The sequence below is a fragment of the Lissotriton helveticus genome, chromosome 12 (genome assembly GCF_964261635.1).
Source record: "Lissotriton helveticus chromosome 12, aLisHel1.1, whole genome shotgun sequence".
In the NCBI taxonomy this organism is placed as follows: Eukaryota; Metazoa; Chordata; class Amphibia; order Caudata; family Salamandridae; genus Lissotriton; species Lissotriton helveticus.
In genome coordinates, this window is record NC_136073.1 from 719571691 (window position 1) to 719715869 (window position 144179).

Sequence of the window (144179 nt, forward strand, 5' to 3'; positions counted from 1 at the left end):
AACCATGTTTCCTCCCTTATGTGGTGCTCTCTGTGGTGTGCTTCTGCCTTCAAACTCCTTGAACCCACATGCTCCATGTTGCTCTCTCTCTTGTTCTCTTCTTTCCCATTTTGCTCTCTCCTTTGAATGCTGCTCTATCTCTCTTGTAAGGTTCTGCCCATGGCCCACACTCAGATTTATGCACATTTTGTGTCGGGTTGTGTCACTTTTGTAATGCAGCCTAGACGCAAAATGTATACTGGGATTTACTAAGCCACAAAAGCAGCTTTGAATGGCTTAGTAAAAGAAAAAACACAACACAATGCTTATCGCTGCCTTGTATTACTTTGCATCAGCAGGGGTGGGCGTTCCACGATTGTAGCATGGGCGTTCCCATGCATCCACCCATGGATTTTGATACAACCCCAGATTCACTAAAGAAAATAAACCTGGGTTTGTTGTAAAATGGTGGGCCTATATGCAGCTGGTGTAACAAGGAGAAATTTCTTCATTTTGCCTTGCTGTTTCCTCTTTATATGTGTCCGTAACGCAGTCACCCTCTTCCTCGTGTGCTGCTTTTCCACTGCTGCCTCCACCCAATCCTCTGTTAGCCTCCCCCTACCCAGCAGTCCTTTTTTATATTTATTTTGCAATTTCGCACCAACAATTTTTTTTTATATATATCAATAACCAACTGGAGTCTGCTATCTTGTACTAGTGAATAAAAAAAACTGAAATTGTCCCAGCATTGTTTATGGGTGCACACACATGCATGGTGACACATGCATGAGCCGGTAGAATGGCACCATTTTTTGTTTTGTTTTTGTTTTTGCTAAGTTGTGTTGGCAAAGCAAATAGGGCAAAGCCAATAGGGCAAAAATAAGAGGCCTATTGGCTTTGCCAGTGCTTGGTACACATGAAACCATTACACTTTTCTTTTTTTGTTGCAACTCCCCCACTATTAAATTTCTTGCTTTTTTACCCTTGTCTGTCTGTTCACCCTGTTCCTCCTCTTCCTATGTCATTGTATAGTGTGAGTCTTTTTAATAAGGCAGGAGGTAGGGTGGGTTGGATTAGATGTAATGCAGCCTTCCTTCCTGTACGCATTGATAGTTCATCCTCGCCTCACTCTCTCCAGGACCCCCTGCATGAATGCCAGTCTGAAGGTATTTGTTGGGCCCTGAGTATGAATGAGCTTATTTACACCCTGCATCCCATTCTAGATGCATGAATGACAGCACAGAGGGAGGCTGCTTGGCTTGACTGGCAAAAGAGAACAGGGAGAGGGCCGGGTAATGTCCATCATTTTCTGGGCAACCTAAACAAAGTCAGGCCACAGTGTCTGCCTCTGAGTCCAATTATGTGGCTACCAGGCCTTAGACGCGGGCGAGGCCTGATTTTAAATAAGGCGAGAGGCCAGGGGCAAAATAATCTTGCCTGGTTCTCGTTTTGTCCTGGTAATTATGTCACAAACCATCAGTCTTGACCTATTTTAAACATTAATATTAATGAGGTATTGTATTTCATTTGGGAGATACTTAGGAGCTTGTTCTGAGTTCCCAGGTAAATGATGTGGTAAACACCACACACAGTATTACTAATAATGCAGGGAGCTCTAGTTACAGCGTGCAGTGTTCCCCATCATTTTGAGTTTTTCCCTTCGGAATGAGGAATAACTTGTGGAATCCTGTATTACACACTGATTATCAGGAAGTCTCTGCTTTTATCAAGCATTTTTCCCTTACCAACAAAAGTCCAGCATAATGGGTAGGTTTTTTTGCACTGGCGTAACAAAACTTAAGGCCCCCCCTGCAAGGTATCTGGAGGGGCCCCCTCCGGACTCAATTAGGAGCTCTCCACCCCTGGACCTTGGCCCCCCTCAGCGTAGGGGCTGCGGGGGGCCTGTTGTCGTGTATTTCTATAGGTTCTGAATCGATCCCCCTATTCCTGACCCTATTCTGGTTAAACTACCTAGCTAGTCAACTAACAGTCAGCCCATGAGGCAAGAAATCCCCCATGATGCAGATACCGTTATCTGACGCAGTCACACTACGGCACAGGAACGTGTTATCTGATTAGGTCATAACGCTTGAGATCTAATTAGACAAGCGACATTCCTCCAGCCCCTGATAAGGCATACGACGTTCTCATAACAAATCAAACCTATGACAACCTGGATAATCCGTGCGGCCATTGTTTTGATTTCACAGAGAACTTTAGTAAAGAATGTGCAAACGAGCAAGTCGTATGACATCTTTATTGACGTACCTATGTCCATCCTTACGTCAATCCCGGCACCTTTAAGGTATAAATATTGCCGACCTTGCCCTATGCAGACACACGCGTGGTGACAAGACGGAGCAGCCATACTTGCCGAAGCCGAGAGCAGAAGCAGACCCCGCAGGCAGCAGCCCCGCCTTCCTGACGCGCTGAGAGACGCGCTGCTATCTCAAGCCGAGAGACCCAGCACCGGCGCTTCCGGGTAGCCCTCGCAGGCAGCCTGGAATATCGAGAGCAGAGAAAGAGATACCATTCCTCACTCATCCTAAATTCCAGGTACAGAACTGAATAACCCCTCCTAGAGAATTCTTTAGTTATTCACTTGGCAAAAACAAACTTAACTTAAACTGTAACTTTCTATTCCCGCCCACGTATTAGACTTAGGTCAGGTACACGGGGTAGGCGTATTTAGAAACACCAGTTGAGTACGTTTAGTCAAATGTATATGTGTATGTAAATATATTTTAATCATTTTAAAACATCATATGGCTCAGAAACCATATCAATGTTTTTACAGTATTATTTTATACTATTGCTTCTAATGTATGCACTTTACTTAACTATAAGTATTGCAATAATATCGATCCATTTCTCTTGTACGAGAAAAGAGACTGATCAATAAATAACATCTTTTATTGAACACGCCCGTCTCTTCCTTTTCTCTACATTCTGATGAGACTAAGAATGCACGTACTGACTGAGTAAAATAATTGCCTTGTGCTCACACGACTCTTGAGATTGACTCTTGATTAGGGGAGAGCAAAGTTGTCATGTTCTATGGTTGTCAGAAACTAAATCCCTTCTTGTCTAATCAGGGAAGTTAATCCTTCCTTGAACATTCGAGAAAGTTTCTAGCGAACTCTGAGCTTAGCTGGCAAACCCAAAAATTAAGTCTAGCATCGACAGTAGTAGACCTAGTTAACGTCTGGCCTAGGCCTTTACTGCTGTAGGTACTATTCCAATGCGCAGAGCCTATTGGGAAAATAGGAGCTACACTACATGGCGCCCAACGCGTTTGGAAAGGGCGATAAAACTAACGTAAGACATTTAGAGTAACTCAGTCGTGCTTTCTCACTCAGACCCCTTTTCCCAAATACTCCAAAGACGTCTGGAGTGGGTGAAAGGTTATAATATCCTCCAAAACCTCGCAGGAGGGAACTCCTATGTATGGTTCTTGGTCTAGTCAACGTTGAAGGATAAAACAGTTCCAAAATATTGTGCATCTAATCTCTGTTTCCATAAAGAAACCTGATCTACAAATAAACATAATACCATCCTGTCAGCAAAATGAACAGCGATGAAGAACGAGAGGTTACTAGATTAGCTACTGAAATAGCAGATGCTGATGCTACCATGCAAGCAGCAGACGCGGATATAATACTCATTCCGGTCGCCAAAAGGAGATCTATAACCTTAAAACTTATAGAAAATGGACTGACACCTAGAGGTGGCACAGTCATATTCGTAATCGAGGCACACGAATATCGGCAGACAGAGGTATACTATACATGGATACATTTTCCAGCAGCTAATACTATAACAAAGTACTTCCACTATTACAAAGTAGAGGAACCTCCTAATGAGTACACTCCTTTCGAGGAGGTGGAAGTACCACTCAAATTCCAAGAGCATTTGCTCTTATTTGATGGCGCCCTAAAACATAATAATCACATTACAAGGCTCGGTCCTTTAGGAAGACCAGGAGCAACGTGGCCGGTCCTAGCCGGATACACACCATATCCAGACATCGAAAGAATGCCTGCAGCAGAGCTGCTAATACAGCTCAAACAACTACTAAAAATTCACAGACAATTAGTTCAGTATGTAATGCGGACTTCAACAATTCAGCCAGCGATTAAACTTCCACAGCTGACCCCTCACCAGGGGAACACAAATAAAATTACACCACAGAACATCCAATCCTGCCTAGGTAAAGTTCCAGCTAAACGGGAACAAATACCATTCTGGTTGGCACAGAAAGTTACCCAAATAGAGGCGGTGTTTCCTGACACCACCCCATTGGAAAAACACAGAATTCTGACTATATGTCTCCCAATGGGAATCGCACCACACATTGAGGACTGTGACACTTGGGGTACAGTCTTTGCTTCCATCTACACAAAAACGCACGGTGTTCCATCCATTTCGGTAATACCAGATGTGCTAAAACAAATTCAAGATGAATACGGTCCAGAACCTGCTTTAACTCTTGGTATGAAATTACTAAAAGACTTCAAGCAGGTCTCGGCTATATTACTAGCCAATATAAAGGGTGAAGCAGCAAACGTGGCGATCCGCCAGAGGTTAAAAGAGACAGATATAGCAGACCAACCAGCTGAAATTGCCAGAATCATAGAAAAATCCTATGAAGAACTAGGCAGAGATAGTCTAGGTGGAATACCAGTAAAACCGCAACTGACTACAAGTCCAGAAAAAATATTTTTTAATAATAATAATTCACCAAAAAAGAACTGGGATGGAAACAAACAATCCAATCCTAAAGAGAAGAAATTCCAGTCCAGAGGAAGGTCTCCTAGGCAAAGAGAGAAATCTCCAAACCCGAGACAAAGGTCACCCCAGAGTGAACCCTCTGGGAATAGATATAACCTTAGAAATAGGGATAATATTAAAAAACCTGATAGATATCAAGACATTGATACACGTCCCTCTCAATCTTTTCAGAATTCCTCGCAGAAATCGGAAAGAAGAGGACGATCAGAAGAGCACGCCAAGTCCAAAGACAAGGAACCTGCTCAACTGAAAAAGAAATTACAATTTCCCAAAAAGAAGGTAGCCAGTATCAAGGTAGTTAACAATGCCGAGAATACTGAGGACACAACTGAAAAACGGAGAGTGGGCTCAGACAATGCTAGACAGCGCAGCAGAGGTGAGCATAGCTCGCAAAGTCCTTATGAATCATCTGGAGACAGTGGACACGAATGAATATCTTCAAGTGGAAACTGCAGACACCAGAGTTAGCAAGCCCCACAAGATATACGAGATAACATTACGTATAGAGGGAGATAAGACTAGGAAAATTAGGGGACTATTTTGGGATAACCTCTCCAAGGGCTATGACATCCTTCTTGCTGAAAAAGACTGGCCACCAGAGTTTGTCAGGGAGTGCCCTCATGGCGAAGAAGTAATTATGCCTGCCTTCTCGAATCAAATACCGATTCATAAAAAATACACACTTGCTAGAAAGTGGGCAGTGGCCTTAGCACCTGCTTTATATAAAAATCATGTAGGATGGGATGAGGATTCTCCTCCTCACAAAATCCAGTTAAAATCACAACCTACTGCACAAAGGCAGTACCCAATTAAGCAAGAAGCTAAAAAACAAGTAAATGAAATACTAGATCAGCTAGAATACCAGGGGGTGATTGAAACTTGCACCTCACAAATGAACAATCCTTTGTTTCCGGTCTCCAAACCAGACAATTCGTACCGTCTAGTTTTGGATTACCGACACCTTAACACATGTTGCAAAACTTTTGCAGTGCAAAACTCACACAGTGCTGCACTAATGAATAACATAGTGCGCAAAAAATACAAAACAACCTTGGACATCTCCAACGGATTCTTTTGTCAAAACATAGCACCAGAGAGCAGATATTTAACTGCATTCTCAGTAAATGGCACTCAAAAACAATTCTGTCGGTTAGCCCAGGGGTACAAGAATAGCCCGGGGGTATTCTCAGCGAGAGTAACAGAATTACTACAACAATATGATGATGAAGCATTATCTTATGTCGATGACATTTACTTAACAGATGATGACTTGGATACTCACTTGAAAAGAGTGAACACCATAATACTTGGTTTCGCTGCAGAGGGTTACAAATTCAACTTCAAAAAATCCAGAATTGCCCATCTGAAAATCCAGTACGGAGGATATGAATTATCAAGTATTGCCTGGTTGACAGTCTTTTAAGAACTAGAAGAATTGAAAAATCTAAAATATGAAAAGACGTATCCTCTGCCAATCGACATTCTGCCTCTACGACATTACGCCTGTGTAATCTATACAGACGGACATGCTCAACCCTCCGTTTGGGGAGAACATGCATACAATCCCACATGTGAGATTACAAAAGAAGTGTGGCACGGAGGTAAACTAAGACCTCTATTAACAAAATCACACTCAGTAGAAACTAATTCAGAACTACAAACTGAAATATTAGCTTTGAAAATGGCGCTAGATAATGCGGATCGCGAATTCCCGACACTTATAGTGTCAGATTCATATTTCTGCGTCAAAGCATATAACAAGGATTTGCAGACCTGGATTCAGAACGGTTACAAAGATGACACGGATGCACCAATAAAGCAGAGACTGCTCTGGGAACAGGTAGCTCTTTTGAAAAAAGAACTACCAAAGACTCACGTGACACACTCACTGAGTCACCAGCGTGATGGCGTTCACGTTGTAGGGAATTCATTGGCTGAAACAGCCGCAGCGGCAGCCAGTAAACCGGCTCCCGTAGATCGGAAAAAGCGTACATTAAAATGCATTGACGGCGAAACATTGCTGGCGGTGAAAACGTCATCAAAAGGCGACTGCTCAGCGTTACCGATCAACTATCCACTCAATTACACATACATCATAGATGCAAACTCCATTCCTTTTGCTCGAATCCCTGGAGTGGGGGATAGAGTGATTCCAAACATGGACAGGAGAAACTTGTTAATCGCAGACGCACACATGGGCGAGGGTCTCAGACACCATAAATTAAAAGATTCTCTGGAAGAATTACAATCACGGTACTGGTGGCCAGGCATGAGCCTGCACTACACCATGTTTGTAAAAAACTGCCCATACTGCAACAGAGATCGCAGTGGGGAGAGAAGCAGTTTAATACCTCGTCGTATCAAGGCAGATAATATTACCAGCAAAAAGAATGGCTTGCGATTAACATATACAGGCTAGTTCCCACTTATAATGTAGATCCACAGCACTCGGCTGACGTCCGGACTGTTATACAAGATTTGCGAGTCTAAATGGCATATACGCTAAGAGCATGCTACGTTCGACCATTTTTTTCTTTTTCTCAGGCAATCCAGCCTGGGGGGGGAAAGAATGGCCAAATGAGCACAGCCCAGCGGGAATCTTCTCACTTCCTTCCTGAGGGTATGGGATGGTGTAAAGAAAAAACCAAGACAGAAAGCAATCTATAATAGAAAGGATATTAGGTTCGGGAGCTGGGTGGGTCAAACATCTAATAAGTGTCCAACGTAGTCTAAATAACTTGCCAAGAAATTCTCTGAAGGGATTCAGTCCGTACGAATTATTATTCGGAACTAGGATGTTGATCTCTGACCTTGATAGTCAGACTTCAGTGGTAACAGAAAAAAGCTTTGATGTCAAAGACCGTTTGGCTATTTTGCAGGACTTAAACAAAACAAGAAAAGACCTGAGCAACATACAGTTGAAACAACAGCCAACGACCACTGAAGATTCACCACCTGTCCCAGCAAGACCTGTCTGGATTCCAAAAGTCGGGGATCTAGTCAGGGAGAAGATCGCGGTAAAGAAGGAATTTGGGCCTTCTTACAGAAAAGCAGTTCCTGTCTTGTCTGTCAACGGGACAAGATCAGTTGTACTACCGCCACTTGCTGGAAAAAAGGAGAACCGAGTTGTATCCATCGACCTGGTAAAACCACAACATGTGGCCGATAACAAACAGTAGGCCAAGTGGACTCCCAATAAGTAGCAGAACACCAAGGTTTGCTACCAGTACAGAGGTCCTAACAAAGAGGCTCATCACATTCGAAACGCCTAAAGAAGAACAACAAGGACTATGCAACAATGCAATAGAACTCAGACCTCTGAAAACCCAAATAAAAACATTTAGCAGAGACACACCAATCTACAATGAAGTTCCAAGTGAAAATACAAGAAACAAAAATCCTGAACCAATTGGAACAATTGATAGAACTGCATCTGGTTACTTCATCAACTTCGATGATTCCTCTGACGGCTTCAGTGAACAAAAGACACAGCCATCACCAAAATCCTTTAAAGACAAAGCAAAGGAACTTTTGAAACAACTAAAAGAAACATATCTGATTTCTCCATGGATTGAATTTTGGGTGGGTTTTGGTGCATTTATCCTCATACTTTGGCTCATCATGGTATTTACCTTGGGACGCTTCATTGAGGGAAAATATGCTAAAATGGACACAGCAAGTCAGAACATCAACTTGGTCCTCAAACCACACACATCTTCACACGTCGAGAAACGAGAACTTTCTTCAGAACTTTCTTCAGCCAACTTCACAGCAATTCCAATACCTGGTGGGGTAGCCTGGGACAACACTGACTATGAAATTTATGGTCCGGTCGAGATCCTGAAATATCCACACCAAATCAAGATCTCCTTGAGTGACTTTGCAAAACCAAACTCATTTGCTGATGATTGGGACTTTGAAAGTATTAACAATATGATGTCTGACTTAGTAATGTCTGCTAAATTTACAAAACATGATTATTTGCAGGGTTCTACAAATTATGACAGCATGTACTGCTATAACCATTATGGTAACCATTTCTTGCATAAATCTGCACAACCTAGAAATGTTTTAAATTTTAATCAATGGGAACATTGTGCTACACCTCCAAAAGGGAGCTCAAGAACCGTGTATGGCAAATATTCATATTTTTCAGGTTTTAACACAAGTAATGCTGAAACATTTTATTACAAATTGTCAAACAAGACAGGGACCAAAACCATGATAACCAACACAAAATTGATTTATTCTGACTCATTCTTTGAAAAAATGAATACTTTTGGATTTGATTATTGGGACAAAAATGTTGATTTGAAAAGTGTTTGGGGGACGAAAGAATGGCAAGTACAGGGTTTAGAAGCTTTGTTTAGAGCCTGCATGATCCCAGAACAAATGATATTTTTAAATGACACTGTCCAACAAACCACCTGTCTTGGCTTAGCCAAAATCAAAGATTTAAATAACCTGTCTATTCCAAAGCCAACAATGTTTAGCAATAACTCTGATACAGATGAAGAAATAGACATAAACCATATACTTAACCAAAACAGAACACATCCTGATTGGAAACAATGGTTGATCTGGCCCACAGATACAAATAACTGTCAAGATAGATTCCTGAATAAAACACAGGGTTTCAAAATGACCAGGCCAGACCCAAGATATCCCCAAAGACATCACCCAGGGATAATAACAACCTACAGTGTGGGCAAATTATGCCTTCAATGGCTACAAACTTCCACACTGCCTGAAATTAAGCAACACCTAACTTTACTTACTGATGGTGCTGACTTGCGTGATTTCATACTGGGACCACGCAAACAGCGTCAAAAGCGTTTCATAGCAGCCTCTGTATACGCAGCATACAATGAGGCCTGGAAGGTTACTCAAATTGAGACAGCAGAAAGAATACGGGAAATTGACCGTATTAATTTGGAAAAATCACTTTCTGTAGTGGACAATGGGTTAATGACTCTGTCCTCCAGAATTTTTTCATTGGACAGCATTGTGTCTTCAGCAATCGATATATTATCGCAAGACTTACTGTTATTACAACATGGTCAGTCACAATTGCGTTCTATTGTACAGCTTGGCTGGACGTTACAAAATCTGCGTTCAGGCTACGTGCCTTGGCGTTTAATCAACACAACGTCACTATTCCAAATCTTTAACCTTACTGATAGACAAATCGGTATGGCGCAGAAGGGTGCTGATTATACAATCTTGAGCATTGAAAAACTAGAAAGATTACCAATGACAATGTCAGAACGACCAGTCAGTGAATGGATAATCCACGGAATCATAAATATTCCAATCTCAACCTTCAGGTTTCAATACTGCCAAAAATATATACAGGCTGGCATGTACGAGAAATTGGGAAAGGGGTACCTTAAAACAACATGGAACCTGCCCTATTCACATGCATGTATCAGTAATAAAGGACAGAAAGGGTTTCTTAGTGGCAACAATTGTGCTATGTCACTAAGCGGCACGCTTCTATGTAACGGTATTAGTTTGCACGGAGCCTGTGAAGGGAATTCATACAACCTTTCATGTCACCAGCAAGGCGCACCTGCAACTGAAATAGAACCATTCTTTCAAAGACTCTATAATGGGAGTTACATTCTTATTGTAGACCGCAGATGCTGCAGTCTTATGCCCGGGACTCCTTATCTCGTCACTACGACAGCGAAGGTCAAGTGCTGTGGACGTTCTTTGTTCCCCAGCTCCTTTCCAGACAGGGAGGCAAGGGCATGGCCCGGTTTGAAAATTACTTCTATTCGAATAGACACTTTAAGCAGAATGAAAACAGTGCTTCTTCAGACGCCTACAAGGCTCACGTCATCAAAAGAAACGTATGATCTACAAGTCGCAAGGACGACTGCAGAGATACATACATTACTATCAACTAATTCCCCCGTACATTTCGCGGAAATCCTAAGCGAAATCTTGAATATTTCTGATACCACTGGGGTCTCAAAGGTATTTAAGACAGTATTTTCGATGGCATTAACACCATTCAAAGCCATACTGGGTATTTTTCCAGATTTCGTCCATTCGATTTTTGGCGGACTTCCCCTGATCCTGGGACTAATTGCAGGAATCCTATTCCTAGTCCTTATTTTTCGTTATGGCAACCCATGTCACAGATCAAACTCTGACGACAATGGAAGAAACGATCCTAGCCATTGGATACCGGGACCGGATATCAAAAATCCTGGGACTCTCCCGGCTTAGAGACCTAAACATGACTTGGTTTCTATCATTTCGACCAATGTGGCAAAGGTGTGTTTTACCTGTACTAAGGTGTCTGCTATGCGGAGAAGAATGCGTGTTAGACACCTGTCTGACGCTACAATCGGATGCGCCGGTGGATGCAGATACACTGCTGGTTCCTACCAAGGTTCACGCACTGTGCTGCCCTCAAAGGCTGCCAATTCTGATGACGGCATTCCTGGAATCTTCACCACTGCGATTGAAGAGTAGTGAAGTTCAAGATGAAAGCAGCATCGAACAGGTACGACCTTCTGTCAGCAATGCAAATCAGAATGTCAATGGAGACAATCATGCGCACGAATGCATGGTTACCCCTATTTCCGACTTAGAGGAACTTTCCCATGAAGCTGTTGACAGTTTTTTCGAAAGCCTGAATGATATGATGTTCTCTCCGGAACAGAAATAGAGACTTTTGAGTAAACTCGCACACGGCGTTCCCTGGATTCGGCCTTCAACTTTAAAAATAAAGTCACATGAACAATTACAATCCAGTTCACGGACAGCAACTTTTTTCAGCAAGCCCCTAAAATATTTTTCTATATATTTTTTCCCGGGACACTGATCTTCTGCTTAAAGTAAGAAACTATTCCTAGAGAACTAAGATTTCTATTTTTTTAGATACTTTATAGACTTTATATAGACTTTAGCTGCCCGCTGGTATGTTCACAATATATTTTATGTGATGAAATGGTTTCGACTTTTTTTCTGTATAGCCATATTAAGAGCCATTTCATGTGTATTTCTCATATACCAAAAAGCAATAATGCATAACAATGCATGTTTACTTTTGCATTTAATTCATAGCTTAAGTGCATACAATATATATGACTGCAATTTTTCAGTATATTTGAAAATTTCAAAATGCATTTATGTATTTTGGGGTGGTAAGGTATACACTATACTCTATAGTATGTTGTACTATGTTATACTATGCATAGATTAGTAGATATGACCATAGTTAGCGTGGAGTGGGTGTCGTGTATTTCTATAGGTTCTGAATCGATCCCCCTATTCCTGACCCTATTCTGGTTAAACTACCTAGCTAGTCAACTAACAGTCAGCCCATGAGGCAAGAAATCCCCCATGATGCAGATACCGTTATCTGACGCAGTCACACTACGGCACAGGAACGTGTTATCTGATTAGGTCATAACGCTTGAGATCTAATTAGACAAGCGACATTCCTCCAGCCCCTGATAAGGCATACGACGTTCTCATAACAAATCAAACCTATGACAACCTGGATAATCCGTGCGGCCATTGTTTTGATTTCACAGAGAACTTTAGTAAAGAATGTGCTAACGAGCAAGTCGTATGACATCTTTATTGACGTACCTATGTCCATCCTTACGTCAATCCCGGCACCTTTAAGGTATAAATATTGCCGACCTTGCCCTATGCAGACACACGCGTGGTGACAAGACGGAGCAGCCATACTTGCCGAAGCCGAGAGCAGAAGCAGACCCCGCAGGCAGCAGCCCCGCCTTCCTGACGCGCTGAGAGACGCGCTGCTATCTCAAGCCGAGAGACCCAGCACCGGCGCTTCCGGGTAGCCCTCGCAGGCAGCCTGGAATATCGAGAGCAGAGAAAGAGATACCATTCCTCACTCATCCTAAATTCCAGGTACAGAACTGAATAACCCCTCCTAGAGAATTCTTTAGTTATTCACTTGGCAAAAACAAACTTAACTTAAACTGTAACTTTCTATTCCCGCCCACGTATTAGACTTAGGTCAGGTACACGGGGTAGGCGTATTTAGAAACACCAGTTGAGTACGTTTAGTCAAATGTATATGTGTATGTAAATATATTTTAATCATTTTAAAACATCATATGGCTCAGAAACCATATCAATGTTTTTACAGTATTATTTTATACTATTGCTTCTAATGTATGCACTTTACTTAACTATAAGTATTGCAATAATATCGATCCATTTCTCTTGTACGAGAAAAGAGACTGATCAATAAATAACATCTTTTATTGAACACGCCCGTCTCTTCCTTTTCTCTACATTCTGATGAGACTAAGAATGCACGTACTGACTGAGTAAAATAATTGCCTTGTGCTCACACGACTCTTGAGATTGACTCTTGATTAGGGGAGAGCAAAGTTGTCATGTTCTATGGTTGTCAGAAACTAAATCCCTTCTTGTCTAATCAGGGAAGTTAATCCTTCCTTGAACATTCGAGAAAGTTTCTAGCGAACTCTGAGCTTAGCTGGCAAACCCAAAAATTAAGTCTAGCATCGACAGTAGTAGACCTAGTTAACGTCTGGCCTAGGCCTTTACTGCTGTAGGTACTATTCCAATGCGCAGAGCCTATTGGGAAAATAGGAGCTACACTACACTGTGTTACACCACTGTTTTTGGTGAATCAGGATGACAAGTTGTGCAGGCAAATGTACACGTTGGGATGTTTTTTCCATTCCCATTGCGCCAAAAACAGTGGTGTAACACAGGCCCCCCGCAGCCCCTACGCTGAGGGGGGCCTGTGTTACACCACTGTTTTTGGCGCAATGGGAATGGAAAAAACATCCCAACGTGTACATTTGCCTGCACAACTTGTCATCCTGATTCACCAGTTTCCAGTCCTCGAATCAGCCCATAAATGTATAAGCTTCTGTAAGTAAGTCCTTTCTGGACAAATTGTACCTGTGTTTTACCTGTGATGCTATACAAAGGTGTCCAGATGGGTACAATTGGATGCTGTGTCGGGTTCTCTCGGTTGCTGTAATTACAAGTAGAGTGCTACCCGATTGGTCGGAATGTCTCAGGAGAATGGATGCGGAGTAAGGGCCTGATTACAACCCTGGTGGATGGGATACTCCAACCTATTTCATGCACCCCAACCTATTCCAGTGTAAATCTAGTCTACCGCTGTTAATGCTGGGGACTTCTACCCATATCTATACCCTACCGCCTCTAGCCCTACCTATACCTTACTACCTGTACCTCTAGCCATACTCGATTTTACCTTTATCCCTACTGGTGATTTATCACTACTTTGCCCTGGCCCAGCCGACACCCTATCTTTGCACTAGTACTACTACACTAGATCCTGTACCTGCATTTATGCCCTAGTAGCTCTGCCTACCTGTATCCCTGCCTGGTCTACCGTTTCTGTAGTCCCACCAGTAGTTTATTACCTCTACCCTTGCCTACATCCGTTTATCTCTACCCTGCCTGTACTTCATACCTCTACTATCACTGATACCTTTATAATTGGGGGGTAAATTCAGAATACTGCAGTAAACATTGCTCCTCCACAATTTTCTGCTGATTAGTTTTATGGTCAAACTTGCAGAAATTTGCCAGGACTAAAATAGAAACCGGGGATATGAGGAAATAAGAGACATAGAGAGGGAGGAAGTGTCAATTCCCACTGTCAGAAAAAAACTCTGATGCACAGATTTCAGTGAAGTAAACACAAGTATGCATGTCATTCCTTATTTTCTGAGTGAAACGTGGAAGGTTAGAATGGAAAAGGAAAAGAAAAACAGGTGGAAGTGAAGAAAGAGACTCTGAAAAAAGCAGCCATTGATTTTAGACAGTTTTAGGGATATTTTTCTGGAAAATTGTCCACTTTGTCATCAATATATTCTTGGGGTGGGTGTTGCCCCGGCATCACAGGGAAGGGCGCGGCTTGGTTGGCATGCACCATGAAAGCATCGCTAGATTTCAGCAGGTGCCATTTGGAACCTATGGTTTCTGATCATACAACTGACTCTTTCAGTCTCCTAATCTGTCCCCAGTACCATTCCTCAATGTGTCTTTGTGTTATACTTGTGTGTCTTTATAACCACTTAATGCTGTATTGCTCAACTGGGACTCTTATGAATCCCCTCATGTACCTGTTACCACATAACTTGTAGCGCGCTCTGTGATACCTTCAGGTCTAGCTAGCACTATAACAAAACTCAAAACTCAACTCAAATGTTTGACACTTGTGCTGTAAAATACAGCATTTGGCGACATTTTTATTTATAAAATAGAGTAAAGCAAACCGCACACCTTTAGACACATTCCACAAAACGTACAGGTCGATTGCTTTGCTTGCTCTGAACAAATTAGGACGTCTGAACACCACCAGCCACCTCTGTCTTCTATGCCAAACTAACCTCATAGACTCTCTGCTAGCTCCCTGTGAGACAGACAATATTGTCCAACCTCTTCTGTTGGATCCAAAACAGATACAGTTATGGGCCCCGACTACCTAGACAAGCTGCTTTGACAGCACATCCCGAATCAGGAACTAAGGGTGCCTTCACTTAAAACTGAATTGTTCTCCAACCTTCTTGAAAGCAGCCTTGAGGCAGAAGACACCTGCAAGCAGTCACCTATGACGCGTCTGCTGAAGACACCACTCAAGAACCCCTTGATCACAGGTATTGCTACCTAGATTCCACAACCAAGGGCAGTGCAAAAAGACAAGGCTTGTTAATGTCAGAAAATATCTTGAGGTGTCTTAAATAAAAACATTTTCTTTCTTTCCTTTGTATCTTTCTCCTATTAATGATTTGGCCCTTCCTGCTAACTGCTTCCTCTTTTATTTCGTTTCACTGCTTTCCTCCTCTGCTTGGCAGAGTCCATCCCATCGGCCCTGCTGCTCAGATTCCCAGCCGCCATCTTTTTTCTGATTAAATGGGCAATCCGACTGATCTCCCGGCCCCTCCCACCCCGCTATTTCCCATTTCTGGGGAACCGGGCAGCTCCAATGTCATATAATCGGCTTACTTTGATAGCATTAAAGAGTTTTAAACAAACAAGCCCTTGACCGCCAATCCCCGGTGACAGAGGGAGGGAGAAGGCAAATCTCCTCAGACCCTAAACAAGGGGATGATCAGATTTGTGTGGGATCTGGAGGGGATGAAGAAGAAGGGACACGGGAATTTATCCGGACGAGAGTGTTTGTCTTACAACAACAACTGTGCCATTCTCATTGCGTTTTATGTATCTGTTCTGCTTACCGCCATATTAGGCTAATCTCTAATTCCATCCATATATTGAATGCAAACATTTACACAGGCAATGAGAGCACGTGGCAAGACTGGAGCCATAATTCTCCGACCCCTTCCTTCAGAAGCCTTTACTCAATACCAACCCAGAGATGTTAGCTAGAGCCAGTGTACAAGTTCGGTTATTTATGAAGTGATAACAATGTGTTTCATACATCCCCCTTAAAACCTTAGGTGCTCATCTGCTGATACCCCAGCTGTTACTATTGCCCAAATCAATTTTTGCATTTTCTACATCAGTAAAAAAAAAAAAAAAAAGATCAACCGTAAAAAAAAAATAAAAAAAAAAATGAAAAGAAAGACCAAGTTGCCTTTGGGATTCGAACCTGTGGGTTACACTTTTCTAGGTGGGTGCACAAACCTTTTGGCCTCTCCTAATACCGATTTATAGCCTTTTGTGTTCATGGTACAAATATTTGAAAAAAGGAAAAGTCTATGGCTTCTATAGCGCTACTGACTACCTCTGTTTGTCATTTTCACGATGGTCATTCTTGTTTGTTTGCACTGTGGACTTTAACTGCACTTGGACGCGGCGGGGGATTGGTTTTACGTTCAGTATTAAAATCTTTATTTATGTTACAAAAAGCAGAAATTCAATGAAAGTGGAACAGGTTAAAGTGACGTTCTAGTTATGTAAAAATGCTAGACAACGTAATGGTTTCAACTGCCCAACGGCCAACCCCTCGCAAGCAAACAATTCCATGCCATGAGCGGGCTTTGGCCGTCTATGGCGTGGGGTTGGCCACAGGGCGTGGTCTGTGACCAGGGTCTGCATCCAACCCTTTGCAAGCAGCCAACCCCACACCACACATGACCTTCTGGCATGAGCAGCGAGCAGTTCGTCTCTCAGGTCCTAGCCACGCTCAGGCAGACCGCATCCTCCTGGGCCAATTTGTGTAAAAAAAGGGGGGTGAGGAGCGGCCATCGCTCCCCAAGCCTGTGCAGGCATGGGGACTACCAACCCCATAGTCCATATTTTTTTAATAAGGGGAGGGGGCATGTGGCCCCCTTCCTCAAACCTTTGCAAGCCCGGTGACCCCATTTCTGGGGCTTTTTTTTAATTAAGGGGAGGGGGCAATATGCCCATCTCCATGAGTTACTAAATGCCCCATCCCCAATCTGTATGCATGGAGTCCCCCTCCCCAGCCTTCACTGCCCAGCAGACACCATACCCCATGGCCTTTCTTTTTTTGTAATAGGAGGGGAAAACTTTTATGTTCTTGGGGACCCCATCCCCCAGGGTCTTTTTTTATGACGAGAGTGAGGCATGGATCTTGGTGGCTCAAGGACCCATCCCTCGGAGCCAAAACATATATTTAGAGGGGAGGGGGCTGCATAGACCCACTCCCTGAGCAACTGCGGGCCCCAGAAACCCATACCCGGGTCCTTCTTCTTTTATGAAGGGGAGAGGCCACCCAGCTCCCCCCCCTGAACATTTATGGGCCCCTGGGACCTGATCACCCGTGGCCTTCCTTTATTTAAAGAGGAGGTGGCATGCAGACCCCTTTACCGAACCACTATGTGCCCTGGAGATTCCATCCCCTGAAGTCTTCATTTCTAAAAAGGGGGGGGGGGCACTATGGGCCTCCAGGGACCCAATTTCCAGGCCCTTTATTTTTTTAAGGGGGGGCATGCAACCCCCTCCCTGACCCTCTTGGGGCCCCACAAACCTCATCCTCAGGGGCTTTTTTTTAGGGTAGGGGGGGAGGTGGCCCCCCTTCCCAGACTTTTACTGCCCGGGGGACCCCATCACCAGAGCCAAAACATATTTTGAAAGTGAGGGGATGCAGAAGCACGGCACCCCCTCCCAAAGCCACTGCAGAACCCATGAACCCCATTCCTGTGGCCTTCATTTTTAGTAAGGGGAGGGGGCAGGCAGTTGCCTTCCCCAAGCCACTATTGGCCCCATCCCCTGGGACCATCCTCTTTTTTAAGGGGAAGTGGTGCGCCCCCCCCCCAGACATTATGGGCCCATGGGACTCCGTTCCCCTGAGCCTTCATTTTATATTAAGTGGAGGGGGCGCTCTGCCCCACTCCCAGAGCCACTATAGGCCCGGGGGCCCTCTATCTCTGGGGCCTTCCTTTTTAGGTCTCGACCTACAGCATGGATTTGGCAATGCTTGTTTGTCGAGATTCTAGTAAGGCGTTTGAAAAGCCTCCCCAAGCTGCGGATTAGACACAGTTCATGTGAGCCAGGTGCATGCACATCACCAGCCACATTGCACATTGCACCCCATACACCATTTGTCTGTGACTTCAGAGCAAGCTGCTCCCCCGCCCCCCATCAGACTTCAAAGCAAGCCGCTCCCCCGCCCCACCCATCAGACTTCAAAGGAAGCCGCTCCCCCGCCACTTTTGGCGCTGAGCGATTTTTTCTTTTATAGACTGTTGCTAGAAACAGTCGTGTCCCCTGGCCGGATGTGTCCGCACAAACCAGCTGCTACTCCCCTCTGTCTGGTGTCTCTCAGCTGAGTAACAGTCTCTTATCACAAAGGACGTAGCTCACACAGAGAGTCTGCTTTAAACATCCCATTCTGTAATACACACTGCTACAAACACCGGATCTCTTTCTGTTTTGCCATGACATGCTGCCAAGGGACAGTTATTGCGATGGTTGTCTCCTGCTATGAAATGGGGGCCGGTCTTGAAAGAAAACAGATTTCTGTGGCGAGTAGAAAGGACCAGCAGAATGCGGCAGCAGTATGGAAGTCTGTGCACTTTCAAGCACGCAGCACAGATATTCGGTCCTTTAGTCCTGCGTATTGCACCACCCGAAACCTTGCTGTCACATTTCGACCTTCACATGATTTTTAGGAATTAACTCGCAGGTTTTTAAAAAAAATATTTTTTTTTCGGCCCGGCCGCGCGGCCAATGCTTGTTTTTAAAGGGCACCCATGCCTCACTTTCAGTTTAATGGCGCGGGTGCCGTGAATTATTTGAGGTGTCATGCGCAGCCCTTCTCTGGCACGGTTCGCCGTATTTACATTAACAATGTTTTCTTTTTTTAAGCGCACCAATGCCGAATTTTCAGTTTAATGGATCAGGTGTTTTGATTGCATAGCGGTGTCATGTGTAGCCCTTCACTTGCCTGCCCAATGCCACTGTTTGCTGTATTCACATGAACAATTTTTGTGCCTCCAACCTAACCTGAGGAATTGCACTTTATTTCACAAGTGTTTATTCTGCTTACCTTCCCGCTGTCAGTTCTTCGAGTTGAGGCTCCCCTGACATTGTATTCTTTTACTATTTAACTATAATTGATCTCTCGCATGCAGCGGCGGGCACAAGCGCCCGTGCGCGCACCAGTCCCGGGCTTGTTTTTAAAGGGCACCCCCCATGCCGCACTTTCAGTTTAATGGCCCGGGTGCCGTGATTGCTTTGAGGTGTCATGCGCAGCCCTTCTCTGGCACACGCAATGCTGCAGTTCGCCTTATTTAAATTGACAATGTATTTTTTAAAGCGCACCCATGCCGCCGTTTGTTAGGGCCCCTGCATCTCCACTCTGCCTTTTTTTTTAGCCCCCCCCCCCGAAATTTGGCTCTAGTTGCACCTCTGTGCCCCACTGCACAGCATCCATGCCCCCCTCCTTCGGTGAGTGCCAGTTGTGGGATTCATGAAAGCTGCAGGGGACGCCTGCACTCCTCGTGGTACTCTGTTTGTGTCAGTCTAGAAGAGGATGCTCTTTGTGAGTGGTGTGCGTGGCTTGCTACTTGTTGCCTGGCTACAGGATGACGCCTGTTAACGGTGCTGAGTCTTGTTTTCCGGCATTTGTGGGTGCATTTGTTTTACTTATGCACCTGTTTTGCAGCGCTACAAACCCCATTTAGGATTGCTTTCTGATGTAAACCCTTGTTCCCCACGCCTAGAAGCCTCTGTACTGCGGGCCCCATCATGCACTCAATGCAACATACACTCCAAATCCCACTCAGTGCCACATAATTACCCGCCACATAATTACACAGCACTCAATGGAACATACACCAAATACCACTCAGTGTCACATAATTACACGCCACATAATTACACAGCACTCAATGCAACATACACTCCAAATACCACTCAGTGCCATGTAACTACACACCACACAATTAAACTCTACTGAATACAACATACACTCCAAATCCCACTCAGTGCCACATAATTACACAGCACTCAATGCAACATACACTCCAAATACCACTCAGTGCCACATAATTACACGCCACATAATTATACTGCACTCAATGCAACATACACTCCAAATCCCACTCAGTGACACATAATTACACGCCACATAATTACACTGCACTCAATGCAACATACACTCCAAATACCACTCAGTGCCACATAATTACACTCCACATAATTACACAGCACTCAATGCAACATACACTCCAAATCCCACTCATTGACACATAATTACACACCACATAATTACACAGCACTCAATGCAACATACACTCCAAATACCACTCAGTGCCACATAAGTACACGCCACATAATTACACTGCACTCAATGCAACATACACTCCAAATCCCACTCAGTGCCACATAATTACACGCCACATAATTACACAGCACTCAATGCAACATACACTCCAAATACCACTCAGTGCCACATATTTACACACCACATAATTACACAGCACTCAATGGAACATACACTCCAAATACCACTCAGTGCCACATAATTACACTCCACATAATGATCCTGCACTCAATGCAACATACACTCCAAATACCACACAGTGCCACATAATTACACGCCACATAATTACACTGCACTCAATGCAACATACACTCCAAATACCACACAGTGCCACATAATTACACGCCACATAATTACTCTGCACTCAATGCAACATACACTCCAAATCCCACTCAGTGCCACTTAATTACATGCCAGATAATTACACAGCACTCAATGCAACATACACTCCAAATATCACTCAGTGCCACATAGTTATATGCAACATAATTACACTGTACTCAATGCAACATACACTCCAAATACCACTCAGTGCCACATAATTACACACCACATAATTACACTCTACTGAATGCAACACACACTCCACACAATACCACTCTATCTGTCTATCGCCATCTATCTATCTATCTATCTATCTATCTATCTATCTATCTATCTATCTATCTATCGCCCTCACTCTATCTATCGGCCTCACTCTATCTATCGGCCTCACTCTATCTATCGGCCTCACTCTATCTATCTATCGGCCTCACTCTATCTATCTATCTATCTATCTATCTATCTATCTATCTATCTATCTATCTATCTATCTATCTATCAGCTTCACTCTATCTATCTATCTATCGGCCTCACTCACTCTATGTATCGGCTTCACTCTATCTATCTATCGGCCTCACTCTACCTATCTATCGCCCTCACTCTATCTGTCTATCGCCCTCACTCTATCTATCTATCTATCGCCCTCACTCGATCTATCTGTCGCCCTCACTCTATCTATCTATGTATCGCCCTCACTCACTCTATCTATCTATCTATCGCCCTCACTCTATCTATCTATGTATCGCCCTCACTCTATCTATCTATCTATCTATCGCCCTCACTCTATCTATCTATTGCCCTCACTCGATCTATCTATCGCCCTCACTCTATCTATCTATGTATCGCCCTCACTCTATCTATCTATCGCACTCACTCTATCTATCTATCTATCGCATCACCACAGCATCACTCAGTACCTCCACAGCATCACTCATTTCTGTTCTTGGATTTTCTTCATAATAAAATACAATGAACATAATCTTCACAAAAGTTATTTATAAAAGTTTAAGCTATTGCCATTATACATTACAATAACTTTTTTAAAGTGTTAATTATTAAAAAAAATTACAAGCCATTGTTATTTGTAATATCAATACATCTAAGTCATGTAAATACAACACATATTGTGTTACAAATGCTATAGGTGTCAAATTTGCGAAAGTTAAAACTATTGGCATTGTAAATGACAAAGCTATTATTTTCGCTATTTTCAAAACCAACACATAAATAAAAAATGTGTCAATTACAATACCAATAGCTCAAACTTTCCTAATGCGAGACCTATTGCATTGGAAATGCTTGTTTAATAAGGGAAGTGGGCGAGCAACCCACCACCCAAGCCAATAGAAGTCCCAGGGACCCTAACCCCGGGGCCTTAGGTGCTCCTGGGTTGGTGCCCCAGGGCCCACCCGGGGCACCCACTAAATAGTATGTTGAGGGTCCTGGGGGGTAACTCAGTTTCAGATAGCCCCACTGGTTCCCCACATTAACCCATCCTGAGTGCTGCGTAGCTGGCATTGCTCCCGCCTGGTGGAAGCAGCAGTTTGTGCTTACTCCCACCTGGTGGGAGCAATCTCAGTTTCTCTGCCCACAGAAACGCGGGTAGAGAAACAAAAGTCTGCTCCCACCCAGCAGGAGCATTTTCAAAACTTCAGCTGGGTGGGAGCAGACTTAACTTCCCTGCATGCTCTTCTGCAGTCAGGGAAACTACTGGGTCCCAGGGGTGAACTTCCTGGGACACAGCATGTGAGTTGGCCCGGGGGGATGGGGACTCTAGGGCCTTTCAGGCTCGGGGCGGGCATGCGCCCCTCCCCTTCAAGAGTCCCTCTCCTCTAAACTTACCTGTCAGCCCATTAGATGGGGGCTCCAAGCGGGAAGGGGGTCACACTCCCCCTCACAAATGTATTTTAGCCCATGGGATGTTGTATTGTACAGGCTCAGGGAGGGGGTGTGCATGCCCCTCCCCTATTGTTTAAAGTAGTGGCCCCTGTGTGAAAGTTTTTGTGGTCACATGGGGTTGGGCCCTCCATCCTTTACTTGGCTTGGTCATTCAGGAGTGTACTGTATTTGGTTGCCTACTGGGCTGGACAACTAGATGCAGACAAGAAACAAAAGAGCTGAGATATCTATTTACTAACTTTCTAATTTTCTCTATATTTCTTCTTTCCTGTTGTTTGATCTGTCAAATTTTTTCCCAAAGGGGAGATGTATGTGCTGGATGTTGGGGCAATGCAATTCTTGTGGAATGTCCAAGATTAACAAGTTTAGGATGTTCATAATAGAGATATACTCGCTATGCACATGTACCCTGCTAGAAATGGGGGTCTCTAGTTGGCAGTACTATACACCCTGTCCAAGGAGGGTCCCTGCCTTCTACTCAGGATGAGTAAAGTCACACCTGTTTGCCTGTGCTCATCCTCTGGTAGCTTGGCACAGAGTAGTCAGGCTAAACTACAGAGGCAATGTAAAACATTTGTATACAACCCACCGTAACAAAGTGAAGACACCACAAATGAACACCACACAAGTTTAGAAAATTAAAGTATCTTTATCTAAACCAAACAAGACCAAAACAACAAAAATCCAACATACAGATATCAAAATGTGACTTATAAAAGGTAAAAACAGTTTTATCCATAGGAATCTCTGGATGCATCACTTTTTAGCGCAAAGTACCTGGGATGCGTCAGAATCAAAGATGAAAACAGGCGCACGGGAGATGATGCGCCGGAAAACTAAAGCGATGCGTTGGTTCCTTACTCTCAGGGAAGGTGATGCGTTAGTTCCCTACTCGCAGGGAAGGTGATGCGTCGGTTCCTTGCTCCCAGGGGAGGTGATGCGTTGGCTCCTTACTGCTAGGGAGGAGGTGATAAGTCGGTTTCTTACTGCAAGGGGAAGTGATGCATTGGTTTCTTACTGCGAAGGGAGGTGATGCGTAATTTCTCCAGACACGCAGCTTCGGTTCCTTACTGAAGCCCAATGTAGATGAGTAAGATGGTGCACAGTTGCAATGAGTCCACACCGGAGATTATGCGTCGCTTTGCATCGTCCAGCGTCGTGCTGGCGGTTGCGCAGCAAGGCTTTGCATCGTCCGGCTTTGGTTCCGGGGAGCAGGCAGCTATGCGGAGGGACTCAGCGATGCTTTACATCCTCCAATGTCGGTTCCGAGAGGCTATCAGCTGGTCGGCAGGACTTGGCGGGGCTGCACGTCATTCGGCATCAGTTCCGAGAGGCTTTGCGAGGCTTCGCAGTGCGTCAAGCTGGTTCTTACAGAGATCAGCTGCAGAATCCACTTCTGAGGCCCCTTGTCTACTTTAGCCCTTCCAAATAGTGATTCTTTATGGCATGTATCAATTTTTGCAGCTGTAATCGGGCGCAAAATATTGACATTTTACGAACTCCCAACAAAAGGTAGTAAGCCATTCGCAAAAGTGGCCTCTTGCCTTTTGTGAGTGTAAACAACATAATGTTGGGCAATAGGCAGTGGTCAAAGGTACCAATGTCTACCCTCAAGCAAACTTTGAAAAAGTTGTAAACTATTTTTTAACACAGTTTTCAATCTTGGTTCCTGAATTAAGGTGGAAACAGGGAAAGCGCTAGGTAAAAGTACAAGATAAGGCAGTTCAGTGCTCCAGAGATAAACAAGTTTATGCCGCTGACAAGGTGAAAATGGGTCATTGTAAGAGGCCACTTTGCTAAGGAAAATTAAGACAATGTTGTGCAATAGTGGGCTGGTGAGTAGAGGCCTATCTGGAAGCACTGGGCACATCCACAGCCAAGTGCCATCAAACAGGAGAGGATGAAGGGGAAACAACCTTAACAACAAAGTCATTACATTGCGTTATATTTCCAACGCAGGCGTTACAACGACCGCGTTGTTACATCGCAGTACATTGCAATGCAAGTCCTTGCAACGACTTGCACTAGATGGCGCTCTAAACTAAGGAACAGTGTATTTTACCATTCCAACACCTTCCCTACTGTTGCACTCACTGGAGTTGGAATAGTAAATAATACTATTCCTAAGTCCAGCACGCCATCTAGAGCAAGTCGTTGCAACGACTTGCATTGTAATGTACTGCGATGTAACAACGCGGTCGTTGTAACGACTGCGTTGTAATCGCATGCATTGTAAAAGCATGCGATGTTATGGTAAATATTCGGATGAAATGCAGAAGAGAAACAAAGAAGGCAACAGGCCCTTCTCCACTTATGCACCTGGGATCTGGAAAAACAGCACTTTATCCATCAGGAGTGCTTCAATCCTGCTCCATTTTAGGAAGGACCTGAAGATGCAAAGCTCTAAAGAACACTACATCGTGATGCATTAACAGTCCGCAAACCAGCTATTGTCCCTATCACATATTGATTGTGTCAACACGCATGTGTAAAGATGGCTATCTTCTTGCTCTGTTCTCCTACCTTTCAGTTACCAAGAGCGTGTGCTCGTGCATTCGAATGAATTGCGCTTTTAAATGAAGGGGATTGACTTACAAGGTTGAAATAGACGTCACTTCCGGGTATAAGTATACCAATGGATCTTTGTAGAGGACCTTGTTGTTACTGTCGCAATCCACTCTACACTGTGGAGTAACTTCCTTTCAATTCAGTCCCTGAACTTTCAGTCAGAGGTTTTAAGGTCCTGGGATGTTTTTAGGGATTTGTGTCTTGCCGGAAATGAACTTCTAATTAACAATCACAGCAAAGTTTCCACAAATGTGTTTGCGTTCTGCACTGGTGAAAGGTGTTTTGAAAATAACCTACTCACTGTATGGTTCGGGGTAAGAAAGAAATGGCAAGCAGGCAGGAAGCGAACAGTTACTAATACTGCTTCCAGGATATTATCTCACACAAACCAGACCTCTAAAGAGGCTCTGGCTTATGCTGCACACTTTGAGCGGTTTTCAAGATTTATGGACCAGCTAGCAAGAAAGGAAAACCCTGTTTCCACCGTCTTTCAAATATCTCCAAACCAACGAAGGAATTCTGGCTATAGAAGGGTATTTTGACTCTGCTGTTTCCTAAAAATATATACAATTATTTACAATATTGAAAAAAAACGAATACTTAATAGTCTCCAAAGTTTTAAAACAAAAGAAATCGTATTTAATTCTATCAAGGAGAGCAAAAATAAAAGGGAAAGGTACTAAAAGTGGCAAAGCCACGATAGATACCCTGACAGTTGGACCACCATCTTAGATTTACAAACCCTGTCAAAACTAAATTTAAAAATCAAAGAAACCTGAATGGATAAGTGTCTAACTCGGATTTGCTGATCCTTCGAAGACACTCAAATCTGCCTCACCTGATTGGCTGGGTGAAGCGAAACGTTTTGGGAGCCATGCTGTATTGGAGTATGTACTTGAAGCCCCGCCCCCTCTCTGCCTATATTTGTCATTGGCTTGTGTCATTGTCCTTCTTAAATACTGCCATCTGATTTGTTATTAGGCTTGTTAGTCCCTCCTTAGTACCTCATTGTCTTCATTTGTAACCTCCCATGAGGACTGGCACTTTTACTTCGGTTGTTACCTGGTACATCTTCTTTAGTCTGTAAGCACTATTTTCTTTGATGAGTTTCTCTTACTGCTGGAGGGCGGGAGAGTCTCTCATGTGCAGTTGTGACCACCGCCTTCTTTATTTAACTCGTAGAAAACGGGAGCTCTTCGGGGGCCAAGGGAGACAGAAGGAGGCAACTCAGCGATGCAGTCAAGCATTTGGAATGCAATAGAGCTCGCATTTGGGAGAGTTTAAGCTATTTGCATTTTAAATGACAATGCCTTTTATTTCTGTTTTAAAAACCAATACATAAATAAAAGGCATTGTCATTTACAATGCCAATAGCTCAAACTCACGTAAATGTAAGACCTGTTGCATTGCAGATGCTTGTTTGTGGATGTGACCATTGCAGGGTGAGACATAGCGAAGCCTTTATCCTGGAGGAAAAAATGAGGACATATATAAGAGAGTAGGAGTTGCACCCCTGACCCCCAAGACAGGAGGATGTGATGGCCACAGAAGGGCAGATACGTCATCACCCACATTTTTAAATCAGGGTCTCTCCTAGGGCCAGGGGGTCTGCCCAGAGCCTGTCCCTCTGAACTGGATGTGCATGGACTTTGGCCACATGCAGTGCCCACTGGACATGGAGCCTACCCCTATCCATTCCAACCTAACTGTGCACAACCTCTGTCATACACCCAGGCCATGTCGCAATACACTTGTGGATGTCAGTATTTTAAAATAATAGATATGATTTTTTGTATTATACATTATGTAATGTAATTAATTTCATGAATGTGTGAAAACATGTTTGATGTTGAAAAGAACATACAGCGGGCATGCTGGTTTATATGAGTATGGTGGGAACGTGAGCTAAGGTTAACATAGTACTAGTGAACTTCACATCTTTTCAGGTTTTGTTTTTAGTCTCTGTTACACAATGGCAACCATAAATTATTTTAAGTTTAATTTTGTTAGGGAATGTCATTTGGGTTTTATAGATGTATAATGTCAAACAAATGTGGCCCCTCTGTCTTGGACATGGACGAGGATATTTACTTGTTTCCTCCTCAGGTAGTTACTCCAAAGAGGTAGTCTTTCTTTGTCCAACCACGGCTTGTCCAAAGGAGGGGGTATACTTAGAACCCTACCCCAGCCTTTCTGAAGAAAGAAGGGTGTTTACAGTCCTTCCACCATTGCTTTTTCAAGGGTGGGGGATCTTTAAAAGCTCTTTGCTTGCCCCATAGGCAGGTTTGTTGAGTATTTGTAGCACTTTGACCTCACGCTCGTACAATGTCAAGGATACAGTTTTTATACACAACTGCTTTGCTGAAGGGCAGAGGTGTTGTGTTCCTCTCATGACTTGACCAATTCTATGTGGAATATATTTCTCATACTCTAGATGGGTGTGTTATCCCATCACCCTCCTTTCCCAAAGTCAGAGATGTTTGGATTTTGCTGTATTGTCCCCTCCCTATCTGTCCTACATTTTTCCCCAAGGGTTGCGGTGGTATGTACCCTCACGCATTACCCAATGGTGGGAAGTTTATTTCTCCCCACTTGGGCCTTGCCCAAGTGCTGGAAGCAGGGTATATTTCTCACATATCTCCTTGGCCTAAGGTGCATTCGATTGGCATTTGCTGCATTTCGCCCTCCTATCTTGTCCAAGTGTGGGGTATAGTTTTTAACACCACAGCTTTGCTTGCAGGTGTTGTGTGATCTCCTAGTCTTTCCTAAGTACATAGGCTTGTTTCATCCACCTGCCTCAGTCAAGGGGGGTGGAACATATTTCCTAATCCTGCCTAGGGTAAGAAAAGGACTGTGAGCATTTCCTATATTTTGCCCCCAAACTATGTTGCAGGGCAGGGAAGTAGATATTTGTAGAGTTCTTCTCCATGCCCATGGGACACATGTTTTACCGAAGAAAAGGGGTATATTTGTTCCCCCTCACTTTGGCCAAAAGTTGGTAGTTTTCCACACTCACCTTATATAAGGGCATTTCTTTTTTTGGGTTGGCCCAGTGTTTGCAAACATCAGTCGACTGTTAAAAAAAATGAAAACAAGTAGCCATTGTCATCAAAAGTGCGATTCCATTAAGTAAACATACCTTGTTCAACGAAATTCCACTTTTATGGAAAATGGCCACCACAGAGGACTCCGCCAAAACCATGCAGACCATCCACTCAGGGTCCTCTACAGACCCCTGCCCACACTACATGTACAACCTAGGAAGCACACTGATCTGACCCAGCCTAACCTTCATCATCAATTCCTCCGTCCACAGCAGAAACTTTCTGGTTGCTGGAAACAGACAGAGGTCACACTTCTGAAGAAACACTCGGCCAACCCGAAGGATCTCAGCAACTTCAGGCCCATCTCTCTTCTGCCTTTCCCGGCCAAAGTCCAGGCAAAAGGGTTCAACAAACAACTCCACCCCCCGTCATGAACAGCACCACATCCTGGACTCCACCAAGTCCTTGTTCTGCAGCAACCACGGGTGGAATCTTCCATCCTGGAAGCAACCGATGACGCCTAGACCAACATGGACAGAGGAGAAAATGCTCCCCTCATCCTGCTCAACCTCTCGGCGGCATTAAGCACCATCTACCATGGCACTTTCATCGCCAGACTCCAGAACTCGGGTATCCAAGGGTCCGTACTGAGCTGGATCACCCCCTTCCTCTCCAGCAGGACATAACAAGCCCCTCTCTACATTCACCTCTGAACACTAGAAGCTAGTCTGTAGGGTCCCCCAGGGCTCCTCCCTCAGCCCAACCCTGTTAAACGCATTCATGGCGCTCCTCGCCCACATCATAAGAACAGACGGCACCAACATTGTCTATTACTCTGATGAATCTCAGCTTATTCTCTCGCTCACCAAAATAAACACAACATTATTAGGACCAAATTCACTGCATGCATCATCCAACGTTGCCAACTTGAAGCAAGGGAACTTCCTCAAACTCAACAATGTCAAAACGGAGATCCTGATCTTTGGAAAAAAGACCTCCCCTGGGAATCCTTCTGCTGGCCACCTGACCTGGGTCCCACCCCCACAGATGACACCAGGAGCTACATCATTGTCCTTGAACACAAACTTGTGATGAACAAACAGGTCAACATGTGATCTCATCCTTCTGCTACATGCTTAGAATACTCAATAAGATCTTCAAATGGTTACCCATGCACACAAACACGCATCATCACCCAAGCCCTCATCACCAGCAGACTCATCTACGGCAAAACACTCTTCGTTGGCATCTCCAACCAACTCATCGAAGACTCCAGACCATCCAAAACACTCCTGCAAGACATATCCTAGACATCCCCAGAAACACCATCACTCAGTCCCTCATCGAACCTCTCTGGCTCCAATCCAGGAAAATTGCAAGTTCAAGCTGCTCGTCCATGCCTACAAGGCCCTCCACAAAACAGGACCAGCTTACCTCAATGACTGACTTCAACTCTACCATCCCTTCAGAATACTACGCTTCACTTCTCTCTCCCTCGCACAAATCCTGTGCTTCCACAGAAGCATAACAGGATGGTGTGCCCTCTATTTCATCACCTCCAAAAACACAAGAAGCTGAAGACCTGGCTGTTCATATATGAGCACCGCCAGGCCCACTCTCCTGCTCCAGCGCCTGGATACCCTCATGAGTGATAAGCTGCGCCATACCAATCCACCTTACATAACATAACACACAACATAACATGCTGCCCCTTATATTCTCAATGTCAGTTGCATGCATGCTGCAACTTATCAGCTTTTATTCGTTCGCCTAAGGTACTTTTAGGACTTTGGAGCAAGCGGCATTCTTTTTGGTATTAGTTCTCTGTTGATTTTCATAAACATCATGTTTTAAAAATAAAAATGGTAGTGTAGATATTTTACTGTGGCTGTGAGTTGTTACACTACTCCGTGGCCTACAGAATGCAGTAGATCAAGATTGGAGAAAGACATCTGTCAGCTTTACCTGCATGCTGTCTGCAATTGCGAACAAAAGGGAAGGGGTTAATGTCAGCTGCCCCGCTCCTCATGTCCCAGAACATGATGCCTGCTAAGCAGGAGCAGAGGGCCTGCCAGCTGCTCCTCTGGCATCTCGACAACTGTTAAGATGGCACCACAGCAGCTATTAATTTCACTGTGGTTTTTAGACCCGGATGAAATTTGAATTATACTGGCGTAATTCGCGTAATTTCAATCTCAAAATTATGCTATGATGTCAAATTGCGTAATTAACCCCTGTGTGCCTTAAAAATGTACCATGAATGCACTGTTCATGGAAAAAATATGCTAAAAATGCACAGGAGCAACGTGAACGACAGAACATGAGTGGTTATTATTTGAGGCGCTTTTGGGTTTTTCCTATTTTTTTGCGAAAAATGTATCACATTTTGAGAAAAATTACAGTCCTAAATGCCAGTTTTGCATTTCTTGTAATTACGCATACTTTCACATAATTTCTCAAAAATAGATGTGGGTAAGCCACTGAAAGCTCGAGCCAGGCTCGAGCCTGAAGTCTGGCTTAGCTAGAGGTACCGTTGGAATCTCGAGCCCATAACGAGCCGGGCTTTCTTGTGGCTTACTCCTGTCACACTCGCTCTACAATCATGCAGAAAGAGGTACAAACTAAGTATTGCATTTGAGGTAAACTGATAGATGCCCATTTAGTGGGTAATTTGTACAAAGTGAAACCAGAAAACCTGGATTAATCGAGACTTTCCCGCTTAACCAAACTGTGTGATCTTACTCAAATATTTTATTTTAGAGCTACCCTTTTTCTTAACCATTGCATATAAAAGCATCTTCAAATATGTGAGATCAGCATACAGTTGCACACAAATGTATTGTGTGTGATTTAATAGACTATAATGTTGCTCTATCGAGAAGAATCTGGACCACATGCCACGTCACATGACATCTATCTTGACTATTAGTTTACTAATGGCACTGTTGCCAGTGTGGGGGTGGAGGGGACTGGAATGGTTCTAAATTCTTATATAAAAACTATGATTAGTAAGTACTTCTCAGTGCAGTGCTACAATCTGAGGTATTAATTTCAAACTTTTCACATATTAAAGAAATGCACTCTCTTTAATTTTGAAGATGCTTTATCATATTGTACGTGGAGTTTGTTGTAAGATTTACATGGCATAACTTTTCCGGGATTGGCGTGTGCACATGCTCTAAGAGCCAAGCCAGATCCTTGCCTTGGCTCTGGCTCGGCTCGCCCAGGTAATTTGTTGGCTCACCCACCTCTACGCAAAAGCAAATTACGAGAATTTCGCAAATCCCTATTTCTTTTAACACCTCGCACTTAGGCAAGCGGAAGTTGCAAGATGTGAATCATGTGAGTGCCCCACACATCAAAAATGTGGTGGCGGAAGGGGGCAAACATTCATTCTCTCCCTTGGAAAAAGATGCAGTTGATAGTCAAATCCACCCTACAATGAGACAATGTTTGCAGGTGTTGGTGGACGTATTCCTCTCCCTTTGGCAGGGAGTGTAGCAAATTGTCCTGTCACACTTGGGTACAGAGTGTGATTGTCTTAACCCGTTGCGTGCACGCGTTGGCCAATGGCTGTCGCAAGCACTACCTCGGACTACCTCGGTAGTGCTGCGCACGTCCGTTGGCTGATGCGGCCCAGCCCACTCAATAGAACTCCCGCAGCGGAATTTGCGCAGCGGTTAAGTAGTTAAAGCATTGGGGCAGCCTATATGAAAGTTTCTAATTCTCTGTGAAACGCTCTGATACCCTAACGGGTCACGTTCGCGCTCTATAAAACACTAAATAAATAAATAAAACCTCTTTTTTACCCGCCTTGCTCTTGGGCATTTCTTAACATTTGGCCTATGGCAGACAGGGTCTGTTTGTTTCCACCCGGCCCTGGCCACAGAAGAGGTGGGGCGTAGGTTCTTTGTTCTGTCTCTAACAGACCAGGGAGAGATAGAAAACTCTTGGCCTGGGAGAGTTTACAGTCAGGGTGTATTTATTACTTTTTGACATCCCCCGCCCAGATGACCAATGTGTATATATTTCCCGCCATTCCTGGCAAGAGGAGGCCACACAGGGAATGAGAGTGAGGGGCTTCCTGGGTTTCTGTGTCTTCCCCAGCCTGTGTGACAGGTCTGCATAAGTGCTCAGGCATAGCTGCTTCCTGAAGCATCGGGGAGGATCAGGTCTCCAGCCCTTGCTGCTTTTTCTTATTTTCCTTACAATGTTTGGGAACATTGAGAGAGTGAGCGAATATGAATGGCCCTCACACAAGTGTCCAAAAAATTCATACACCCTTTTGTATATGTTCGGGTGTTTCATTCTACTATTCTTATTCGCCAGTGATTTTTATTATACATTAATATATACATAGTTCAAGCAATGGCACTGGATAGTCACATTTGTGCTCACAAATACAATATAGACCGTACTGTATGTTGGAAGGCGGCCATGCAACTCAAATGTTGTGGGCTTCCTTTCAGCGTTTTCAGAGATATGGGCACACGAGATAAACTCTTTTATTTGGAAAACTCCAAAGCTTCAGTACTCCTTATACTACTTGATCCAGTTCTGCAAACTGTACCAGATTTCAAACAAACAAATGATGCCTTCTGTAGCCTGTATATCCTAGTGGAGTGAAACTGGTCAGAGGTATTGTGAAGAGTGCAAAATTAGGATTTCCTATTAAATGTAGTATCTACCTCAACTATGACTGTACTTCTGTAATGCCATTGTGCATTATTTAATGTTTCCAGCATTTGTTGCACACGTGGCACTGAGTTCAAAATCTGTATTTCGCAATGATATCATATTGTTTCACAGATATGACCTCATCCTTATGAAATATGGACTTTTGAGGCCTAGTCTCGGCCTCGTTCCCTGACCTCAATATAGATAGTCTCAAAGGATGGCAGAGCTTTAAGATAATGACACCAAGACCAATCTATATTATTTTATCATTGCCGTTTCTTTCATCGGAATTCTGTCAATTAAATCCAGTGCCAAACATTCTATATGCAAACAGGACCCATTGATAGATGTACCTTGCAGACAACAGCTTCCAAAATCTGTCACTTCTGAAGGCAGAATGTATGCTTTTAACAAGAATAAGGTGTTTACCTAAAACTCCAACTCGATAGTGAAATATTAGGTCTTGTGTTTTAACTAAAGGCACTAAAATCCAGAAAAAACATTTACTATTTTCAATTAACTTGAATATTCCAGTTTGAAATACATCTTTTTGCATGCATCTAAAGTAACATGTGAAATACAAAATATGCAACTAAAAACATGAGTAAATGGTCCTAAATTACATCCTCGACTGCAGGTGTCATTTATAAACTACATACCTTTTCGGGCTTGTGGTTCTTGACATCTCTAAAACCCCTCGATAGTAATAATATACGCCCATATCATATGGCTTCCCGTTAATTATCAGTTTATATTTCATTTGCCATTATAGTTTAGGGGTGCTGGAATTTTGCCATGACATTAAAATAAGGAATTTAGGGTACCGATTGTAGCAGCACGAAAATTTGCAAAATGATCAGTTAATTAACGTGCGTTCCGACGTGTACTTCTCTAGCGCTTTACCCGATTTAAAGGTCGCTTCAAGGAACTTAAGGGGAGCAAAATATATGTAAAAGAGGGGCTCGGAATGAGGAAAGGACAAAAGAAAAAATGGGAAAGAACAATGGGAGTTGTGGCCTTCCCCCAAGCTGGGGAAAGAGGGGAAATGCAGTTTGGCTTGGTCGAAAATTACAATTTCAGTGATGCAGCTAAATCCACTTTCTAACTTTTTTGTAGTTCCTTCTTCCAACTTTACGCCCCTATAACGCCCTTCCCCTTTCTGTATTAGGAGCCCAAAACGGGTGTATCGGTGTTCATGTTTGTGAACTTTCCATCCAACTAAACCCGCTTAGCATCAATGACATCTTTGCTGCGAATGAACAAAATCCCCTGTGACAATCCCAAATCCGTTTAAAGGTAGCCCTCAGTGGGGGGTGCGTCACAGGAGTTTTTTTCTTCATTTTTTTTTTTTTTTTAGCACTAGTGAGAGGATAAGCAGATAAGAACTGGAAGAGATCCGTTCCCTTTATAAACTAAGAGGGGTATTCTTTGTACACGCAAACAAATGTCCACTTGCTTTTTTTTTAGCTGCTGATATCATCAGAAAAAAACAGTGACCCCATGTACTAAGGTAAGTGAAAATGAACTAATGAAAAGCTGCATACAGCATCCATATCTCGCCACTTTTGTTCTTTTTTTTACTTCTTTCCCTCCCTCGCTTCAATTTGATTTTTATTTCACCCTTCTGGTTTATTGATTTGTTTCAGTCCTTCTTTCTCACTTGTTATTTTTCAGCCTGATCTTTTCTTTTGTTTCTCTCAACTTCCCTTTACTTTTCTGGCGTTCATGATTGTTCTTAATTTGTTTCTTCCTTGGACACATTAATTCAGTTTTTCCTTCATCACTCCCCCTTTTGACACTAGATTGCTCTTATTCTTTCATTTACCAATATCTGCATTTTATTCGATTATAGTTTGTCATGCTCTTTATTTGGCTTCCCATTCTATTCATTACACGACCTCTTACTTCCTTCTACTTGTTGTTTCCATTATTCTTTCTATTTTATTGTAATATTTCTATTTACCTCGATTTCCCACCCTTTTTATGTTGCCTCCCTTCAAGTCTTTTATTTTCTCCTTCATCATTCTTCTTTTATCATAATGATGTTATCTATTTTTATCTTCTTTTCATTTAGTTAACATCGGTCGTCCATCTGTTTTACCTGTCATTCTACAAATGTAATACATTTTTCCATTTGCCTCATTTTCTTTTTTCTTTCTTTACTACCTTTCTCCTCCTTTGCTTATATTTATTTATTTAAATCTTTTTGATCTTTATCTATTTCTTCAGTGATTTCCCCGCTCCTTCTTTTCTTGTATATTTTTCTCGAATTTTTCTTTTCCTCCTTTACAACATATTTATTGTAATTGTCCCTTCTTACGAGCATCAATTTATTTCCTAGCTTCGTCTGCTCCCTCCAATTCCCATTAATCATTTCTCCATCCTTCCCCTGTCCATTCATTGTCTTTGATTTCGAAGGTTTGCCCGGTTAAAGTTTTGTTTTTGATGTACAATTACATGACACGTTATGAATGCAAAGTGCGTTTTTTAAGTGGTACGCAGATGTATATATGTTCATGAAATGTTACTGTGCTAGAATGTGCTAGTTTAGAAAACATGTTAATACTTATATTTTTTAACTCCAATGGGATGTATGACGGTACGACGCGTACCGTTTCAACGCGTGCCTTTAGAACGCATCTTTAACAACGCAAGTCGTTACAACGACTTGTGTTGTTGGGCGCGAATAGTGAATAGTATAATTTACTATTCTAACACCAGTCCCCGTGGATAGTAGGGAAGGTGTTGGAATAGTAAATATACTATTCTTTATCCTTTAGCGCCCTCCAGCGCAAGTCGTGGTTACGACTTGCGTTGTAAAGGACGCGTCGTAAAAGCACTGCGGGGTAACATCCGCGTTGAAAAGGATGTTCCCCACTCCAATGCAGTGAATTCGAACGTTGGTATTCCAATATCAATTACGTTTTTAATGATTTTTACCAAAGCAATTATGACTATTCAAAGCATACCCCACTGTCTCTTTTCTCCTTTCTGGTGAAGAATTGGCTTGGTAGTTTGGTCTGCCCTGTTCCCATGATGCACTGGGCCAGGGACAGACTAATTTGCATATAGCCAGGTTCTGAGCTGGGATGGGGCAGTGAGATAAATAACGGTGATGGATCAAGCCCTGATCTTTGGACTGGGTAAGAGTGGTCTGCTTAATTCAGACACTCTGTTCATCACCACCCCCCCCCCCCCTTTTCTGAATCGTACCCCACTGTATGGCCACCTTTATATAGTTGTACTATATATCGACCAGGTCACTATATTGGATGCCGCCATATTGTCTTTCATTATGTCCCAGGTAGCTATTTCTTTAAATACAGAGGCAGCTGTTCACAGTTCAACTTGTACAGACATTTAAGGAGGGTCAAATAAGCATGTTCCTTCACCCTAGCTGTCATAACATATATATTAACAAGAGCATTCCAGAAAAGGACACTAAAAGACTATTTTGTGAGTAGCAAACATTTGGAACACCTTAGCGATGCAGTTTTGTAGAGAATCACAGTTGCTGAAGTTTAGGAAACTTTCAAAACTTGTTTTTGCAGAAAGTTGTTACTTCCCTTTCTGTGTCTCTGCACAGGGTACCCAATAAGCCCAAATGTACAGCGCCAAGAAATTGTGGTGGTATACAATCTTTTTCCTAACACGACTGTCACGTTCTATTCCGATTTGATACCAAATATTGGGTGTTTCCAATGGTACCTAGTAGCTCGTAGTGCGGGGAGGTGGTGTTTTTGTGCATGTGTGCGTGTGTGTGTGTGTGTGTGTGTGTGTTTGGTTCTCAGCAAGGAATGCAACCCTTCTCCTGAGTGTATGTACCTTTGTGTGATTGCATTCGTGCATGGAGAGATAGAGGAGAGAGATGGTGAGAAGGACAGAAAGAGAGAGAGTAGAAAGAGTGAGAGAAGTGACAGAGCAAGAGCGATGTGAGACAGTAGGAAGAGAGGGAGATAGTAGAAAGGGAGAAGTGACAGAGAGAGAGAGAGAGAGAGAGAGAGAGAGAGAGATAAAGAGAGAGAGAGAGAAAGAGAAGTAAGATAGAAAGTAAGAAAGACAGTGAGAAGGAGAGAGAGAATTGAGAGCAAAACAAAGATTAGAGAGATAGCTAAAGGGGGAAGATAGAGAGAACGAGGGAGGGAGAGAGAAGAGGGAGAGAGTAAAAAGATAGTAAGAGGGAGAAAAAGAGAGAGAATAGGAATATAGGGGTCAATTATAATGGCGGGCGGATCGCAACCGCCCGAATGGCAGTGGCGACCCGACCACCATTATTCACCACCTGCCTCCCATTTCCACCCGCCATATTAGGATGGCGGGGGACCCCTGGCGGGCGGAAAGACCGTCCGCCGGTTTTCTGCTGGTCAAACAGGAGACTGGGCGGAAAAAGGGATTGATATGGTGGTGGTGTCTGCAAGACTCCGCCATCCATATCAAGATGTAGGCGGTGATGTGCCTTTCTATGGCGGCGTTGCCGCCATGGAAAGGCATGCGGAGTCTGCATGGGGTGTTGGGGGTGGGGGGTAAACATGGGGGTACTCCTGCATTTGCATGCACAACGTGGCAGGCACCGAGCGGTGCCTGCCAGGTTGTGCATGCAAATGCACAAATGCCTTTTTAACATTGCGGCGGGTGCTGCTGAAAGCACTGCCACAATGTTAAAAATTCAGGATGCGCCCGCCACACTGGCGGGCGCATCCTAATTGGATTTACGGGACCTCTGCACACATAGCGGGCGGTCCCATTTGCCAAAACGATGGCGGGTGGACTTCATCATAATAGACCCCATAGTGTGTGTTGTGAGTATGCCCGTGAAGTGTGTTTCACAGGCTTCCCAATTCTGAGCAGTGTTCCCATGGAACCTTTTAGTGTGATTTAAAGCAAATCGTGTTGGCTTTTGGATGCCATATACCTAAGTTGTTGCCTTTATTCCTTTCCTGTTCCGTCTTGCTGCAGTAAAAAGTGTAGATTGGGAGGTCCTTCACATTCGCTTGTGGGAATCATCAATAAATCCTAATATCCATTCTTGCGTTGAGATGTAACATTCAAATTCTGCTTTTTCCCAGTTTTTCACATTTATGCATGTTAAAGGTCTCAAAATACTGAAAAGCTAGCACATGTGTCGTCCTCTGACGCTGCTGGTCATGCTACAAGTCTGCAATAAAGCTTTTGATACCTACCTGGGAGTGCGTCTCCCTTTGAAAGGGTGATCTTTTTTGGAAATGTTTAAACGGCCTGCCGAGACTGTTGGAGACGCAGCGCAGCGGCTATGACGGATCTGAGGTTCCACTGTTGTGGAGCTAGCAACAGAACAAGAGGTCCCGAGTGTGTGACAAAGTAATATGTGGCAGTTTCAGCAAGTGGACACTGGTGCCAGCCCACTGGGGAGTGAATCATTGATTTCATCTGGGCTCGGCAGCAAACCCACTTGGGGAATATATGTGGAGGACTACTGTGACCAGAATGCTTATAACTCACCTGGAGGCCCACTAGGGGCGGAACTGTGAACGAGTACATAAACAGGTGACTGCAAATGCTGCTGAATGCTTAATTTTGGCCCATGAGCAAGGGAGTGGTCCCGAAACGCGTAGGGCTGTTTGTTACAAGACTCCAGAGCGCTGCTGTTCATGCTACAAGTCTGCATTGAAGATTTTGATACCTACCTGGGAGTCCATCTCCGCTTAAAAGGGTGATTTTTTTGCAAATATATATATTTATATTTTCCATACAATTGGATCCCAGCCAGAGCGCTCAGTAGGGGCTGCGTGCCCTAAGCTGAATCCATGGCCTGGGTTGATTTTTTAAACAAACTTGCGCCGCACTCAGGTACCAAGTTTAGTGTCTTTATTTAATCCACCATTAAGTCACCGTCTGTGAATCACGCCAAAGTGTTTCAGCTCAAAAGGCCTTGCTCACGGTTGGAGGACTATTACCCATAGGGCACTTTACATGCTTACACCCAATATAGCCCATAATTAGGCATCTTGGGAGATGTAGTGTCAACAATTTCATTTAAAATCCAAATCCTCATTTACACAGACAATTATAGCTTTTGCTTACTATTGAGCATTATACGGCAAAAAGTGCGGCACTGGCATTGCATAAATATATAATGTTACTTTATTACCTTTGAAAATGATAATATCACACTATGTGCTAGCACACATTGTAACATAGTGCTGATAATCAATAATTTTTGTAACTGAATGAATCCCTGATGTTTTAACAACATCTAGACATATCTATTGACAAGTCTGGTATACTTAACTACCAATGGGTGTCATCTATGACTTTAACTCACAAGAAATGGAACCAACTTAGGTCCCGTCAAGCTGCACAGCCAAACCTCGTTTTGAATCCAATTAATCAAATTCATCTGTATTCTTTCTTATTCTCCTCTTTTTTCATCATTCTTTTTCATCCACTTTTAACTCATATTATTCAATCCATTATATTCAATCTTTATGTATCATCGCTGTTCAAAAAAGCGCAGGAGTCCTCAATAGGTTCCACATGCCACGGACCATCCCATAGGCATCTAGAAAGTTGGAGGTTACCCTGTAGGCATAATTAGCAGCGCTCTAAGCATTGTTTATTTGTAATATACATTTTGTGTACAATTGATCAGTAATGGTTCTATATTGAGATAAACAACATAAAATGTTTTACGATGTAACTTAAGACAGTTTAAATTGACATGTTTACTTGTAAATATAGATACCCCTGACGATGGGATCTCATTCCCAAAATGCATTGGGTTGTTGGAATAAAGGTATGGCATGTGGATGGGTATGTGCAGGGTATGCTCAGACGTGAGTCCCTTGCTCACTTTGCCAGTGGATTCAAGCAAGCCGGGCTGAAGACGGCTGAAATGCCAGAAACCGGTCCTCGGAAGCTTGTTTCCGTTCCAGGGAAGACATGGCTTGGCAGTTCGGGCTGGATTGTTTCCATGAGGCACAGGGTCAGACTGATTTGCATATAGCCATGTCTGAACTGGGGTGGCAGAGTGGGCTAAAGAACGGTGATGGATTAAACACAGATCTTTTGACTGGGTGTGAGTGTTTGATTGATTAAGATGCTCCGTCCATCACCACCCCCTTTTGTACCGCTTTTGGCCGCCATAAGTGTGGCAGGGTATGCTCAGACGTGAGTCCCTTGCTCACTTTGCCACTGGATTCAAGCAAGCCGGGCTGAAGGCGGCTGAAATGCCAGAAACCGGTCCTCGGAAGCTTGTTTCCGGTCCAGGGAAGACATGGCTTGGCAGTTCGGGCTGGACTGTTCCTATGAGGCACAGGGTCAGACTGATTTGCATATAGCCATGTCTGAACTGGGGTGGCAGAGTGGGCTAAAGAACGGTGATGGATTAAACCCAGATCTTTTGACTGGGTGTGAGTGTTTGATTGATTCAGATGCTCCGTCCATCACCACCCCCTTTTGTACCACTTTTGGCCGCCATAAGTGTGGCAGGGTATGCTCAGACGTGAATCCCTTGCTCACTTTGTCACTGGATTCAAGCAAGCCGGGCTGAAGACGGCTGGAATGCCAGAAATCGGTCCTCGGAAGCTTGTTTCCAGTCCAGGGAAGACATGGCTTGGCAGTTCGGGCTGGACTGTTCCCATGAGGCACAGGGTCAGACTGATTTGCATATAGCCATGTCTGAACTGGGGTGGCAGAGTGGGCTAAATAACGGTGATGGATTAAATCCAGATATTTTGACTGGGTGTGAGTCTTTGATTGATTCAGATGCTCCGTCCATCACCACCCCCTTTTGTACCGCTTTTGGCCGCCATAAGTGTGGCAGGGTATGCTCAGACGTGAGTCCCTTGCTCACTTTGCCACTGGATTCAAGCAAGCCGGGCTGAAGACGGCTGGAATGCCAGAAACCGGTCCTCGGAAGCTTGTTTCCAGTCCAGGGAAGACATGGCTTGGCAGTTCGGGCTGGACTGTTCCCATGAGGCACAGGGTCAGACTGATTTGCATATAGCCATGTCTGAACTGGGGTGGCAGAGTGGGCTAAAGAACGGTGATGGATTAAACCCAGATCTTTTGACTGGGTGTGAGTGTTTGATTGATTCAGATCCTCCGTTCATCACCACTCCCTTTTGTACCGCTTTTGGCCGCCATTAGTGTGGCAGGGTATGCTCAGACGTGAGTCCCTTGCTCACTTTGCCACTGGATTCAAGCAAGCCGGGCTGAAGACGGCTGGAATGCCAGAAACCGGTCCTCGGAATCTTGTTTCCGGTCCAGGGAAGACATGGCTTGGCAGTTCAGGCTGGACTGTTCCCATGAGGCACAGGGTCAGAATGATTTGCATATAGCCATGTCTGAACTGGGGTGGCAGAGTGGGCTAAAGAACGGTGATGGATTAAACCCAGATCTTTTGACTGGGTGTGAGTGTTTGATTGATTCAGATGCTCCGTCCATCACCACCCCCTTTTGTACCGCTTTTGGCCGCCATAAGTGTGGCAGGGTATGCTCAGACGTGAGTCCCTTGCTCACTTTGCCACTGGATTCAAGCAAGCCGGGCTGAAGACGGCTGGAATGCCAGAAACCGGTCCTCGGAAGCTTGTTTCCGGTCCAGGGAAGACATGGCTTGGCAGTTCAGGCTGGACTGTTCCCATGAGGCACAGGGTCAGAATGGTTTGCATATAGCCATGTCTGAACTGGGGTGGCAGAGTGGGCTAAAGAATGGTGATGGATTAAACCCAGATCTTTTGACTGGGTGTGAGTGTTTGATTGATTCAGATGCTCCGTCCATCACCACCCCCTTTTGTACCGCTTTTGGCTGCCATAAGTGTGGCAGGGTATGCTCAGACGTGAGTCCCTTGCTCACTTTGCCACTGGATTCAAGCAAGCCGGGCTGAAGACGGCTGAAATGCCAGAAACCGGTCCTCGAAAGCTTGTTTCCGGTCCAGGGAAGACATGGCTTGGCAGTTCGGGCTGGACTGTTCCTATGAGGCCCAGGGTCAGACTGATTTGCATATAGCCATGTCTGAACTGGGGTGGCAGAGTGGGCTAAAGAACGGTGATGGATTAAACCCAGATCTTTTGACTGGGTGTGAGTGTTTGATTGATTCAGATGCTCCGTCCATCACCACCCCCTTTTGTACCGCTTTTGGCCGCCATAAGTGTGGCAGGGTATGCTCAGACGTGAGTCCCTTGCTCACTTTGCCACTGGATTCAAACAAGCCGGGCTGAAGACGGCTGGAATGCCAGAAATTGGTCCTCGGAAACTTGTTTCCGGTCCAGGGAAGACATGGCTTGGCAGTTCGGGGTGGACTGTTCCCATGAGGCACAGGGTCAGACTGATTTGCATATAGCCATGTCTGAACTGGGGTGGCAGAGTGGGCTAAATAACGGTGATGGATTAAACCCAGATATTTTGACTGGGTGTGAGTGTTTGATTGATTCAGATGCTCCGTCCATCACCACCCCCTTTTGTACCGCTTTTGGACGCCATAAGTGTGGCAGGGTATGCTCAGACGTAAGTCCCTTGCTCACTTTGCCACTGGATTCAAGCAAGCCGGGCTGAAGACAGCTGGAATGCCAGAAACCGGTCCTCGGAAGCTTGTTTCCGGTCCAGGGAAGACATGGCTTGGCAGTTCGGGCTGGACTGTTCCCATGAGGCACAGGGTCAGACTGATTTGCATATAGCCATGTCTGAACTGGGGTGGCAGAGTGGGCTAAAGAACGGTGATGGATTAAACCCATATCCTTTGACTGGGTGTGAGTGTTTGATTGATTCAGATGCTCCCTTCATCACCACCCCCTTTTGTACCGCTTTTGGCCGCCATAGGTGTGGCAGGGTATGCTCAGACGTGAGTCCCTTGCTCACTTTGCCACTGGATTCAAGGAAGCCGGGCTGAAGACGGCTGGAATGCCAGAAACCGGTCCTCGGAAGCTTGTTTCCGGTCCAGGGAAGACATGGCTTGGCAGTTCGGGCTGGACTGTTCCCATGAGGCACAGGGTCAGACTGATTTGCATATAGCCATGTCTGAACTGGGGTGGCAGAGTGGGCTAAAGAACGGTGATGGATTAAACCCAGATCTTTTGACTGTGTGTGAGTGTTTGATTGATTCAGATGCTCCGTCCATCACCACCCCCTTTTGTACCGCTTTTGGCCGCCATAAGTGTGGCAGGGTATGCTCAGACGTGAGTCCCTTGCTCACTTTGCCACTGGATTCAAGCAAGCCGGGCTGAAGACGGCTGGAATGCCAGAAACCGGTCCTCGGAAGCTTGTTTCCGGTCCAGGGAAGACATGGCTTGGCAGTTAGGGCTGGACTGTTCCAATGAGGCACAGGGTCAGACTGATTTGCATATAGCCTATCTGAACTGGGGTGGCAGAGTAGGCTAAAGAACGGTGATGGATTAAACCCAGATCTTTTGACTGGGTGTGAGTGTTTGATTGATTCAGATGCTCCGTCCATCACCACCCCCTTTTGTACCACTCCTAACATATGACTAAAATATATGATTATTACCTAATATACATACTTATGAATCAATTAAATATCTAATTATACATTAATAATTTTAGTTTTGTAATTATTACCTAATTAACTTCCCAACCTATACTCCTATAAACCTAGCAACCCACAACTAAAATATAACTAAAATAATTTGGTGTTATATAATGTACATAATTAATAATCAATTAAATAAACGAATAGTTAAATGCTAAATAGTTATTACTCAACTAACTTTCCACCCTATACCCCTGAAAACCTAGCAGCCTGGACCTAAAAAATTACTAAAAATATGATTATTGCACACATTAAATAATTTGTAATCAATTAAATATTTTATAATACATTATTTTATTTATTTATTTATTCAAAGTTTTATATAGCGCGAACAAGATCCTTACAGATATCAGAGCGCTTCACAGAGACAGGGGTATGGGCAGCAGGAGTGCACAGAGATAATGGGAGCAGTGTAATAGTCACTAACATAGTAGGAGAATAATAACGTACAGAAAACATATCAATATACAATCAGGTAAACAAGTAATATAAGACGGCACAAGTCATTGATCCCACTACAGAGGTGTTCAGGTAAACCTTGGATGTGTGGATGGCTTATACCAATTTCTTAGGATAGAGAGAACACTGGGTGGTGGCATCGGGAGGGTGATTCAGTAAACCAAAGTGTATGATATATTGGTCGGTAGTCAGAGAGTAGCGTAGTAGTGTCACCATCAAGTAGAAGTATAGTGCCAGCGGACAAGGTGAACAGTGATACATAACGATGCAGAGTCTCTGATCCAGCACCTATAAAGTTCAGGAGATCTTGGCCAGAAGGATGGTTTTCACCTCTTTCTTGAAGAGTGCAGTGGAGGAGATAAGCCTGGTTTCAGGAGGAAGCGCATTCCAGATCCTGGGTGCCATTCCTGAGAAGGAGCGCTTGTATGTTTTCTCTTTCCGGAATCTACGAGGTTTCAGGAGTAGATTTTTTGTACTTCTATTGGATCTCGAACCTCCTGATATAGACAACTTTTGAGCGAGGTAGTTGGGTGCATTGTGGTGCACGGCCGCGTGTGTTATAACTGCAATTTTTAGCTGTATTCTGGCTTCAAAAGGCAGCCATTTTAGAGACTTTAAGTCTGGGGATATATGCGAATGTTTTCTTGAGCCAGTAATGAGTCTCGCGGCAGCGTTCAGGGAGGCTCTTAGGGGTGCTGTTGTGGATAGCGGGAGTCCGCTGAGGGCCACAATTCCGTAGTCTATTCGAGGGATGACTAAAGCTTGTACAGCAGATTGGAAGTCTTCGGCAGGGAGGAAGGGTTTAATTTTCCTCAGTGTGTTGATTTGGAAATTAGCTCCTTTTGTGGCTTTGCTAACGTGCTGCTGCATGTTGAGCTTGGCGTCGAGTGTGATGCCTAGGGATTTCGCCGAATCCACGATGGTAGGTTGGACATTGAGTGCTGTTAGGTTATTGAGCCAGGTTTGGGTGGTGGAAATTTTCGCAGGGGGTGAGATGAGTAGGAACTCAGTTTTCAGAGCATTTAGTTTGAGGTGATTATCGGCCAGCCAAGATTGAGTGTTAATAAGTGTGGAATTCAGGTGTTTGATATCTTCCGGGGATTGTAGCTTTAGGTAAAGTTGTGTGTCGTCGGCGTACATATGGAATTGGACATTGGAAGCTTGGAGCAAGGTGGCGAGCGGTTCCATGACGAGGTTGAACAGTGTGGGGGAGAGGGAGGAGCCTTGTGGAACACCTAGATCTGCAGGCACAGGTGTAGATAGCACATTGTCGATCTTGAACTAACTTGTATTGCTGGGTAACAGCAATAGCTTTTGCTCAAATAAAGAGCTCTCAGAATCCAAACGGCAATTGCTCGGTTTACTTTACAAATACATGTCTTATTTGATGGTATAGGAGCAGGACAAGCACTCCATATGCCTCAAACTCGTCACAGACCTCTGGCCATTCTCATATTCTGACTCTTACGTAGTGAATAGGGACACGTTACATGTCCACTGCTAAATAATGCAACACGTCATGAAAATAACTTCTTGCAGTGCCCGGCCCTGTCATCGCGAGCCTGGCGCTGCTTATTGACAATCTGTCCGGCAGACTCAGAAGAGAGGGGAGTGCACCGCTGTCCTCTCACCTGCGATACTGGATTTTCTAGCCAATAGCAAAGAGTGTGCTTGGTTTGATAGGGCATAGACCAGAGTTCTAAAGACTTCTTATGGCCGACCTGTGTAACTCATCCGAATCTAGAATGCATAATGGGTGAAGCAAAAATAAGGGGCCCATTACGATGTCGGGCGGATCGGTGGCGATCCGTCCGACAAAAAATGCCCGCCCACCACCCATTTTCCCCCTGCCATATTACTAAGGCGGGGGGACCGCAGCGGACGTAAACACCGTCCGCTGCTTTTCCGCCCCGGTCGCCTTGCGGCCGGGGCGGAACATGTTTAATATGGTGGCGGTGTCTATGAGACATCGCCAGTCATATTATGATGGGCTTCCTATGCTTTTCCGCGGCGGCACGGAAAGGCATGCGGAGACTCCCTGCAGGGGCCCGTTGCGGGCTCCGTGGGAGTCCGGGGTGCACATGGGGGGTACCTATGGTACCCCCCGCATTTCAAAGTGCAACATGTCAGGCACCGCGCGGTGCCTGTCATGTTGTGCTTTGAAATGCACAAAGTGCATTTTTACCATTGCTGCAGGCGGCGCTTCCTGCACCGCCCGCCGCAATGGTAAAAATTACCATTTGCTAAATTAAATAAATATTAAATGTTAATTTATTATTACCTAATTACCTTCCCACCCTATACCCCTACAAACGTAGCAACCCACACCTAAAATATAAGTAAAATAAATCAGTACTACATATTATACATAATTATTATCAATCACATACTTACTTGCAAATTATCAGTTACTTAATAATGAATTATTACTTAATTGAATTCCAACCCTATCCCTCTACAACCCCAACAGTCTACAACACTATAAATTAGCAATTAAATCGAATATTCTTAATCACTTAAAATAACAAACCATATTAAAAATAATTAATAACAGTTATAGAAAAATAGTAACACTTATAATCACAATTAAAGATGAACTAAAACACATTAAAATATTTTTAACCTATATTCTTTACAAATATATGATTCAAAACGATCTGAATAACAACGATATTCTTAACAACAATATTACTTACCTGAAAAATGATATTCTTGAAAATGATATTTCTGCATCACAATATTTTTGTATCACAATATTTTTTTCCTATATTTCTGTCCCCCAATATTTACAACTCAATATTTTGTGCAAATACCTCATATGTTACACTTTTCCTCATCCACATTTCAATCCTCTGTATTAAGGGATTAGCAAACCTGGAAATTTAATTCTACAAAATGTTATTTCCAAACCTAAGGTGTAAACATTTATGGGTGCAGCAGGCTGAATTTTATGGCGGATACAAACCAAGACCTTTTACATTTATTGAAAATATATATAATATACTTACTCATGATGGCTTTCATCCATTGGTCTGGTGTTACACCATTCAAATATGTCTTCCACCCACTACACCATACAGCATAGGTTAATGGGTCAACCTATATCAGCCACTGGTTAACTTCACTGTGAGTGGCAACATCCTACTGTTTTACAAGGAGCAAATCTTCACACAAATAAGTTCCCTTCATTGTAGGGGCCTGCAATGGCAATGTGTTCTTTTTTAGAACAAACTGATTTGGCACCAGTTGACACCCCTTTTCTGCTCCTTCTCCCTTTTCTAGCATTGCAGAGGTCAATTAGAACATGGGATGGCACAAGGGACAAGTGGGTAGATGCATCAACGTTTTTTTTTTGCGATTCCTTAATTGCGAAAAATAAAGAATCGCAAATAAGGAATCGCAAATGTCAATGCATCATCTTTTTCGCAATTTTTTTGCGATTCGGTAAAAATCGCATAATTTACCGAATTGTAAGAAAATTGCGAATTCGCATTTTGCGAATTCGCTAAATGCGAAATCACACACATGATGAATCTCATTGAATCAACTGCCTGAAAGCCAGTTCAGCAATTAGCCACGGCTGCTCCCTTTTTTGAATGTGAGGTTTGGCAGTTTGCTTTGTGAACTTTCCCTGGAGGTTGCTGCTGCAGTCTGTGCCTGACAAATCTTTGGAGAAATGGAAAATGAAAATCCTGTTGAAGAGGGGACAGCCAGGAAAAGGAAAATTAAATTTTCTGATCAAGAGTTGGAAATCCTTATTGAGGAGGTGACTGCGAGACAGGAACAGCTTTTTGGGAAGCATTCTCTGAAGGTTCCTGAAGCTATTAAAATAAATCTATGGATTGCCATACAAGCAAAGGTAAACGCAGTAGGAGTAGCACATCGGGACATAAATAATTTACAAAAAAGACGGTATGACCTGCGCAGTCGTGCAAAAGAGAAGTTAGCAAACAGGATGAAAGCAGCAAAAAAAATGGAGGTGGAACACCCAGGGATAGACCCAAAACCCCCCTGGAAGACATGGTGGAAGGCACACTGTTGACTGAGGCTGTAGTTGGAGTGATAGACATTGATACTTCTGAGATTCCAACCCCTTCTGAAGGTAAGTGAATTGTTAATGATTTTGTTTTTCTGAATGGAGCCTAGAAATTGCAAGAGTCCTGTGAAAGTAGTTCTTCTTGCAGAATTGTACTTCAGTTGTGTAGGATATTTTTTCTTCATTTTTCCAAAAAGAAAGTTATTTACTGTTTGGTAATTGAAAGTAGTGCATCATGGGAGTTGTAGTTTTTATCAGTCCTTCATTTACACAGACAAGATTTTTATTTAAAAATGTTTAAATAGAAGAATCATAAAGAAGTACACTGGGGTCATGTCATTGTATAGAATCACAAATTTTATTAATTAATTTTTTGAAAGTGCAAACTTTAAATAACATCATGTTTGCATTTATTTAACCATAGATGCACTTCAGGAATTAATTGAGCGGGATTTGAGGGATTTGAACACCCAAGAAGGTCAAGAAACAGATGAGGGAAATGCCCCTTCCACATCAGCAATCCATTCTCAAACAGGTGAAAGACAGAGAGTGCGTCAACTGCTGCAAACTGATTCTGAAGCAGAGCACAATGATAATGTTGCTGAAAGGCAACCTCAAAGTACACCAACAGTCACAAACAGAAGGCTCAGTAGGCGAAGGAGACTTCAGCAGTTTTCTTTACGCCGTGGTCATGCAACAGATAGTGGTCAATTTGGAGAGGGTCCCATCACTGGCAGTCTTGTTGAAGACAAAATCCTCAAGGTACAGCGCCTGCAAGGCAAAGACATGAGAATAATCAAAGGAAAACTTGGACATATCAGCAAACAAATGGGTTCTTTATCCAGCAGTATGAATAAAATGATAAATGTAATAAAGACAGGCCATGAAACATCTTCAGTGAAGCTTGACCGCATTGCCACTTCTTTAGAAACCATGTGCACATTGATGCAAATTATAAGTGAAAAAAGGCAACTGCGACTAATGAACAACATGCAGGCTTATAACAGGCAAATGTCTCGCCTTTCAACTTGTACAATTAGGCTCTGCAAACAGACCCTTTCCACCCAGGTACTTTTGAGTAAATCTCTTGAACACATTCATAAGGGTTTGGGGACTATCCATGACCCTTTGGAAAAATCACATAGCAATGGATCACCAGAAAAACAACTACCAATGGGGGAGAGTGGATCTGGCAGTGCTGTGAGTGGCACACTTGAGCATTGCTTAACTGGCACACGCCGTAGCAATAGAAAGCAGAATGATGCAAGTAACATGGCCATGCACAGTGGAAAAAATGCAGGGAAGGCATTAGGAGTGCGTGGACGTAGGAAATGACATTATGTCTGTGATGCATCTTGCTTGATATTGATAATGTCCAAATGCTTTATTGTTTCATGATTTTCATTTTAAAATTTGTGAGTTAAACAAAAGAAAAATATTGGTGATACATTTAAAGTCCATTAAGTGAATGCATTAATTTTGATCCTTGAAATAAAAAATTCATTTTTTTGAAAACCAAATAAATCAGTGTGTCCATCCTACCTCATTCAGAAGTAATGCTGTGTTATCTCTGCCCTTCTCCTTCTCCCCTCTGCTGCCTCTGGTCCATGTGCTCTTGCTTGTGGTTGTTGAGGATGATTGTCATTTTGAGGTAAAACATCTTCTTCATCAAGTTCTATGCCTCTCTCAGTTGCTAGGTTGTGCAGCATTGCACATGCTGCTACTATTTTACAACAAATGTCTGGCTGATATTGCAGTGCTCCACCTGTCTTATGTAGTATGCGAAAGCGGGATTTCATCACACCAAAGGTCCTCTCTATCACATTCCTGGTTGTTATGTGAGCCTGGTTGTAATGCTGCTCTTTCCTGGAAGTTGGATTTAGGTATGGAGTTAAAATGTAAGACCTCACTGCATAGGCACTATCACCTATAAATAGAAGAATCAGAAATTTACATTTGCAAGGATGAAATGTGTCCAGATGAAGGAAAAGTTTGTTACAATTTTCAAAAGCATATTTACCCAGCAAGTATCCATCTCCAAATTGACCTGCAAGCAGTCTAGCATGAATAGCACTGTGTCTAAAAATGTAGGAGTCATGGGAAGATCCAGGGTAACTAGCAACTAAATCTGTCATAATTGTTTTAGAATTACAAATGGCTTGAATGTTAAGAGAATGGAAGCATTTCCTGCTGCGAAAAATATACTCATTTTCAGAGGGTGGACAAATGGGAACATGTGTGCCATCTACACAGCCAATGACATGTGGAAATTGAACCATGTTATAGAAATCTAATTTGGTTTTCATCAAATCCTGTTGTGTGTTTGGAAATTTGATATGATACCTTATTCTTTGTAACATGGCATTTAGAAAGGCATTAAAAAATCTGGAAAGTGAACTCTGGGAGACACCACCAGCAATAGCTATTACACCCTGAAATGACCCAGAAGCAAGGAGGTGCAGTGAGCACAATACCTGCACATGGGTTGGTATCGCTTGTGTCCTGCGTGTTTGCCTCAGCAAAATTGGGTCCAATTCTTGAATTAAATCTAAAATTAAATTAGCATTGAGCCTCTACTTAGCAAAACTCTCTGATTCAGTCTGTCCTAGTAAGGTTATGCGCACTCTGAAGATTCTCTCTTGTATGAGCCTTCTCCTCCATCCTGCAGCTACTCTCAACCTCTGCCAGCGAGCCAAAAAGAAAAGTGCTGCCATTCTGAGAAGCAAATTCATGGTCTATGAGGTCTATATATGCACTACTGATGATTAACACCTGTATTTAAAAAAGTTAGTAAAATTAGCACCAGGTTTGACTTCTTCTAATTTTGAGAATTCCAAATTGCGATTTCTTTAAAAATCGCAAATTGCGAATTTTCATGCATACCATTTTCTCGCAAAAAAATGCGATTCGCAAATTTAGCGAATTTTTTCAAGAAATCGCAAAGACTTTAGCGATTCCTAAAAATGCGAAAAATACTTCAAAGTTGATGCATCCCAAAACCATGAATTGCATTCGCAAACGGCCGATTTATGCGATTCGCACCGTTTGCGAATGCAATTCTGAATGATGCATCGAGGCAAAGATGTCTGGGTCAAAGCTTTGACTCAGAAACAAAATCTCCTTAATTACTTGTTTCTGGTTTAGGTTCTAGTCAATTGTGACATGATTAAACTATACCAAGTGTGCTCTTCCGCAGCCTGCACAAAAACTATTGCCCTTTTTTCAAATTCACCTGAAAAGGCAAATGTTGAATAGGTAAGAATTTAGTATGTAGTATGTTCTTACACTAAAGAAGAGTGAAAGAACATGAGTGCAGCCTTTTCGGTATCATGCACTGGTGTAAGTTCTACTTTTTGCGATACCTGAAGGGGTCAGTATTCCCCAGCCGCCACTTTCCTAGAACAACAAAACTGCCTAGAGGTGATTCACAATGCAATGTTTGTGTGCTTTGAATATGTTCAATAACTGCGACCCTCACTGACCTGTTGTTTTACTCCAATATGACCCTGGCTGTTTGTGTTTCAGTGTTCCTGGCGCTATACTTTGGCTGTTGGTGAGATGCACTGCGGCTGCGTTACAGAGGGAGTGGCAGCAGTGCCCAGCTCTTACTGGGTACCAGGTGAGTGGTCTTGGTTGCTTACATTGTGTAGTCATGCAGTATTACATGGCACTATAGTTACATCACATTGCATCGAATCAATATGCAATTACATCTTTGTGACCAGTCACACTGTGACGTTTTTCTAGTTTCGCATAACAATTGGGTCGAAAAGTTGATACGTCTTTGTTCTGTTCATGTCCCTAGTCGCTCCAACCCTGAATTAAGAAGAAGGCAATCCAAAAAGTGTTGTTAGAACTTTGTATATATTTAGCAGGGAAGGCTACACTTCCCAGTCTTTGTATAAATCCTGTTTGTATGTGTATATGTACCTAATGTGTGTATGTCTTTGACCTTTATTACACACATATGCACTTTATGTCACTCATTTCACCATAAGTCACTTTATAGTGTTTGTTGTCTGCTTTATCATTTTTCTATATCACAGCCATATATGTATTTAATTATTTGTGATTAATACATACACATTTTGCAAATTAAAATTCTCGTTGTTTGTAGTTCTGGTTTTTGTGTTGATCAGTAAATATTTTTTGCCACAATTGTTTTGCACCCAACATAACCAATTGTAGCTTCTATTATCCTTCCCCAGGTTCTGAGGGGCATTGGGTTGACCCCATTATCTTTAATAATCACACAATGGCACGTTACAATGTACTTTTCAAAGAAAAAGGAAGCTGTTCCTCTGTGTTGCAGAATCGCCTACCAACTAATTAGTGGTGGTGAGTCAGGGAAGAGAGAAGGGAGGTAGGGGGATCGGGGATCCCGCTTTTGCGGAACTAGGGTCCTCACACACCCAGCAAGCTAGGTGTCATGCTTCATCATATGGACCTGTTCCTCGTTGAGCCGGCGCTGCAATGCTCAATGGGCACCCGCCAAGGGGCTCTTTATCGGAGATCTTTTGTTCCTTTGCCGTATGATGAAGTGGGGGTGTGTGGCCCGTGTGGGTGTAGATAGTGTGTTGTGCTATGGGAGTGAGTTAAAAAAGGTTGGATATTCCAAAGCTATGCGTTTTATTCTGGTTGGTAATCCACCTTACTAAAAAGAAATATATACAGAAGAGAGGCACCAGCCCTGTCGGGGAAAGTTCATTCACTAAAGTGCTCTTCTCTTTGGGTCGACATGTTTCTTGCCCTATTGGTCAGATGGTACCGTGGCAATTCTTCAGGACCTATATATGTATAATCTGTGAAAAAGGGGGGGGTAGGTGTCGGATATCTACACTAAACGGTGCTGTTAAATAAAGAGCTACCATTCAGAGGGGACTACCTATATAAGTTAGTGTAGTCAGGAAGAAGAGGAGCTGGGGATATAAAAACAAAACAAAGGAGAACAGTGTGTTAAACACGGGGTGTCCTGGTTATCTCCAATCAGCTCTACACTCTCATACCTTGTTTGTCAAACCTCCTAGCTAGGCAAAGTAATTACAGTGCAATGTAATTTTAAAAAAACAGCTAAAACACATACGGTTCAGTGGTAATTTCTCTCATACAATTTGGACCCATATTGGAGGCCAAACATTGTCCATGCATTCGATTGATGTCATCATACATATTCGTGATGTGATAAATTGGTCACTGGTAAATAGCACGTTAAGTGACAGGCTGAAAAAAACAGGTTTAAAAGCCACAAATACTCTCATTATGTTTCATTCATTATGGTGTTTGTATACATGACAAGCTGTGGTAGCATCCGCTTGTAAAGGCACCAAGGTTGCGCTGGGGTGTTAAAAACACCAGGGCTAGGTGTCAGATGTGCCCAGAACTCACCTCCCTCGTGGATGCGATGAGCTTCAACGTGGGTGGGAGGGTCGTAGGGCGCCTCAATAGTAGGAGCCCTGTTTGGGATGAAGGATATGGTATGTTAATGGTAGAAACCCTGGTCTCAGGAGCCGTTTGGAATCCAGGGCACTGACTACCTCTAGCGCTGACGGTGGAGTCCCTCCGCGGCTCCGTGAGGGAGGCTGAGAGACCCCGCAGTGTAACAAATGGCAGCCTGCAGAGTGTCCCCGCCGGCCACGGATCGCAGCGCCTCCCCGCCCAGCGTAGATGTCACTCAAAAAAAAAAAAAAAAACGTTACAATGTACTCACTTTTCCGGCACAATCACATCAGAATACAGTCACTTGACAGGTCAGCCGTATCACAGTGCATCACATCAGTGTCTGTTCACTTCCCAGGGTGCTCACATTACAGTGAATCAAGGTGGTTACATAGTACAGTGCACAGTAACATCAGAGTGCTGTCCCATCGCATTGGAGACAAATCATAGCCACATTCCTGCCCACAGTCTCTTTGTCACACAGTTACATCACAGTGCATAGTTACATGTGACTCCACAGGCACAGCACAGAGCAGAGTCACACATCACATTACATATAAATCACAGACCACATCCTCACCAGTCACCTCACAGTGCACAAGCACATCACAATGACACCACAGCGCACAGTCGTATGACACTGCGAACCACAATGATATGGTAACAGAAAACATAGAATGTTATCTACCATATTGAGTCCCAAATTCTTAGAAAAATATCACCCCATTGGAGTTAATAATAAAAAATCTACACCTAATGGGACAGTAAACAATACTGAGACATTATAGTTATATCAGGCGATATTTCTGTAGGCAGTATCCTGACATACAACCGTCACATCACAGGCACACGGACAGTGATTATGGATAAGTAAAACTAACTCAGAGATACCCCTGAAATGTTTATTCACGGGTTGTCAGGTTAGGGTTAAACATTAAAAACGGAGATGTCTAGGGTATGATAAGGACCCCTCTTCTCTCCTCTACTGTTTCTATGTCGACATGTTTCAGACACTACTGCTGCCCATAATGGGCCGTTTGGCCTTCCTAAGGACTAGCGATCCCTTTTCTGGTAAATATCCAAATATTCAAGTGGATATGTGTGTTTAACAAGAAAGTATTTCTATATACAATGACCTTGCTTGTCCCATTCTGAGTAGACACTCTCATGTGTTTCTGAAATGACAAACACTAAACATCAATACAAATACAAAACAATGCCAATTGTTTTCGGATTTCATATAGATGTGTCTTGATTAAGGTTAAAGGGAAGACAACCCCTTTATTGCACCTTAATCATATGCACTCATAGGCTTAGTCACAATTGTTACTGCACCCAGTAAAACTGAGTGTGGTAACACCAGACCCTTTAATTGTCTGAGCTGAACTCCATACAAGAATTCCTTCTGCACAGCTCAGACTCAAGCCATAATGTTGTGAATGCTGAGACCTCTCTGGTCAGCGCTTTGAATGGAGATATTGAAGTGCAGGTACTAACCATTTAAAGTACCTATTTGTTCCAGAGAAGTGCTGGTAGTCTCCCATTAAATATACCGCAGCAATGCTGAGAAGTGCAGGTACTCTCCCATTAAATATACTGCAGCAATGCTGAGAAGAGCAGGTACCCTGCTTTTCAAATGAAAGAAGTGCATGGACTCAGTCCTGGACAGTACCTGCCCATTTAAAGCACTGCTTCCAATGCTTGATCTCAGCGCGGCTTTCGATACGGTCAGCCATGACACTCTGCTGTACCGTCTGTCCCAGGTCGGGATTAAGAGCAGGGCTTGGTCTTGGTTCCAGTCTTTTCTAGAGGACAGATCCTTCCGTGTGTTCGACGGCGAGTCTACATCCACCAGCAGACCTCTGAAATGCGGAGTCCCCCAAGGCTCCTCTCTAAGCCCTGCACTTTTTAACCTGTACATGAGGCCACTGGCCTCTGTCGTCCGCCCATTTGGGATCAAGATCATTTCCTATGCGGACGACACGCAGTTGGTGGTCTCCCTGACACAAGAAGCCAATCCACCTGGACAGGGCGGGCTTAGAGAGTGTCTGGAGGCAGTGAAGACCTGGATGTCCCTATCCTCCTTAAAACTGAACGGAGACAAGACCGAGCTTATGATCTTAGGCCATACGGATCTTAGCTTCCCCGCTTCCCTGTGGCCATCCAGTCTGGGTCCCCCCCCTACCCCTAAAAACAGCATTAAGAGTCTCGGAATTTGGCTGGACAGATCTCTGTCCTTTAATGTACAAGCTACAAAACTGTCGGCCACTTGCTTTGGCATCATGAGGATGCTGAAGAAAATCCTCCCCCTCCTCCCCATGGAAGCCAAACTAATAGCCGTACAAGGTCTGATCCAGTCACGCCTTGATTTTAACAATGTACTATATCTCGGCGCTCCTGATTCCACTCTGAGAAGGCTTCAGATAGTCCAGAATTGCGCAGCTCGCATTCTACTCGACCTCCCCCGCAGACAGTCAGTAAGGACTGGACTGGCAACCCTTCATTGGCTGCCGGTGCGCCAGAGAGTAATGTTTAAAGCTATGTGCATGGCACACCAGTCATTCTGGAACACCGGTCCCAGGATCACCCGGGACCTAATTACTCACTATACGCCTAATAGAAGCCTGCGCTCTAGTCAGACCTTCCTTGCATTGGCCCCCAGAATTAAAAGGTCTAGATCAGGAGGCAGGACATTTTCTCACAATGCTGCCAGGGCCTGGAATGCCCTCCCTCTGCTCCTAAGAGCCAACCCCAACCTCACGACTTTCCGTAAACAGCTGAAAACCTTCCTATTTCATCCAGTTTAATTAATCCCCTTCTCTCCCTTCTGAGCCACTGGTCGGATCTGCGGTATTCTTAGCGCTTGGACGCCTCCGGGCAACAATTCGCGCTATATAAATGCACATCCTATCCTATCCTATCCTTCCAAATGACTCCAGCTAGGCTTCAGGAGAGGTGCCGTAGCATCATTACATCGGCTACCTATCAAACGGAGAAATTCTATACAGCAACCGGCCAAATCCTGTTTCAAGTCGGTTTCAATGGTCTCGGCCTGCACATACTCCTAAAACATCTGACCAATGCCAACTACAAGTGCCTAAGATTAAACGATGTCATACTGGAGGAAGGAACTGTGGAGGTACAGTGGAATCAGTCATATGCCAAATGCTATTAGGAAATATAGTAATCTTTTACATTTTAGGAAGGTCTTCAAAACTTGAACCTCTCATTGTAAAGATGTAGCTTCTGTAACTCTTTTTAACTTAGTCTGTTATTAATTCAAAGGTGCCTTTGGGTTCTAAATATGTTTATAGGACTCCAAATACAAATACCTGTGACCTTGATATATATTTTAGGTCATTCTCACCATCTGTCAGTACAAGACCCTCAAATGGAGAAACTGGCTCTTTTCTGTACTCTTAAAACTTTTTCTGACAGTCCTCTCATCCAAATTAATACTATGAGCGATGAGGAGGAAGCCGGAGAAGATGTGCCAGGGAGTGTCTGCCTGCCTGTTGGTCCTTTAGTACCAATGTAAGGGAGCAAACATTTGCTCGAGGAGTTGTGAAACTTGAGGGACATAATTACACTTCTGGCGGGAATGTCCTGATCTCTCACATTTTTGAGAGGCAGTGCTAGTCCAGATCCAGATTATCATGGGTGTTGGGTAAGACATGGGTACCCTCATTGTCCTATTGGGGCGGTAGGCAATGAGGGCGTCTTCCCCCTTGATACAGTTGCTGGGAAACGTGTTTCCCAAACTCCTACTCACAACCAGACTAACTATGGGACAAAAATGGAAGGATCCGGAAACACCTACCATAGCTCCTTGGTGGAACAAGGCGTGGAACCTCTACATCATGGAAAGACTCTCAGCCACAGTCTGTTACAAACTGTCACAGTTCGGAAAAAAAATCCACCATTCTTGACATTTATAAAGCGCCAAGATTTGATATTGCACAGTGACCTACCCCCAAAAAAGCTTGAAATTTGATTTGATTTTTTGATTTGATTTGCAATTTATTAAGCGCAACAATTACCCAAAGGCATCAAGCTGGCCTATCTGTAGCCCTTAAGTAAGTAGAGTAGGATGACCAGATACTGTGTGGCTGATTGACACACTGGCAGTTGGGGACTGTTCTGACCCTGGTAGCTCCCAGACCCTACACTGTTGAGTCCTCCATACCAGAGATGTGGCTCAGTGCAGTGGGAGTGAGTAGAATAAACATCTTTGCAACCAATACTTAATTGTACAATAAGATTCCCACTGGGTCATTTCTATTCTGCTTAGGGGATTGTTTTAGACATGTTTGGTGGTAACATTGTATGTCAATATTTTGTACTTGATGTGTATGTCCCTAATGTCCCACAGCAAGACTATCTGTTTAATTATGCTATTGTTGCTGTCTGCCAATCTTCCTTTTGCTTGGTGAAAACCTGTTTTACATACAATTGTTAAAAACATTTTAAAAAAGAACTGTAATGCATAGAGGACTTTTAAATACATTTCATTATTTGCAAGATATTTTATGTGAAATAAGGAACTTTGCAAATATATTTGAGCAGTGTAAATGAAATAACTATTATAAACCTGATGTCAAAATATGGCTATACAATTCAATTCAATTCAGTTTCATCAACTTTTATTCGATTACCAGTTTGAATAATCATAAAAAGTACATACAAAAAGATTATAAACACATGAATGAGATAAAATAGATCGAGTTATAAAGAAATTTAAGTAAGAAAAAGATAAGGTTTTATAGTTCTGTGTAGTTCTGGTTTAACTTGAAACATTACTACGTATTGTTAAGACTGCTTTAAGGAAAGTCACTGTGAGTTTAGCTTCATATAACGATTTCAAGGATTGCAAATAAAAAAAAGCAGAGTAGCATTGTCTGTGTCCACTAGATCGGAGGATCGGGATAATCCATGCTTTTCTCGGAAGTTTATAGTATTTACAAAATAGAACAACATGTATCGTAGATTGTGGGGAGGTTCCGTCACAGGGACAGTTTATCAGGTTCCGCGACCAATTATGAGTTTCCGGAAATGAAACTAAACGGAAAAAGATATTAAAGCGAAGTCTTGTTAATAAAAACTTTTCATGATTAGATAAAAAATACGTCAAATAGGGCTGTATGCATTTTCCAGACTGTTGGGCACAAATTCTTTCGTTTAGTGGTTTTGTGATCTCTGCCTGGTTCCGTAGTTCCCTCAAGTGACCCATACACATTAACTTTAGCTGTTTCCTGGAAATGTCTTCTACTGAAGGAGGTTCTTCAAAATAGGACTCGCGATCCAGGTCTTTAAAGAAGTTACATATATAGGTTAGCCACGGGATTTTTTGCCATTTTGTCAGGGCTAAGCAGTCAGTGATGAGGGAGCGAGTTAGGTGACATTCGGGGTTAGACCATATTCGATGCCACAATAAAATAGGCTGGCATCGAATGGTGTCAATGATATATTCCATGCCAAGCTCCCGATGTGAGGCTAGTATCGGGGAGCTTTGAGGGAGAGCTAAAATGTATTTTATAAAAGCGTTTTCAGTGACCTGTAGCTGTTCGATACGTCCATGACCCCAGATTCCAGCTCCATAGGTGGCCACACTATGGCATTTTGCATAGTATATAGTCAGGAGTTCGGGTGGCGCTGGTTTCCGCAATTTCCTCGAAAAAGAGGTAAGTGCCGATGGTGCGCGACGAAAGTGGAGATTCCTGGCTTCGATTGCCTTTCGCCAATTCATTCCATCGTCCACCAGGATTCCCAGGTATGGGTAAACGGGAGTTTTTTCCAGTTTGATGTTGTCAACCATTATTGATTTGGGGTTTCTGATCCTTGGACCGATATGTATTGTGAAAGTTTTCTTAATGTTTATTTTAAGACCAAGTGAGTCCATGAATGCTGCGTATTTATTGATTTGTATCTGAAGTTGGTTCAAAGTCCGTGCTAGGATGACTGAGTCATCAGCATACAACAGTGTGGGTATCGGGCGATGGTTTATCTGGGGTAGGTCCTGGCTCCCTACCAACATAGCCTGTTCAAGCCCGTTTGTATAAAGGTTGAACAGGAAGGGAGCCAGTACACATCCCTGCCTTACTCCCTTCGTTATTTGAAATGAACGGGACAGTTCACCGCTGGTACCAAATCTTACTCGGCCTACGGCGTTAGAATAGAGTTCTCGTAGGAAGGTTATTATCGGGGGTCCACACCAAGATCGCTTAGTATTTGCCAGAGTTTCGCATGCTGGACGCAGTCAAATGCCGCACTTAGGTCGACATAGACGAGGAAGATGTTACCTCCTTTGGCGTGAACATATTTACCAGCAAGGAGAACGAGGTTGAGGGCCTGTTCCACGGTCCCGAGCCCCTTCTGGAAACCGTGTTGCAGGTCGGTTATGATATTATTCTCCCGGGCCCAAGATTGTAATCGGTCCAGGAGTACTCGACCTGCAATCTTACCCATAGAGTCCAGAAGGGAAATTGGTCTGTAGCAAGCGGGATCGTTGCGGTCGCCTTTTTTGAAGATGGGTAAGAGAATTGATGTTGACCATGACTGGAAAAGGCCGACCGAGGTTACTGCTGACATGACCCGGGTGATTATCTGCGACCAAAAGTCTACATCATGGAGGAACAAGTCCATTGGAACGCCATCAGGGCCGGGGGCCTTGCCAGTTTTAGAAGCCCTGATTGCTTTTATGATTTCACTGAGATGGAAGTATATCTTTATCGGATAGGTGTTATTTCTCGCTGGCTGGGCCTCGTGTGTTGCATTATGTACTGCAGAGACTGAAGGTGTTCCAAAGATTTTTGCGAAGTGGGAAACCCAGTCTTCCTCGGTAATTGCCACATCAAGATGTTGAATTTCTGTACTATTGGCCAAGAAAGGAGATCTTATGACTTGCCAGAATGAGGTGCTGTCTTTTCTTCGGGCACTGTCATGTAATCGTAACCAAAGATCTTGTTTAATTTGTTTTTTACGATCTTGCCTGGCAGAGTTATATATTTTTCTTAGGTTAGAGATTTCCTGGGGGTCTCTCATAGGTTTATGCAGGGCTTCTTTTAGAGATGAAAGTGCCTTCCGACAGGCAGTGTCAAACCATCTCGTGGTAGAGGACTTAGTCTTGTTTTTTAGGTTGACAAATAGTTCATCCCTTATCGTTTCCTGGATACTTTGGAAGCAACTGACAATTATTTGGGGTGGTGTCTCCAGAGACATACATTTAGATAGCCAATGTTCGGTTTTCCCAAGAACCCTCTGTGTCACCTCTTCTGGGTCGATCTTAGCCCATTTCACGGTGTAACCATTCAGTTTGTTCATGAACAGTGTTTGTTGGTTGAGGGAGCTCGACTTTACAGGGCAGACTTTTGCCAGTTTGATGTTGATTTTTATGCTGAGCGGGTAGTGGTCACTTATTGGATTTGACCCAGTTTCAAAATTCCCTAGTTGCCCTTTGAGTGAATGGGAGGCTATTATGTAATCTATGGTTGTTGAGTAGCCTCGCCCATGGAAAGTAGGTAGAAAATCCTGCTGCGGGTCAACCAATTCATTCGCGTAGTCCAGGTCTAGGGAAAATAGGATGTCATTAAGTTTGTTTCCACATATCGAGTGCACGAAGTGGGGTATGGGGTTACCAAGTTCGTTTTGGAGTCCACAGTTTCCGTTTTTATGGTTTGGGCACAGTGGGAAATTGAAGTCGCCTCCCCAGATTGTATGAGTTGTAGATGTATTATTATCATTTTGAGACGAGGATAGAAATGTGGCAATCTCTTCTAGGTTTGACCAGCATTCCGAGGTGCCGGAGTTATTGTAATAGTTTATGAAAATATAGTTGTTGTCTTTGGAAGTTATTATCTGCATAATTTGAAATGTTGGAGACTCCTTTAGTAATTTAACTCTGAAGGGGAGAGTGTTAGCAACATAGGTCGTGAGTCCCCCCTTTGGTCTGCCCATATTTCCCTGCACTGCTGGGGTAAAAAGAGTTTTATATCCCGCAAGATGTAATGGGGTTGTGCACCATGTTTCCTGGAGGCACAATATCTGGTGTTCCCTGGCTGTATCGAGCCATGACCCCTGTGTTATTTTTGAGGACAAGCCTGCAAGGTTCCAGTATGCAGTGGAGAAACTCAGATTTGTGGGGTCGGGGGAGGAGTGAGGGATTGGTGTTACTAACGGGATATTCACAGTCTGGGTTTCTGTCAGTTGGTGTATCTGGGCCTGTGAAGAGTTTGGAGAATCTTTAAGAGTTATGTTTTGCTGGTGGTATAAGCCAATGGTGGTTCCCTCAGAGTCAGTGATAGCTGTATAGGTAACATTTTTAGGAGTACTAGGGGAAGCAGTTATGATTTCCGGAATTGGGTTTGTTTGATTACAGAGAATAGGCTCCAAAGGTACATGGTGCTGGATTGAGTTTATTTGTTGTGGTGTAATAATGGTGTTTGTACTCTTAGGTTCATCCCTGAATGGTCAATCGACCATCTCAAGGCAATCAAAGCGGGTTTGTGTTGAAAGACCCTGCCAGCCTTCGTATGATGGCAAGGGTCTATCTTGCCAGTATTGCCTTGGCCAATCTCTCTGGGCATTTCTGTTTCCGTGGTCGTAAGTATACTCTAGCTGCTTCCATGATTCATTTCGGGGCTGATGCCAGTTCCAAGAGGGGGTATAGTGATGTTGTCTCGCTGGAGGATAAAAGAAAGAGAGATGCCGAGCATCAATTCCCCCCTTTTTCTCCAACGAGGGCCAAGCGCAGATATAATCCACAGTGGAGGGATCTCTACATGTTACTATGATACAATCTCCGCGGGTCGTTTTTGCTGTTTTACCTACCCATACTACCCTGCGGACTGTGGAGATCCCTCCCGAGTGTTGGGATTCTAGTGGCCTATTGATGCTTAGCCATTGCATGACCTTGTTTTTAAGTGACCATGCAGTTTCGGGTGTGTCGTCAGTTAGTTCTGGTACGCCAGTAAGCACTATTGTATATGGAGTGGCTTCTGGAGGCAAGTGAACTGGGCGTCTGAGACCTGGTGTTTTTTTGGGGATGTTTTTAGGAGAAAGCTGGGGGACCGCTGATTTTGATGGGAGAGGTGTTGGCTTTTTTATAAAGTGAGGTTTGCTGGGATTGTTTGTCGCAAGTCCTGGAGTAACTAGGGTTGCCGAGCCTGTATTAGGTGTTTGTTGGTTCGGCACCACGGTGATTTTATTCTGCTGTGGTCGTGGCGTTGTATTTTGTGAACTTTGGTTCGAGGTTTTTTGTTTTTGGTTTTTTGGCGGTAAAATAGTCGGGGTTGGTCGTTTTGTCGCTTTAGGTGGTTGTGGTTGAGGATAAGTTTTGGAAGACTGCGGGACATTTCGTTGGCCCTTTTTGTCTGTGCGTGTATTGGTATCAAGAAGTGTTGCAGAGAGTATGGCCAGTTGAGCTTCCAGGTTTCTAATGCTTAGTTGGATGGGTTTCAGATACTGAAACAGAAGGTCTTTTATTGTAGTTAGAACTTGTGAGGTAACTTTACATGTTTTGCAGAGGTTATCAGTAGCCTCATTTGGGATTGTAAAATGAGGGAGGTTAATTACAGAAGGAAGTAGTGTATTTTGTTTCCAGGATTGTGTTGTAGGGTTTAGCTGCTCTGTGACATGACCTGAACAAAGAGCCATAACTGCTACGTTATCGGTAGGTTTTGTGCTACCTGGTTTTGAAATGGCTCCTTCCCTTTCTCCTCGAAGATGTGAATCTATGTTGGTCTGGGATCCTTCCTGAGTTTGACAAGCTGCCAAATCAGGGGTTGCCTCTAAGTTGTCTGAAGTTGATGATGAGTCATACTCGGACTGCGTTACAGATAGGTCTACTATAGATGGGACTGTATTAATGTCGGGAGCAGACACAGACACGGGAAGGGAACAATTTTGGGAGTCAAGGTGAATGGGGGAAGTAGCGGTTGCTAGGGTACCTAGGGACGATCTTTTCGCATTCATAAGGTCCAGTGACACTCTCTTTTCAAGAAGGGAGATGCTCTGATTGATTACCTCATGTGTTCGTGAAATGAATAAATCAATCGGTCCAGTTATTTGTGCTACCTCCTGGGCGTTCTTGGATTTGGTCTTTGTATTACTCCTGGTTTTGGGCGGCATAATTGTAGTCTACTGGTTATAGTTTCCGGGAAGGAAAGGGGGTAGCCCGGTCCGGTCTCTGCCGGTCACTAACGGGCAACAACGGGCCCGCCCTTGGCCCGGGCTTCGTCCCATGCTCTGCCCCGCGCGCGTCCCGCGTCGCGGTAGGGGTGATGGTGTTTTATGAACGTATCAGCAGTGGGCGTGTCCGTAGGCGTGTCGCCTGGGGGAAGAGGAACCAGCTGGTTAGCGTGGGGCTTGCTGGTCCTCGCAGTCCCCCGGGTTGCTGTTAGAATTCCGCCCACGCCTCTGCCTCTTACCCTGAGGACTCCAGCTGGGAGCGCTGGGCTGAGCCTGCCGACTGCAGGTCTCGCTCACACCAGCGAGTCCTCGGGGGAGGCGGCAGCCAGAGGTCACAAAGAAGGAGTTGCTCTGTCTTTCCCACGGCAGCAGGCAACAGAAATCCGCTAAGGCAAGTGAGTGGCAATTCAAAGAGGCTTTATTCGAGCATTTCTCATAAAAGCACAATACATACAAAAATATTAAAACAGTATTAAATGGTTGCCTCGAACAAATAAAAGCAAGTACTTTACATAAAAAGCATAAATATATATACATAAGATATAAAATACAAACTACATCAGGTAGCTTCAATAAAACCATCCCAATGTAAACAGTTACTTGGCTAACAATTTTTCCCTAATAGACCAAGCCCACCCCATACATTTCGCTACTGCTATAGCTAGTGGCAAACAAGAGCTAGTGCAAATGATTCTCAGAGCTACAATGCTACTGTTGGTACCTAAGTTTTTACATGCAGGTTTTAACCAGATTTGCCTAGGGATGGCATAGGCTTGACAGACGAATAGAAAGTGTCCAATGGTCTCCTTTGCAGATCCACAAGCGGGACAGGAAGTATTTGATGAACCCCGCCACCTGCCAGTTAGGGAACTGAGCGGAAGAGCACCTATCCTCAATTGACATAGAAGCTTCCTATCCCATGGCTTTGTTATCTTGTCCCAATAAAGTTCATGGTCAGGAGAGATTTTAGATTCCAGATAACATCCTGTCATAGATCTAGAGTCAGTATTTCTCCAGACCCACTCAGCCATATAGTCCCAATACAACTCCTCTACAATAATTTTACTAGGAAAAAGTGCGCCTGGCGGGTTATCCCAACGGGTTTGGAGACCCAGCAAACATAACAAGGATCTAAGGTCTTTTAGCCATTTGATCTTGTGGAAAACATCCCCCTTGATTAACGCCAAAAAGCCTTCAGCATAATGCTTAAGTTCTGGAGTAGTCCAGAGTCGTCTCCAATACAATATCGGGCGAAGCATTGCCAAATCAACCACTGCATTTCTGCCCAGCTCATATCTAAGGGGGAGAAGGGGGGTACTTTTGGGAAGACCAGTAATTGTCCTAAAGAAATTATTTTCGGACCTCTGTAATGAAACGAGCTTTCCAAAACCCCACAACTCAGCCCCGTATAGTGCTGAGCCAAGGACTTTTGCCTCATAAACCTGTAGGGCTGGCATGATTGGTTTAGTTTTTGATTTTCTGTGTTCTGCCCCTAGGGCTCCAGCTAATTGTCTATGCCTTAATGTCGCTAGATCAATATGCTGGGACCATTTGAGATCATTGGTTATATAAATACCAAGGTAGGTAAAAGCTTTGACTACCTCCAGGGGGCGCTGGTTCATAGTCAGCCTGGAACGGAAATTACGGTGAGGGTTAAAAACCATTAACTTGGTTTTGGCCACGTTAACTTCAAGACCATGCTACCCACAAAATTCCTCTAAGATGTTGAGGGCACACTGCAGGCCACTCGGAGTCTTTGATAGAATAAGAGTGTCGTCGGCGAACATTAATATTGGGACCTTAATGTCCGCCAACGAGGGGGCGTCTAAATTAGCAGACAGCATTCTAGCTACTACTCCATTGATAAACAAGGAAAAAAGCAGGGGGGCCATTGCACACCCCTGCCGAACTCCCCGGTCAACCGGGAAGTCCGCAGTGACCTCCCCTTGACTGCCCCACTGTATCCTGGCAAAATTCGCCTCATGCAACCTCATAACCAGGGTCAGTAAATCCTCCGGTAAACCCAGTTTCCACAACACTGACCACAGCTTAGTCCTGGGAACCAGGTCGAAGGCAGCCCGCAAGTCCACAAAAGCGGCATACAGGCTGCCCCCTCCCAGCACCACAGTTCGCCACCGTAGCAGAGTAAAGCGGAACACCTGGTCCACCGTACTAGCGGCCTTCCGGAACCCCGCCTGGTAAGGGGATAATGCATTGTTTTCATCCACCCAGGCCATAAGCCTGTTCACCACCATCCTCCCCACCACCTTTTGAATGGTAGCTATCAAGCTTATGGGTCTGTAATTACCCGGCAAACCCCGATCACCTTTCTTATGTACGGGGATAATGACTGCACCCTTCCAGGATGACGGAACAATTGCACCCTGGACAACAGCGTTAATCAAAAGCAAGATATATTTGCCCCAGCGTTCCTTATCATTAATGAAAAGATCCGCCAGGATCCCATCCAAACCCGGAGCTCTTCCTCTTGATATTGCACTTAGGGCCAACAACACCTCACCACGGATAAAAAAGTTATCTTTGGGATATACAGCCATGTAACCTTCCATGTCAGAGCCAGGGTGGCTATCGGCATATTGTGGCTTAAAATAATTGACCCAGTCCTTTTCACCAATGTTATTATCTGGGCAATTAGGTAAGCCGCCACTCCCCCATTTAACAATGCTCCAGAAAAGTCTAGAGTCTTTGGTCCTACTTGCCTCCCTTAGTTCATTCCAATGCCTCTAATCCCATTTTATTTTGCAGAGGCTATACAATCCTTATAAATCCTTCTTGCACCACGGATAGCCACTTGATTTCTACTCTTATTAGCTATTCCCAAGGTTAGCCTGGCTTTCCTACACTGAGCGTTATACCACCTCACAGAACTGGGAAGTGCCTTATTGCTTTTCCTACCCGGTTTCTGGAAATGGGATCTAATAGCACAAAAAAGATTAGCATGTATAGCAGTAATTTCATGAGACCCTGGAACGACTGTTTTTGATTGCTCTAGGGCAATTATCGCCTTGTCTACCTCCATGTCTATACTAACCATAGACTGTTGATTAGCCAAAACATTGGGCCATTTTAGCCGTCGCATGTCATTGGTGGGTACAGGCAGGGGAACACCAACACACTCTTTAGCGGACTTCCCTGTTGAGGGCAACCACCATTTGTGTGTTACACACAGAGAGTCGTGATCACTTTCTAGCCTATGCTTTACTTCCATATCGTCAACTCCCTTCCATAGTTGAAGACTGCACAGAACATAGTCTATCCTACTCCTATTTCTACCGTTATCGAAAGTGCATGCCCCCCCCTTGTCACTCATTGTTCGCCCATTTAGTGCCCTAAGGCCCCTTTCCAGGCAAATGGCATTCAAACATATGATATCCTCAGGCCAACATTTAATTGGGTCTAGATTTAGTTTGGGAACACCCCATAACATATCCTCATCCAGCCCAACTAGATCATCACAAATGTCCAGGGGTTCAAACGTACGGTTGAAATCTCCAGCAATAATGGTGTTATTGTTCATGGAGTATGTCTCAAGGAGGGAGACCAGAGCCGCAAGAACTACTGATTTCCCCCCGTTGGAGCCCCTGGCATATACATTGTATATATCCAGGCTCCCAGATAAGCCCATACCCACTTTTATAAGTTGGATATCATTACTACCAGTTTCAACCACTTTAATAGAAAAGGGCAGACATTCACATACCCATATAATCAGGCCACCCTTAGGACGACCCTTTTGTCCTTTAGTTGCCGGGCCCGAATAGTTCAAGTACCCTTGAAGAAAACAGGGCTCACAGATCCAAGTCTCCTGAAACATACACACATCGAAGCAATTTACAAAATCTACCCATTCCTGATACTCCAGCTTGGGGCGGATACCAGCTATGTTCCAGGAAACCAAGCTTCCTACACCCTCCATATCGTTTATTACCGATTCCCTGTAAGTGCCTAGCGTGGGTACATCAGAGTCAATATTATTATCAGTACACTCTACTGGACTAGAATTCCCCTTAGTTGGAACCACCCCCTTGGGATGATGATCATAATGGGGATTAGCAATGTGCTCCGAGTTGCTGCCGACTTGATTGGGGACAAGTCAGTCGCATTCATTAAGTCCCGAGAGAACGTTGAATCTATTTGTTATTTCTACTCCACCTCTATATCTGGAGTCACCCCCATGCCAACGACCAGATGGTATCAAATGAGGTATAGGTCGCAACCCATGTTTTCCCATAGGGTAAGTTTGATTTGAAAAATTCCTCAGTGAGGGGATCCTATGGGAGGGTTTTCCTTGAGTACCTGGTCTATAGAAGAACCTGAGGGGGACGACTTCGATACCCTGCCCCCTCGCTAATGAATGCTGTTCTATCTCCTATAGTATTCTGGCAACTGCATTCGAGTTGTTAAAGTTTATAACTATGCAGTCCCCCTCTCTGGTCTTCCTTAAGCGACCCACCCATCCTACTCTACGGACCATGAGTATGTCACGTCCTAGTTCATGACCCTCTTCTAGATTCTTTGCGAACCAATGAGTGACCTTTGTCTTCAGTTGGTAAAACCCCTCAGTTAAGCCAGCTCGAAGAGGGGGAACGTTAGTCATAACCACCACTAGGGGGGTACTTTGTGGGGGTAAGTTCAATGTAAATTGATTTCCTATAACTGAATCAGAATTATTAGGAGCCAAATACCCAGGAGCAAGTCTAATAGGTTCTAGCCGAGCTTCCTGATGAGATTGCAATGCCCCCTTCAGGGCATTGGGTGACTCAGGACATGAATTTTTATCACCTGACTTGACTGAACTTACATCCCTGGGTACCACTGAATTGTTTCCATTCTGCAGAGGGGATTTACAGATAGAGGGTGCTTGGTCACTTCTAGCTACCACCTGTTCTGGATTAGCAGAAGGAGTTTTGCCCTTGCTTTTTTCAACAGTCAGTGAATGTAACATATGAGAGTTGTCCTTGACTGCAATTTCCAGTTTGTCCAGACTTGCAGTGACTAGTCTCAACCTCTCAATAATAGGGAGTAAAAAAGAACGAAGCAGGTGTTCAACCTGCCCCACCAGTGACCCATCACCATACACAACTGGAGGAAGTAATGGAGAGGGAATAGGATATAGTGTGTTATCAGACTCTATACCGATCCCATCACCCACTGGCTTATTCCCCTTTTTTGTAGGTTTAGACCTTTTAGCTGTTTTACTTTGTGGACTGCCCCCCCTTCTTTTCCTTTTGCCTGTGGCTCTTTTATTTAGGGGCGGTGAGTCGACTACCACACAAACCGGAGAGCCATTGGGAGAAGATATACAAGTGGGAATTTCAACTAGATCAGCATTACCTGGCAGTGTAAGAGAGTTGTTTTCCTCTAGAATGTTTGCAAGGGAATCTAACTCAATGCTGGACTCGGGCAAACCCAAGTCACTTAGCCGTTGGCTTATGCGATTCTCAGGAGTAGTACAATGCTGGATTGCCCCCAAAGAGGTACGTTTCAAAAAGATCTCAGCTGATAATCTTTTCTCAACAGCACTTATCTGATGTTCCAGTGCAACAGAGACCCTTGTAAAATAATTGTCCAAAGTACCCAAAATGCTTCCAGTATTAGATTTCTCACCATCCTTGCCTCCCTTGGTTGGCTGGGCCGCCATTACACCTCAGTCCAGAGTAATCAAGTACACACAGGGAAAGCCTTAGAGCAAAGACGAGTAAAATACACACAAAAAAAAAAATCACCGTTATAGTAAAACCAAGGGGAATGGCCCAGCCCAGCCTCTACCGGCCTCAGGCGGCCCACCCTTTTGCCCGGGCTTCGCCCGGCTCGTCCCGCGCTGCGGGACACTGGTCCAATTATGTAGGCAGTATGACGGTTGGGGGCGGGGCTGACAGGGGGCGCAGTCTAGGTGATGGTAGGCGTGCAGGGACTCCTGGGAGAGCGAGTCCCTGCCGCGTAGCGCCTCTCCCCTGTTGATGGTGTTTCTCCCCTCCGGCTCCCGCAGACCACACTCGGCTTCCCCACCTGCCGGTGTCAACGATGCAGCACCCGCAAAGCGGGTGCGGCGAGAAGTGATGCTGCTGAAGGTGACAGGCGCAAATCCCGGGTAAGCGTCCTGGAGTCAAATCGCCACTTGCTATTAGAGGGTCCCACTGCCCTGAAGGGATCCGGCGGTTTTGTTTAGTTTACCGGCTGGGGGCGGGGCTGACAGGGGGCGCAGTCCAGGTGATGGTAGGCGTGCAGGGACTCCTGGGAGAGCGAGTCCCTGCCACGTAGCGCCTCTCCCCTGTTGATGGTGTTGCTCCCCTCCGGCTCCCGCAGACCACACTCGGCTTCCCCACCTGCCGGTGTCAACAATGCGGCACCCGCAAAGCGGGTGCGGCGAGAAGTGATGCTGGCTGAAGGTGACAGGCGCAAATCCGGGGTAAGCGTCCTGGAGTCAAATCGCCACTTGCTATTAGAGGGTCCCACTGCCCTGAAGGGATCCGGCGGTTTTGTTTAGTTTACCGGCTGGGGGCAGGGCTGACAGGGGGCGCAGTCCAGGTGATGGTAGGCGTGCAGGGACTCCTGGGAGAGCGAGTCCCTGCTGCGTAGCGCCTCTCCCCTGTTGATGGTGTTTCTCCCCTCCGGCTCCCGCAGACCACACTCGGCTTCCCCACCTGCCGGTGTCAACGATGCAGCACCCGCGAAGCGGGTGCGGCGAGAAGTGATGCTGCTGAAGGTGACAGGCGCAAATCCCGGGTAAGCGTCCTGGAGTCAAATCGCCACTTGCTATTAGAGGGTCCCACTGCCCTGAAGGGATCCGGCGGTTTTGTTTAGTTTACCGGCTGGGGGCGGGGCTGACAGGGGGCGCAGTCCAGGTGATGGTAGGCGTGCAGGGACTCCTGGGAGAGCGAGTCCCTGCCACGTAGCGCCTCTCCCCTGTTGATGGTGTTGCTCCCCTCCGGCTCCCGCAGACCACACTCGGCTTCCCCACCTGCCGGTGTCAACAATGCGGCACCCGCAAAGCGGGTGCGGCGAGAAGTGATGCTGGCTGAAGGTGACAGGCGCAAATCCGGGGTAAGCGTCCTGGAGTCAAATCGCCACTTGCTATTAGAGGGTCCCACTGCCCTGAAGGGATCCGGCGGTTTTGTTTAGTTTACCGGCTGGGGGCGGGGCTGACAGGGGGCGCAGTCCAGGTGATGGTAGGCGTGCAGGGACTCCTGGGAGAGCGAGTCCCTGCCACGTAGCGCCTCTCCCCTGTTGATGGTGTTGCTCCCCTCCGGCTCCCGCAGACCACACTCGGCTTCCCCACCTGCCGGTGTCAACGATGCGGCACCCGCGAAGCGGGTGCGGCGAGAAGTGATGCGGGCTGATGGTGACAGGCACAAATCCGGGGTAAGCGTCCTGGAGTCAAATCGCCACTTGCTATTAGAGGGTATATGGCTATACTTTGAAAACATTAGGACTGCCAACACATGTTCTGTTTTAGTGTCCACTCTATAATAATGTCCAAAATAAATATTTAGTGGCCCATTAACAAAAAATCGTAACAAAACTACACATGGATTTTAAAAACCATGTCTGAGTGTAGTTTTACTGCTCTTTAGAATTCATGGATTTTAGCTCTGTGCCATTTACAGCAACTACAACCCGCAACTGGACCCGACAGACTTCACCAAATGCCTCCCGAGTTTATCCACTTGGATTTTGAAATCTACATCTAAAGTGTAATTTTACTACTTTTTGGAATTCATGAACGAGAGGACTGCTATCCATTGGCGCCTTGCTCGCACACATTCTGAATGCCTCTATTACTTTCTCAACTTTCCCAGACCCTCTTCAATGCATGCATGATCCCTCTAGCCAGAATCATCTGCTCTCAACACATTATCATCCTCTCCTATGCCAATGAGACTCACACACTTTCTATCCGTCACAAACAAAACGCCTAGTACCCAGATCATGTTCAATGCCTGCATGACTGATATTGCCCACTGAATGAAGAGCAACTGTCTAAAGCTGAACACTGACAAGACTGAAATCATGATCTTCGGGCAGAGTACTTCATAATGGGACTCCACCTGGTGGCCAACAAAGCTAGGACCGACACCCACTCCCACCACCCACACTAAGAACCTCAGGATTTTCATCAACTGCAAACTCAACATGACTGCCCAAGTCAATGCTGTCACCACCTCATGCTTCTATACCCTGAAAATGCTCAGGAAGATTTTAAAATGGCTCCCACTCAACATCCAGAAAAACATCACGCATGGTTGGTCACAAGCTATCTAGACTACAGGATAAACCGATATGCCGGCTTGAACAAAAACCTCACCAGAAAGCTGCAGACTATTCAGAAATTGGTAGCCAGAATGACTGTCAGCCTCTACACTGCACTCACATCACACCACACATGAAGGAGCTCCACTGGCTTCCCATACACAAACAAGCACAGTTCAAAATTCTCACCCACACTTTCAAGGCACTATATAACACTGGCCCAGCATACCTCAGCAATTGCATCTGCTTTTACAAACCTTCCAGACACCTCTGATCATCTGGACTCCTCCTTGTGCACATCCCACGTATCCAGAAAACTAGATTTGGCAGTCGAACCTTCTCCTGTAGCGCTCCTAAAGCATGGAATTACCTGTCACCTTACAGAAGAGCCTGCTCCTCACTTCTTGAATTCCACCTGAAGCTGAAGACTTGGCTTTTTGAGTAGTTCTACTAGGGTCCTAGGTTTGGCTCATACCTGCTCAGCGCCAGGATCCTCCCCTGGGTGATAGTGTGCTCTACAAATCTGCAGAACATAACATAATTGGAATCTGCTTGGAAAGCTATGCTTGGGGTAGGTTTCCTTACAAATTCTTTGTGGAATCACAGGGTTTCCAAATGTATACTCCAGTCTCACTATTCTCTATGGGGGAAAACTCCTCACGGGGGGACTGGATTCCCAATAATTGCCTATAATATTGGGGGGGGGGGGGGGTCTCAGTAGACCCGCACGAAATTTGGGGATGATCCATTCCCCTTCCCAACCTGGAAAGGTTTTACCCCAGCAGTTTTGTATTGCCCACAAACATATGTTTGTGGCCGTTTATACATTTCTAAGGCTAACTATGCATGAAATCACCCAAGAATGTCCTCACTCCCACCCCTTCATTGGGATTATGGTACAGAGATCACCATATTCGTAGAATAGCCAAGTGCACCTGCAAAAGCACATGCTGTCAGGAATCTATTTTGAATTCTTGACATGCATAAGTAAGATAAAGTTAGTTGTAAGCCGGTTTACAGCCAAGTTTACTTTATGCATAGCCTCAAAAATGCATTATTGAAATGCATTGATCACTTGTATAGAAATTAGTTTTATAGTTTATTTTAAATGATTTTTTATTAATTGTGTAACAGGATAATCAACACAGGTGAAATACATCGACTCGTAGCAATTTACAGGATCCTTAGTACCGCTCAGGTCCCTCATATAGTATAGTATCATGCCTGTCAAACCCACCCAAAAACAGGACATGTCCCATGGTGTATGTAGTCTTCCATAATGAGTCACTTCTACATAACTAGATAACATTAACAACCTGATCAGAAATACTCACCAGTTGTTCACTCAATTTTCCCTCCCTGGTTTCCCTTGCCCTGCTAGGCCTCTCTCCTTAATTGGTCTAACCAATGTTTTTGCTTTATAGACGTTCCCTCCTATCATCCCTTTGCCCACCCCCATTTAACCCTCTCTGCACCCACTCCCTAACTGCATTTGTGTGGTTAGTCATGCAAGACTCTCACTAGTAATCCCTCCAGTGTTATAGATCAATTCAAGGGGGTCTTGTACCCGATGGGTCTAAAATTGCCTGTATCATCTCGCCCCATGTTTCCAAATCATCTATAAGTTCATCATCTTGTCGCACTATCCCCATGTGTGTCTCTTCTGGCGTTTCCCCCTCTACCAAGCTCCTCCCTCCAGGCATCCGCTGTAGGTGCCCTAGGGCTAGCCCAGTGTATGGCTATATAGTCCCCCCTTGTATATATGTACCAATTGCTAGGGATATCTCCTGCCAAAACGTATAGAGCCCTCGGCACTTCCATATCATGTGTAGGACATTTGTGTCAATCTGTCTGCACCTTCCACACACAGCCGAGGCCGACAAGTAGATCTTCTGTATGGTCAACAGGCTAAGATATGTCATGTGGATGTAATTATATTGTATGAGTTTGTCACGTGCATTACTGGCAACCGTTATGGTGCCCTGGCACACTTCTCTCTACTTCTTATCGGTAAATGCGCCCATGGGCGTCCGCAGACATTTTTCCAGGGGGGGGGGGGGGCAAAATGTTAACGTCATCACCATCCTCCAACATGATGTGTGCCAGGTGGGGCACAAGAAACACTGGGGCGCAGAACTGGGATAGACTCAATTAAATGCCAGGAATCCAGGACATGTGACTGACCCTGCCACAGGCCAACAAACACCACCTGTAGGGAAAACGCTAAACTTTCTGACAAGGTGTTTTATCTCTGTCTGCTAGGTGTGCAGACTTCCGGGTCCTCGATCCAACACCATTCAAGGCTGTCTTCAGCACGATTCGATTTTGATCAGAATACTTTAAAACAGCCTATGATTAAAGCACCAGATTAATTATACTGTATGCACAGTGTATCTTAGGGATTATTTGTAGCACTCATATTTACCAATATTGGCTTCTTGGTGCTAGGATTCATGATAACTTTTATCCAAAGTTAAAGCACAACGTCAAAGTTAGTAATAAATAATGCATCAATCACACACGCTAGTGATTCGCCAATGGGTGCTCCCTTTACTAGAATTACCCAGGCATTGCTAAATTTTACACACATTCAATTCATTTATACAAAATACAATTTATAGGTCCAAATGTTAGCTATATTTTTTAAAAGAAACTTAGAGTCCCTCGACGTGTAGTCAATGTCAAACTGACAACGTGCCCACGTTTAGGGATACAATAATGGCCAGCTCCCTTATGCGGAAGCCCGGCACCGTAAATGTGTGACACATGCGGCGCCCGCAGTGGCGGCACATAACAGGTCCAGGGATGCTGAGTCTTACACAGTGGTCGAAGTGGGGGGAAAAAGTAGGGGAACAGTGGGTGGAGAATCAAAGGGCGGGAATAACACAAGGATTGGATCTGTGGGTGGAGCCAGAGGTGTGGCCAGAATGCGCAGACATCGCAATTTTTAGTATTTGTTTGGCATTTCACTGCCCAGTTTAATCAACCAATGGATACACATGAATATTTAAGGTTATAATGAGTTATTGACATTAAAATATATTCACAAAGTGGGATATGCTTCTAATCACAGAATGTACCAAATACGATAAAATGTGGAAACACAAGCCATTTGTCTCCGAGCCATGGAGTTTCTGTCATCAGCACTACTCCCTTTTTGCACAACAGCAGTTCAAGCATGAATGGCAAAATATCCTAGTTTGCAAATGTTTTCTCTAAAATTATGGCGCTGCCATATTTGCTTTGTAATGCAAGATCTGCTGCATGATCTGACCATTTAAACTAATAAATTGTTTGTAGCTCAAACATATCAAAAGTTAATATAAAATGTGACTTGTGTTGCTGCGGAGTGGATGGCCTATTGTAAAGGTTGACGGATCACCTTTCTCACTGCTGCGTTTGTATGTTACACTGGTACTAATAAGGCAAAATCTTTCCAGAGACTGTTAGCATGTGTACACACGTCAAAATAATAAAATATCTGAAAATATACTGCATTACGCTGCAGCCTTTTTTTTAATGCATAATTTAGTCAACACTACGGCATAATGTTGTCATCCTTTGCTGCATAATTAATTCCAGTGGCCCCACAGCAGGCAGCACTTGTTAAAAGTGCTTGTGAATGAAGCCGGGTGACTGTAAGTTTGCGAACTTAGTTTGGTGTGCGTGCAAATCCTGCATTGCCAATCCCTGGTGAGTTGCAGCTACTACTGCTGAAACAAGGCCAATGGAGGTACCTATGGGTGAGGAAGACTGGCCTCAGGGGCAGGGCCAGCCATAGCACTGGTGGTGTCCTGTGCATTAATGTTTGTTAGTGCCCCCCAATGACCACATATGCCATGGATTCCCTCACTACCACCCTTTAACTGTGCCCCCCAAGTTTCCATGACCACTCTCTCTCAGATGCATTTAATTTGATTTACAGCGCCACTCATACCATTGTAGGGTGTCAGAGCACTTTACATCACACACATTGCACAGAGACAATCAATATGTGTGTAAATCACTGTATAGAAAATGTTACATAGGACTAAGGACTACAAGGTGTAGGAGTCACATGACAACCATACTAGTAGCCGTATAGTTTCATAGTGATTGGTCTTGAGAAACACAATTCCCGGAATTTAAAACGTAATACCATGGTTGGGGGTTCTCCTTAATAATCAGAATTAATTTCTGTCCAAAAGAACACTTTTTGGGACATTAGGATAATCATAGACAGGGGGGGGGGACATAACGCTCTAATTTATACATTGCATTTTGTATGCAGCTCTTAGATGACAGTTAATAGCTCACTGTTCTAAGTTAGGATTTTAACTTATAAACTGCAAGTAATAAAAGGATCTCTCTGACAAAAGCAGAAGCCCACTGAACTATTTACATTATGTGCACTTTGTGATCTGCACGGTGCATGTTCTTTGGAGCCGGTACATTAACCCTCTGAGCTACCTTTCCATGAGTCAAAACTTCCACTAGACAAAATTCTGATCTCTCTCTAGGAAGAACATTAATCACCAGAGTCATCATGACATTTTTATTGTTGCCGAAGATTGCTGGAGGCCAGGAAGGAGGCAGCAAGCGTTTTTAAAACCATAATATACTTGCAAACATGATGCCCCCACCTAAAGTCAGCACCCAGTGCGGTCACACTGGTTGCACCACCCTAGAGCTGGCCCTTCTCAAGGGTCCTGTGACCTCAGTGACAGGCTCACTGTTGCTCTAGGGTGTGCTGCTTCATAGGCCTGCCCGCAAGACTGGAGGTGAACTTCAGTATGGATAGTGGTGGACAAGCCTTGAAGGTTAACCTACACTTGTCATGCTAGGGTCCACCTGCTGGTGCGAAGACACCAGGACTTCGAAGGTGTTGCGAAGCCTTCTAAGGTCTAGCATGTGATTGTGCTCTCGCAGAAGAGTGGTCTGGTGAACTGGTTATTAAGGCTAAACCTGGTTCCCAGTTCCAAATTCAGCAGCTCTGACCATAGTGCCACATCCTCTCCCCCACTGAACACCGTACTGCCCCACTGAGAAAAACTCCCACTGTCTTCAACTACAACCCAATTGTTGCCCGCTATAAACACCTGGATACGGCTCAATTTAAATTACGCACTAGACAAGAGCAATATGCGGCCTACAAAAAAAAAAGTAACAACATCCTGGAAAAAGCAAACACTTATAGGGAATGCTAAATTTTGCAAACCATGGGAAATGTAAGCAGGAACAACATGGTTACCTTAATGCTTTTGCACTCACTATTCAGAAATCAGTGAGTGCTTTTTCCTGAAAAGTTAAGGACACGACTACATGGCCCTGAATGGACCCATTTCAATGGCCATTGCTTATATCCTTACAAAATGTAAGCAGAATGGTAAAAAGACCACATCCCTGGACGCAGAGCCGCAGCACACATTTTGTTTTCCAATCCACACATTGTAGTACCTCCAGGATTGGTGCACTAGTTCCAAGTCCAGGGAAAACAAAGACAAGAAAACAAAAATAGCGCTTCACTGGCAAACTCTGTAAAAGTGGCGCTAATGTGTTTCAGTGTGAATAAAATCAGTTTGGCCAGTCTGCTACCACTCTGTCTTACTTTATTTAGTTATTTATATATTTTTTGCCTTTTATTCCCAATGCTGAACTTTGGAATTAAAATGTCAGAAAAATATGACATTTCCAGCAAAAGCGTCTTTCATTTTTGGATCCATTTCACAGGGAAGCAAATAAAAGAAAGGAGAGGAAAGAGAGTTAGAACCTCGTCTTGAAGTCACGGTTTATGCGCCTTCCAGGATTAGGGTTCAGGTAGCTCGGATTGGCAGTGGGTTGTCATTTTTTTCCGCACGCAGTGCCAGGTATACGTGTGTAATCAGGTGTCTACTTCCTGGGAAGGAGAGCAAAGTTGTCATAGTGTGGGAAACCGGCAGACCAGTGGGAAAGGAGGTCCAGATCCCCCTGGCCAAGTGTGACTTCCTGGCATACTGAAGGAACTATCCCGGCTGGAGGCAAACGTCTCCTGGGCATCTTCAAATGTGATAAATCTATTGTCTGAGAATAAATTAGCAAGAGGTGTGCATCCCTCTTTTTGTCCATGGCCGCGAAAGGGGCTATGTCTCACAGTGGTGGGGCACTCATGTATGGGACGCGCTTGGGCACCTTCGCAATAGCTTTATAGATAACTAGATTTATGTATTGCAATATTTGCATTATATAATATTACTTGGTCAATCATTGTCAGTTTGTAAACACATCTACAATATTTTTTTTTTAATGAAACAGGATTTATATTCTAGTAAGGCACAGACCATCAAATGTATGAATTCTAGCTAATCAACGTGAAAATACCAATCTGTAATCTTGACTGAGTGACAGAGGTGCGGAAATGTAGACAAAATTTTGCATAAAATGCAACAGAGTGATTACTATAAGATCAGTTACGAACTTTGAAAGGTGAAAACAAAATCATCATGGTATCAAATCGTAGCAAGAAGACAATCAGCCACTTGATACTTTCAGCACTTCCCTGAAATTGACTAACAGGGGAGCTCTGAAAAGTATCCTTGATGCCAGAACGGTGTTTGCATCACGTGAACGACCTTGGTCTCAGCAGGGTTGTGCATTTAGGAAACATGAGCATCGTGTATGAAGATCTGAGAGGCGCTCGGTTATTGGTGAAAGGAACCAGCAGGTTATGGAGAAGAAGGATGTATGTCAGTACAACGCGGTTGTTTTCAACGCTGTACTTTACATCGCAGATTTTACAACGCAAGTCGTTACAACGACTTGCCTTGGAGGGTGCGGATTTCGGAATCTTATAATTTTATATTCCAACACCAGTCCCCGTAACAGTAGGGAAGGTGTTGGAATTTAAAATTACAAGATTCCTTATCCCACAGTGCCATCCAGCGCAAGTCGTAGTAACGACTTGCATTGTAAAAGACGCGTCTTAACTGCACTGCGGGGTAACATCCGCGTTGTAAAGGATGTTCCCCGGAGAAGAACTACAAGAATATTCGTCTGATGTCTTCAAATAGGGGGCTAGAAAAGTCGAAGGAGATGATCTTGCAGAGACAGTGTGTGCAAAATGAGACGTCTCCCACACCAGAATGCTTAGCACTGCCTTGGCTTGTCAGGGCTATAGAGGGAAATCTAAGCAGGCAGAGTAGCAATCCCAATTACAACACTTTCACTACTGTACAAGTATGGGCAGATAGGGGTTTGATCAACATAAGCCCGTTGTTTCCATTTGTGGTAGACAACACTATTCAACTGGAAGCAAGACTGCAAGTCCCACATACAATGTGGAATACACAGCCATGCAGAGATACTGGGTGGTGGCGGGGGGCAGGCTGTCCAGTGTGACGGAGGTACAGATACAGCCTACCCTCCAGCTGATCCATTCGCGTACACGGGGGGAGCAAACACTAGAGAAATGCACAACACTCTTTTGCAGCGTAGACCTAGCAGTCAGGACGGACTATGGTTAACCGATGGGGTAGCTCCATGATAGCTACATTGTGCGAATGGGAATAAAATCTTGAGTGGTGAATGAGGGCGGAGGATTTGGTGTACAAATCGTGGGCTGCATCCGAAAATTTCAGAAAATTTGGAATCTCTTGGAAATGATAATATGGGTCTGTGGGAACTGTAGTTCTGGGGAGACCAGGGGAGAAGTGAGAGGGGAGATGACAGGAGGGAGAAGCCAGCACTATTGAGAGGGCCCGAGAGGAGAGGGGGGGGCAGGAAATGGACAGTGTAACTGATGGACAGATGATCTGAAGCCCGGACAAGCGGCCTGCAGACATCAGAAGTAGTTGATCTGCCTACCTCTGTTCTGATCCACACCCCGCATAGAGACAGGGGGGGCAAAGCCCTCCACAAATATAGGGTAGCATGACGATTGTCTGTGAGGGGGTTGCTACCGGGGAGACAGGGATTACTAGTACAAGGTTGGGGCTAACTGATCAGTTTCGGTTAGACTAGGTTAAAATGTTGAAAGACAAATACAAATGTGATTAAAAAAAAGACTCCAAGCCCCCAAATTGCACTGGCAGGTCTACAAGTCAGTGGTTTGCAAAAGGAAAGCACAGAGCTTTTACAGGAAGGTTTTCTTGAGGAGTTATATGGCGACTCTACTAAATAGAAAATGTTAATTTCGATTTTCTCAGAAATAAGGAAACTGAAAACTTGACAACTTTCAATATTTTGGGATTAGCACGGGTCACAAAACAATTTGCGGCTCAGTGTGCAATGTGCAGAATGTCATTTCATTGAATCATGTGTATTTTCTCTAGATTATGTTAAAGGAGTGATCTATGAAGGCCTAAAAGGTGTCCCCAAGATCCCTCATCTCACAGCCTGAAATTAGCTGTTGGCCATATAGCCTGTACTGTCAATGGATGACTATAATGTCTAATGAGTGTCACACCAGTTCACAATGCATCACAGTTCACCCTTAGCTTGCGCTGTGTTAGATGCATAGAAACAGGCCCTACTTGACCAGTCCTGTGATTCGGCTTGTTTTAAATATTATTTTTAGATCTAAGTGAATACGAGGCTCGTGATGCCTGTACCCCTTCCTTCATCCCTCACCAACTTTACTCAATATTGTCTCGTGTCCTCCTCAAGCACTTCCTAGATTACCTCTTATTTTTCCCATCATTTCCCTCTTTACTTAATCACCTCCTTTGTTGCCCCTCCTCACAGTTCTTAGGTTTTATTTTCCTTCCGTCTCTCCACTGTGCCATTCTTTTTTTATTTTTTTATTGAGTAGAATCATAACGAGAGCCATTACATCCCATACATAATCCGAAAATCGGTTTCACCGTTAAACATGACCATTTATAGCTCTTAAAATCAAATACATCTTCTTATCTAAAAAGTAGATCTAACATTTTGCAAATTCCTCCTTAGCGAACAAACATTTCAAACACTGTAATTGCAAAATCCAGACTAGACAAAGTGCTATTAATAAAGTGCTGTGCATTCAGGTCCCACAAAATGATTTTCTTCTTATCTCCCAATAAAAATGAACTAAATCATCATACAGTGTAACAAACCCCCAAAAAACGTTCAGTATTGTATGAAAGCGCTTCAGCTCATACTTCACTCTTATCCATAAATTACTTCTGATATAAAAAATTAATATATATGATTGAGATTCTCCATCAAATTAGTTGCTTGATTCAGACAAACGTAAATAATTTCGATAAATTGTTGTGCAAATGACTACCCCTACAGTGCATTTATTCCTACCTAACACTAAAAATAAACTAAATCCCGATAAGGTGCATCAGCGCTATTTTTTAACCACTTTATCGCACTTAAGCATCATCCTAGCACTGCCCATTACATCATTTATATGATCTCAATATGAGTTTCATCACTGTACATAGTTATTCTCAATTGTAAAATTGGGATCCCCTATTCCTTCAGTAATAAATTCGCTATTGCTTCTTAGCCTGAGTTAATAGTCCATATGCAAGAGCGATATTCGAAATACTTTTTCATGAAAAAGTGCTGTGCATTTAACTCCAATAACGTGTTTTTCTTGCTGTTTCCCGATAAGATTGATCTAGATCTTAATTCTATAACCCAAAACAGTTTTTCACTCAAATCTCACTTCTGACCTTACCTGGCCAATACACTATATGTGGGCAGACACAGTGCTATCGATAAAGTGCAATGCTTTTAACTCGCTGTTTTTGTTTTTTTCATTCTTAAACCCCTGTTGTGACACTTGTGAAATCTAGTTTGAATCAACTACTTGGCTTTCTATTTTATCCATATTATTCCATACAGCTGTAAATCTTTTAGTAGCACCCACCTTTTTTTGCATATGCTTCCTCAAATGTTTTTGTTCGAATCATTTTATTATACCAGTTTAGATAAACTGGCCCTTTATTTGTCCTCCAATTCTAAAGAATCAAAGACTGTGCCATTAGGGAGGCTATTGCTATGAATGCTTTCTCTCCTTTAGAAATTGGGAAGTTTTGACTTAGCCTTACTTCACCAAAAGTGCTATTTGCACTTCTAGTTCTTGTTTTCTCTGTAGGCCATAACTAAGGGCTGAAAACACTTTTTCCCAAAACCGGGCAGGTAAAAAAGATATTAAGCCAGCCACCTTGCCCGATTGATGGCAGCAGAAGCATCTATCCTCTATTCCTAGATACATTTTAGGTAACGCTCTGGGAGTATACTATGCCATCCATCGTGATAAAAATGACACTTTTTAAAGATTTGTTGCTCTTAATGCCTTGTTACCAAGCTGCAAAATCACCGGCCACTCAAGCTCTGAGAAAGTCCATTGCGTTTCTTGAGTAATCTTATCTAGAAAGCTTGTTACTATGGAGAACTCCCCTTGACTCCGTAAAAGTCTGTACCAATTTTCCACTCCCCTTAGCTTTGTTCTAAAAAGAGCGGCCATTACAGATGTTAAGGCCATACTAGATGGGGGCAGCATAATCTGGAGATACCCTAGAAAGAAGAGTTCACACTGGACTCGACACCTAGCCTGGATCTCCTGCCTATTGATATACCTCCCTCCTCCTATAAAATGACCCAACTCCTTAAAGCCATTACTTTCCCAAGTCCTTATCTGGCTATTCTGGATATGGAGGCCCAAGCTTTTGCATTCTGAAAGCTTCAAGTACTCCTATCCAGCAGAATAAGTCTTCATAGAATAAAATGACCGAAGTCTGACACGATACTCCTGTGGTGTCTTATATCTAGATTTTTTAGGAGCTTGGCAGCCTTAATAAAACCCGGGATCTGAGATCCTGCTTACTGCATCATTTCATCGAGAAAGAAGCTATACAAAGATCCCTTAACATCAATCAAGCGAGCTACTATATCAAAAAAAGAAGTTTCATAATAAGTACGAACTTGGGGGAAGTGACATCCCCCCTTCACTAATATCAAGTTGAAGCACCGAAAATGTTACCCTTGAAGCCTTCTTACTCCAAATGAATTGGCAAAACAAATACTTCTAATTCTTTAAACTAAGACATATTAATTTTTATCTGGAAATTTGAAAAAATAAAATTTAATAACTGTAGAATAGACATTTTTATAAGAGCAACATGGCCAATGAACGTAATAGGGAGAAGTGTCCATCTATCTAGTAAGTTTTAAATTTGTTTAAACGTTGCCTCAAAATTCAATTTGAAGAGTTCAGCAAGATTTCAGTTTTAATATGATTGATTTTATATCCCCCAATTGATTCGAACTGCGCGAACTCTGTCAAAATTATTTCGGTACAAAGCAGCTAATGAACCAGCACTATCTGATCCTTTCTTGTATCTAGGTTTGGCATTCCCAGACTGGGCCTACAAAGCTGAGTCTAGCCCTGGATCACGGCAGATCCAGCTCTGGCACTTCATCCTGGAACTGCTGCAGAAGGAGGAGTTCCGACACATCATCGCCTGGCAGCAGGGGGAGTACGGCGAGTTTGTCATCAAGGACCCTGATGAGGTGGCTCGTCTATGGGGCCGGCGGAAGAGCAAGCCCCAGATGAACTATGACAAGCTCAGCCGAGCTCTCAGGTGAGCACAACAAAAAATAGGAATTGTGTGTCTGATTCAATGTCATATTTTGGAGTATCACCAATTCTTTTAACCCCATGACTTTTGGTGTCTTCCATGTCTTTGAACTTAGTTCTTTCTCTATTTACTCGTTCAGCCATGGTCTACAATTTCTTGCTCGAGGACAGTGTTTCTTAACCTTTTCACTATTGTGGACCTCCAATTAATCATTAGTTTAATCCAGAAACCCCCACTGTATCATTATTGGAATTCACTGCCCCTGCCCCCTAGGGAGTCATTTCTGGAAGTCGATGACCCTCACCTAAGTAATTACGATAATTTGAACTGCTGAATATTACACAAAAAGACAGAAGCAAGAATTCAAAACAATGCACAAATGATAAATCATTTTATTTAATTCACAAATATATGTAAAAAAAATATATATATTTTAATGGGAAGGTTGCAGCTTTTCTAAATTAAATTAAGGTCACCCATTGTCTACACTATGTTCTCTTTGATATACTTACGCTACTCCTACAGATCAAGCTAACAATACCAACTTGATTTTTAGTCTCCAATTTCAAATTCCTTCACATTTACAGAACGTTTTAAAAGTGTACCTTTTACATTTGTTTTATCTAAAACCCCAAGTGGTCTACAGCACGCTTTATCCATTTTCGATCAATTCTGCAAGGACCATGGCTTAGAGATAAATGTGGCCAAAACTAAACTGATGGTTTTTAATCCTCGTCGTAGCCACAGCCCCCGAATTGTTATGAATGGCAGAAATTTGGATGTGGTAAATGCTTTTACATATCTGGGAATCCACGTTTCTAACGACCTAAGATGGACTAAGCACATTGACATTACAACCGTGAGACATAAGCAAATAGCCGGTGCATTGGGCTCTGAACTTCGTAAATCCCTAACAAAACCGATTAAACCAGCATTACAGGTGTATGAGGCTAAAGCACTCTGATCAACTCTTTATGGTGCAGAGTTATGGTGCTATGAGAACCTACAACCATTACAGACTGCGGAAAACAAGTTTTTTAGACTCATTACTGGTCTTCCTAAAGGGTCTCCTTTGTTACCACTTAAGTTTGATCTGGGTAGGAAGTCAGTTGTCGACCTTGCAAGGTTGCGCCCAGTGTTGTACTGGCGCAGACTTTGGACAACACCTGAACTTTCATATTATGCTGAGGGGTTTAAGGATGTTATCAGAGAAGATGTTTTTCATAAAATAGGTTGGTTAAAAGAACTTAAAAACATGTTGGGGGATCTTGGTTTACATCTATTATGGGAAAATCCCGAGAGTGCTTCTTTTCCATCAAAACAAGTCCTTAAAAATATCTATTGGGATAGGGTGGCAGCACGAATCTGGAATGAAACCAACCCAGAGACTATGGCGGGAAGATTCTTGGAAGCAAAGTCCCTTCCCAATTTTGAACCATATTGGGATGTTATCACCAACCCAAGGGACAGGAGGTTACTCTTCCAGATTAGAGCTGGTGCCATCCCATTGAGATCCTTGACTGGCAGGTGGGGCGGCTTATCAACTAAAATCTGTCCATCCTGCGGAGTGCATAATGAAACCATTGGGCATTTTTTATTTGCATGTAAATCATACGTGTAACCCAGACGTATTTGGCTAACCCCGATGTGTAAAAATTTAGGAACGACAAGTAGTGCGGTAGCTTCAAGAATTATTCGCACCAACTCATCACTGCCTATATTAATAGCTACTGCCAAATACCTGGGGTGGTCATCGTCCATTAGACAAAAGCTTATTAGAAGACTATTGTAAAGAACGTGCTATAAAAACATTTGCAACTTTTAAGCTTTTTACATTTTTAGATTTTTTAACTTATGATCCAATTGATGTATTTTTAAATGTCTATAGTTCTATTTTTAAGAAACACAGATCAAGTTTAAAATTTTTTTTTTTTTTATGGATTTGTATGTATGTAAATGCTTTTATGTGTTTATCACGAATAAAGCAAATTTTGACTTTGACTTTGATTTGTTTTTTGATACACACTTTAATAATCTATTAACACTATTGAACTGTCTAAGCAGTCGCTAACTTCCTAAATAGGCTTCATGTACCCCCCCAGGTGTCTCCAGTCCACAGATTAAGAACCACTGCTCTAGACATCAAAATAAAGGAAAGTCTCTCACTTGTTAAGCAGCGATTCTAATTTGACATAAGGTTGCTCTAAGAGTTGCTGATATTCCTTCCACCATCTAGTACCATAATTACCTTTGTCCTTTTGATTGTGACAGCAGATACAATTGAAGCCCCTTCAATGGCTCCATTTATTTTAGGTAGACGTTTGGATACATGTTGTGAGAGGTTGTCATGACCAGCAGGTATTTGGGGCCGTGAAGTAACCTGTTGCGTAAAAGGAATCTCCCATGACTGGCTAGCACTTGGCATGATTGGTATAGGAATGACTGTGTGAACCTATACTCACTGAATACATTTAACAATGTGAGTGACTCAAAGTGGAGTTAGGATAACTAGATTTCTACACCAGCCTCATGAAGCCATTCCTTACCTGGTGCTTCCCTGCCTGAACTCAGCCCTACAAGAGGCTTGGGATGCTGGGCACTGCAGGGAGAGGAGCAGTGCTTAGTCCCAGACATCCGGGTGGGGCATCAAGTCAGTCAAGTCAATAAAATTTATATAGCGCGCTACATACCCAGAGGGTCTCAAGGCGCTTGAAGAGGGGTGGGGAATTACTTCTCGAATATCCAGGTTTTAAGTTGCTTTCTGAATGCTAGGTGGTTTTGAGTGAGGTGGAGGTGCATGGGAAGTGAGTTCCAGGTTTTGGCCGCTAGGTAGGAGAATGATCTTCCTCCCATGGTGGTTTTGTTGACGCGGGGAACAGCAGCGAGGGCTTGGTTGGAAGAGCGCAGCTGGCGGGAGGGGGTGTAGAAGGAAAGACGTGTATTGAGGCATTCGGGTCCAAGTTCGTAAAGAGCTTTGTGTGCGTGGGTGAGGAGGCGGAAAGTTATCCTCTTATTGACGGGGAGCCAGTGGAGGTTTTTCAGGTGACCAGAAATGTGATCTTTACGCGGGATGTCTAATATGAGTCTGGCTGATGCGTTCTGGATGCGTTGGAGTTTTTTCTGAAGTTTTGCGGTGGTACCGGCGTAAAGGGTGTTTCCGTAGTCCAGTCGGCTTGTAACCAGTGCGTGGGTGACCGTTTTTCTGGTTTCGGTAGGGATCCAGCGAAATGTTTTTTTGAGCATGCGAAGAATGTTGAAGCAAGATGAAGAGACGGCGTTGACTTGTCTGGTCATCGAGAGTGAGGAATCCAGGATGACGCCTAGGTTCCGTGCGTGATCCGTCGGGATGGGTGCTTTTCCAAGGGCCTCTGGCCACCAAGAGTCGTCCCAGGCGGAGGGGGAGGTACCTAAGATAAGGACTTCTGTTTTGTCTGAATTCAGTTTCAGACGGCTATGCTTCATCCATTCGGCTACCTCTTTCATTCCTTCATGTAGGTTGGTTTTGGCGATGTTTGGGTCTTTGGTGAGTGAGAGGATCAGTTGAGTGTCATCAGCGTGGGAGATGATGTTGAGGTTGTGTTGGCGTGCGATGGTCGCGAGGGGGCTCATGTATACGTTGAAGAGGGTGGGGCTGAGTGAAGATCCTTGTGGCACGCCGCAGATGACTTCAGTGGCCTCTGACTTGAATGGTGGGAGGCGTACTCTCTGAGTTCTTCCGGCGTGGAACGAGGTGATCCATTCCAATGCTTTTCCTTGGATTCCGATCTTTCTGAGTCGTTGTAACAGGGTGTTATGACAGACTGTGTCGAAGGCTGCGGAGAGGTCGAGGAGGATGAGGGCGACTGTGTCTCCATTGTCCAGTAGAGTTCGGATGTCGTCTGTTGCTGCGATGAGTGCGGTCTCAGTACTGTGTTTGGCTCTGAAGCCGGACTGTGAGGAGTCGAGGGATTTGTTGGCTTCGAGGAAGGCGGCGAGCTGGTTGTTGACAGCTTTCTCGATGATTTTGTCCGGGAATGGAAGGAGCGAGATGGGGCGGTAGTTTTTGAGTTCGGTGGGGTCAGCTGTGGGTTTTTTCAGAAGGGCGCTGAGTTTGGCGTGTTTCCAGCTTTCTGGGAAGGTGCCGGAGTTGAGGGAGCAGTTGATGACGTCTCGGAGGTGTGGTGCTATGATGGAGTCTGCTTTGTTGAAGATGTGGTGAGGGCATGGGTCTGTGGGGGATCCTGAGTGGATGGAGTTCATCAGGCGGATGGTGTCCTCAGTGGAGATTGGGTTCCAGTCATTCAGGATGTTCAAGGGGGGTGAAGGTACGGCAGAGGGTTGGGAGGGTTGGTCTTCGGGTTGGTTGTCGAAGCTGTTGTGGATATCTGCGATTTTGTCGTGGAAGAACGAAGCTAGGGAGTCGCAAAGGGTTTGAGAGGGGGTGATGTCGTTGGAGTTGGCAGTGGGGTTGGTAAACTCTTTGACGATGTTGAATAATTCCTTGCTGTTGTGGGCGTTTTTGTCCAGTCGGTCTTTGAATGCGGTTTTCTTGGCAGCCCGGATCAATTGGTGGTATATGCGGGTGGCGTTTTTGAAGGCGTCCCTGGTGTTGGTGTTTGGGTCTTTTTTCCAGGCCTTCTCAAGGGAGTGACAGAATTTCTTGGATTTCTTAAGATCATCGTTGAACCAGGGGGGCGTTTTTGCTGCCTAGTTTGATTTGACGTTTTTTCAAAGGTGCTAGGTTGTCGGCGGTGTTGGTTAGCCATTGAGTGAGGTTAATGGCTGCTTGGTTGGGGTTCGATGATTGGGCAGGGGGGTTTTGAAGAAGCGATGAGGAGATCTGGTCGATGGTGATTTTGTTCCAGTTTCTTCGTAGGGTAGGTTGAGGATGGTTGTGGGTTGTGGTCTTATTGTAAACAAAGTGAACGCAGCTGTGGTCCGTCCATTGGAGAACTGTGGTGTGACTGAAGGAAATATGTTTGCTGGAGGTGAAGATAGGGTCGATTGTGTGTCCTGCGTGGTGTGTGGGGGTATTAATAAGTTGTTTGAGACCGAGGTTGGCGAAATTGTCCAGAAGAGTGGTGGTGTTGTTGTCGTTGCTCTTTTCCAGGTGAAAATTGAGGTCTCCCAATAGAATGTAGTCTTCGGAGGGGAGGGCGTGTGGGGTAATGAAATCGGTGATGTCTTCAGTGAATTTTGTACGGGGTCCTGGTGGCCTGTAGAGGAGGGTGCCTCTGAGTGTGGTCTTGGGGTCGGTGTGGATCTGGAAGTGAAGGCGTTCGGCGCTAGAGAGGTTGACGTCCGAGCTGGTTGAGATGTGGATGGAATTCTTATGGACGATGGCGATGCCTCCTCCTGTTTGCTTGATGCGGTCCTTGCGGATGATCTTGTAGCCTTCTGGGATGGCAATGGTGATGTCTGGGGCTGAGGAGGCGTTCATCCATGTTTCTGTTAGGAAGGCGACGTCCGGAGAGATGGTGTCTAGTAGATTCCAGAGGTTGATGGCGTGTTTGTGGACCGATCGGGTGTTGAGTAGGATGCATTTTAGGTGGTTGGCGTCAGATCTATGTTTGGTGTTAGTGGATGAGGGATTGTTTTGTGAGCAGTCAAACTTGCAGGAGTTGCATGTTAAGGGTCCATGGGTGTGTCCAGGTGCGGCTTGGGTGCAGTTGGGGAGTCGGCCGGGGTTGAGTGCAAGAAGGGAGGAGGAAACGTATGTAATGCGGGTGGACTGGGACTTAAGGGAACCAGGGGGTCTGGCGCTGGGCGCGGTCCAGGCGCGGACGGGCGTAGACGGGCTTACCTTTGGCGCACCTTCGGCGCGGCCGTAGCACGTGGACGCTGCGCGTTGGGACATCTGTCTTAAATGGGTAGAGGAGGGGGCGGAGCATGGGCGGGTCAGCTGGGAGGCGGTAGCGGGGAGGGTAGGCGGGCCAAAGGAAGGCTAAACAAACACGACAAAATGGATCCTGGGAAAGTGAAACTGGGGCTGAGGAAGAAGCAATTCACAACGAAGCATACAAAGCAGCACGAATGTTAAATGCTAATGGCGGCTGTAGCTTCAATAAGTCAAAGTTCAAAGCAGCACACAATGCACAATGCTAAAGGCGGCAGCAGCTTCAATTAAGGTAAAGTTGCGCTTCAAAGCAAATCGTAATGCGAGGTTCGGCGCTATAATGCGCTATGTTGAATGTCAGCCTACGATACCACAGTGACTATCAGCCAACTCTTGAGGCCAGGGGGCGTGGGGGGAGCGACCGCTTTCACAGAAGTCCAGACGGTCATCAGGAGAGGCGGACTTGTGCAACTGAGCTTCAGAGATTGATACTCTCCCTGTAAGTACATGCATCACTGTCAGTAGGGGAGGCTATCTATGTACACATTTCAAATCCTCCTAGCGCACACACCGAATCCACACACCCCAGCTCTTGCTCTAGAAACCAGAGTTATCAGTCTACAGCTCGCACGTCTTATGAACCTGCAACAAGAATTATAGCTACTTGTCTAAAATGAAGATTTGTGTACCCAAAAATATAAAAGGTCCAAACCTTTTTCTTAACAATTCGTGTCTACTACTTCAAATACATAACTCTCACCTGGGTTCACAAAGTCAAGCTTAGGGATCACTATAAAAAACTCAACATGCAGTCTGCTTTAATTAACCAAACCTAGGTTTAAGAACCCAAGGCATTGCCTTAGTGCCCCAAACTCGAAGCTTGGATAACTCATCTAAATGAATCTAAACATTTATTTGCAAACAGCATGTTCCATACCTCTGACCTAGTGCTCAATGAGTGGCTTCTGGAGCTCAAATTGAGGCTTAGATATAGAATGTGGGCTCTGGAGCTCTAGATGAGGCTTAGATATAGAATGTGGGCTCTGGAGCTCAAGATGAGGCTTAGATATAGAATGCAGGCTCTGAAGCTCAAGCTGAGGCTTAGGTATAGATTGCATGCTCAGGAGCTCAAGATGAGGCTTAGATATAAAATGCGGGCTCTGGAGCTCAAGATGAGGCTTAGATTTAGAATGCGGTCTCTGGAGCTCAAGATGAGGCTTAGATTTAGAATGCGGTCTCTGGAGCTCAAGATGAGGCTTAGATATAGAATACGGGCTCTGGAGCTCAAGATGAGACTTAGATATAGAATGCGGGCTCTGGAGCTCAAGACGAGGCTTGGATATAGAATGGAGGCCCTGGAGCTCAAGATGAGGTTTAGATATAGAATTGGGCTCTGGACCTCTAGATGAGGCTTAGATATAGAATGTGCGCTCTGGAGCTCAAGATGAGGCTTAGATATAGAATGCAGGCTCTGAAGCTCAAGCTGAGGCTTAGGTATAGATTGCATGCTCTGAAGCTCAAGCTGAGGCTTAGGTATAGATTGCATGCTCAGGAGCTCAAGATGAGGCTTAGATATACAATGCGGGCTCTGGAGCTCAAGATGAGGCTTAGATTTAGAATGCGGTCTCTGGAGCTCAAGATGAGGCTTAGATATAGAATACGGGCTCTGGAGCTCAAGATGAGACTTAGATATAGAATGCGGGCTCTGGAGCTCAAGACAAGGCTTGGATATAGAATGGAGGCCCTGGAGCTCAAGATGAGGCTTTATATAGAATACGGGCTCTGGAGCTCAAGATGAGACTTAGATATAGAATGCGGGCTCTGGAGCTCAAGACGAGGCTTGGATATAGAATGGAGGCCCTGGAGCTCAAGATGAGGCTTAGATATAGAATTGGGCTCTGGACCTCTAGATGAGGCTTAGATATAGAATGTGGGCTCTGGAGCTTAAGATGAGGCTTAGATATAGAATGCAGGCTCTGAAGCTCAAGCTGAGGCTTAGGTATAGATTGCATGCTCTGAAGCTCAAGCTGAGGCTTAGGTATAGATTGCATGCTCAGGAGCTCAAGATGAGGCTTAGATATAAAATGCGGGCTCTGGAGCTCAAGATGAGGCTTAGATTTAGAATGCGGTCTCTGGAGCTCAAGATGAGGCTTAGATATAGAATACGGGCTCTGGAGCTCAAGATGTGGCTTATATATATAATGCGGGCCCTGGAGCTCAAGATGAGACTTAGATATAGAATACGGTCTCTGGAGCTCAAGATGAGGCTTAGATATAGAATACGGGCTCTGGAGCTCAAGATGAGACTTAGATATAGAATGCGGGCTCTGGAGCTCAAGACGAGGCTTGGATATACAATGGAGGCCCTGGAGCTCAAGATGAGGCTTTATATAGAATGCGGGATCTGGAGCTCAAGATGTGGCTTAGATATATAATGCGGGCTCTGGAGCTCAAGATGAGACTTAGATATAGAATGCGGGCCATAAGGTTCAAGAGGAGACTTAGATATAGAATGCGGGTTCTGGAGCTCAAGATGAGGCTTAGATATAGTGTGCGGGTTCCGGAGCTCAAGATGAGGCTTAGATATAGTATGCGGGCTCTGGAGCTCAAGATGAGGCCTAGATATAGAATACGGGCTCTGGAGCTCAAGATGAGGCTTAGATATAGAATGCGGGCTCTGGAGCTCAAGGTGAGGCTTGGATATAGAATGGAGGCCCTAGAGTTCAAGATGAGGCTTAGATATAGAATATGGGATCTGGAGCTCAAGATGAGGCTTAGATATAGAATGCGGGCTCTGGAGCTCATAATGAGGCTTAGATATAGAATGTGGGCTCTGAAACTCAAGACTCACATAAACGAGGAATACTCCTAGGTTCAAGCAACCAAATTCAGGACTTTGCAACCCTTCCTAAAGTCCATAGTCAAACCAACAAAATACAATGTGGGGATAAACACAGTTACTAAACTTTCCAACCAAAGCTGTTAAACATATTTACTTTATATAAAACCACCCCCCAAAAAATACATATATTTACTTAATTATTTATAAAGCGCACCTCCACTGACTGCATCTTATCGCTCGCTAGAAGGCATATAGTCAAAAAGGAAAGGAAAAAGAGAGATGTTTTTTGTTTAGGATAGTAACATGCAAGAACAAGGGTATCTGTTCCCATAATGTGCCACTCCTCAGTATCCCCACTTTCTCTGTAAAGGAATTGCTTTATTCCACAATTCAAACCCCTGTTCGGTATAGTGACTCAAAAATGTCAGAAAAGAAAATCAATTTGTGTTAAAAAAAAGAACATCACTCTACCCAATCCCTAACATTGTTGACGGTAAATGTGAATTATTGGGCAGTGAAGCCACAGCTATACCGAAATGCCACAGTTAACCTCTTAGATCAGACCCAGCAAGTTAGGAATCCCCAATATAGTCAAGAACCTTGGCATGAATCCAACCAGAGTTACCAGCACTCGACAAGCTGTCCATATATCTTCATGAAGTATCCCCCAGTGTGAGAATACCCCAGGTCCCCTTTTCAAACGGCAAGTTATGCATTGTAATTGCTAGACTTGTTGTATCTTGTATAGATGGCATTGGTGTGAGGATCACTTTATTTGAAGTAATATGTAGCATAGTATCAATAGAGTTAAAAGGAATGCAAATGTTGTCTCCTGTATCATGCAGGTATTACTACAACAAGAGGATACTTCACAAGACCAAGGGAAAGAGATTCACATACAAGTTCAACTTCAGCAAGCTCATCTTCCTCAACTACCCAGTCTGGGACTCAAGGCCAACCCCGCAGCCGCTGCTGATGGGAGCCGGAGTGTATCGCCCTTCCATTCTAACTGCGGGGATGCAGAGTCAGGTACGGCTAGAACCTGAGGCAACCAAACCATATCATCATGTTACCAGCATAAGCATTCATTTTATTTGCTAAATCCATTACTTTTTGAAATGATCAATAGAAGACCCTTTAACTTTTTGGGGGGAAATGTTTACATCCAGTTTCATAAAATAAAAAATAGTCTGCTTTCACTTGATGACACAGGATATATCATTGAGCATTTTCAGATACAGCATATGGTTTTATTATCTAGTCAATATCTAGTTACGCTCTCATATCACTACTTTCTCTGTTTCAGCAATGCGAATGCATCATGATCGCCACAACTTTTATCCCACTGTAAATACAGAAGTCACAATGCTTCCCAGTCAGCTCCATATTCAACCATTCTTGATTATATTTGTCACTTGCTAGTTTAAATCTTTAATTTCTTCTTTGACAACTTGTTATACAATCTCAGTACAATTTCAAAATCTTCAATAAAGGATTCATCAAATGTTTCCATTTGCACAGCATACATGTACTAACAATACAACACTATACAAAAAAACGTGTTGTGCTCACAGCTGCCAAAAAGAGGGTCCTGACGCTAGAAGCAGATGAGACCCTACCAGTAATCCTCAGTTAATAAAATAACCAGGTCTTTAATTGTTTCATAAACTGATATTCATTGGGAATCTAGCGCAGGTAGAGAGGAGCCTCATTCCAAGCCTTGGTGGTCAAGTTGGTGAAGGAACGGCTACCCCTCGTCTTGAGGCGGAACCTGGTTGCAAAAATCAGAAAGGGATCCCTAGCTCTAAGGTCACGAGGTGATACACAGGGACAAATCCTTCTACATAAATAGTTGGAGGCCTCCCTGTGGAGGGAACAAAAGCAATAACCAAGGCTTTAAAATTAATGTTTCTCAATCGGAAGCTAATGTAGTACTTTGACGTGTGCCATTACCAAACGGAGTCTAGAAACTTTTAAAATCACTCTGGCCACGTCATTTTGAAGAAAGGCATATGTTTAATAAGATAACTAGGAAGTCCCAAGAACAAAGCATTTGCATGATCAAGTCTGGAGGTGATTCCCACATGAACTATCATTTTCAGCGATTCAAGATGGACAATCTCTAAACGTCTTCTTCAGTATCCGAATCAAAGAAAAACACACCCCTGCAGTGATGTAGTTTAGGGGCAAAATGGGAGCCTGGCGTCAAAAATTACCCAAGATTTTTTGCAACTGCAGAGGTAGATGAACCGGTCCCTATACGGTCGGCCACCAGTCATTTGACCAACTGGGCTTCTTGGGGACAAAGAGAAGAATCTTGGTTAACAATGCAAGCAGTTTTTATGCATTTAATCGAACATCTCTAAAAGGTGGCACTTAAAAGTCAGCTGCGTCCAATAGAGTTATCACCCAGTGAGAAGATAAGCTGTGGATCATCCGCATAGTAGATAAACCAATAGTCCTCACAATGGTGGTCAAAGGTTCCATGACACATTAAATAATATAGGGCTCAGGGAAGACTCCTGTGAAACCCCACATTTAGGTACTTTAAAATAAGAAGAAGAAGGCTCCAACCTGACTAAATGTCCCCTTTCTGATAAAAATACTGCAAAATGCTGCCACATACCCTAAAGTGAGCTAGTCTGGACAGAAATCTTTTGATGAGAAGTACTATCGATCAACACTGACAGATCCAAGCGAATAAGGGTGGTGCTCTCCCCTGATCCAGGTACTTCCTAATAGATTTCGAGCACCAACGGAGCTGTTTCCATACTATATCTGGGGCTTAAACCAGATTGGGAAGGATGTAGTAACTCATGCTGTTCCAGAAATATATTCAGTTGCTGATGTCCCAGCTTCTCCGACACTTTAAATACAGCTGGTAGCAGCGAGCTCCGCCTAAAATTATCCAGCTCTGTGGGGACAGCCAAGGTGTTTTTTTCAATCAATGGGATGACCGTTGCCTGTTTCCACTCCTTAGGAACCACACCAGAGACAGTGAATCAGTAAAAATTGTATGTTAAATGGTGTTATTAATCTCCACTGCCAAAGTCAGAGCATTGGGCAGGCACTGGTCCATTGGAGAGCCAGAACAGCATTGAAGAATGGACTGCCTTTATTCTTACAAAGAGATTTCTTTAAAGTAAACAAAGGTACCACCATGAAAGACATTCTAGTGTCCCTATGCAACTGTGCAAAATGGGCCTGATTCACAAAGGTAAACTTACACATGAAGATTTAATCACATGTATATTTATTCTTGCACTTAGGTGTAAATCTACACAGGTTTTACTTTACTGTGCATATATTTTATTAATTTGCCAATATTGTTTAATTTTTTAAACAGTCGCGGATGCCTGTGGGTCTGCGGTCTATACGGAAAGAAACACTGTTTTGTAGAATTGGTAACCATATGTCTAGCATACAACGTCATTGTCAAGCCAGACTTATTGGGAACTGAAACAATGCAGGCACAGAAATATAGAGTACTAAGGGCAATTGGGCCACAAACATTAGACTGAACAAAACCAGAAAAGGCTGCTCAGGTTGGCTGATTTTTAAATGGAAGGAAGAAATTGCAGGATCACACGAAGCATGGAGCAGAAGGACCAGTGCTGGGAATAGGAACTGGGCCAATAAACTCAAAGAGCAGGGTGGGCGATGGGAACCACAGGGGCCCTGAAGTCTAGGAGCTTAAGAGCGTTGCAGTGGGGGCATAGGAACAAAACACTGGGGAGGCAGAGGGCAGCACAGCTTTGCAAGCAGAAAAAAGGTAAAAACCAAACCATCTGAGATTTGTAGATCTGTGAGTGTTCAATTAGCATTTCTATATTTTCAGAATGACCATCAAGTGCATTTATGGGTTCTGTAGTCTTGTAAATCATGACAAAATTCAGACTGGAGGGTTTATGAAAACACATAGATGCAAGCCGAAATTCAGAATTCATGCTGTTGCTAAATATCAAGTCATAGTTTATCCACAAAACATGTCTCTTATGGCCACCTGGGAGCCCCATGCCTGTAGAAGGCTTCACCCTAAGATCGTTGTACCTCAGATTATAAAGTTATTGGCCCAAAGGCAACAGTCTAGTTAAACATTACCAGGTGTCATGCTTCATTTGAAATTAAAATAAGATTTAGGGTTAGCATTAAAAAGCCCACTTCTTTGTATTTCTCATCAGGTCCTCCAAAACATGATTCTTGCTCGCCGGACGTTGGCAGACCAATTGGCTTTCCACAGAACCATGCAGGATCCACTGGCCTTTGACCACACCATCAACAAGAAAAGGAGCAGTGTTGAAAGTAAGCAGATCTTAATTTGATGAGGTATTTCCAGGGCTCAGCACAGGTACCTGAGATGCCTGCATTCATGATGACTGTGGAGTGGCCAGACAATTGAGTGTCTTGCAGCTATTAACTGCTTCATTTGCAGAAGCATGGCTAAGTGTGTAAGACATGGACACATTTTATTTACAGGACAACACTCTTATCACTATAAAGTGGCAGTGGCACTGGTAGCACATAAGGCTTCTTATAGCCCCCTTAAATGCCAAACTGGGAGAGCCTCAAGCTCAACTCCTATTAGGGGGGTAGGTTGATCCATGGAGGGGTCAGACTAGTGCTTTACTTTCATCTTGCTCCCAGCCGAACAGTTCAATGATGTAGGACCACCTGGTTGGTCTAACACTGGAATCTTTAGATTTAAATTTTGTGTCCAATTATGATTTTGGCGGTCACACTGCCAGCCTGCAGCAGTAAAGAGAACATCGGGAAGCCGGCAACATCCTTACCACAGCATTACGAGTTTTCTGTGGGGCTGGCGGTATGAGGGTGGTGGAGTACTGACTGCAGCATGCTTTGGCACCAGTAAAGAGTCATAAGCAGATGCCCGCCTTGAAGCAGTTCCTCCTATCAGTCAAGCGCACAGTTTACCTGCAACATGATGTGCAGGTGCAAAGGGCGTGAGGACCGACCTTATGTCTTTGGTAGACACATTCGCCCTAGAATTTATACTATAGAGGTGGCCCTACAACCAGAGGGAACAGGGCACTACTAAGCAGTAGAAGAAAAAGATGTTCCCTTTGTGTTCGAAGTTGCAACCACAATCACCCAAAGGTTCACTTAAAATGGTAATTCACCATACATTAGCTGTACCTATGGAATGAGACCTCCCACCAGGAACTGATATACCACCAAGTTAGAGATTAAACATCAGATGCTTTAATTGCACAAGAAAATACCATCATAAAACCATTATAATTTGCATCATTAAAACATTCAATAGTATGGAATTCATATACAACAAACTGTAAACAGTACAAAAACAATGTGTACAATAGTAAAAAGCCCTCCATCAGATTTAAAAAGCAGTATTTACAATATTAAAACAACCACAGTGTAAGACAAGATAGGGGACCACTGGTCCTAGCGGGGAGAACCATGCACAGTCTCAAAAAGTGCTGTTGCATAACCTGATCCAACTTTTTGCATCAAGTTCATATCTTGGTGAAATCACAACTCAATTCAACCCAGTGATTCCTCGTGGTCGGATTCAGAAATATTAGCGTGAACGCGTTTTGGTGGAAATAACAAAATAGATCCCACCTTCCTCAGAACAAAGAAATAAGGGATTATTACCTCCCTCCTTGGAGAGATAACAATGTGAATAATCTAGGAGAAGGAAAACACACAGAAATATACTTTTAGACATATGTCTACAAGGTAAGATATCGCATCTTGATTAGCACATCACAAAACTACTTAATATACCGTATCCCCACAGAAACATCCATCTGATAGTTAATCTCCTTTGGTTACTGTGATATACCCCTGAGGGTTCTAAAAACCTCTCAAAACCAGTTAATTGCTGATCTCATCCACAGTACCTCTACATTTATACAGTCAACAAGATCATTCACCCAGAATCATGGTTTTTCAAAAAAAGAGAAGTAGAGTACACAATAATGGTATTCACCACAAATGGTGATGTGTGTCTCAACTCTTTTAAAAGGATATATGACATATAATATTGTCTGATGTGGATAAAAATGATGATCTTTCACAATGGGACCGTCCAACCGAGTCGATCCTATTCTCTGTTCAGGAAGTGTGTCAGGGTTCTAAATTGCCCCCCTCTATGGGTTAAACCCTTTTTCACATGCCTTTGTATCTAAATGGTCTTACCTTAATGGCAGGTCAAGTCTCTCATAAAAGGGTGGACTCCATGTATAATGTTGTCGAAGAAATATATTTTCAGATGGCCAGGTTGTTGTGTCGGATATAAATGGCAAGGGAGTCATGTCGTTCTTATTTATCTATCCTCCTCCACAAACTGCAGTCTTCTTTAGTGGTAATGTTCCCAGACCTGGATATTGTCAGAACAGACCCCCAGACCAAGAAGGCAGGCCCATGTACAATTAGTTAATAAGTAAGGGGCCAAAGTGCATACATTCCTGAAGTATTCCTATTCTTGCATTTGTACAGTAACATGTGAAGTGGTGTGGCTCACTGGTTAGAGGCGGCAGACCCGTAAGCCGAGGACGGCCCGGGACCAGGGTTCGATTCCCGACGCGGCAGGGTCGTGGACCAGGGTCAGCGGGCTCGATAATTCTCGCCTCGGTGCCTACTCCAGTCAGGGACCACACTCGGCAACTCTGGGCATTAGCTTGCCTCATCTTCACAACGGCCCCCCAGACCGCCAGGGATGCCTGGTCGCACCTTAGAGATACCCATTAGGGACCATCTCTCAGGGTGAGCCAGGACGGGTTCCCCAGCGGTCGAAGCGCGGAGATACTCCTCCGGGAGTTGATTCTAGCACTATATAAACCCACAATTAAATTAAATTAAATAATAAAAGAATAATCATGGTTATACATAGGCCACATCTCTCTGAAATACCCATGTCTACACAGGGAACCCTTTCCGGTGCCTAGTTACTTCCAGTGTGTCTATATTCAAATATCAATGTTAAATATTCCACTGGGTATGGTTAGTCCCACATAAGAAGACCGCAGTTTGTGAAGAGGAGGATAGAAAACATGACTCCCTGGCCATTTATATCCGACACACCAACCTGGCAACCTGTAAGACCAATTAGATACAAAGGCCTGTGAGAAAGGGTTTAACCCATAGAGGGGGACAATTTAGAACCCTGACACACTCTATCATTTCAATATTTCTCTTCCTGAACAGAGAATAGGATTGACACGGTTGGGCGGTCCTATTGAATTCATCATCATGTTTATCCACATCAGACAATATGATATTTCATTTATCCTTTTAAAAGAGTTGGGACACATATCACCATTTGCGGTGAGTGTCATTATTGTGTATTTCTCTTTTTAGTTCTCGCCTAAGGCATTGCTTTAGCACTGCTTGTTGGTGAGATATTATGTAGGGGCTTTAAAAAACTTCACCCAAAGGCTTTTCTAGGCGGATTGCCTACAGTGCATGTGTGCGAGCGCGTGCACATTGCACACCATTTGTCAGGCTGTGAGCCTCTCTCCGCACTCATGCTGGTTTACACTTCAAAGGAATCCGCTCCCCCGCCCCCTCCGCGCAATGCCAGAGCTTGTTGTTTACAAGCAACACCCCAGCTGCTTTGCCGCACCCTCCCTTCCTGCTGGCATTCCCCCCTCCCTTCTCGCCCAGTCCTTGTTTCCTGTCACACACCCTTGCCTAGGCCAGACTGTTTGGTTTTTCCAAATGGCGAGTCTGTTACCTCGTGAAGCTCATGTTTTTGCGTGTTTTGGGCGAGGACATCACTTGACTGAAATGTATTAATCAATGGAGCCTGTTCTTTTTTTTGGTTACAGACGCTTTTATTTATTGCGCTTCATTAATTTAATAAGACTTTACTTGTGTTTGCTAGTTGCCGGTATTTTACCCTTTTTTCTAACTGGCTCCTTATTGTTCCTTTGTTGCAACAAATTTATTAGTAGACGCTCTTTGTACATCCTTCAACAGCGCTTCAAGGACACTTTATTCAAAAACTGTCCTTTCTCATTATTAAATGTACTTACTTCGAACAGTGCGGAGCACACTACGCATTGCAACCTATAGGTCTTTTATTTTACTATTTATGTTGATGCATAGAGTATACCGCAAGTGATGTGCATTTATTGATATAACAGCACTATGATATTAAATACCACAACTATTATGACATGCACAGTGATGTCTGAGCGCAAACACAGAAGCAGTATACTTTTTAATGCTGCACTGCACCCTCACACACTGCACCCTCACACACTCTGCACCCTCACGCACTCTGCACCCTCACACACTCTGCACCCTCACACATTCTGCACCCTCACACACACTGCATCCTCACACACAATTACACTCTACTGAATACAACATACACTCCACACAATACCACTCAGTGCCACATGATTATATGCTACATAAATACACTGCGCTCAACGCTACATACACTCCAATTACCACTCAGTGCCACATAATTACACACCACAAAATTACACTCTACTGAATGCAACACACACTCCACACAATAACACTCAGTGCCACATAATTATATGCTACATATTTACAATGCAACATACACTCCAAACAATACCACTCAGTGCCACACAATTACACTCTACTGAACACAACATACACTCCTCATAATACAAATCAGTGCCACATAATTATATGCTACATAATTACACTGCGCTCAACGCAACATACACTCCAGATACTACTCAGTGCCACATCATTACACGCCACATTATTACACTGCACTCAATGCGACATACACTCCAAATACCACTCAGTGCCACATAATTACACGCCACATAATTACACTGCACTCAATGCAACATACACTCTATATACCATTCAGTGCCACATAATGGCACGCCACATAATTACACTGCACTCAATGCAACATATACTCCAAATACCACTCAGTGCCACATAATTACCCGAAAACATAATTACACTGCACTCAATGAAACATACACTCCCAATACCACTCAGTGCCACATAATTACACTGCACTCAATGCAATATGCACTCCAAATATCACTCAGTGCCACATAGTTACATGCAACATAATTACACTGCACTCAATGCAAAATACACTCCAAACACCACTCAGTGCCACATAATTACACGCCACAGAATTACACTGCACTCAATGCAACATATACTCCAAATACCACTCAGTGCCACATAATTACCCGCCACATAATTACACTGCACTCAATGCAACATACACTCCAAATACCACTCAGTGCCACATAATTACACTGCACTCAATGCAATATGCACTCCAAATACCACTCAGTGCCACATAATTAAACGCCACATAATTACACTGCACTCAATGCAAAATACACCACCAGCTAATCCGCACCACCAAGAAATCAGCATTCAAGGATCGACTTGACAACAACGCACACAACAGCAAGGAACTCTTCAACATCGTCAAAGAACTCACCAATCCCAACGCCGGCAACAACGACATCACTCCCTCTCAAGACCTCTGCGACTCTCTAGCCTCGTTCTTCCACAGCAAGATCGCAGACATACACAACAGCTTCGGCGACCAGCCCACTCCCCTCACCACTGAACCAAAGCCCCCCACCACCACCCTCCGCACCTGGACCCCGATCAGCACCGAAGACACCATCCGCTTGATGAACTCCATCCACTCCGGGTCGCCAACTGACCCATGCCCCCATCACATCTTCAACAAGGCCGACTCCGTCATAGCACCCCAACTCCGGGACATCATCAATTGCTCCTTCAACACAGCTGCCTTCCCAGAAAGCTGGAAACATGCCGAGCTCAGCGCTCACCTGAAAAAACCTACAGCTGACCCCACCGAACTTAAGAACTACCGCCCCATCTCGCTCCTCCCGTTCCCCGCCAAAGTCATCGAGAAGACCGTCAACAGCCAACTCGCCGCCTTCCTTGAGTCTAACAGTTCCCTCGACCCCTCACAGTCCGACTTCCGAGCCAACCACAGCACCGAGACCGCCCTCATCGCAACCACAGACGACATCCGAACACTGCTCGGCAACGGGGAAACAGCGGCCCTCATCCTCCTGGACCTCTCCGCAGCGTTCGACGCTGTCTGCCACCGCACACTTGTACAACACCTCAGGGACGTTGGGATACGAGACAAAGCATTGGATTGGATCATCTCGTTCCTCGCCGGAAGAACACAGAGAGTCCGCCTCCCCCCTTTCAGTTCAGAGGCCACCGAAGTCATATGCGGCGTGCCGCAAGGATCATCGCTCAGCCCCACCCTCTTCAACGTCTACATGAGTCCCCTCGCATCCATCGCATGCCAACACAACCTCAACATCATCTCCTACGCAGACGACACCCAGCTGATCCTCTCCCTCACCAAAGACACAACCACCGCCAAATCCAACCTACACGAAGGGATGAAAGACGTTGCCGAATGGATGAAGAACAGTCGCCTAAAACTGAACTCTGACAAGACGGAAGTCCTCATCCCAGGATCATCCCCCTCTACCTGGGACGACTCATGGTGGCCCGCGGCCCTAGGCAACGCACCCAAACCAACGGACCATGCTCCCAACCTGGGTTTCATCCTAGACTCCTCCCTCTCAATGACCAGACAGGTCAACGCCGTCTCTTCATCATGTTTCAACATCCTGCGTATGCTCCGTAAGATCTTCCGATGGATCCCCACCGAAACAAGGAAGTCGGTCACCCAAGCACTCGTCACCAGCCGACTAGACTACGGAAACACCCTCTATGCCGGAACCATAGCCAAACTGCAGAAAAGTCTTCAACGCATTCAGAACGCCTCCGCTCGGCTCATCCTAGATATACCTCGCCACAACCACGTATCCGGTCACCTAAGAGACCTGCACTGGCTCCCTGTCAACAAAAGAATCACGTTCTGTCTCCTCACCCACGCACACAAAGCCCTCCACGACTTAGGACCCAAATACCTCAACACTCGCCTGACCTTCTACACCCCCACCCGCCAACTACGATCGTCCAACCAATCCTTCGCCGCAATTCCATGCATCTGAAGAGCCACCATGGGAGGAAGATCCTTCTCCTACTTAGCAGCCAAGACCTGGAACTCCCTGCCCACCCACCTCCGCCTTACACAGAACCACCTCTCCTTCAGAAAGCAACTCAAAACCTGGCTGTTCGATCAGTAGCGAACCCCTCTCCCTTAAGCGCCTTCAGACCCTCTGGGTGAGTAGCGCGCTATACAAATTTCTAACTTGAACTTGAACTATTACCACTCAGTGCCACATAATTAAACGCCACATAATTACACTGCACTCAATGCAAAATCCACTCCAAATACCACTCAGTGCCACATAATTACCCGCCACATAATTACACTGAACTCAATGCAACATACACTCCAAATACCACTCAGTGCCACATAATTACACTGCACTCAATGCAACATACACTCCAAATACCACTCATTGCCACATAATTACACGCCACATAATTACACTGCGCTCAACGCAACATACACTCCAAATACCACTTAGTGCCACATAGTTACCCGCCACATAATTACACTGCACTCAATGCAACATACACTCCAAATACAACTAAGTGCCACATAATTACACACTACATAATTACACTCTACTGAATGCAACACACACTCCACACAATACCACTCAGTGCCACATAGTTATATGCTACATAACTACACTGCACTCAATTCAACATCCACTCCAAACAATACCACTCAGTGCCACATAATTACACACCACTCACTTACACTCTACTGAATACAACATACACTTCACATAATACCGCTCAGTGCCACATAATTATATGCTACATAATTACACTGCGCTCAACGCAACATACACTCCAAATACAACTCAGTGCCACATAATTACACACCACATAATTACACTCTACTGAATGCAACACACACTCCACACAATACCACTCAGTGCCACATAATTATATGCTACATAATTACAATGCAACATACACTTTAAACAATTCCACTCAGTGCCACATAATTACACGCCACACAATTACACTGCACTCAATGCGACATACACTCCAAACAATACCACTCAGTGCCACATAATTACACGCCACACACTTACACTCTACTGAATACAACATACACTCGACATAATACCACTCAGTGCCACATAATTACATGCCACATAATTACACTGCACTCAATGCAACATGCACTCCAAATACCAATCAGTGCCACATAATTACACGCCACATAATTACACTGCACTCAATGCAACTTACACTCCAAATACCACTCAGTGCCACATAATTACACGCCACATAATTACACTGCACTCAACGCAACATACACTCCAAATACCACACAGTGCCACATAATTACAAGCCACATAATTACACTGCACTCAATGCAACATACTCTCCAAATACCACTCAATGCACATAATTGCACGCCACATAATTACACTGCACTCCATGCAACATACACTCCAAATACCACTCAGTACAACATAGTTACACACCAAATAATTACACTGCACTCAATGCAATATACACTCCAAAGACCACTCAGTGCCACATAAATACATGCCACATAATTAGACTGCACTCAAAGCAGCAACATACACTCCAAATACCACTCAGTACAACATAGTTACACACCAAATAATTACACTGCACTCAATGCAACATACACTCCAAAGACCACTCAGTGCCACATAAATACATGCCACATAATTACACTGCACTCAAAGCAACATACACTCCAAATACCACTCAGTACCACATAGTTACACGCCACATAATTACACTCCACGGAATGCAACTTACACTCCAAATACCACTCAGTGCCACATAATTATATGCTACATAATTACAATGCACTCAATGCAACATACACTCCAAACAATACCACTCAGTGCCACATAATTACACACCACACAATTACACTCTACTGAAAACAACATACACTCAACACATTACAACTCAGTGCCACATAATTATATGCCACATAATTACACTGCGCTCAACGCAACATACACTCAAAATACCACTCAGTGCCACATATTTACACGCCACGTAATTACACTGTACTCCATGCAACATACACTCCAAATACCACTGAGTCCCACATAGTTACACGCCACATAATTACACTGCACTCAACACAACATACACTCCAAATACCACACAGTGCCACATAATTACAAGCCACATAATTACACTGCACTCAATGCAACATACTCTCCAAATACCACTCAGTGCACATAATTACACGCCACATAATTACACTGCACTCCATGCAACATACACTCCAAATACCACTCAGTACAACATAGTTACACACCAAATAATTACACTGGACTCAATGCAACATACACTCCAAAGACCACTCAGTGCCACATAAATACATGCCACATAATTACACTGCACTCGATGCAACATACACTCCAAATACCACTCAGTACCACATAGTTACACGCCACATAATTACACTCCACGGAATGCAACTTACACTCCAAATACCACTCAGTGCCACATAATTGTATGCTACATAATTACAATGCACTCAATGCAACATACACTCCAAACAATACCACTCAGTGCCACATAATTACACGCCACACAATTACACTCTACTGAATACAACATACACTCAACACATTACAACTCAGTGCCACATAATTATATGCCACATAATTACACTGCGCTCAACGCAACATACACTCAAAATACCACTCAGTGCCACATATTTACACGCCACGTAATTACACTGTACTCCATGCAACATACACTCCAAATACCACTGAGTCCCACATAGTTACACGCCACATAATTACACTGCACTCAACACAACATACACTCCAAATACCACACAGTGCCACATAATTACAAGCCACATAATTACACTGCACTCAATGCAACATACTCTCCAAATACCACTCAGTGCACATAATTACACGCCACATAATTACACTGCACTCCATGCAACATACACTCCAAATACCACTCAGTACAACATAGTTACACACCAAATAATTACACTGGACTCAATGCAACATACACTCCAAAGACCACTCAGTGCCACATAAATACATGCCACATAATTACACTGCACTCAATGCAACATACACTCCAAATACCACTCAGTACCACATAGTTACACGCCACATAATTACACTCCACGGAATGCAACTTACACTCCAAATACCACTCAGTGCCACATAATTGTATGCTACATAATTACAATGCACTCAATGCAACATACACTCCAAACAATACCACTCAGTGCCACATAATTACACGCCACACAATTACACTCTACTGAATACAACATACACTCAACACATTACAACTCAGTGCCACATAATTATATGCCACATAATTACACTGCGCTCAACGCAACATACACTCAAAATACCACTCAGTGCCACATATTTACACGCCACGTAATTACACTGTACTCCATGCAACATACACTCCAAATACCACTGAGTCCCACATAGTTACGCACCACATAATTACACTGCACTCAATGCAACATACACTCCAAATACCACTCAGTGCCACATAAATACATGCCACATAATTACACTGCACTCAATGCAACATACACTCCAAATACCACTCAGTGCCACATAAATACATGCCACATAATTACACTGCACTCAATGCAACATATACTCCAAATACCACTCAGTGCCACATAAGTATATGCTACATAATTACAATGCACTCAATGCAGCATGCACTCCAAACAATACCACACAGTGCCACATAATTACACGCCACACAATTACACTCTACTGAATACAACATACACTCCACACAATACCACTCAGTGCCACATAATTATATGCTACATAATTATACTGTGCTCAACGCAACATACATTCAAAATACCACTCAGTGCCACATAATTACACGCTACACAATTACACTGCACTCAATGCAACATACACTCCAAATACCACTCAGTGCCACATAAGTATATGTTACATATTTACACTGCGCTCAACGCAACATACACTGCAAATACCACTCAGTGCCACATAATTACATGCTCCATAATTACACTGCACTCACTGCAACATACACTCCAAATACCACTCAGTACCACATAGTTACACGCCACATAATTACACTCCACGGAATGCAACTTACACTCCAAATACCACTCGGGCCACATAATTATATGCTACATAATTACAATGCACTCCATGCAACATACACTCCAAATACCACTCAGTACCACATAGTTACACACCACATAATTACACTGCACTCAATGCAACATACACTCCAAATACCACTCAGTGCCACATAAATACATGCCACATAATTACACTGCACTCAATGCAACATACACTCCAAATACCACTCAGTACCACATAGTAACATGCCACATAATTACATTCCACGGAATGCAACTTACACTCCAAATACCACTCAGTGCCACATAATTATATGCTAAATAATTACAATGCACTCAATGCAACATACACTCCAAACAATACCACTCAGTGCCACATAATTACACGCCACACAATTACACTCTACTGAATACAACATACACTCAACACATTACAACTCAGTGCCACATAATTATATGCCACATAATTACACTGCGCTCAACGCAACATACACTCAAAATACCACTCAGTGCCACATATTTACACGCCACATAATTACACTGTACTCCATGCAACATACACTCCAAATACCACTGAGTCCCACATAGTTACACACCACATAATTACACTGCACTCATTGCAACATACACTCCAAATACCACTCAGTGCCACATAAATACATGCCACATAATTACACTGCACTCAATGCAACATACACTCCAAATACCACTCAGTACCACATAGTTACACACCACATAATTACACTGCACTCAATGCAACATACACTCCAAATACCACTCAGTGCCTCATAAGTATATGCTACATAATTACAATGCACGCAATGCAGCATACACTCCAAACAATACCACACAGTGCCACATAATTACACGCCACACAATTACACTCTACTGAATACAACATACACTCCACACAATACCACTCAGTGCCACATAATTATATGCTACATAATTACACTGTGCTCAACGCAACATACATTCAAAATACCACTCAGTGCCACATAATTACTCGCTACACAATTACACTGCACTCAATGCAACATACACTCCAAATACCACTCAGTGCCACATAATTACACGCCCCCATAATTACACTGCACTCAATGCAACATACACTCCAAATACCACTCAGTGCCACATAGTTACACGCCACATAATTACACTCTATCTACCTATCACATCACCACAGCATCACTCAGGGGCACCACAACATCACTATGTGCTACCACAGCATCACTGAACGCCATAGCATCACTCGTCGCCACCACAACATCACTCAGCGCCACCACAGCATAAATCTGTGCAACCATTCAACAACAACTGGTTCAAATATGTTCTCTCAATGTTTCAAGCTTTATTACAAATGTCACAAAAAGATTTTAATATTTCACTTCTGTGCTTGGATTTTCATCTCAATAAAATACACTGAGCACAATCTTCACAAAAGTTATTTACAAAAGTTTAAGCTTTTGCCATTATAAATTACAATAACTTTTATTTAAGTATTAATTATAAAAAAAATTAAAAGCAATTGTTATTTGTAATATCAATACATCTAAATCACTTAAATACAACACATATTGCATTACAAATGCTATAGGTGTCACATTTGAGAAAGTTAAAAGTATTGGCATTGTAAATGACAAAGGTATTAATTTCGCTATTTTCAAAACCAACACATACAAAAAAGTGTCATTTACAATACCAATAGCTCAAACATTCCTAATGCAAGACCTATTGCATTGCAAATGCTTGTTTTGAAAAACCATGACTCTGGGTGATTTACCTTGTTGACTGTATGAATGTAGGGGTTCTAAGGATGAGATCAGCAATTAACTAGTTTTGAGAGGTTTTTAGAACCCTCAGGGGTATATCACATGTAAACAAAGGAGATTAACGGTCAGATTGATGTTTCTGTGGGGATACAGTATATCAAGTAGTATTGTGATGTGCTAAATCAAGATGGGATAAAATAACTTGTAGACATATATCTAAAAGTATATTTCTGTATGTTTTCTTACTCTTAGTTTATTCACATTGTTAGAACTCCAAGGAGGGAGGTAATAATCCCTTATTTCTTTGTCCTGAGGAAGGTGGGATTTATTTTGTTATTTTCACCGAAACACATTGACGCTAATATTTTTTAATCCGACCATGGGGAATCACTGGGATGAAATGAGCTGTGATTTTACCAGGATATGAACTCGATGCAAAAAGTTGGATCAGGTTATGCACCAGCACTTTTTGAGACCATGCTATAGAGTCTCCCCGCTACGATCGGTGGTGCCCCCCATCTTGTCTTACACTGTGGTTGTTTTAATATTGTAAATACTGCTTTTTTAATCTGATGCGAGGTCTTTTTACTATTGTACAGATTATTTTTGTACTGTTTACCATTTTTTGTATATGAATTCCATACTATTGAATGTTTTTAATGATGCAAATTGTAATGGTTTTATGATGGTATTTTCTTGTGCAATTAAAGCTACTGATGTTTAATCTCTAATTTGGTGGTATATCAGTTCATGGTGGGGGGTCTCATTCCATAGGTACAGCTAATGATTGGCCCTAGAGCCAATCATTAAAGCTCATTACCTGCATTTCCGCTTACTCACGCATGGCGGCGTACCCGCCATGTATACGTCGACGAAAAGTAAGTCACAATTGGGACGGTCGTCATAATGCTAGCACCGCCACCATTTGCCACCTCTTCCTCTCTCGCTGTGGGATCACAGATGTTGGTGGTGGCAGCGGTCCAGAAGCGGTGTTATCACTGGCATCGTAATCGGGAAGTCGGACCACCAGAAATCAACAGAAACCGGCAGGTTCTCTTTTCGCAGGGTCGTAATCGGCCCCTTAGAGTCCTGTAAACAGAAATAAGAGCCCTCGATATGGCCTTTAGAAGGCAAGTAAAGATGAGAGCCTAATTATTTTGAAAATTGGTACTTATAGTTTGTTTTTTCTTAATAAAGATGGAACTGCTGATCTGTGTATGTAGGTCTGCCCTTAAATAAGTGGGAAACACTAAAAAAAAAAAGTTAATAGATCAAGGGGTTGACGTCCCCCCCATAGTTGGAAGATCCCATTGAAGGGCAGTCATCACACCATGTTCAGAAGGTTACCAGTAACACATCTTCAGATCTTTAAAAGGCTAAATGAAAACACACGAATATCTCTTTAAAGATATCTGTCACAACATTGCTGGAAGGAATCTGTGGGCAATTTTTTTCGCCATTTTGAGAAGGCCACCTTAAAGACTCCTCTCCCACCGTGTTCACAATGTCACCAGAAAAACACTTTTCCTGGCATGTTCAGAAATGCACCTTAAAGAGAAATTTTCAACCATGTTTCAATGGTCACCATAGGGAATACTTAAAACCATATTGAGAAGGTCCATGTAAGCACGTCCCCTACTTTGTTTAAGGGTAACTCTAAGACACCCAAGTGAAGCAGGTCATTTTAAAGGCACCTCCCCCTCAATTTTTAAAAGGTTACTTACACAGTTCAGAAGGAGCCTCAAAGACTCCTTTAGGATGTTTGCCAGTTTGCATTCTCATTAAGAAAACTAGAAATGATCTCTAGATTTGTTTGTTGCATCTAAAGATTGTTTTATACAATGGAGATCCCAATAAACCCTTGTAGGCTTGGGCAATAAACAATTCACAGGAAAAAGTGTCAACAAGGGATTTCACTTGCTATTAATCCAATCCGTTTTTTCAATTCAATCTGAGTCATTTATATTTAATCAAACTCTTTGGTGTCACCAAAGGTAACTACTATAAATACACTTTTTGAAAGACATAGAACACAGCACATTGAAAAGTCTATTCATATAAAATCAATTTGTCTGAAATTCTTGGATTTAGAAAGGGTATATTGAAACAAAAAAGTTATCGGCAAAAATTGTTATGAACGAATGTACGAATTCTCTTGGAGTTGATGGAATTGTCGACGTTTCGGTCTGCGTGGCAATTGTTTTTATATGAATAGACTTTTCCGTGTGCTGTGTTCTTTGTCTTTCAAAAGGTGTATTTATAGTAGTTGCCTTTGGTGACATCAAAGAGTCTGATTAAATATAACTGACTCAGATTGAATTGAAATAACGGATTGGATTAATAGCAAGTGAAATCCCTTGTAGACACTTTTTCCTGTGAAGCATCTAAAGATTAGCACTTTAGCAGGGTGAGCGCTCTGAACGTTGAGTTACCGCTCTTTCTAGTGTCGAGTAGTGCAGGTTAAGAAATGTCCAATTCATTGATCCTATTTTTTCACTTTATTTTCCTTTCTAGGATGCAATCCCATCCATTCGTCATGTCTTCTGGGTACATGTTGCCATTTTGGAATTCAAGATGAACGTTTCCCCTACTTCCCGCCAACCCCTCGTCCGCCAGGATGTGCTCCCCACACTGGGCAACCCCTTTGCACTCCTCAACTCTTCCCGGTCCCAAGCAGTCCTGGCTGGCCCAGTTTTTCTGGACACCTTTTCAAACACACCCAACTATTAAAGGAAGAAAGAAGTCAACTCCTCAGCCGAACAGAGACTCCCAAAATAGATAAGGCATCATCAGGGACTCATCGAGCATCTCCTAAGTCCCACAGAAGATCATTCCAGGAGTTTCCCTTATTGAAAACACAGGCGAAGATGAAAGTGCCAACCAGTGCAGAGTCACTACGACCACAGGAAGCAGAGGGAGAAGGGGAGGGACTTCCAGGTCACACCGCGCTTATTCCTCAGAGGAGACCTCCCCTCTAAACGAAACGCACCATTAAAGAAAAAGATCACTGGAGGATGACCTGAAGAGCACAGCAGGAAGAGATGGGTGGGCTTCTCTGTTCACCTAATCAGCACATAAGGAAGCACGAATACAGTACTTTTGGTGACGTGGTGCCGGGTTTAAACCAGAATAGAACTGTGATATATTTCCATACCAGGCCACCATGAAGTGTGTATTTCCCTTTTGTACAGTTCCCAGTGTGCCCAAGAGTTTCATCTTGTGTCCAACCTGTCAGGCTTTTCTGCTTGAGAACTATGTAATTTTACAAGACTGCTTCATAAACGCTGCCTAATCAATAAATCAATTATCAGCTAATGTGAACCTAATTCAATCAGGGTCAAATGAAATCTCATTATGACACAATTAGAAAGTAAGCCAGCAATGAAGTCAGTGGCAATTAAACCTTCCACACTTTTGCTTACTCAGTAGACGCATGTCGCTCCTACGGCAGCTGTACAAGCACGTAAAATAACTGTGCTCAGGGCCGGCTTTAGCGCTGGTGACGCCCGGTGCAACAATCATTTTTGGTAACCCCACAAGCATGACTGCCTCCTTGGATACTCTCACACCCACTGGGCAAAAGTGCCCCTCATTTCTCCAATCATAAGTTCTTGGTAAACATAGCGCCCCCTTGAGGTCAGTGCCTCCTCCAAAGGTCGGTGCCCAGTGCGGCTGCCCCAGTCGCCCGCCCTAAAGCTGGCCCTGACTGTGCTATCCGGCATAGAAGGCAATGCCAAGCCCAACTGCCAAAAGTAGGGGCAAAGCAGACATGGAACAGACCTGGCCAGCTGTCGGCTAGTCTATGTGCCTATTTTCTGGTCCCACTGGCATGTAAGCAAACATTTTCAGACATGCCTTCATGAAACATTATGTGAAAAACATTTATGGCTGCACCCAATGCGACTAAAGGGCGTACTGCCAGAAAACTGTGACGGAAGCCTGCAGGCAATTGTGATTTTCGTCCCCTGTACAAAGGCCGAAAAATTCTAGTAGGTTTTAAACAATTTATATGGCCTAATAGTATTTCAAACGCAGCATTGCCGAGCAGAGTTCTTTAAAAATTCCTGAGTTGCGGAAACAGCGCCAGCTAAATAATAATGTTTAAGATCTACAAAATATTGACCAATCTTAATGGCCCTACTGTGCTTACAAATACACCATGGCCACAACATTTTGCAAACTGTCCTCCCAAATATTCTGCCCACTTCCGCATGCTCAGAGCACCATGAGTTTTTATATACTTTGATCTTCCACTCACTTTATGCTGGCTACACGGCTAGAAGAGATCCTATAGCCAATATATATATAGCCAATGGCCTAAGGGGCACACATAGAAATATCCCTGATACCTATACCCTTCGAAATCATAGACATATTGTAATGTTGTGACTGTAATAGCGCCCACAGATCATGCAGCCGCATCCCAAAGATATGCACAGAACGCATCAAAACCTGCACCGATCCCACAAGACAACAACGGGTGTTAAGGGCCAACTAGAAATTCTCATTGTAAAACCCTAGTGCTACCATCCTGAAGTCAAATGTCCTCATCAGGTTTTCCACTTTTTATTTTTAAAACTATGCCTACAATAAATTATTTCTCAGTTGGCAGTTAAAAAAAAAATCTTACCTAAGTTGGTGAAAGTGAAGTTCTTCAACTTCTCAAAGTAGTAATTTGCGCTTACTCAGGCAGGTGTAATGCCTCCAAGAACAGTGCTGGGACTTTTGATGCTGCAGGTAAAAATAGCATTTTCCCTTTGGAGTGACACTAGTCCAGTAAAAAATATATATATACTTTCCAATATTTTTTGTAATTTGTGTGACACCTTACATTGGCGTATCGATGCCACAGCCATTATGCCCATGAATGAGAGTATACAACTGTAGATGATATAAATGATGCACTAGTGAAAAAACTGAGTTAGTGCTGTTTTACATAATTTTTGCACATTTACTACAAAATGGACAAACAGGTTTGGATGTATGATGTTTCAACGCATGCTTTTACAACGCATGCCATTACGACGCAGGTTTTACAACGCAAGTCGTTACAACGACTTGCGTTGGGGGTGCTGGATAGTGAATAGTTTAATTTACTATTCCAACTCCAGTCCCCGTAGATAGTAGGGAAGGTGTTGGATAGTAATTAAACTATTCCCTATCCTAGAGCGCCCCCCAGCGCAATGCGTTGTAATAACTTGCGTTGTAAAAGTTGCTTCGTAATGGTAGTGCGTTGTAAAAGTTGCGTGGTAAAGGATGTTCCCCACAGGTTTTACTTCAATCCATAGTAGACAAACGATTTTCCTCAATGTTAAACATGGGTAAAAGAGATTGAGAAACAACTGGAAAGCAATATAGGACATTTTGACTGGTGACCTTCAGTGATACTGTGTACTTTTAGAAAACATTGAATGGATATCCCACAACAGGAACACCTTCCACAAAGGTCCAGTTTACTCCTTACAGATGGCCGCGGTCAACTTCATGATTCTAGCAAACCAAGTATATGGATGTTCATCACAGGTCAGCAGCTTCCCTCAGACACACAGGATCCTCTTTAAGCCATCGCTTCCATGAGCAGAGAAGTTCCCAGCAGGCAGGCAAATATTCCCAGTGAGCATAGGCTCAATGTGCAGGGAGCTATCTGCAAGCTGTCTTGGTGTACGCCTTTTCAAGTAAAAAAATTCAGTAGTTTGTCTGTCAAATATCTGGTGCTCAACAATGAAAAATAGTTGTGGTTCACTGTTTACTAAAAGAATCTTTATTTTGAAGCTATCCTAGTCCTGCTGACCAGTGGCGTAGCAACGGGGGTGGTCCGCTCCAGGCAGCACGAGTTTTGGTGGCGGCGGCCTTTCCCCCGCTCTTTCATGCAGCCGCCGCAGGCAGAAATGCAGACAACCGCCATGCAACCCCCGCCCCTTTCACGCGACCGACTGGCAGCAAAAGCACTGACCGCCACGGGCGGCACAAGAGCTAGCTACGCCAGTACCGCAGACACTTCTGAATGTAAACCAACATCATGGAAAGGTTCTCAAAATGAAAGCATCTTCTTTCAAATGAAACAACTCAATAGAAACCACATCTTCCCCCAAGAGTGACTAGAGGCCTTCCACAAGCCCATGTAGGGATACCAGACATTCCTCCTGTAGTTCATTGGAGGCAACTGCCTCAACCACATCACTACCTCTAGCAAGGGAATCCTTTAAACTTCTAATATTATCAGATGTCTTCCCAGGCACATTAGTGTTAACTAGCTGGCCTTGCCAGTTGCTCAAGGAAGTGATTATATTTAGGAATTACAATATTGGTCATTTGTTACAAACAAATTTGCAATCTTAAATCCGTTTACAAATGTTTGTTTTGGGTATATATATTAAGTTTTGAATAGTTCATCACTTGGATGCTACTAATAAAAAGTAAGCAGTTTCGAGTTCCAATAATTCTTTGAGTTTGAAACAATGTTGATGCACGTTAATGGCGTTTTTTGCAATGTATTTAATCACAGAGACAATACTACAACAATAATACATTTTTATTTATTTCCAGTGGTGGCTGGCAGGGAATGGGGGGGCAGGGGAGGAGCAAAATATTTTTTTAAACCAAACACTTACCTCTTTGCGCCGCAGCTATCTCCGTCTCTCCTCTGTCACTGCTGAAGAGTCCCGGAAGCACACAGGCTCACCTAAGCCAATCACAACGCTGCGATTCAGCATTGTGATTGGTCCGAGCGCCATGGTTTGGCACTCAGACAGGCAGTGGGAGCCTGTGCATGTTCCTCACCAGGCTGTGCATTACAGTCTGGTGGGAAACATGCAAACTGAGCATGAAGTTTGGCTGGGCCAACATGGCCAGCCAAGAAGTCATGCGCACTCAGGGCCTCCTTTATGAAAATTGGCGCATCGCTGGGGAAAAACAGTGATGCAACGCTTTTCATTGCACCATCCTTGCAACACCATAGATGCGCCATATTTACACTACGGTGCTCCATGTTGTAAGGATTGCACAGATACGTCAGGAATGGTGGCGCAGTAATGACGCATTGCTGGTGTGTGTCAGTAAACTGCCGCAAGTCCAGCAATGTGCCATTACATATGGGGTGAATCCCATGTAAAAGGTCCTGCGTCACTCCTTATGCATGTTCGAAGCAGGCGTAACAATCGTGGTGCAGTCAAGTCATAGGAGGGGCGCAGTGAAATCTCATAGATTTCACTGTGCCACTCCTATGAGGCTTTTTTACATGGGAATGCCCCCCCTGCATACATCATACCTGGCGCAGGTATAATGTATCTGTATCGCAGAGCTTTACAAAGTGCCGCATCTGCCTAGATGTGTCACTTTGTTAATAGGGCGCCGTGTGGCGCATTGTCTACACCGCCGCAACATCACAAAAAAATGATGCAACGGCGATGCAAGTCCTCACAATTAAGGACCTTAGTATGCATGAACCACTCCCCCTCCCTCTGCCACCAGCCCCACCAGCCCCGCCTGCCCTAACCCAGTCCTGCGGCAACAAAAAATAAAATTATAAAAACATTGTTTTTGTCATTTCATTTTTCCCTTTTACACTGCTCTGAGAGCAGTGGGGCGATGCTCGTTGTCCCTGTTTATTTCAAGTCCTTCAACTGTGCATATTTGATGCTGGGCAGACCTTTGAATAGTAGACGTACATTATGACATTAATACGTTTTTTACATCTTTCTCCGCTTCCCTAGTGTATCTGGCCTTCAATCACAGCAGGCTTGTCACAGAAAGAGCTGTATCCATAGTGAAGGACAGAATGTTGAATAATACAGCCTGGGGTGGGTAGGTTTATTTAATAGAAGGGATCAGAAAAGGAAAAAAAGTGCTTTCACGTGGATGCATACACATTTAAGTACTTAAGATAAAAGCATAAAGTGGAAAACACATGAAATTGCTTTAATGAATTTGAAAAAAAACACGATCGCCGTAATTTAATAATTCTTAACAAATTCTGCCCAGGCTTATGCAAGTGGAAGCATGAAAATGTACTTCTTGTATTCTACTTAAAATTAGCTTTTGCTTTATTTTTACCCCATTAAAAGTGTTGGCAATTTTGGGAGATGTGAGATCTGGCTCATGAGCGATAACGTGTTTTGCCTAGGATCACACAATGTGGTCTAGTGATAATTTGGAATGCATCAATAGAGCCACTAGGTCACATCTTCCCTGCTCTGCAGCTCCCAGACATTCATAGAAGAAGGTACACTCCTTAGTGGAAAGGGTAAGTTTTCATTGATTGAAAGCCTGGCACATGCAAGCCACACAACCTCTAGACAGATGATAGAAGTGTTGAAATAATGCACGTAAGAGGAAGAATCCGGTGTAGAGTGATCATTGAAACTACATCATCAGTGAAAACCACCTGAATTGTCTGTAACTGTGGAGTGGGAAGGTGATCTGGGATCTATGCCCATTCAGTCTTCACTTTCCGCATAGATTGCGAACTGGTGCGTCCACTGTGTGCCACTGATTCAGTGTTAAACAATGGCTAGGGATGCACATAACCAAGTGTAGACAGCACAAGATGGACAATAAATTTGTGAATGATGGTATTTAGCATCCTTGTAACATCTGCAGTCCAAAGCCTACAGTTTATTTTGTTTTTCATTGGTTGACAAATCTCAATAAAATTCTTCCACACATACTGCAGCCTGGATGGGTTTCCCACAGTTTTTAAATCCCTACAAAATTAACGTTGTCTCAGATGTCGATGAAAGTGTAACATGTATCAACAAGTTCTGCAGCACGATAATCTTTAGGAATAAAATCGCAAATGAAAAGGCTTCTTAGTAGACCCTTAACCCCAGATGGTTTCTTCTCATCTATGTGTTACATGATGATCATACACCAGGATTATTGGCGTTTTCTCACTTCCTGGGTTAGATGTCAGACCATTGAGAAGGCAGGTCAAAGGTTTGAGCGGCCATGTGTCAAAGTTTGAAACTATTGCTTCATGAAGCAGACAGACGATGTCCCAAAAGGCATTGATCACCGCTGTTATTTGTAGGAGTATGTTGTTGTTATACATTATTGCTAATAAAGCGTTTAGATATGCGCACTGTTTCACTTTTAAGTAGGTTAATGTTTGTTGCTGTATTGCTTCGCAATCCCAGATAATAGAGAATACCACCCTCCCACACAGAGGCTCAAACACAACGAAGCAATAAACACAACATAACACCACCTGGAAAGGGATTTTACTTCATAAATTGAAGCACATCAAAACTGTTTTCAGAATATGGCTTGGGCTTTTATTTATGCAATGCTCTCTAACAAAAGGCTTTCCTAGATGTCAAATGAACAGCATTCAAATGTGTCTATATATATATATATACATATATATATATATATATATATATATATATATATATATATATATATATATATATATATATATATATATATATATATATATATATATATATATATGCAAAACCTTCGTTTCCTTCGCGCTGCAACTCCACCGCCAGCCACGACCCACGGCCCACAAATTCGGTGAATTAGAGTATTTTTATTGCTGTCCCCTTCATAACGTTTCGGCTCGCCCGAGCCTTGATTACATGACAGCGAGTTTGTGTGAAGGGTGAGTATTTATAGTGCAAGTGCTGCGTTCGGATTGGGTCATGAATGCATAGACATTGTAAACAGACCTACTGTGCAATCATGATAAAATACATGATATGTACACATAAAAGAATAAAGAGCAATCTTGTCTTTGGAAAATACAGGTGAAATACCAGAATTCCAATAAAAGCAATACATCAAGTCTCAGTACATATTATTGTCAAGGACAGTGACACATATACCTGTTCTAAATACGAACGACAACCAACTGTAAACAATGATGGGATAAATCCCTAATACAGTTAAATTCATGACCCAAATGTAAAGTGCTTAAAAATACTAGTGCCTAAGTGCAAAAGGGTGTAAAAATAAAAACATTTAAACATGAACCACACTCTTCTAGTCAACAACCTGTCAAACTACAAGACTGAGCCCAGCCTAATTGATAGTGCAGTAGAACAAGGTTGCTGGCTGGGCTTCCATTTAGACAGGAAGTAAGAAAGAAAGAAAGAAGGAGAAAGAAAGAAAGAATACCTGACTGTAAAATCTGAGGACATATATACACATAGAAAATCTCATGTTGGATTGGAGGTGAAGACCACTGACTCATATATGAATATAGACACCCATATAAATATAAATATAAATATAAATATAAATACAAACATACCCATAAATACTCCTAAAAATAGATATATAAATATGGATACATACATAAATATAAATATAGATATAGATATAAATATAAATATAAATACAATATAAGGTGACAAAGGAAAACATTCTAAAAACTCGGTAAGCAAGATCCCTTGCAATACCATAAATTGCTTCTGGGGAGGAACATAAAGTGCAAACTGTGCCATGAATTAATACAAATATGAATAAATATATAAATATACATGCACATATATCTCATGGAACAACCTGGAAACAATGTAAGCACTCAAATTGAAACATACGCAGTCAGAGGATATTCAAAATCCCCGAATGTAATATAGAGTGCGAGCCGGCATCAAGTTAAAATAATAAATAAATAAATAAATAGTAAGTTAATATCCTCATAAAAACCACCATCTAATTGTATTATATGTGCTCAGGCTCAACACGTTAGCTATAGGGGAGAGAGACCTGCTGTCTAAAAGTAATCTAGTGTAAACAGGTATAAAGATCTTCCGTAACGTTTAGTCCCCAGGCTGCTTAGTGTTTAGCTGTAAAATGTACCTGGTTTTCAGTTTGTGCAATTTAGCCTCTCTGTTACCTCCTCGTCTGCTAGCCAGGACTGTATCAATGACATAGAAACTAAGTTCCCTGTTGCTGCTCTGATGATGTTGTTTAAAATGCCGTGTAACAGGGTAGGTGTTGTCTTGTGAGGTGATTGCCCTGAGGTGCTGCAGTATGCGTTTATGAACGGGCAGCTTCGTGCTGCCCACGTACCTTAGTGTACAGGGGCATTCCAGTATGTAAATTGCAAATTCAGTTTTGCACGTGAGGGTCTTACTGATCAGATGTTCCTGGTCACAGAAACCATCTTTGTAACTACTCTTGTTTATACTGTGCGTGCACGCTTTGCATGATTTGCACTTATAGAAACCTCCCTTGCTGTGGAACCAAGATGTTTTTGCAAGTACCTCAGGGCCAGTGTCCACCAATCTATCCCTCATGTTGGGGGCTTTACTGTAAGTTATACAAGCCTTCCTGGGATGTCATCAGTGATGTCATTTGAGACGTCATCAGTGATGTCACTAACCATGTCATGAATTATGTAATATGTGACATCATCAGCAGTGGATTGCGGGTGCGCGAGATATAGTTAGTACAACTAACTATATTGGAGGAATTTCAATGGTTTTGTATGAGTGAAATGTCCAGCTAACTATAACACCCCTAAAACCTATAGTTTTTTCAGTGAATTTCTAAGGTTTTTTAAATGCTAATTCCTAACTATACCAGGCCTGAAACGTATGGTTTTTTCAGTGAATTTCAAAGGTTTTTTAAATGCTAATTCCTAACTATATCAGGCCTGAAACCTATTTGGGTAGCGTTTAGTTGTCTCAAGGCGATGTCTTCTGGGAAACGGGTAGCATAATCGACTAAAACCAAGGCATATTTGCACCCGCTACGGGAGGGAAGCAAGGGGACTGATGATATCCATCCCGACCCGGGTGAATGGTTCTTCGATTATCGGGAGTGGACATAATGGGACCCTTGCGGGTATTACCCTGCTGTTTTTTTGGAACATTCCTTACAGAATTGCCTAACTTTCTGATATACCCCCGGCCAATAAAAATGGTCAAGAATTGCCTTCTCAGTTTTGTCCCCTCCGAAGTGCCCACCCAAGAGATGGCTATGTGCCAGGTATAGGACTTTCTCTCGATGGGACTGGGTAACCAATAACTGGGGCTTGGCGCCTTTCCCACCCTTCCTGTACAGCAGGCCCTTAACCCTAAAAAACTGAGGACCGATTTGGCCTGGGTCTTCTTGCTCTTTGGATCTCTTCCATGCCTCACGTAAAGTGGGGTCTGTGGTGTTTTCCACCAATAAATTAAGAGAACTCTTCAAGTGGATTCAAGCAGATGAGTTTAATAAACCTCAGCCACAAACTGCTACTGGTCAACTGACCAGAACTTCACGTGAACATTCTCACAGTGAGCATGCCACAACATAATTAACATGGACGTACATTCCATGTTCCATAAAGAATGACAGAAGTACATTGATAATATAAATCATATCATTACATATCTCCCTTCTTAACAAAAAAGGAAAAGATAGTGAGCTAAAATGACAACAAGAAAAATAAACAATAATTCCTATAGAAAGGTGAAACAAAAAAACTTTTAAATAAATAAAAATAAATCATGCATAATCCTTCATGTAAGCGGGAGCCTTGCGTATCCTTTGACTCCTTACACGAACATCAAGAGATGGCCTAGAACAATCTGTAGAAACATTAACTGAATTAAATAAATGGTTATCAACATCAAAATCATTTTGTCTACAAATTTTAGATTTCACAATTACTACCCGGCTCTTATTCCAAATCCTCCCATCTTGAGTTTTAACAGCATTCTTAAAAACTTTTACTACAGGTCTAGCATCAGTATACTTTGACCAAGATTTGCGCCCAACAGGTGCTTTTATTTTAACTAAGTCACTTATCTTGACCTCTTGGAATTGAACACATTTCCTGTCATCAAAATACCTTTTCCTACAAACTTGCTTTCTCAACTCCCTTTCTCTCCATTCACCAATGCGGTTATCTACAAGCCCTTTATTCAATTTCATCCACCCAGGACACCACATGGTATTGGGAATTCTGCCTTTAAATAACTCAAATGGAGATTTCCCAGTAGTGGAGTGGGGGGAACACCGATAAGCAACTACCCTCTCCTTTAGAATCACCTTCCAATCTAAACCATTAGCCCTTGCTAGCTGAATACATTTGTTTAGTGTTTTATTAACTCTCTCCACAGCACCATTAGTTTCAGGATGATACAAAGAAGATCTCTTATAAATCACCCCACATTTATTTAAAAACTTTCAAAAACACTAGAACAAAATTGTGGTCCATTGTCAGATAAGATACTATTGGGAAAGCTTTCTCTCTTGAACACCTCCTCCAAGAACTTGATCACAGAATCAGAAGTGATATCCCTGACTGCACACACCTCTATCCATCTTGAGTATAACTCAATGACAACTATAAAATATGGAGTATCAGACACTCCACTAAGTGGACCTAAAATATCTATAGCAATCTCATCCCAAGGATGATTAGGTAAATTCCTACAAATCATGGGCATCTGTTTAGTCTTAAGAATTTTGTCGCTGGCACAACATTCAACACACTCTCTAACCTTCCTTTCTATCTCCAAATCCATCCCAGGCCACCAGAATTGTGTACGCATCATCTCTTTAGTTTTGACAATTCCTAAGTGACCACAGTGTGCATGCGTCAACAATCTTTTTCTAATCCCTGCAGGAGGCACAGGTTTCACACCACGTGTTAACATACCATCAGTAATTGATAGTTCCTCACAAACAAGAGACCATGGTTTTTCCAAACGTTTGTTTTATCTCAACAACCTCATCACCTTGACTAATTCCTCATCCTTCTCCGGTTCTTTTTTCCACTCATTCTCCTCAACAGCACCTTCTGTGACCTCACACACATTGATAACATCCTCAACCTCAAACAAATCCTCATCAATTACACCTTCCCTATTTATCAATCTAGACAAACAATCAGCGGATTTATTAGTAACACCAGGAATGTATTGTACATCAAAGTCAAATTCCTGCAATAAAATAATCCATCTCCTAATTCTAGATGAAATGGCATCTACACCTTTCTTCCAAAAAACTTCCTTTAATGGCTTGTGATCCGACATGACAGTAACTTTAGTTCCCCAAATAAAATTTTTAAACTTCCTCAGTGCCCAAAAAATCACCAACGATTCTTTCTCTATTACAGAGTAATTTAACTCCGGGCCTCTAAGAAATCTTGACGCACAAGCAATCAGAGATTCCTTACCATGTTTACTTTGAACTAAAACAGCTCCAAGACCCTTGTCACTCGCATCAGTAAAAATGTACGTTGGGAAACCAGGAACAAATGCATGAAGACACGGAGCTATCTTCAACTCCTCCTTTATGTCTACAAACTCCCTCTTACATTCACTCAACCACTCAAAAACCACACACTTCGCAGTAAGTCTCCTCAAATTTTTAGTCTTGTCAGCAAAATGCATTATAAATTTTCGGGACGCTTCTCTGTAATTGGCTCTCACTCACTGGACAGAGTGCTTTTAATTCTTCTACCGGAGCCTACCTCTTGCGGAACCCGCTCCGCGGGTCCCGCTTCGTGGGGGGTGATTTTCAGTAACCTAAGGAGTCTGACTGTGCTTGTGTGAAGGTGAGTTTGACAGGCGGGGCTGCGAGCGTGAGCAGGCGCTGGAACTGGACTACCGTTCCCAGGAGCGCCAGCCTGCCCGAATCCACTGCACCTGGGCCGCTCTCCCTGCCTGCTCCTCCCCTTCTCAGTGTTCTTAAATCCCCTGTTCTCGGATACCAGTTGGGACGCTTCTCTGTAATTGGCTCTCACTCACTGGACAGAGTGCTTTTAATTCTTCTACCGGAGCCTACCTCTTGCGGAACTCGCTCCGCGGGTCCCGCTTCGTGGGGGGTGATTTTCAGTAACCTAAGGAGTCTGACTGTGCTTGTGTGAAGGCGAGTTTGACAGGCGGGGCTGCGAGCATGAGCAGGCGCTGGAACTGGACTACCTTTCCCAGGAGCGCCAGCCTGCCCGAATCCACTGCACCTGGGCCGCTCTCCCTGCCTGCTCCTCCCCTTCTTCTTCCTGGACAGTTTCATTAATTGACACCTCTAATACCGCTGCGCGGGAGTCCGCGGGAGCGTCCCGGGAGAAGCCCGGGACAAGGGCGGGCCGTCTGTGGCCATCCGGGGACGCCTGAGGACGGGACGGGCCACCCCCTTAACACTCACTACTGAGGCTCGAAGGTAGGATCTCTATATTATGTCATCAAATTGTGACAATTCTAGTACTGTGGGGACCAGCAAAAGAACACTAGACAATTACTTTACTAGGGCCTCCGTGGACTTGGACAAGGAAGACTCACTTTCTGAGCGTAGGATTGAACGTCGCCGCTCTATTGAGTCCTTGAAAAATAGACCATTGATTGACCTGGCATCTACATCCATCCTGTCGGACATTACCACTGATACCCTTAATGAAGATCCCTTGTCTCTGGACAAATTCCCCCTACTTCTTAGAAGTACTCCACCGCCCACCGGCCCTCTATCTATTGTTTCTCCATCCAATGTTTTGCCCTCATGTGTTCCCATTCCAGGTCCAAAAATAGATAATGCATCTTGTCTTCCTCCTAGGGAGTTGCCTAAAAGGCTGGGCAGGCTAGCCAATACATCCAAAGCTCACGGACCACCTCCAACTAAAAAGAGGAGGGGGTTAGGTGCTCCCCATAGGGGCAAGCTCAGCCATTCCGAGTTTGGCAAGTCATTAAAAATCAAGACTACTGGCGCAACTGTAACTAAGGCCCTAGTACCATCTGACATAGTGTCTATAGTAGTAACAACCCCAGACCCAAGTGTTATACTCCCTGATAACACCGAAGGGAGGGGAATCGGGGTTGTTTCCGCTCCATGCCAAGAAATTTCTCCCTCTACTGATATTGAGCGGAACACTATTAAGCAGCTGCTTAGGTCCTTTATGATTCTCATACTGGATATTCTAAAGAGGGTGGAGCACCGACTAGGTAATCTGGAGGCATTGTTTGCCGACAAAGATAGGTCAAGCCTTCCTACGTCCACCCTAAGGTCTACTATCTTGTCGACAACTCTTCCCCAGATTCCAATCGTCTCTGCTCCTATTCTGGCTGTTCCAAACGGCTCTAATAGTGGAAATAACGGAGCCACTAAACCCCCCGACAGCAATATATCGAGATCTGTAGATCCTCCCAAGAGCTCCGCTAAGCCTAATACTGTAATTAGCAAGCCCCCTAGCAACATCCAGCAGAAAAATTTGGTTCCCAAAAAGGCTCAGGCTCCTGTGGTAACAGCGGTAAAATCTATAGCCCAGGCTGCAAGAGATTCCCAGAAGGGTGGTGTTAATCCCAGTACTAAGAGTCAGCAACTGGGAAGGGGGAGGTTGAGTTTGCCCACTAACGACAAATTACAGGGTCTTAATGTTGAACTACCCCCCGAGGCCCTACCTTTTGTAGTTGTACTCACAGGTGTCCCCCCCCCTAGAAGCAGGCAAAAAAGAGGGACATCCCCAACTCAAAAATAAGATTCTGCATTGGCTAGGACAAAACAGACCACTCCCATATTATATTGATGGGGAGATAGTCCATGTCAGGCACCTGCCCTGGTTGGGTAGCAGGGAAAAAAACATAGAGGGAGACATTGTTGTTATTAATTTCAGGAACCCAGAGGCAGTTAGATGTATACTAACAGGGTCCTCTGGGAACCTGAATACTGCTATAGCCCCATACGATCTAACCTATTTTTATCCAAGATCGTATGCGACTCCTGCCCTTTTCCTTGGGGGGTTAGCTGACCCCCACTGTACTAGGAATGTGCATATGTCCTCCCACAATAGTTATACGAGCCACTTCTCTAGGCCTCTGCCTACCAGGAATACCTTGGGGTGGAACACAGTCCCTGCTAGTGGCCGTAGTATGCCTCCCGGGGGGCTAGACTACCTGCATGGGAGCAGGAACATGGAGCACTTGATCCCTTTTACTCCACTGGAAACTTCCAACAGATATGGTGTCCTTTCTTGTTTCGATGGTTGCGACTGACTTCCTGCTCTTGCTATTCCTCCTATATCTGGCCCAAGTGTAGGTGGAGGAGAGTTGGCTAGGGAGGATACTCTGAGTGGGACAAGGTTCTCACCCACACCCTCCCAACTCGGCACTCCCCCCTTTAGCACACACGAGGCCAACTGCCCCATATCTAGCCACGATACCTCCAAGGGACAGACGACCTCTGAAGTGGGTGACCCAACCGTAGAAGTTGCTACACCCTCCAATCAGTCACCTGACCAACTGACTCGCAAAAACAGAAACTTAGCACTCCTATCATGGAATGTGGCGGGCTTGGCTGCAAAACTAGATAGCACCGATTGGTGTGATTTTGTGGATAACCATGGCATCTGCATATTGCAAGAAACATGGGCAATGACTATCCATCACAGAATGGGTTTTGCTACTTATGCTGAGCTTGCAAGTAAGGGACCTAGAGGTAGACCATTTGGTGGTTTGACCATATGGGTGGGTGTCCACCTTGGGTTTATGGTTAAAAGGATTAACACCAACAACCGTGACATATTATGCATTCTCTTAACTCGCCCAAATACTCCCAAATTAGCAATTATCAACATCTACCTACGCCCTGTTCGGGGGGGAGGGGTTTCACAGACCCTAGAGTCCTTAACGGTTTTATTGAACAGCCTCTCAAGCGAGACCAAGGTGTTAATGGGGGGAGACTTTAACTGCCATTATGAGCCACTTGGGGGGGTTTTTCAGATAACATCAGATGAGGATGACGCTTGCCGGATCCCGCCCCCAATGTCTATCAAACTAAATCTTGGACACCTATGGTCATGCAGCTCACCTCATTGACGTATACATTCTCGCTCAGAGCCTGCAATGGTCGCTTCCCGGGGGATAGCCCAGGAAGGAGTACCTATAATGGAATGGGCCACTCATCAATAATAGATTATCTCATGGTTAGCTCGTCCCTATGGCCATTGGTCCGACAATTCCATGTTCATGACCGTTCGGAAAGTGACCACAATCCCTTGGTAGCAGATTTGGATTTGCCACTTTCCGATGGGGCGTATCAAGAGGATGAGTAGCATCAGGATCATACAGGGTGGTAAAAGAATCCGATGGGCCTCTATTAAGTCTTCGCCAGGTAATCTGGCCTCCTTGTATAAAAGTGTTACTCCTCAGTTTGAGCGGCTGATAGCACTGCACGAGAGTGTCCCAAATTATGATAAAGGCGTTAAAATCTTAGTTATTCATAAAGAACTAATAAAGGCCCTGGCGGGTAGCTTTTATAAACCATCAAACCAGTCCCAACGTCAGATACGGGACACTAACCCTTGGTATAATCAGTCTTGTAGGAGGGCGAAAACCACTCTGGTTTCCTCTCTCAAACTAGGCAATAGAACCTCCATTATGATTGCAAGGAATGCCTATAAGAATCTCCTCTCCAATGCAAAATCCGAATGGGAAACCGAGAGATGGTATGCTATCAAACAGGCATTAACTGCGAAAGATCCCCGAACCTTCTGGAATTTGGTTCACACTGGGAAGCCAGAGGGCAAGGCAAAGATCGATCCTAACATTTCTGAGGAAGCCTGGTGTGCCTATTTTAGTGATCTTTATTCTAGTCCTGCTTCCCAAAATAAAGCCTTATCAAGATCGTCTTTGAGTTTGGTCTTTGGTTGCCATCCTCTTGCCTTTACCCTGCAGGAAGTCACATTAGCGGTACAAGCATTAAAATGCAGTAAGGCCCCAGGGCTGGATAAGATCCCTGGTGATCTTTTTAGAGATGAGCCGAAGATCTGGGTTCCCTACCTGACCGTCCTATTTAACGCTATTCTTGACGGCCAACAATTTCCAGGTACTTGGCTGGGGGCCGAAATTATCCCGATCTACAAAAAGGGCTCTCCGCTGGCCCCGTCAAACTACAGGCCAATTAGCCTTATTGACGTTACTCAAAAAATCTATGCCAGACTGCTTTTACAACGCTTGCAAGATTGGATTATTGAGAATAAGATCCTCTCCGACCTGCAAGTGGGGTTCAGAGCTAAAACATCAACTATCGACCAACTACTACGGCTCCAGGTACTTTACTGGAAGCATGTGGTCTTGGAAGGGGGCAGCCTCTACCTTACATTTGTGGACCTCAAATCCGCCTTTGATATGGTGGACAGGAACCAACTGTGGAGCATATTAACTGCAATGGGGATTCCGCATTACTTGTGTCACCAATTTAAAAGACTCCACGAAGGAACCTTTGCGAAGGTACGATATGGCAAATTAGGCCAGCTGACACGAGCTTTCCCAATTGAGAAGGGAGTTAGGCAGGGATGCGTACTTGCCCCTACCCTATTTTCCCTCTTCCTAAATGGCCTTGTTGATGACTTGACCAGTGTAAATAATATTGACGCACCCAATTTAGCTGGCGGTAAATTTCCTGCACTTATGTTTGCGGACGACACCCTGCTGCTTTCAAAAACATCAATGGGGATGCAGCGGGTGTTAGACCAATTCACCGAATTCTGTAAGAAAAGGAATTTGGTGATTAATATAGACAAAACAAAGTACATGGTGTTTAATGCCAGCACAATTAATTGCCCTCGCCCGAAAATGGATGGACGAGCCCTGGAAAGGGTAAATAACTTTACCTACCTAGGTCTGACATTAAATGATAAAATGGGTTGGGATACCCAAATGTCTAAGGCTAATCTAGGGCTATCTCAGTCCCCGGGGGGGATCCTTAAAGTGCAGAAATCCTGTGTGCATAAAATAGTGAGCGCACCGCTGGAAATATACAAGGTACAAGCCAGATCTTCCACCCTTTACGGGGCGGAACTCTGGGGGCATCGACCAGCGAGTGAGATTAGCATAACGGAGAACAACTTCATAAGACAGTTGCTCTCTTTACCAAAAAATACTCCACTAATTCCACTGAGGCTGGACTTAAACCTGAGGCCAATTGCAGAAGCAATTGCCTCACGCCCGATTCTCTACTGGCGTAGATTGTGGAGTGTCCCGGAGCTTGAGTGCTACAGAGAAGAACTGAAGATTGTGATGGCATGTCCGGGTGTAGGGAGGATAAAGTGGCTATCATTTATAAGGGGGCAGGCGTCCAGGATTGGCATGGAGAACCTCTGGTTTAATCCGGAGGTCGCGTGCCAAGTCATCTCGAGGCGAACCCTGGCAGAGACCATTAAATATCATAACTTACAAGAAGCTCTCCGATCAGCCAGGCCCTCTAGTCTTACTGATAGCTTTCTAGATTTCAAGAATGTCTATAGCTTTGAGAAGGAACTAGACACTATAGAACCGGTTTTAGCAAAGAAACTGTATTTACAGTTCAGATACGGTACACTACCCCTGCACTCTCACACAGATAAATGGAAAACGGGTCCAGCCCGCCCATGCCCAGGTTGTGAGGATCCTAATGAGTCCCTAATGCACGTGATCTTGTTCTGTCCTGCTTATTCCGCTAGCAGAAAGAAATGGATTATACAGCTATGTGTGAACCTAGGAGTTAGGAACTATTTAGAGTTTTTTAGAATCTTAAAATCTGACACTAGTGCACTAATAGTTACAGCTATTGCCAAATTTTTGTTTTCCATGTGGTTAACCAGACGGAGAATGATTCGGTAGCAACAAGGTATCCTGATTGTAGTTAGACAACTCGTCCCAGGAAAACTTGGGCTTCCACTGTGTTCTAATCTTTTTAATCTGTGTATATATAAATTATTGTCTTAGTAATTTAATTGTTACTCCACAAACCATATGTTAACCTATTGACTGTATATATGAAATGAGACGTAACTTGTGTATTAGCTTATTGTTTTAAACGTATTTTTCTTCTTGTTGTACTTTTATGGTTCATAAACAAACCGAAATAAAGTTTAAATGAATGAATGAATGAATACATTTTCCATAAAATTCAACCATAACAAGGAATGAAAGAAGTTCCTCCTTATTAACTGGCTCTGCCATTTTGTCAATTGAATCAACTAATTCAGCCTTAGGAAAAACACCTTCACTCTTAATACAATGCCCAAGATAATTCACTTCTTCCATTCCAAATTTACACTTTTCTTTCTTGAGTGACAAACCTGCTTTACTCAATCGTACTAACACCGCACACACACGTCCATTGTGCTCAAGTATATCACTACCATAAATCAACAAATCATCTTGATAACATTTAACACCCAGAACACCTTTCAGAATTCTAGACATGATGCGTTGGAACACTAAAGCTGCTGAAATAAGCCCAAAAGGCATCCTTTTAAATTTAAATGTGCCCATTGGTGTAATAAATGCTGTTAACTCCTGAGAAGCTACATCTAATTCTACTTGGTGGTAAGCAGAAACTAAATCTAGGGTGGTAAAATACTTCGCTCCTTCCAATGTTCCCACAATTTCATCAATGTTGGGTAAGGGAAATCTGTCCACAACAACCTCCTTATTCAAAGCGCGTAAATCTATGCATAGACGAATTTCACCAGGAGGTTTCTTAGCAATCACGACAGGTGCCAACCATTCTGTGGCCTCTACAGGCTCAATAATCTGATTTTCAATAAGCTTATCAATTTCCTTCTGTACCTTTTCTTGTTCACCCAAAGGAATTCTCCTTACTTTTGCTACAACCGGGACTGCATTCTCTTTTAATTTAATACGGTGCTTGTAACCTTGTAAACATCCTAAACTTTCATTAAAAACATTAGGAAATGTATTCGCAAACAAGGAAGACATATCATCCACTTTCTGTATTTGTACTTGAGGTGAAGCATTAGGATTAAGTTTAACCCCTAGATCACGTTGATGTTGCCAACCTAGTAGAGCATCACCTTGCTTTGCCACATAAACTTTACCTGGAATAATGCGACTTCCTAACTCAATGGTAGCCACAAAGTATCCCAACATTTTGATAGGTTTTCTGCCATAACCCAAAGGAGAAATGTCACTTCTTAAAAGTTTAACTTTGTTTTGAAAACTTTGAAGATACAACATTTCATCAATCATAGTAATTTGTGAGCAAGAGTCAAATTTGAAGTCAATTAATGCATTATTAAATTTTACTAAATGTGAAGGAAGTTCCAACAGGTTTCCATTCACTTGAAAAGTCACTGTTTTTACCTGAGGTTGTGACCATCTTCTACCAGAACTCTCCCTTTTGTTCGTTTTAGTTCTACAACACTTCGAGAAATGCCCCCTCCTTCCACAAGTATTGCACGTAGATTTTAATGCAGGGCAATTAGGAGAATTGGCCAAATGACCAAAATTCCCACATCTAAAACAAGAAAACTTATTGTTTACATTAGTAACATTTGTACTTAAGCTATTCAACACAGTATCACTTTTATCTATTGTAACTTTGTCTTCTTTTTCTTACTTGACATATAACTTCCTCAACTTTAGATACACTCTTTGTTTCTGAGTCTGTGGTCTTTTCTTTTTCTCCTTTCAGTTCATCTACACATTTAGTCATGTGCTCAACTTGTTTTGCAATAACTAATACTTCTTCCAACGGAGGCTCATCTTTTAACCAAAGTTCTTTTCTTATGCTGTCATGTGCGCATTTTAAAACAAACTGGTCACTTATCCATTCTTCCAAAGTTTGACCAAATTTGCATGAAGAGGCTAACTTTCTTAATGCCGAGACATAGGGGTCCATTAGGATGTCGGGCGGATTTCCTCTGCCAGGCTGGCGGTAGCCACCGCCAGCCTGGCGGAGGAAATCCGCCCGACATCCACAGCCCAATTCCCCCCCGCCATATTAGTATGGCGGGGTGGACCGCGGCGGTGAGAAATAACGCCCGCATGTTTTCCGCCCCGGTCGCCTTGCGGCCGGGGCGGAAAACGAGTAACATGGTGGCGGTGTCTGTTAGACACCGCCCGCCATATTACAATGGTCTTTCACGAATGCATTTCCGTGGCGGCAATGCCGCCACGGAAAGGCATGCGGAGACTCCCTGCCCGTTGTGGGCCCCCTGGGAGTCCCTGGCTTGGGGGGTTGCACATGGGGGGTACCTATGGTACTCCCCCGCAATTCAAAGTGCAACATGGCAGGCACCACGCGGTGCCTGTCATGTTGCACTTTGAAAAGCAAAACGTGCACATTTCACATAGCGGCGGGCAGAGATTTCTGCTCCGCCCGCCGCAATTGCAACCATACAGGATGCGCCCGCCTGTGTGGCGGGCGCATCCTAATGCCCTGATCGGGACCTCCGCCCTTATGGCGGGCGGTCCCGGGTCCCGAAATGATGGCGGGCGGACTAAGTCCCTGATTCCTCTCATTGTCACTTACTAATCCTTATCTCCTCCTGTATCAAAGGGCTTCCAAGAACAATACCTGTAGGATATGCCACAAAAACATCCACTAGTAGGCATTACTCAGAATGTTTCTTCCCATTCAATTACCACACAACTCGAACACCACAAGAGCACCGACCACGATGGAAATCAACATCACATGTCATGAACATATCAGATTAAATATTACATATGTCTCAAACATTAACAGCAAATTTTGCAGAGCCCCACCCTATGTCCAAATAAGTAAACATATTGCACACCTAGCAAAACCACCTTTTGACTATCCTTAACAACAAGGCTACATGAAGGTGAAGAATCTAAAAATGTGTTCAAGTGATAGGTAAAGCGCATCAGCTGCACCGCTCCGCTCTAACACCAACAATACCCCCACAGGTTAGTGAATGAGATTTTGCCATGTGACAGAGACAAACGTCACCAAACATTTCCTCACACGATGACTCCGACTTCGGCCTTTAATGGAAAGAGAGGAAACTCATAGAATGCAACTAGGATGACTGTTTTATGAGGCCATACAGATGGCAGACTGTGCGTACACAAATGTCATTAATATAACCTTAAAAGTCCTACTCCATATGACATTGCCTTGTGTTTCTTCTTTGTAATTTTATTTTGTTTGATCCTGTGTAGTTTTTTCTTTTTTAGGCAGAGCTTTCGAGACCTGTTGTATACACTTTCAGTATATAATTCTATGTGGGCTTAAAGCCTCCCACTGCTTTGCTTTTGTTTGTTTCAGTGTCCTTTAAAAATGAAGTAGTGTGGCTCACTGGTTAGAGGCGGCAGACCCGAGAGCAGAGGACGGCCCGGGACCAGGGTTCGATTCCCGGCGCGGCAGGTTTCTGGACCAGGGTCAGCGGACTCGATAATTCTCTCGCCTCGGTGCCCACTCTGATCAGCGTTCACACTCGGCAACTCTGGGCATTAGCTTGCCTCATCTTCACTAACGGCCCCACCAGACCGCCGGGGATGCCTGGTCTCACCCTGGAGATACCCATTAAGGGACCATCTCTCAGGGAAGCCAGGAAGGGTTTCGCAGCGGTCGAAGCGCCTTGGGACCCTATGGGTAAGTAGTGCGCTATATAAATGCCTATACATTTACATACATTTACATTTACTTGCTAGTGGTCAGTCCTTTCTCTTTGTCCCTTCTTTTTGACTTTCGTTTGCTCTCATGGAGCAGGGACCAAGTATTGTATCTTTAAGCCTTGGATCTTTATCTGTTTTTTGGGGGACTATTTTTTAATTTATTTCTCGCTCATGTTACAGTTTGCCTGTGTTCAGCTTCGGCGCCTGTAGCTGCTTGTGTTGAGATTCAGCATTCACCCCTCCCAACTTCTCCCATGTCTCACTTCATACTAGTGTTTATGTGTTCCTTTTGATTAGCGTGCTTGTTTCGCAGCGTCGTGCTTCATCTATTGGCATGGGGCCACTTCGGGAGGCTGCACCCCTTTCTTTAATCTCACGACATGGAGGCCACTTCGGGAGGCCATCCCTTTTTTAGGTCTCGCCTAGCGTATTGCGTAAGCAATCGCTATGCGAGAGATATAGAGAGCTGCTCCAGGAAAGCTTACCAAGAGGCTTTTCAATGCGGATTATGGACAGTGCATGTGCCCCGTGCGCACGCTTGCCATTTGCCCCACCCATCAGACTTGAAAGGAAGCCGCTCGCACACCACCATTTGTCTGTGCCTCGCATCACTTCACAGGCTCCCACCCCATCAGACTTGCGCTACCCCGCCCCTGCCACAGAAAATGCCGAGAGCTTGTTACTTACTTACACTCACCCACCGGCACCTTAGAAAAGTGAAAAGGCAGCAAGCGCTTTACTTAAACTCCGTCGCCGGCACCTTCAAAAGGCTGTCTGTGATTCCTCCACTGACTGACAGCATTTCCTCCCGTCGGATTTTAATTAAATTTTACTTCCGTCAATTTCTTTTTGGTTGATTTGTTTTTGGGAGTTTTTTAAGCACGAAATCAACACAAAGGTATTGGAGCGTTTTACACCAGCACCAGCTACATTACCCTATCCGCAGCTGCTCCGTCGTCATTATTTACATGAGCACTACTTACATTCCCAACCCCTCGCCAAAACTGATCTGTTTGACCTTCCTTAAACTCCACGCAAAGAGGCAGTACATATCAGAGACTAACTGCACCTCACTCGGCTCTTGTCCACAACACCTCAGGTTGGGGCACTTTTCGCTGCTCTGGGGCTATTCCAGTAATTTAGTTTCCTTCTGTTTTTACGTCCGGTTTCATGTGTTGTTGTAGCCTAGGCTCACATTCTACGTCTTCATGGACTTGCACCATGAGCACACAGTGTGCGCCACATATCGTCGTGTATACATGTACTATTGTGACTCTCGGAGCTGCACTCCCATCACATCGTGCCGCGCGCTCCACTTTTTTTTTATGACTTCCCCTCAGCTCCAAAGTTGGCAGTCTAGCTGTGAGACCACATCCTCTCCCCAAGGCATAGTTCTAATGTGAGCATGGAGGCCGTGTGGCTTTAATTTTACCACAACATCCCTGTAGCTTAGATTTCATAAGCACGGCGCCCGCTTCATGGATGCCGCGCATTATGTTTCGGCTTTTTTCTAATCAAGAAGGTAGCGTGTGTGATTTGGCAGGTTGCACAGCATTTATTTTAGCAAAACTGCATCTGTGTAACTTTTATCAGAATAGCGTCTGCTGCACAGACGCCTTGTATTAGGTTTCTGTTTTTTTTTTTATAAATCAAAAAGGTATACATACGGATCCAATCATGCTAAGGTTTTCTTTGAAGCAAAACACCCCCTTGACCCCCCTTTCTGATTATACCCATAGGTTTTTGTGGGTCCAGTCAGCCTGCCATGGAGATCGTGATCCCTACCTTTTTACAGTGGAAATGAGTGGCACTGCACTGTGGTCTTATGTAGCGAACTGGGTGCCGGTCAGTGAACAGTTTCTCCCCTGCATGCAGCCCTTAGTGACTTGTTTTTATTTTTTATTTACATCTTAAATAATGGCCGTCAAGCATCTAGTCCTGTGCGGCTTGTTTTAAATTTCACACACTCTGTTGGTGATCTCCCTCCTCCCTCTCTCCCCCCCTGCCCTTCCCTCCTAGTATTTACTCCCCAGGACGAATGTTATCTCCATCTCTGACGGTGCCAGAGACTCTCGAGCAGACTGTAACATCTGGGCCGAGCAGGCAGTAGCCCTCCCTTGGGAAACTGAGCCCCTTCTCCGAAACGCAGGCCCGACCCTTCACAACCCCCCACACACACACAACCCCCCACACACACAACCCCACACACACACACAACCTCCCACACACACACACAACCCCCCCACACACACAACCCCACACACACACACGCACACAGACATCACCCCCACACACAACCCCACAAACCCGCCACAGCAATGCCGAGAGCTTGTGCTATGTGCAGGGTCATGACATTCCCTTTACATTTCAAGTTTCACGAGTCACTAGAAGGCTTTGGTTTTCCATGTGATCTATGAGCTGGCTGTGACGTCTCAGAATTCCTTGCATGAGTGCCACCACATGAGTATTTGGCGGCTTTCGGCTGCTCATGTAATTCTCAGAGTAGACATGCACTCTTACGCAGCGACCGTCATGCTCTCTCCTTTTAAAATAAAGCAATCTTCCCCGGCTGCATTTGGCTTCCACGGGACATTGGAGTACTTCATTCGGTAAGAAAGCTGTCTTTAGCGAGTCGATGTGCGCCATATCTCACCAGTTTTACACATTTTTCAGTCATCCCTTAGGTTAATACACATTAATTTTTTATTTCTAACATTTTTTCTAACACGGAGCGTAGACACTGCTGACCTCGACTTCCAGAAAGTAATGGGTGATTTTTAAACAAGTGGATAAGATAAGAGGTTCTTGACAGATCAATGCGATTTTTTTCCTGCAGCCTTCCTTTTGCTATGTGCGGGGTAATGACATTCCCTTTACATTTCCAGTTTCACGAGTCACTAGAAGGCTTTAGTTTTCCATGTGATTTATGAGCTGGCTAGTTCACTCTGAGCTAGCTCTGACTGTCCCCCTTCCACAACTGTCCCTCTTGTGCACATGCAAACTCTTTTCAGTACAGAAAGTCTCTGAAGAGCGGGGGCTGTCTCTACCACTGCTTACAAGCTCCTTTGTGTTCACAGCAATCTCTTCAGAGGCACCAGGGACTGTCCCTCATCACACAACCACACACAGCTTCTCTCAATAGACAACACTCTTGAGCCTGTCCGGTTGTCCCCTCCCAATAGACAGCGGCTACTTTTCATAGACATCACTGACTGTCCCTTCCAGTGAAAGCCAGCTCCTACCAGTACACAGCTGTCTCTTCGGAGCCTGTCCGAACAGTCCCTAAGAGTTCACAACCAGCACGGACAGTCCCTACCATTACACAGCCGTTTCTTCAGAGCCTGCAGGTAAAGAGGCACATCCTTAAGGACGGGGAAGGTGTTTGGGGTGTTACACCCTCCCAATAAATGTGTTTCCGCACGGCTCGGCCAACTCATTTTAAATATTTATTATTTACATTTTAAATAATGGAGGTCAAGCATCTAGTCCTGTGCGGCTTGTTTTACATTTCTCACACTCTGTTTGTGATCTCCCTCCTCCCTCTCTCCCCCCCCCGCCCTTCCCTCCTAGTATTTACACCCCAGGACGAATGTTATCTCCATCTCTGACGGTGCCAGAGACTCTCGAGCAGACTGTAACATATGGGCCGAGTAGGCAGTAGCCCTCCCTCGGGAAACTGAGCCCCTTCTCCGAGCCACAGGCCCGACCCTTCACAACCCCCCCACACACACACAACCTCCCACATACAACCCCACACACACACACAACCTCCCCACACACACACAACCCCCCACACACACAACCCCCCACACACACAGACAACCCCCCACACACAACCCCACAAACACACAACCCCACACACACAACCCCACACACACACAAACACACAACCACACACACGCAAAACCCCACACACAACCCCACACACACAACCCAACACACACAACCACACACACACACAACCACACACACATACCCACACACACATACACACACACAACCACACACACACAACCACACACACAACCACACACACACCCCCACACACAACCCCACACACAACCCCCCACACACACAACCCCCCACACACACAACCCCCCACACACAACCCCACACACACACACAACCACACACACACAACCACACACACATACCCACACACACATACCCACACACACCAACACAAACACACACAACCACACACACACAACCACACACACAACCCCACACACACAACCCCCACCCACAACCCCACACACATCCCCACACACAACCGCGCACACACACACAACTCCACACACACATAACCCCACACACACACAACCACACACCGGAATAGCAAAACATAGCATAGCAAAACAAAACATAGCATAGCATAACAAAACAAAGCATTGCATGGCATATCATAACAAAACACAACAAAACATAGCACAGGATAGCATAACAAAACATAGCATAGCATAACAAAATAAAGCAAAGCATAGCATAACACAACAACACATAGCATAGCATAACAAAACATAGCATAACAAAACATAACGAAACATAGCATAACAAAACATAGCAAAACAAAACAGCATAGCATAATAAAGCACAGCATAACAAAACAAAACATAGCATAACATAAAACATAGCATAGCATAAGAAAACACAACATTGCATCCCATAACAAAACATAGCATAGCATAACAAAACAAAGCATAGCATAACAAAATAAATCAAAGCATAGCATAACACAACAAAACATAGCAGAGCATAACAAAACATAGCATAACAAAACATAGCATAGCATAACAAAACACAACGAAACATAGCATAACAAAACATAGATTAGCAAAACAAAACAGCATAGCATAACAAAGCACAGCATAACAAAACAAAACATAGCATAGCATAACAAAACACAACAAAACATAGCATACCAAAACATAGCATGGCATAACAAAACAAAGCATGGCATATCATAACAAAACACAACGAAACATAGCATAACAACTATCGCACTCACTCTATCTATCGCCATCACTCTATCTATCTATCTATCTATCTATCTATCTATCTATCTATCTATCTATCTATCTATCTATCTATCTATCTATCTATCTGTCTGTCTGTCTATCTATCTATCTATCTATCTATCTATCTATTTATCGCCCTCACTCTATCTGTCTATCTAACTATCGCCATCACTCTATCTATCTATCTATCTATCGCCCTCCCTCGATCTATCTCTCGCCCTCCCTCTATCTATCTATCGCATTACCACAGCATCACTCAGGGGCACCACAACATCACTATGCGCTAGCACAGCATCACAGAACGCCACAGCATCACTCGTCGCCACCACAACATCACTCAGCGCCACCACAGCATCAATCTGTGCAACCATTCAACAACAACTGGTTCAAATATGTTCTCTCAATGTTTCAAGCTTTATTACAAATGTCACAAAAATATGTTAATATTTCACTGCTGTTCTCGGATTTTCGTCACAATAAAATACACTGAACATAATCTTCACAAAAGTTATTTACAAAAGTTTAAGCTATTGCCATTATAAATTACAATAACTTTTATTTAAGTAGTCTTAAAAAAATATTAAAAGCCATTGTTATTGGTAATATCAATAAATCTAAGTCACGTAAATACAACACATATTGCATTACAAAGGCTATAGTTGTCACATTTGCGAAAGTTATAACTATTGGCATTGTAAATGACAAAGCTATTAATTTCGCTATTTTCAAAACCAACACTTAAATAAAAAAATTGTCATTTACAATACCAATAGCTAAAACTTTCCTAATGCGAGACCTATTGAATTGCAAATGCTTGTTTTATTCTGCATGTGTGTTTCCTTTAATTGTTTATAGAATGTGTAACATTGAGTGGTGCGCATGATATTTAGTGTTTGTGTGTTTCTCTTGATTAGCGCAGCGCTTGTTTCACAGCGTCGTGCTTCATCTATTAGCACGGGGCAACTCCGGGAGGCTGCACCCCTTTCTTTATCTCTGCACGGCATGGAGGCTACATTGAGATGCCATCCCCTTTTTTTATTCTGCATGCTTGTTTCCTTTAATTGTTTATAGAATGTGTAACATTGAGTGGTGCGCATGATATTTAATGGGAGATTCACTACCCCACACATGATGTGTGGTCACCAGATTAAATAGACAGATGGATGCAGAGCAGTTTGCTTCCACACATGTCCTTCATCTATGTTCACAGCACTGTTCACCTCTTACTGTGACTTCCTGAATTCTGCTACAGTGTCACATACACAGAGAGCTGGTGAATGTGGAAGTGGAACCAACAATAACAACAACCAAAAGACAAGGCAACTAGCGTGGGCTCGCTGCTCACATATTGCAGGGATGCTGCGGGGTCTGCGCAGCTGGCTCAGTATGGAAGGGGAGGAGCACCTGGGGCACGTAGAGGTGAATAGTAGGGTAGACAGCCCTGAGCTGTGGTGGTAGCAGCCAGAGGAGGAGGAGAGCAGGGACCCTCAACGGCTGGTAGACCCTGATGACCAGAAAGCATTGCTGATCCAAGCAAAAGGCTGGGGAGTAAGTGTTAAATTGTCATCTGTTAACATGGTAACTATTGAGAGGGGCAGATATGCAGTGGGGAGTGCACTGGACAAACATAGTAGAACCATGCATATCATGCAAAGGAACCCCCACTAGCAAATGTCAACCTCATTTGACTTGCTTGCATCCTCCACATAAGATAGTTGCTTCCCTAAAGACTTAAGTTGGGTACCGTTCATTGACTACAAATCGTCCTTCTTCATATTCCTAGACATGAGTGATTTCCATTATTTTCAGTGAATTCACTCCCTCAAAACAGTGAACCCAACTCCCCTTCGAGACGTAAAAGGTGGAGTGTGAGGGATCATGACAGAGGCATTATGAATACTCTGGTGGGTTGCTGTGATCAGACCTTTTTTCCATTAAGTTGGTGCTATCACTTGTTTGCAAAATACTTGGACAGGAAGAGAATGAATTGAACTGGAGAAAAGGAAAGTTTTACATCCTTGTTGATATGTTGTGTCCACGTCCTTGCGTTCATGTCTCTGTGTCGGTCCATACTGGAATTGGAATCTTGTTTTGGATTCCTGCACTGTAGAGGACCCGGGGACACGAGAGAGAGGACATGTAATGCTGTGGGTGGTTGCCTACTGTACTAAATACTTGAATAAAGAGGCCAGTATGCAGGATTCAAAAAATATTTCAGGGAACTTAAAGAGGTTGTGCAAGAAGCAGTGTTGTTAGTTAAGCCTAACAAATCTGGGTTCAACAAAGTTGTTGACAAAAGGGCAAACCAAAGTGGGGAGAAGACATGTTTTCTTTGAGGATCTAAATTTCATGTCTCAAGTGTTGCACATCTGATCATTTTGCTAGAGTGTGTCATTCTCAACCACAGAAGAATAGTGTCAGTGTAGTGGAAGAGGAACATGAATTAGCTCATAGCATGGGTAATATGCTTTTGTGCATGAGAGTGCATGAGAATAATGTTACGAAGACCAAAGATCCTATAGATGATTTTCTCATTAACGACAACATTTTACCATTGTTGACAGATTCTGGTTCAAAAATATTTGGCAAAGACAGGGTATATGTTTCTCCCAGTGGCCCTGATATTTTGGGTTAGCATCACCAGGGGTGTTTTCGGAATTATTTAGAGACCTGGCAGACCAAACCAGAACAGTGGAAATGAATGATGGATATTTTACCAGCAATGAGTTCAATGTAGTGCTTCCAGAGAACAAGGACATTTTTAAAGAAAAACATGGTACACTGAGTGAAATTGAGCATATTATTAAAGTAAATGATGGAAGTGTACCAGTGAAGCATAAGTTTAGATGCATTCCGATGAGTATTAGAGATAAAATAGATGCACTCATACCCCAATTGTGTAGTGATGGTGTCATAGAACCAGTCAAGTCATCCTTATGGTTATCTCCCATTGTATTAGCCCGCAAAAAGAATGATGAATTTAGGATGTGCATTGATCTTAGAAGTCTTAATAAGGACATATGGGTGGATGGATATCCATTACCCCGTATTGAAGAGATGATCATTACCTTCAAGGAGCTAAGTGTTTTTCAAAGCTAAACATGAAGTATGCTTATCAACTGGTGGTACAGGCAGAGGAGTCTAGACATCTCACTGCATTTCAATTGTGCAGGGTGCCCTTAGGCTTCGTGTCAGCTGCTGCTGTGTTTCAGCGAGTAATTGGAGATGTACTAAAAGATTTGTCAGGAGTCCTGGTATTTCAAGACAACATTTTAGTTTATGGTGAAAACAAGAATGAACATGTCTCAAGAGGTAATGCTGTTCTGTCTGCACTCAGAGCAAGGGGATTGACTTTAAAGACGGGATAAATGTGGGTTTGGTGTAAGCAAAGTTGGAAATCTTGGGAATGAGGTGTCTGGGAATAGAATTTCACCACACCCTGGGTTACTCGAAGCTGTTGAGGAAGTCCCTACACCAACTGATCATGAACAACTTGGAGCGTTCCTTAGCATGTGTGAATTTTATGCCAAATGTTTTCATAATTATGCTACCAAAGTAGAGCAATTGATCAGTTTGTTAAAAAATAATGCAACATTCACTTTGGGGGACTTAAAAGAAGATTATTTTCTTATGATAAAAAGGGAATTTCTTAATTTTCCTATGTTGTCTCCATACATCCCAGGAAAGTGCTTATGCATTAATGTAGATGCAAGTGCTGTGTGGCTTGGTGATGTTCTATCTCAAGGGAAAGATAGCTCTGAACATGTAATCGCTTTTGCTTCATGTACACTCAAGCCACAGGAGCGACTCTATTATGAGATTGAAAGGGAAATGCTGGCTTGTATGTGGGCAGTAAAATAATTTGAATCGTATGTGTGGAAACCGGATTTCTGTTACGCACTGATCACAAGCCATTACTGCCTATTATCAGTGGGTTCCAATGATAATTCCACCAAGGCCATGGCTAGGTTGAAATGCTGAATGTGAAATTGTTGGAGTATCACTTTGATGTAAAATTCATTCCGGGGGCAGAGATATCAATGCTGACTGCTTATCTTATTTACCATGCTCAGATTTTCACTTTCACAGGGGAATTAGTGAGCAACAAGATAAACTTTGTTTGGTGGCAAGCATTTTGTGGGGTAAGTTCAAGTGTATCAGTGAAGAAGTATAAAGGAAGGTATTGGATTAGGACATAATTGTGAAAAAGTTGTGGAACACATGACAAAAGGGTGCCTAAAGAAACAAACGTAGCTGTTTAATTGCAGTCATATAGTAAGCTACAAACAGAGTTATCTGTGGAAGCGGGTCTTTTGTTCAGAGAGGACAAATTGATTCCACCATGTACTATCAGAAGTAAATTGTTGTAATTAAATCATGTGGGCCATTTGCGAATGACCCTCAATAGGAAAAGGTTGAGGGAAACATATTGGTGAGAGAAATCTTGAGAATTGAATTGGTAAATACCCTGTTTGTCTACAGAATGATAAAAACCTTAAGAGTGTGACACCTCTTATGGTGGAAGTTGGTACCCCAGAGAAAGATTGGACTAGAGTGAGTCTAGATCTTCTTGTTCCTTTTAGATAGGTACTTTATAGCCAACATTTTGCCACAGTACTGACTGACCATTTATCCAAATGGATGGATGCAAATTTGTGAGTGATGCCAACACTAAAACAGTCATTACTTTCTTAACAGATGTATTTTCAAGAGAAGGCTTTCCTTCTAAAGTAATATCGGATAATGGAGTACAGTTTATATCAGATGATATGGTGACGTTTTTAAGAGCTGTTGGTATCAAGCATAAAAGATGCTTTCTGTACCCTCCTCAAAGTAATGGCTGGGTTGAGAGGGCAAATATACTGGTGAGTGAATGTGTGAGAAGTGCAATCACTGAAGGGGGGATGTTGTAGATGCGATACGTGCCATGTTGTGGTCTAAGCGCAACACTCCGCATTATGTAACAGGGGTTTCACCTTTTCAAGCACGGAGGGGAAGATCTTCTCAGGATGTTATTAAAACTGCTTCTTTGAACAAGCTGTCTAATACTGAATCTACTTTTGACATTAAGCAACACATTGGGGACATGCATGTCAACATAGACGTAAAGTCAGATATGATGCATGCAAGAAAACCAAGTTAATTCCTTTCCAAAAAGGGGCTTGGTTTTGCATCAAGTTACCTAGTGCCAAAGTGATGAAGAGCAAAGTGATGTGTGGTGCACCGTGTGAAGTAAATGAAGTGAACACAGGTGGAAGTGCAGTGAGATTGAAAAATGGACAATAGTGGAATGTTGCTCGTGTGGAGAAAGTTACTGTTAGTGTGAGTTGTTCTGAGAATGAGATTTCTCATGCTCCTGTAAAGGCAAGTTGGGTCACCATGCCTAAGAGTGGGGTGAGTGGGATTCTTGTTCGAGGAGACTTGGGAAATGTGAACCTAGGGTTCCTGTGAAGTTCAAGGACTTCGTAATGAGTTGAATATATATGGTCAGTATGCATATTTACATTTACATACTTGTTATTTTAAAATTGGTAAATATGGTATGATGTTCTATTAGCATGTGTATATACTATATTGTTGTGTTTATCATTGTTATTATTACTTTGTTTCATTCTAGTTTGGTTGAACTTATTAGTTCCTTTGTTTTGTATTATTATTGAGAGGGAGGTGTGTTATATCCTTTAGGTTTCACCTAGCGATGCAGAGCATGCACTGCTTGCTTAGCGAGATCTATTGTTGTCGATTTTGCTTCTGAAGGGGGGCACGAGATGTGCACGCGCCCGGACAGGAGATGTGCACGCGTGCGTGCATGGCGCGCTTACGTCAGCTGCTTCC

General features: G+C 43.7%; 1 protein-coding gene across 1 annotated transcript; it reads left to right on the forward strand.

Annotated features, from left to right (window-relative positions):
* Positions 1–51615: 51615 nt before the first annotated feature.
* Positions 51616–112019, forward strand: LOC144798109 (ETS translocation variant 3-like protein). Its single transcript, XM_078668871.1, is given in 6 exon segments — positions 51616–51676; positions 83246–83483; positions 92983–93166; positions 96319–96439; positions 111539–111943; positions 111946–112019. Coding segments are annotated over 6 exon segments (1083 nt in total).
* The last annotated feature ends 32160 nt before the right edge of the window (positions 112020–144179 follow it).